The 144,179-nt window shown below is 38.3% G+C and overlaps 3 protein-coding genes across 3 annotated transcripts; 1 reads left to right on the forward strand and 2 right to left on the reverse strand.

Moving 5' to 3' along the window:
• Window positions 1–7,387: 7,387 nt before the first annotated feature.
• On the reverse strand, window positions 7,388–23,685 carry LOC121367917. The gene is made up of 7 exons (XM_041492370.1): window positions 22,937–23,685; window positions 16,086–16,196; window positions 15,551–15,717; window positions 13,760–14,695; window positions 10,365–11,810; window positions 9,598–9,913; window positions 7,388–8,742 (listed from the first exon to the last, which is right to left on the reverse strand). Exons 1-7 carry the CDS (start codon window positions 23,205–23,207, stop codon window positions 8,027–8,029), a joined length of 3,963 nt encoding a protein of 1,320 aa, XP_041348304.1. The 5' UTR covers window positions 23,208–23,685; the 3' UTR covers window positions 7,388–8,026.
• A 13,317-nt stretch (window positions 23,686–37,002) lies between these two features.
• On the reverse strand, window positions 37,003–59,189 carry LOC121367918. The gene is made up of 7 exons (XM_041492371.1): window positions 58,687–59,189; window positions 49,772–49,900; window positions 48,171–48,337; window positions 44,413–45,228; window positions 41,928–43,409; window positions 40,084–40,357; window positions 37,003–39,488 (listed from the first exon to the last, which is right to left on the reverse strand). The coding sequence occupies exons 1-7, from the start codon at window positions 59,006–59,008 to the stop codon at window positions 38,257–38,259; spliced, it is 4,422 nt and encodes a 1,473-aa protein (XP_041348305.1). The 5' UTR covers window positions 59,009–59,189; the 3' UTR covers window positions 37,003–38,256.
• A 16,147-nt stretch (window positions 59,190–75,336) lies between these two features.
• On the forward strand, window positions 75,337–108,716 carry LOC121367919 (serine-aspartate repeat-containing protein F-like). Its single transcript, XM_041492372.1, has 2 exons — window positions 75,337–77,136; window positions 107,779–108,716. Exons 1-2 carry the CDS (start codon window positions 75,849–75,851, stop codon window positions 107,850–107,852), a joined length of 1,362 nt encoding a protein of 453 aa, XP_041348306.1. The 5' UTR covers window positions 75,337–75,848; the 3' UTR covers window positions 107,853–108,716.
• Window positions 108,717–144,179: the final 35,463 nt, after the last annotated feature.

The following is a 144,179-nucleotide window of genomic DNA, read 5'->3' on the forward strand; positions in this document are numbered from 1 at the left end:
TTTCCAGAGAAAGGAAAAATAGTTATTTTATTTGATATGAAAAACAAAAATAAATTAATAAACATTTGAAATAAATAAACATTATGTATAGTAAGTTATGTTCATATACATCGGGGTCTGTGTATATTATTTGTACGATATACTGTTAATCAGCTAATTATTGGTATTATGACAGTGTTGATGCATTTAAGCTGGTGCTCCAATTAAAACAAACAAATTAACCAAAGAAATAAAGAGTTGCCTCCCTTGACATTCTCTTTTGTGTTCTACCAATCGATAGCTTCCGGTATAAAAGTTCGCTGCAAAAGTTCACTAGAATGACAGTTATGGTTGCACTATACCAATTAATTTCCGGCTGGGTCAAAGTTCGAGGTGCACCGAACTTTTGATAGAGAAGTTAACACCACAAGTCCTGTGATTGGTTATAAATGTGAGTGTGTTGGTTGTAAAAAAAATTAGTTTCATCTGGGCTAAAAATGTATGCAATTTTATTTGATGTAGTACCACCGTGTCAAGTAGCCTTGTGCTTGGAACATGTATGGGGTACCTGTAAAAAAAAGTACTCAAATTTTGTGCGAAACTAGGGGTGTTGCAGTTAATACTTTGAGGTAGGGGTTGTAGTACTGATATTTATGGGTCACAGTTTGGTTGATATATTGCATATAGTGTTTTTAAACACAAACGTTAACATGGTCGCCTATGGGATTTGAATTGGTATAGTCCAACCTTATTGGTCTTGTTTATGCGTTTGTAATTGTTTTCCCCCACTACATTTTGGAGCACCTTTTGTTTAGTAGATAAAGGTCCGACCTAAATGTAGCACTTAGTCAAATTAGCAATTGTTGCCTCCCCCAACCCTACCCCTTCAAAAAAAATAAGAAAAAAAAAAGAGAGAGAGAGAGACAAAAAATGAAGTTTTGTCTTGGCAATATGCAATTTTATTCCATCCATAACTACTGAGCAAAGTAGCTGAGGCGTAAATACATGCAAGCGCCCATTTTCGTAGGGTGGGTAGGGGAGCAGGCTGATTTTTGCCCGAATTAAACGAGAATGCCAAAATCTGATTGACAACATTTATTCTCATTTAATAATTCAGGTAACCCATTTCGATTTTACGTAATCCACCATGAACATGTAAATTATGTCATAACGAAATATGGGTTACGCAAACTATACTTGCGTGATCGACGCGCGAACGAAAAATATCGCAATTTGCGAGAGTGGTACATATGAAAAAAGTCTTTTAAAGTGTTAACATTTTGTGCGAAACTGGTTATATCGAATACTTTGAGCCATGAAAAGTTCCACTTTTATCACTTAAGATGAATCATAGTCACTTCGTACCCAAGTCATATCGTACCATCCATTTCGTACCATGCTGCCTAGCCATTTCGTACCCTAGTCATTTCGTACCATTGCAAAAAGTAATTTCGTACCCTAGTCATTTTGAACCCTAATGATTTTGTACCATTGTGAAAAGTCATTTCGTACCCCAATCATTTCGTACCCAAGATAAAATATCATTTAAATTAACCGCAAATGAGTAATTTAATGTTATTTTGTAAAATACACTACCAGGGTGATTGTTATAAATTGTTATGCCATGGTACGATATGACTTTCAGTTATGGTACGAAATGGCCAAGGTACGAAATGACTAGGGTACGAAATGACTTTTTGCAATGGTACGAAATGACCAGGGTACGAAACGACCAAATTAGGTAGGAAATGACCATGGTACGAAGTGACTAGCAACCCTTTAGATAACCGGCCTCGGTGGCGGCGTGGTTAGGCCATCGGTCTAAAGGCTGGTAGGTATTGGGTTCGGATCCCAGTCGAGGCAAGGGATAATTTAATCCAGATACCGACTCCAAACCCTGAGTGAGTGCTCCGCAAGACTCAATGGGTTTGTGCTATCCTGCCTGTGGGAAGCGCAAATAAAAGATCCCTTGCTGCTAATCGGAAAGAGTAGCCCATGTAGTGGCGACAGCGGGTTTCCTCTTAAAATCTGTGTGATCCTTAACCATATGTCTGACACCATATAACCGTAAATAAAATGTGTTAAGTGCGTCGTTTCTTTCTTTGATACTTTAGGTGAAGATTTGCAGTATTCACCCAGGTCGAAGTACAATATGCACATAGAAACAGAATCTCTCATACACATGTATTTAGTACGTGGACGAAATGTACACGTGTATGGTATTCATTTATTTAGTCCGTAGACGAAATGACAAATGTACGGTACACTCCCCCCCCCCACTTCAACCCCCCCAAAACCCCCCACAAAAAACCCCACAAAACAAACAAACAACAAGAAAACCCCCAAAACAACCACAACCCAAAACACACAAAAACCACAACAACAACAACCCCCCCCCCCCCCCCCAAAAAAAAAAAAGAAGACGGAAAACAAAACAATAATCACCAGGGAACATTTTGTTTTCATTAGCGATATTTCTAGTGAATTGAACATTGATTAGTAACTACTATTTACTGTTATAAAATTGTGTAGCGATCTCTGAAACGTGCGTAGCGAAACGATACTGAACAAACATCCCACCCCCCAAAACGAAACAAAACTGAAACCAAAAACAAACCGAGACACAAATCTATAAGACGAATCGTCTAAGAATGGTTTGTGCTATGTTCTATCCTGTCTGTGGGATGGTGCATATAAAAATATCCCTAATTGCTACTACTGGAAAAATGTAGCGGGTTTCCTCTCTAAGACAATATGTCAGAATTACCAAATGTTTGAAATCCAATAACCGATTATTAATAAATCAATGTGCTCCAGCGGTGTCGTTAAAGAAAACAAACTTTTAACTATGCTTACTTCAGTTTCTAGACTTTACTTTGGTTTATGTTGGTCCTTTCTCGTATTCCCCGGAGCCCGGCCCGTCTGTACCACGAAGGTAAATTATGATTATACCCTAGTCTGATTTTCTCTTGTTCGGACGGATCCTGGTTCATGAAATTATTTTTCCCCAGAAAACTACATGTTCCACTTCTACAGACTCGGGGTGGCGGGATGCAACTTTGCCCCTTATGCAGTTATGCACACATGTGGACGTAGAGACCGGATTTCAAACTTTTATACCTTCGTTCAAACTTGTAAGTCAAAATTCATCCGTCTGCTGAATATATTTAAAATATGCAAATAAATAGAGAATAATAGGCCTACACGAGTGGCCGTTAGATACCATTTATCTTACAACGAGTTGTTTTAAAAGGTATCTAACGAGCGAAAGCCAGTTGGATACGTTTTTAAACAACGAGTTGTAAGATAAATGGTATCTAACAGACACATATTGTATTATTCTATTTATTACATATCCTCAAAAATCACGTTTTTAGCAAATTTTAACATATTTTTTTACTAAAAGGTATTTACAGCCCTTGTTCTTATAGCTAACTTACGCATCACAGACAAATGATTGCCAGGTTAACTATATGTCACAGTGTAATCGATTTCGACCGTGCTGTTTTTTCATTGGGTGTATGGCATTGGTGACCTGGTCTTCACATAGGAGCAGTCAGTCGTATGTCTTGAAATTGTTAACAAACGTACATGTGTTAACAAGTATGTGTTATAAAAAAATAACAAGGTTTTGTGTGTTTAACGACACCACTAGAGCACATTGATTTATTAATCATCGGCTATTGGATGTAAAAAATATGGTCATTTTGACACAGTCATAAAGAGGAAACCCCCTACATTTTCCCGTTAGTAGCAAGGGATCTTTTATATGCACCATTTCGCAAACAGTCATGGTGCACTGGCTGGAGCGAGAAATAGCCCAATGGGCCCACAAATAACGAATGCTGTTCTCACCAACGGGTGTGTAAGAAACTAGACTTATTTAATACCCAAGATAACATGGTGATTATTGAAAGAGGAAATCGATTACAACCATATAGGCTACACATACTTTATAACACAACAAAAAGTGGTAGGAAATGGCAGGTGTGTGCCATAGATGACCAAAAGAGAAAAGCAATTGTCTTGGTTGGAGAGACAAGGATTGGAATATGGAGGTGGACAGCAACAAAAGTTGAAAGATAGGAGCCGTCAGGAAGAAATATTTGGAATTCACAGAGAGAAGGGAGGGCGGTAGGATAGCGTGCCAGTGGGATTTTTTGTTTAAGAAAGTAAAAAAAAAAAAAAGGTTTATTTTGTTTAATGACACCACTAGAACACATTAATTTATTAATCAACGGCTATAGGATATCAAATCTTTTATATATCCATCATCCCCAGACAGGATAGCACATGTCACAGCCTTTGATATACCAGTCGTGGTGCTCTGGCTGGAATGAGGAGAAAAAGAGAAACTAAAACAAACATATCTAGCATTCAGATTCTGGTTGCATAGTACCAAAGAAGATAGCTCCGTGTCAAAGTTGGAGGTGCACCGTCAAATATTTATGGAGTAAAAGCAGCTGTGGGTGTGATTGGTAGTAATATGTGACATTGATTATTTGTGCAAATACTATTATCCATTGACAATAAATAAATACGCTTTTATGTGTTATACAGTTGTTATGCAGTATATACCACAGGTTGAAACTACTGCGGGGTACCCGCAAGAATGGAACTGCAATTTTCAGCAAAAATGTAGGTTGCTATTAAAATCATTAATTAAATTGTGATCCCCGATTTTCTTGCAGGTAGATTAGATGTGAGGTGCCACACTGTTTATTGCTGTACTTCCTGGGCGTGTTGAAACGCTACTTATATCAGTTTTATTAGTAAACGTAAACATCGGCAATAGGAATTGATTTGGTCTATTAGAACCTTCTGAGAGTACTGCTAACTATAAATGTCCCCAACCGAACCCCACATAATATTATTTTGTACCCCCCGCCCAGGTTCAAGGGCCATAACTCTGTCAAAATGAATAAATTCCACATCTGACAAAGTTATGGTCCTTGAATAAATTCCTATGAAAAGAAAAAGAAAGAAAGAAATGTTTTATTTAACGACGCACTCAACACATTTTATTTACGGTTATATGGCGTCAGACATATGGTTAAGGACCACACAGATTTTGAGAGGAAACCCGCTGTCGCCATTACATGGGCTACTCTTCCGATTGGCAGCAAGGGATCTTTTATTTGCGCTTCCCACAGGCAGGATAGCACAAACCAAGGCCTTTGTTGAACCAGTTATGGATCACTGGTCGGTGCAAGTGGTTTACACCTACCCATTGAGCCTTGCGGAGCACTCACTCAGGGTTTGGAGTCGGTATCTGGATTAAAAATCCCATGCCTCGACTGGGATCCGAACCCAGTACCTACCAGCCTGTAGACCGATGGCCTGCCACGACGCCACCGAGGCCGGTCAAATTCCTATGAAGTCAAACTATCTGGCCATAACTGTCAAACGTTGAGTAAATCCCCATGACACTCAAACTTGATCTGTAGCTCTACATGATGAAGCTATATACCAAATTTTAGCTCCGTATCTTGAGGTCTTGCGGAAAATATGTTCGAAAAACTATAAGACATGGAAACACGTTATTGTGCTTTACCGGCCTCGGTGGTGTCGTGGTTAAGCCATAGGGCATAAGACTGGTAGGTACAGGGTTCGCAGCCCGGTACCGGTTGATTGGCTGAAACATATTTTATTGCATATAATGTACAAATGGATTGGGCACAAGTTATCCAACTTACGAGGCCCTCTCCTAATAACATACAATAATGAACATATGACGATAACGGCGACTACAACTATTACAAGAATATACAAGATACCGGCTCCCACCCAGAGCGAGTTTCAACGACTCAGTGGATAGGTGTAAGACAACTACATCCTCTACTGTCTGACTAGCTACTAACAACTAACTCACTGTCCTGGACAGACAGCCTAGATAGCTGAGGTGTGTGTGTCCAGGGCAGCATGCTTGAACCTTAATTGGATATAAGGACGAAAATAAGTTGAAATGAAATGAAATATTGCGCCTTTCTCACTTTAACTGTTCCAGCCCCCCCCCCCCCCCCTCCACTTGACATATGGTGAGCCTGTATGTTTCCATGAAACCACAGTCGAGCGCAAGGGACTGTCCTGAGTTAGTATCAGTTTAAAAACTGAACGTGATAATGTTTTATGTTCAAGGTTAAAGGTTGTATTGTTTAACGACACCACTGCAGCACATTGATTAATTAATCATCGGCTATTGGATGTCAAACATTTGGTAATTCTGACACGCAGTCATCAGAAGAAACTCGCTACATTTCCCTAATGCAACAAAGGATCTTTTATATACACTTTCCCACAGACAGGAAAGCACACACCACGGCTTTTGACCAGCTGTATTGGACTGGTTGTAAAGTGAAAACCCCCCCACCTCAAAACACCCCCCACCCCCCAAAAACCCCAACAACAACAAAATACCAACACCCAATGGATGTCAAATATTTGGTAATTCTGACACGCAGTCATCAGAAGAAACTCGCTACATTTCCCTAATGCAACAAAGGATCTTTTATATGCACTTTCCCCACATACAGATAGCACATACCACGGATTTTGACCAGTTGTGACTGCACTGGTTGGAACGAAACCCCCTCCCCCAATCAGTTGAATGGTCGGCTTTCTTTGTCAACATCCGAATGAGTTATATATTTCACATTTTTACGACAAATATCGTTTTAAAAATACGACTTCATGTTTTTTGAATAAACATTAACATTTACTGATTTAATATCAACATATGCTTTATTAATTTTAAACAATAAAGAAAACAGCTGAAACGATATTTTTGTTTTTTTAGGCATTACCTTAAGTAGTGAAAAAAATGATGATCATGCAGTTACGAATGTGGTTTTTCTAACTCACGTCATATTAAAGGGACCAATCCAAACATTTATAACAATAGTATTTACAGATTGGAATTCTTGTAAAATGTGTCCGACTAACATCCGATATATTAATTATGTTAAAGTTTTTATCGCTACTGTTTGTTTTGACACACATTTTAGAAAACACTCCAATCAAAGTGTTCTCCGAAACCGTTGGAAACTGTCATATAGGAAAATAAATATTGGGGATGGGTGTTCAGCAGAGCTGGGCCCCGTTTCTCGAAGCGATCTTATGCTCTTATGCCCAGGTTCCCGTTTTACGAAGCGATCTTAGCGCTAAGATCATCTTTAATGCATACCTACCTTATGCACTTAAGGTAATCTTAGCGTTAAGATCGCTTCGTGGAACTGGACCCTGAGTTTTATGATCACTTTCCAAAGAGCCGCTCTACGACTCAAAACAGTTACTGTTAAAATGTTTGGGTTGTTCTTGTAGGGTTTGTTTGTGTTGTTTTTTTTTTTTTTTTTAATCGTTTTGCTTTTTCTTTACCCCCCCCCCCCCCCCCCCCCCCCAACATATTCTCAGTGTCGCACATTCCAAAGTTTAATGATAAATACATTCTACCATCTAATTATTATTGCAGAGTTTTGTTCAAGGAGACTTTGTTAATTGTTTTTATTCTTTCTGGCGAATAAGGTCACGCACGCATTCACATACGTTTCAGGCCTAGACAAACACATTTTACGGTTCTAGTAAAATAGTTCAAAGAATTTAGTATGTATATGTTTTCACTTAAACTGAGCGTGCACAATTTGTATGTCCTAATATATATGTCCTGCATCGAATATGTTTTGATGATAGTATATTCTCAAACTTGCACATGTCTAAGCACAATATTAAATTGTATAATGCTGCATGGATCGTAACATAACTATTGGCCCGGCTGTCGTATATGGCTGGACACGTATGTGTGTTGACTCTTCAGTCACACCATAATACTGTATAAATGTCCTCTAACTGGTTCAGACTCTGTCATACTGGCCATGAATCACCGGTTAGAACAAGGTGGAATGGGAGATCCCATTTTGCACAAGCCAAGGTACCATTCCGCATAACATACTGCATTACGTAGTATAAACCTACTGTATGGAATTGTACCTTTGCTTGAAAAGATGGGTAGATTCTGAATCTTATGATCATTGGTGATAGGCCTAATATAGTATCAAACAAACTCCACACTACGTCCATCGTCATCACTTTGACGAAAGTTGTCTTCTTCCACAGTATTTTGTCCTTTTTGTGAGGTCACACCAGGATTGTCAAGGTGGCCCCCAACATCGATTGTATCAGAGTAGCTCCTCTGTCTGGCAGATGCACTCTGGCTATGAGGCATCGTCTGCATGGCCACATCAGAAAAACTCTTATTCATATGAGGTACTGAACCAGTAACTTGCTCCGATGAAGAAGAAGAAAAAGAAGGACGAGGAGGCATCTGTATATTTGCATTGAGAAATCCCTGAAGTTGCTCTGGATCAAAAACTGGGTGTATATAACCAGCATTGGAAATGTCGTTTTCAGGAACTGGGTTCAACTTTTGAGGTGATATTGAACCACCCATAGCGCCTTGTATTTGTGTGGAAATATCGGAAGGAACCGAATCAGCTGTTGGGGAAGACGATTCCTGGCTGTTAGCTGTAATGGACTTCCCGTGATTATCCGGCCATCCAGGTTTGACCTGGGTATGGGAGAGGGAGCTGTGAGTGGTGAACGTGCTGGTGGTGCTGCTGTCTGTGGTGTTTGGCGTGGTGGACCCCTGTGACCATCCAGAGCATGGGACAGGAGGGGAAAGACGGTTCGAAAGAGTTGGGACGTTAGGGTTGCGCGGAACCTCCTGCATGTCCAGGTCTTCATATGAATGATGTCTTGGCTGGTGACCCACTAAAATAAAATATAAACATACATTACACCAAAAACTGATATAATAATTAGTTGAACGTAATTTAACCAAAACGTAGTCCTAGTCATATAGAAAAAAGCCTGGACTGGATAAACTTTGGTTTACAGATAATTCTGAGCGACAAAACGGCAATACATGATAAGTCGAATGGGCATTTAGCAAAATAGTGGTTGATTCTATGATTATCTATCTAGTGACTCATCTAAAGGACAGCTACTACCCCAACACCCCACCCCAGCACCGCGGAAAATACCCAAATTGTCACTGTGGAATGTCTTAAATGAGGATAAGATTTAGAATTTAAGTGAGTAGGAGTGGATTAACACGTTTACACATTTACAAACAATAAAAATGATGCAAGAGAATGTATAGGTATTTTCAGAAATTTTATCTGTAACTTGTCTTACTGCGGTCATGGCAATTAGTTATATAATTAAATGAGAAATTTTAAAGCTTGCTCTTAAAGCCTGTATTTATGTTTATATGCCAATCCAGAAATAAAAATAATAGAATTGTATAAACAACATAATGAAATCCTGTTTTCATAAAACTAAACTTTGCATGGACACTTAAAAATTGTTTCCAGTATTCCTCTCTCATTCTATGCTTGATTTAACCTATGCCGTGATGAGAGAACCGGGAATAATTTGAAAGTGATGCTGATGTGATTGTTTACACAATGATAATCAACTAGCTTATTCAATGTTGTCTATTTGCAAGATTAGGATACAGTGATTGTAAGTTAACTCATAAGTTGAGATGCCGGAGATGGACCCACCCCAAATATTTGTGTTGTGGATGCGCTACTTACTGCTAGTCTCACATAGATTACTTACGTCTGTTAGAGAATTCCTTACTGCGCCGCGTTTTGTTCCTGATGAGGACGACAACGATGATGACCAAGAAGACCATCATTAGAAAGCACAGCACTGACAACACAATCACAACGGGCAGTAACTCTTCAGATACGCTCCCGTCAGTTCTCACAGAAGTAGAGTTATCCCCTTTTGAGTGTCGATCCAAACAGACGCGGCAAAGAGTGATAAATTCACAGGACGATTTCAGTTCGTATCCAGGCCTGCCTACAGCATCATAAAATGTGATGTCTTCTCTCTTGATCTGAAGTCCATTTTGTTCACTAAAACTCCCAACCTACAAAATAAACAGCTATTGCGATAATTATTTATAGCAATAACACCATACCAATTATTTATAGAGCATGACCTTTGTTATCATTAGCAAATTGACATGGGTGATGTCTACTATCAATCGACTGTGCTCCTTAGCTTCTGGTCATAAAAGACAACATAATACTTGCCTTCTCCACCATGGGAACCGTATATGACAATACTAAATGACACACTATTTAAAACATCTTGGAAACAGGTATATAAAGATCATTCCATTGTACACAAGAGAGAGAGAGAGAGAGAGAGAGAGAGAGAGAGAGAGAGAGAGAGAGAGAGAGAGAGAGAGAGAGAGAGAGAGAGAGAGAGAGAGCGAGAGATAGAGACAGAGACAGAGACAGAGACAGAGAGAGAGAGAGAGAGAGAGAGAGAGAGAGAGAGAGAGATTTTTAAAGTAGTAATTTACACATACTCACCGGAACATATCCATACGAACCGCTTGGAAGTCTTTGTATGTTATTAATAATAAATCCAACGTTGCCATTCCCAGCTTTAGTGAAAGGCTTTGAAATCGTTCCAGATTCGTCTCTGAGACTGACATTTTTAATTCTGTCCAGCAGAAGACCAGAAGTGAACGATCTACAAGGCCAAGTGCTGGAGCACGCAGCTAACCTCTTCGCATCCATGAAACCATACCCCACGCCATGCACAGCCTCAATTACTCGAAGAGCCAAGTCCTCAGCCAGGATTGTGTTGACATCTTCATTGCTGAGTCTGACAGACAATGGGCACAGTTTTGAGAAGATATTGTCGAAGCCTCCAGGCAGATTGCATTGAAAGTTGGCTTGCCAAAAGTGACCCAACCATGGATTGTGCGTTATGTTCTTTGGACTCAAACTCAGTATATGTCGCCTCAACAAGTTGCTAATCTTCACATTTACATCTACTACAAAGGTAAAGGATCCACGCACCACAAGACTCCGTCTGTCTCGAAGCACGTCTGGGTTGGCACCCCACGCCTCACTTCCTATAAAAATCATCGGCTCCTCGAAATCCTCCATGGAGTCAAGAAGATCTGAAGCTATCGACGCAGTTCCAAAATACACTATGACCTTTGAACCTGATTCAGCAATCAGGGTAAGAATACTAAAGAGTGTAACCACGTTAGAATCAACAGATACCTCGTAGGGATCTCCAACACAGATTCCCAGTTTCTCGGCCATCATCCTGAACTGTCCTATTCCTTTCCTTCCGTAGTTGTTATTTATACTGATGGTGCTCACATGGGTGACCCCTAACTTCTGCACAAGCTCTACCATCGCCTTTGACTGAACTGTGTCGCTGGGAACGGTTCTCAGAAAGAAAGGATAGGTCTCTTTGTCGTCGAGCACGGGTGACGTTGCGCCGTACGACACCAGGGGAATGCCCAGGTTCTGTAGTGGTTGCACAGCTGCGAGGGTGACCGTGCTCGACTGTGCGCCGACAGCCGCGACGATTTTGCTGACGTCGATCACTTCTTGAGTTACCGGGTCCTTGAGGATAGTCTTGCCGCTCAACACAGTGTTCAGAATGAGGCTCGACGTCAGAGGGTTGTAGCAGTCGTCGATGGCAATCGCACCGAACCTTTCTCCAGTTTCTTCCTTTAGTGCCTCCACGGCACCGAGGAAAGAAAGCAGAGCGTGCAATCCCCTCTGGCTGTATCCATCGCTACAGCGATAGTCTCGGCTGCTATGAGGAGTGTGCAAAGAGAACAGGCCAAGGAGTAGCACATCTCCTGGAATGTAGGCAAATGGAACTTCTGGTGTTCTATGACACTCCCGGCACACATGCTTACATGCTGAACTAGGCGTGGCTCTAGAATGTCTCAACTGCATCATCAGACTCTCGTTTAGCTCCAGACTGTCATCGATGTAGTGCCCAATCTAAAAATAAGAACATTAAGTTAAAGTTACCACATAAACTTACTCGTGGTATCCATGGTTGTTACACATATTCGATGTTTTCATTGACAGCCAATAGTCCCGAGTGCGAGGGTCTATTTCCTGCCAATCAAAACTTTGTAAGTGTGCAGAACGCGAGCACGTTTATGCGGTAACTGACTTGTGTCAAAACTCTAAGCGATGTTGCAAGTGAATAAATAATTAAAGTTTAAAAGATTTTTTATTATTATTTAACGACGCCCCTAGAGCACATTGATCTTTATCTTATCATCGGCTATTGGACGTCAAACATATGGTCATTCTGACATATTTCTTTAGAGGAAACCCGCTGCCGCCACATAGGCTACTCTTTCCAATAAGCAGCAAGGGGTCTTTTATATGCACTTTCCCACAGACAGGACAGCACATACCACGGCCGTTGATGAACCAGTTGTGGACCACTGGTTGTAACGGAAAATAGCCCAAACTGCAAATGGGTCTACTGAAAAGGATCGATCCGATGACCGACCGCTTCACAGGCGGACACGCCGCTTGAGCTACATCCCGCTCTGTGAATAAATGAATTAATTAATCGATGTTTAATAACACCACAACACAAACATACACATAGTCGATTGTGTTTCAAGCAAACGTAAGTATTTGAATATGATTATTAAGTGATGGTGCATGCATGTTTTGCTCAGAGAGAAGTGGGGTTTAATGTGTACGGTTATATATATTTATTGCATCCTTTTGTCAGTGTGAACACAACATAAGCATGTTACAAGTACAAATGTGTTATGAGTTGTACTACCCAATATTTGACATTAAGCATCGCCATTAAAGATATTACCCTGAGTCTGTAGTTTCTAAACCAGAGTGGTTTGATATACTCATATGTCATAAGGAACGGAGTGTAGCCCAGTGGTAAAGCGCTTGCCTGATGCACGGCCAGTCTAGGATCGATCCCCGTAGGTGGGCCCATTGGGCTATTTCTCGTTCCAGCCAGTGCATCACGACTGGTATATCAAAAACCGTGGTATGTGATATCCTGTCTGTACGGTGGAATTGTTACATAATACATTTTTGTAAAGAAAATCAATGTTGAGCTATTACAAAAATTATGATGACCACAACTGCATCGAGTATGCAGTGTCATTCATAATCTAGACAGAAACATGCTACTTTAATAAATAAAACAGGTTATATCAGCTGAATGGAGGTAATGCGCCCCGAACTATACACATCAATCACACCTCATTTTTCTCCACCACCTTTATTATTTGCCTGTCGTCCCCAAACAAGACTTACAGTAAGTGTGGATGCCCCCACTCAATGTGGGCGCCACCCCGAATATAAAATCTTTTGCTACGTCAATGCACATTTAGAATCCAGACTTAAATAACACATATATCACTTATAGTTATGCTACTGAACCAGTGCATGTATTTGATTATAAATAACAATCTATATTATTAGTGTATGCCCGGTAAAATATGTGTGTGTGTATATATATATATATATATATATATATATATATATATATATATATATATATATATGTGTGTGTGTGTGTGTGTGTGTGTGTGTGTGTGTGTGTGTGTGTGTGTGTGTGTGTGTGTGTGTGTGTGTGTGTGAGGTGTCAAACCTAAATAGACAGCCATACTTAATAACAATAATATTAGAACAGGCGCTCAGTTAATCTACTAACCTGCAATCAAATAAAATGTTCCAGTTATGATCAAAAGCTAAAATTCTTAGGTATTCAAACATATGTTCTTCAGGTTCGTGTCAATATTGACCGATCTGACTGTGAATTTCAGTGTCACAGACAGTCAGTCCGTTCGTCCACCTGCCTGTATGTCTGTCCGTCTGTCTGTCTAACAAGAATGTCTGTCTAACAAATCAGTCTTCCTACAATCATGCTTGTCTATTCGTCGGACTACCAATACCGTATAAAATTGCCCATCTGATGCCAGGTTGAAATCGTAGAGTGAAGAGTTCAACGCAGTCAGGTCTCCGTCATCTGTAACCACCAATTCCCTCCCGTTTCTGACAAACAGCTCGGGCACAACCTCTTGTTCAAAGTCTGAGTACCTGATAGGCCCCGGTCTGTATTCCGGCAGAATCCCATCTTTGACTTTCTTTAGAAAAGGAGCGCAATATTCATGCCGGGAGCTGCACATGTTCCCATGCGCCGATTTCATGACATCCGCCAATATGTACGTCGCATCGAGCGCCGCTGTGACGTAATCGTAAAAACTGAACTTCCTCATCATATCGAGACTCGCAGAACACGCAGTCAGCTTCTTGTCTGAAGACGCTGGAGGAGAACAGTGATAAAGATACTCGACGTATTCGTTTATCCACGGCGACCATTTGTCCTGCATACTCGGGCTGCTGGCGGTGCTGAGAACACTGGCAAAGTTATCTCTGATCTCGCTCGACTTCACTACCGAAGGCGACACCGTTATAACCATGTTTTTGTAGGGCTGGAGTTCGCGCGCCAGCTCGGCGCTATTACCCACCCCGTCGCTCATCACCCAGTGCACCTTGTGAATCGACTCCCTCTCCAGAACCCAAGACGGCTGTCGTTCGGTTATAGTCCGGTACAGAAGGACCGCCTCTTTATTGAAGCCGTAGTAGACGCCGCCGACGTTTCCGTCTCGGGTCTTCTCCAGGTCAATGAAGAGCGATCTGATGAAGTCTGTCAGGGTGGACTGCAGTTTTGTGTCCTCTCTGTGGATGACGTGGGTTCTGAAGACACAGATGCCAGAGTTCTCGGCATATTGTCGAAAGTGTTCAAAGCCGTTGGTGCCGTAGTTGTCGTCCGTGTGAACACCAACTATGTAGCTCCAGTTCAGGTGCTTCACAATGTCTAAAATTACCTGGCGGTGGAAGAGCAAAGTATTATTTTTAAAAAATCAAATCGATGAAGGGGTTGTAGGTTATATTTACCTATATACACCATAAACAGAATAGGCCTACACATTTTAAAATATGAATTTATTTATATTAAATTGTATTAAAACAAATCAAGCTAATTCATCAGCTTGTAATAATTCCGCAGCGTTCAAGTCAGCTCGTCTGGAGAAGAAGAATGGATGTAACTCAGATATAGCACACTTCTCAAGTTGTGATGGGATCGCAATCCCTTGGGTCAAGAAGTGCAAGTGTTGTACTTCGTTTATAGAATGGGAGAAAAAATTCCCTGACGTTAAAAGTGCAACTGATAGCATAAAAAAGACTCCTTGTTGTCAGTTGACAGGACAATAAGTGACGGCAACAGTCTTCTTCTATAACAGCCCATACCAGTGTTAAAATGATCATGTCTTTGGAAATGATATCCAGTGATTTCACAATGTGTTAGTCAGTTTAAAACTTTCATTAAACCATTTAAGTTTTATCTGTTACCTTGAAATAGGCTCTTGCCTTACTTGTGGTAGGAACTATCAAGACAGAGGTACTTGCGTCAGTGGTCTCTGGTTGTTTTTTCCTCATCCCACCACAACTGATATAATATCAAAGGCCGCGATATGCATTGTTCTATGTGTTGGAAAATGCATATAAGAGATCCCTTGCTGCTAGAGGAAAATGTAGCGGGTTTCATCTAAGACTACGCGTAAACAAAATACATGACATCGAATAGCATCGAATATTTGGCATCGCATAGCCGAACATTAATAAATCAATGTGCACTAGTTAACAATAATTCAACGAAACAAACGTTAACTTTAACTCACCTTACTCTGAATGGCATCAGAGGGCACAGTTCTGATGTAGTTTGGGTAGAGGGTTTTGTTGCTCAGGTCCGGTGTTGTAGCAGATACACCGATCATTGGAATTCGACTGGTACTCAACATGTCGGCCACTGCAGTAGTCGACTGGCTCACCGTCGTGCCAATTATTCCTGGAAAACAACAACGGACGAAACATAATTTTAATCACAAATAGAACATAATATTTTTGCTTAAAGCTGCAGTCTCGAGTATATTACACTATTGATATTATAAAACATCGTTGAGAATAGACATGAACATTAAACCCATTCAAAGAGAAGACCCTTATAATATATGAACTGGCGCCATAAGCGTACAAGACAGTTGGGGGTGGGGTGGGGGGGGGGGGGGTCAGTAAAAAATGATACAGATATTCGGACAAAATGTACCGACCTGAGGCCTTTTTACCATGTATTTCCATCATTCTACCCACAAAATTAGTTAATCCATGTAAAAATGCGTTATTTGTTTGCAACCCTATATAACTTAATCTTCTGACCTGCGATTGGAGTTTGTAGGCTCGTGTTACAGCTACCTCTAGCGTCCCAGACGTCAAACAGACTTTGAATAGCATGTTTCTTTAAGCCACAGTCATCGTATATCTTGTATCCTGCAAAACATGGGAGGAATATTTGCAAATGTATATACACGTATATATATATATATATATATATTGCTTAGAATGAGGCGGCTATGTACATGCAGGTTGTGATAGCCAACACAAATAAGTATGGGTCAATCAAATATAGCTTAATGAAAACCTGTTACGTTTAAAATATTCTAGGTCCAATTCAAAGACGCATTTATTTCTTGATATGCTTGCAAGATTTCTTCTCGAGGAATGAAGACTCAACATGGCTGAAACTAATAACATTCGTCTACATCAGTTAATGACTGCATTGCTCATTCAAGCACTTGCTTACATCCACTGAATGTACAAGCACGTCTGTTATGTGCATAATGCTTGAAATGCTCACCGCTGAGACTTGTTTGGTCTTGGGTGCTACGCAGGGATAAATTCATTAGCTTGATTCTATAGCTTGTGAGCAGAGTCATGGTTGATAAGGCAAGTAATGCAGTAAAAAGTTTCTTTTGTTAAACGATATCACTAGAGCACATTGATGTATTAATCATCGTTTATTGAACATCACACATTTGGTAATTCTGATATATTTCGTCTTAGAGAGGAAACCCACTACATTTATTCATTAGTAGCAAGGGATCGTTGATATGCCCATCCCACACAGGATAGCACATACCACGGCCTTTGATATACCAGTTGTGGTGCACTGGCTGGAACGAGAAATACCCTCAATGGGCCCTCAAACGAGGATAGAACTTAGACCGACCGCGCATCAGGCGAGCGCTTTACCACTGGGCTACATCCCGCTCCCCCATGCACTCATTGGCGTACTCAGTGATGTGTTTGCCCTTGTTGATTCACTGGCCAAAATATTTGTCTCCATCTAACATATTCTTTATTTCAGCCCATGATATGGTAATACATGTACTTAACATTTGGGCAATTCCACGGTAATACACGTGACATTCAGACATATCTATTAGCCTCTGTTGAATAACTGCGATACACGAATGTGCTCTTGTGTGCTTTATGATAAAGTATACTGACTACCCGTGTTACATATCCCCAACATATTACACATTGGTAAATGGTTGAACAGGAAGGTTCGGTAACACACGTGGCATGGAATTGGACAACGTTTTGAAATGTCATGGATTTCATTTTTTTTTTTAAACCCTCTGTGAAGTGTGTACAGATAACACGTTGATGTCAAAATGTGTCAATCAACTGATCAAGCAATTAGTATAGATGAATTATTGTTTTTAGGTGGCTGTTTGATTTTAAAAATTGAAATTTGCATCACCCCCTACGTGACATGACGCAACGATGTTCTTAAATGTGAAACTGGTGAATTACAAATGCACATTTCATATCGGATGGTGTAAGGGTCGTGAAGGACAATCTATTAACATTTACATCTGAATGGTCCAAGTCCACAAACAGTGGAACAACTTGGATGAAATCTCTGCGATTGGTATTCGAGCCTGCAGTCCAGAACTTTAAGAACGCAACATTAAAAGGCTCATACAATTACAAAAATAGAAACGAGTTTTCTGCTTTCAACAAATAGGATCATAGTTATATGATGATGAGGATTTTCAGTGCTGTTTAAAATGTTTAAATTTCCACCTGTGTCAGTATTTAAAATTTGATGAAATATGCCCCCTCCCAAACAATAAAACATGCCCTCCTTACATAGCTCTAGTTTTCGTTTTCCTTTCTTTTGTTTAAAAATAATTAAAATGAAGAAAAAAAGACACTCATATAACTACTAATCCATGCTACATGTCTGTTCACAAATTATTATTTATAAATGTATTTATTTATTTATTTATTTATTTACTGTTCTCTTTCATTTATGCCAACGTCACATACAACTTCGTTTGCAATCTTTGGTATTTTACAAAGTTTCACAAACAAATTTAAATATTTATTAAATTATTATATATAATTATACGCTTCATTATTATCTGTATCACAGCCATAGTCACAGTCAGATTCATTATCATTTGTAATATCCAGTATTTCCGAAACAAATATTATTTAGCTTTTTTCCTTCACCATTTTAATTAATTCATATTTGTGCTTCAAATTCTTGCTACATGTAAAGCGCCACATTATGGGAAGGGTCCTTTTACTTTTGTTGATTGTCCGACAAGTAGTAACAGGTTTTGCTTCCAACATTCAAACTAGGTACATATTATTGTGCATAATAAACCTTCGTGAATTTATAAGTCTATATCTACTGACACACACACGCACGCACGCACACACGCACGCATGCACACACATACAGATATATATATATATATATATATATATATAGATAGATAGATAGATAGATAGATAGATAGACAGACACATACACAGAGACAAATACACACACAGACAGAAACACACACACATAATTATGATACTAATATTATTTCACTCATTATCGCGTGAGAGCCAGAAGGACGTAAGTGCATCAAAATTAATTTTTAAAAAGCCGAGATAATGAAGGAAAACTGTTTTTCTTGATCAGTAGTTAAGATGTCGAATTTGTTTTAATGATAATGAAAGCTGAACATATTTACGATTTCTTTGTATATTTGCGTTATTTATAGCATATTAGGTGTTTTAGTTATTTGCTTAAATAGTTGTAGTTACGACAATTATTCTTGATTAAATTAAATGCGTCATTTACCAACAGTATATCAAGTAAATTTAGATATTTATTCTGAAAGAACCATCACTTCTAAAACATTTCAGTTTTGCAAATCACATATTTATTTTTAAAAAGGAGAAAGCTTGTATATAGAAAATATTTAGAAGCAAACATTCAAAACGGAATACAAGTAGAAGTACGTATTAATAAAATCACCGCTTAAACAAAATATTAAGTGAAAAAAGTTATTTTACTTTTTTAAATAATAATACAATAAAGAAAATCACCAATTGAACAAAATAATAATATGAAAAAAACCCTACTCTGACTCGTGAAATCCTTGTTTTCTTTTACCCACCCCTGATTTTGTTTGACCTTATCTGGTGCAGGGTTTCTGCCAGAGGGTAAAATGGGTATGGTACCATATCCAAATATTTTTGCAGAACTTTTGTTTTTTAAGTTAACTTTTTGACAAAATTAATTACTCTTACTGTATGATTTTCTTAATCCTAACCCTAAACTTAACCCATTTTCTTTCTGAGGGAGGACCCCCCATATCTCTATTGACTGTGGTTGCATTCAATTCCATAGATCCATACCCAAAAATTTCTATCTGGCAGCAACACTGTAGTGGTAGTGCTCCATGTTCGTTGTTTGATGATGGTGCATCAGAATCAGACGACTTGTCCATACAAAACCTCTTTTTTTCTAGGCAAGTATTCGTTCCTGATGAGTCATCAGAAAATCTGATGTCATGTTGTGTGTAGTGTTCTTTGCGTGTTCTTTGCGCCATGGGAGTCCTTTTGCAGATAGTTCCTGGTTCCGCTGCCTCGGGGTGTACTTCACTAGTTTCAAGAATACCTGGTTTATCAGCTAGTGCAACAAACAATCCAGAATAGTTAAGCAAACTGAAACTGGTATTCTTTAACGAAGAAACTATGTTTAGCAGCTTATTGGTTTGGAATACACCGGGTTCAAGTGAAGCTCATTCAAAGGATATAGAGTTTACATTTCCAATGAGGGTGTGTACTGAATATCAAATCCAGAAGTAGTGAACACTATACCATGTTCACCTGTTGAGTATGCAGGATTCTCTCCAGGTTATATTGAGTGAACAGTAAACCCTACAGCTTCTGCTGTGCGTTGGGTGTACTCTCCGGGTTCTGTTGTGTGTTCGTTCAGTGTACACTCCTCGTTTTGTTGTGTATTTGGTGATCTCTCCGGGTTCTGTTGTGTGTCCAGTGATCTTTCCAGGTTCTGTTGTGTGTTGGGTCTACTCTCCGGGTTTTGTTGTGTGTTCAATGCAAACCCCTGGTTTTATTGTGTATTTGGTGATCTCTCCGGGTTCTGTTGTGTGTCCAGTGATCTCTCCAGGTTATACTATGTGTTCAGTGATCTCTCCAGGTTCCGTTGTGTGTCTGGTGATCTCTCCAAGTTCCATTGTGTGTTCAGTGATCTCTCCAGGTTCTGTTGTGTGTCCAGTGATCTCTCCAGGTTCGATTGTGTGTTCAGTGATCTCTCCAGGTTATGATGTGTGTTCAGTGATCTCTCCAGGTTATGATGTGTGTTCAGTGATCTCTCCAGGTTCTGTTGTGTGTTCAGTGATCTTTCCAGGTTCTATTGTGTGTTCGGTGAAACCTCCAGGTTCTATTGTGTTCAGTGATCTCTTCAGGTTCTACTGTGTTCAGAGATCTCTCCAGGTTATGTATGATGTGTGTTCAGTGATATCTCCAGACTATGTTATGTGCAGTGTTCTCCGTGTTTTGTTGAGTGTTAAGTGATAAATCCTCCGGTTTCTGTTGTGTGTGCTAAATTATTTTCTGCGTCTGTTGTGAGTGATATGTCATGTTCAAGTTCTCTTGTGTGTTCTATGTCATGATCATGATATGTTGTATGTGTGTTCTGTCATGTTCTTCTTCAGGTTCTGTTGTGTGTACTATGTCACGTTCAGGTTCTGTTGTGTGTGCCACGTCATGTTCAGGTTTTGTTGCGAGTTCTCTATTATGTTCAGGTTCTGTTGTGAGTGCTATGTCATGTTCAGGTTCTGTCGCATTTTTGCTATGCTATGTTCAGGTCTTGTTGTCATTGATGTGCCAAGTTCTGTTGTGTATGATATATATCATGTTCAGGTCCTGTTGTGTGAGCTATGTTATGTTCATGTCCTGTTGTGTGTGCTATGTCATGTTCAGCTTATGTTGTGTGTGCTATGTCATGTTCAGCTTCTGTTGTGCATGCTATGTTGTGCGTGCTATGTTGTGCTAATGTTTTGGTGTGTGTGTGTGTGTGTTGTGTCATGTTCACGTTCAACATTCTGTTGCTTAGCTTAGTAACTGGTTTAACGTGTCCATAGTACATATACCACTAGGGTTTCAAACACGCCTATCCCGAGTCTGGCCTCCGATGGGATATTCTGTTGCAAATATTGGTTAACTGTAAAGTTAATCAAAGTTCATAGATCTTGCTATCGTTTATGTTCAGGCCACATTCACTTTATTGACCTTTTAACCTTACGACTGATTACACAGTCTTTTGTTACTGTACTTTGTCCTGGATAACTTACACTATTGTTAATATTGCCTACATTAGGGCAATCCTGTAGATCTTCAAAGGCAGGTGAAAGGCGGAACTTGATCACCGTAACATATAATTAAATACATGTACATTCAAAATCAGTGTGATTATGCTTGCACTTTGGTCGTATATGCCACATACAACATTATTATGAATTAAAATTATATCTACAGATACAAATTACATGTTGGAAACTTTGCTTCAATTAAAAACATTTCAAAATAGATATTTGTTTTTTAGGAAAATTCACCAAAACATGTTTATTATTATAATTATGGTGCACATAAAATAGCAAACCATACAAACATTAATGTTACTGCAATTCCTATTTATATATACAGACACCATTCTTGTCTGTTGCCAAATGGTTCATTGCATGCAGTACCAAATGTTTTTCTTAAATAGACTTGGCTCTCACAGCGACAAAAGTCATATTATTTTAAGGATTCAAGCACATAAAAATATTGACATAGTGTATGCTCTATTGCACTTCGCATTTGTAATTTCTATCACAGACCGATGACAAAGAATACATATGTGTCGTATTTGGCACATACGACCTGTCAGACATAATTATATAACGAACTGTATTTAAAAAGGGTGCATCTACCACACACGACCAGTCGAGTTCACATAATGGACAGCAAGCAAATCGGAGGAAAGTCGTATGTGTCAGTTACGTCTATTTTCGTGCAAATTGGTATCTGTGATTCACTTGCGACCATTTAAATCCTTCACTATAAGCGATGCAATTAGGGACACAGCTACGATTTTTTTGTGATAATATATAATCGGGGATGGCGATTCCGAATATGCAAAAAGACGTTTTAGGTCGTATCTGCCACTTACGACCTTTTAGCTCTCACGCGACGACATATCTGATATTTTATTTTGTACGAAGTTAAAACGATGGTTTCCCGGATGTTAATAATAAAATCTTTTTCATTTCGTGGTAAGCAATTACCCACAAAAGTCTCCAATAAATATTTCTTGTTGCAGCCAGTCCACCACAACTGGTATATCAAATGCTGTGGTATGTGCTGTCCTGTTTAGGGGATGGTGCACATAAAAGATCCATTGCTATTAATGAAAAAGTGTAGCGTATTTCCTCTCTAAGACTATATGTCAGAATTACCTAATGTTTGACATCCAAATAACCAATGATTAATAAATCAATGTGCTCCAGTGGTGTCCACAGTCGTTAAATAAAACAAACTTTTTATTCGATAAGTATTTGCTTAATATCGATAGACAAGTAATATAATTGGAAAATGGCCGTATACTTCCTATCAGAGCTACAGTGGTTATAATGAGACAGAAGTCGCTGTAGTGTCCTCACACGTGCCCAATGAAACATCAAAACCCACTTTCGACGAGAGCCGATACCTGGATGCGAACCCAGTACCCACCAGCCTTAAGTTCGATGGTTTAAGCGAGATCGGTGCCGGGACCGGGATACGAACCAATTACCTACCAGCCTTATGGTTAAGATCGCCGGCTCGACCACTACACCACCGATGCCGGTCGACATTTTGAATTAAAAACTTACCAATCTGGACTCCAGGAATAAACGACCTGTTAGGGTTTCCGTTTCCGTTCAGCTTGTTGATGGCCCAGTCGATGGCAATGGCGTTCTGGATCTCCGTGCTGGAGATCAAACCACACGTCCCGTTCTGGGCCTCGTGGAGTTCCAAGATATAGACAAAGTCAATATCTCCATTCTGAGCTATCATACCCGAGTCACAAACCATATCCTCTCCGAGTATCCGATCGCAGACGACAGATATCACAACAGCTATGAGCACATAAACAGGTGCCATATTTGATTTCCATAAACGTTTTTATGTTCCCCTAGATATTTAGATCAAGCTGTAAAGAATGGACGTTAATCAATTGACGAAACAAGGTAGCTACATGGTTAGACATGTCTCATAAGTCGCTCTAAAACATCCGTCTAGGGTATGCGTCCATTTTGAATACAAGTGACAGCCAAAAACGAAACAAAACAGTTGTTTAAACATTAGGCCAAGCGAGGTATTGTGTTGCAAAGTTGTTTTTCTTTCTGTCAGGTACACAACACGTGGTCATAAACAAAACGTCAACCTTTCGTCTGCTATAAGAATGCCACGGCTGAGAGTACTCTCCGCCGGGTTACGATTTACGTTCATAAACAGTTGAAAACAATGTCCCTCATTCAAAAGCACTTTTACGTATTGTCTTCTCTCTGTGCAATCGAATACCGGAACTTGTGAATGTTTACCATCTATGTCACATACAGGAGACCTCACAGTAACCTAGTTTAGCCACTTGTAAACGAAGGTAGGCCAAGCATATCACGTGACCACACCTAAAGGATATCCGGGAGCAGTGAAGCGAAGCAATACCTTATTTTTCTAGAACAGGTCGTAAAATGTAATAGCACCTCGGCATATTTGTAGCGCCAACTCGAACTGTCGGACAGTTAGACCAGCTTGTAGGGCGGGACGTAGCCCGGTGGTACAGCGCTCGCTCGATGCGCGGTCGGTGTTTTATTTAACGACGCACTCAACACATTTTAATTACGGTTATATGGCGTCGGACATATGGTTAAGGACCACACAGATATAAAGAGAGGAAACCCGCTGTCGCCACTTATGGGCTACTCTTTTTGATTAGCAGCAAGGGATCTTTTATATGCACCATCCCACAGACAGGATAACACACACCATGGCCTTTGATATACCAGTCGTGGTGCACTAGCTGGAGCGAGAAATAGCCCAATGCTGTTGACGAACAGCTTTTTTTAACATTAAGATTCGCAACAGGAAAAATCGCTTTGAAAAGAGATGACTATTTAATGACACAAAAGCATTCATGCAAAAATATCGGCTGTTGGGTGTCAAACAATAGCTTGAATAACGAATGTAACGTAGTAAAACCAGTCTAACTGGCCTGTACAGTATCGTAACTTAGATAAATGACCAGCCTTAGCCAGGATACTTTTAACTAAACGGCTCAAGTGGTAGGATGAGTGAGGGACTCATAGGGTGTTTTTCCCCATCCAAATCAATGCTCCACGGCTACTAATGCAAAAGAAAGAAAGAAAGAAATGTTTTATTTAACGACGCACCCAACACATTCCATTTACGGTTACACGGCGTCAGACATATGGTCAAGGACCACACAGAGTTTGAGAGGAAACCCGCTGTCGCCACTATATGGGCCACTCCTTCCGATCCCTCATTTGCACTTCCCACAGGCAGGACAGCACAAACCACGGCCTTTGTTGAACCAGTTCTGGATCACTGGTCGGTGCAAGTGGTTTACACCTACCCATTGAGCCTTGCGGAGCACTCACTCAGGGTTTGGAGTCGATATCTGGATTAAAAATCCCATGCCTCGACTGGGATCCGAACCCAGTACCTACCAGCCTGTTGACCGATGGCCTAACCACGACGCCACCGAGGCCGGTACTAATGCAAAAATGCATCAGGGTTTGTGTGATTATTATATGTAGGAATTATCTAATGTTTAAAATTCAATAGCCGACGACTAAAGGGACATTCCTGCATTTGCTGCAAGTTTAAAGATGTTAATTTCATTTTATTTCCTAAAATATATTTTTTCGTACGTACGAATTTATTTGAAGACAAAATCCAGATTGGGCTTCTTGCAAATATAAAGACATATATACACATTGAATATACAGACACTGATATTCGAAACAAGATAATATATTTAATATGTAAGTTTAATCGTAGAACTATTTTATTAGTCGGAAACATCTTACAATGCAGCAAACTCAGGAATGTCCCTTTAATTAATTATAAATAACAACTAACTTAACAGACTGAGACAAAAACCAAAACAATGCACAAACAATTATTACTTGTACCTTATGTTATTGCTTCATATAAAAGTGGCATAAATTGGCAACAGAGTCCCTAATTTGTTTGTGGAGGCCAGAGGAGACCAATGGTTGCCGGAAAAACATCCATGCTGGCTAACCAGCCGACCCATGGTGTACCACAGTGTCGAGATTCCCAGTAGTTTTAGCACCTACTGTGGAAAGGCAAAATGGAAGCCCCTACATTATCCAAGCCTTGATGCACCCTCCCCGCTGTATTCACCCAAAGCGTAGATCTACCCCCGAATTGTGGGGTGGAGAGGGCCCAAACGTTACTCGAATGTAGCCCAGGGCACTGCTTACACATTTCCATACTTAATAATTCAAATGATGGCCTGCAGCCTCATAGCATGTCAGGCCCACGGCAAAGACGAGGGTAAATATACCTCCAAACTACCTGCAAATCTCCCTGGACACACACACCCCTCCCCCCTACAAAGCACCCCCCCCCCCACCCCCCTCTATGCCTATAGTAAAAACGAGAACAAAATCCCCTTAAGAAACCCAGGTCAAGAACGTGAGAAGGCTGCACTGATTCATTGATAACCAACCACGCATTAAACATCCTGATATCCTCATTAACTACTGTATTCTGTAAGAAGACCAACCCGTGTGTTTCGAGTATTGTTAACAGAAACTAATCTTCAGCCATTGTCATTATACCCGTGCTGTCTTGGAATGTCACGATGAACAATTCAATGTCTAGCTGGTGTGACCATAACTGCTGTGGCCTCCAATGTCTAGCTGGTGTCACCATAAAAAAATTCAGCATTTAAAAAAAGAAAAGAAACAAAACAAAAAAACACAAAAAAACTAAACAAAACAAAACAAAAAAAGAAAGAAAGAAAGAAAGGGGGTATGGGCGAAGTTTGTTTTACCTTTTTAGCGTGCAAAATACAGAAGTGGAAAAAAAGCGGGTGGGGACTACTCCCAATAATTTGTTAACAAATAATACAATTTAGACATTACTCTCAATTAAAGTCGCACGCCCTAGTTTCAGCCCGCGAAAATTAATTCTAATTTTGGTTAATCTACAAAACTGTAACACACTTAAATCACGTTTTTATAAAATAGAGTGAAAAAGCAGGTTTTATATCAATAAATACCATGGGAATTCCCGTGACCCAATTACTTGAAATAATTTTGAAAGTTAGTATTCTGATGTCACCGGTAGATGTCGCTCGAAGCACAGAAATGCCTATGTCACGACAAATTTCCCAGAGTGCACACAGACTTGGGGTACGTTCCTTTCACCTCTCCTGGGCATGTTCCAACTGTTCTGTCCTGGACAGCGAAAGGAATGAGTTTGGAACAGGAAGTTACTTTACCAACATGGGTGCTTCTGTTGAGGAAGTGGCTGCTGCAGCAATCATGATACTTGAATCGGAATAAGACGACAATGATAGTCCGTCACTGACCATGTTGATTATACTAGTGTTTGAAATAATAAATTTTATATATAAACCGCAATTAGCCTACATTTGCTATTCGGCACCGGGTACTAGTGGCTAACCTATTGTTATTAGCAATTAGATGCACCGTTTATTATTGTTGGTAGTAGTAGTAGTAGTAGTGGTAGTGGTGGTGGTGGTGGTGGTGGTGGTCGTAGTAGTAGTAGTAGTAGTAGTAGTAGTAGTAGTAGTAGTAGTAGTAGTAGTAGTAGTAGTACAGTCTGTAGGAACCAGAGATGGGGAGGCACTTCCCCTCTCCAGGACGAAAATGTAAGGGTTTTTTTTGTCCTACTCTATTTAAATAAAGGTAACAATATAGCTTGTGCCCCCCACCCCCAAGGTTGTATCCCTTTTTCAGATATCGTAAGACTTAGCAAAATTATTGGTTTTAAACGCGCTCTCTCACAGATCGTTGACCTAATTATTGACCCAACAAGGTATTATATGACAATTTATATACATTTGATTTGTACCTAAAAGTACTTTATTGAACCATCTACATAACCACCATATCACACTTATTATTGATATTTTATAAAAATAATTGAATTATGGTTACGGTCCATAATTCTGAGAAAAATAACGGCTATTTGGAGAGCAGAGGTGTGACGTATTATTTTGAGTCACGTGACGAGCATTCCCCGAATAACCGCAGTGCCAAAACGATTTACCAAGCTCGTGTAACGAGAACGTTTGACCGTCCTCTGCGACGTAGGGCAAATAGAAAAAAACAACAAATGAAAATAAGTTATTAAAAAATAATAAAAGCATGTACTGAATGATAATAAGCTTATACATTAATTTATTTTAGTAACAGAAGCATGTTAAACGTCGACAGTCCCGACTAGTTATGCCTTTGCATTTATAGGTAAATTTATCGTTAGTCGTACGCGAAAAATTCTAAACATCTGGATCACAAACACCGTCATTTTCCACCTTGTCAAATTCATTATTATACAAAATATGCCATAACAGCTGACTTAGGATAGGAATTGTTATATTTTTAAAGAATACTCTGAACTAGACGGTGTTTATATACGATGTGACTATATATATATACGAAGGCCGTGTCTATAGCCTCCACTAACGAGGGCTGGCTATATTCACAGCAAAAAATGTATATAGGCGGTAAATAAGTACATGTATTTGATTGATCCATATTATCGAACCATCTGGAACAGAAGGAATACATACTAAGTACTGTAGGAACAGTGCATTTTCTGAACAGGGGAGGTGGAGTAGGCCCTATATGAATTTAGCGGACCCTTTTGTGTACGTTTTCCATAGATATATGAATAGCGTCATATTGTCCCTACAGTACTAACAAAAAATTAATTATAATAAATAATAATAATAATAATAATAATAATAATAATAATAGTGATGAATAAATAAATAAATAAAAATAAAAATTACAAATTATCAGCGGCTGAGGTAGATTAACTGAAAAAGAAACTAACTACGGACAGTACACAAACTAACAACAGGGCTTGAACTTAATAATTTTTCACTGGTTGCAATTTTGAGGCTGCTTACGTAAATTTTTTTAAAAAGTTAATTTTACCGTAAATAAATATGACTAAAAGGTTATTTTGCTGTATTTAGTCACATTTCAAATGCTCAAAATTGCAAGGGGCAATAAAACTCAACATACATTTTTTTTATAGGCTACTACTAAAGCTGAGACCACTCGCGGGTCCCCCTCTAAATTTATGTAATTTTTTGTAACAATAGCCCCCACCCACCCTACCCCACCGCGACGTGATTTTACCAACATTGTAATACATGTAATAATAATAATAATACACAATTATTATTACTATTACTACTACTACTACTACTACTACTACTACTACTACTACTACTACTACTACTACTACTACTACTACTACTACTATTACTATTATTATTATTATTAGTAGTAGTAGTAGTAGTATTAGCCTACTACTACCTTTTTGGGGTGGAGGGGCGGTGTTTTATCTGGAGGAGTTTTGGCTATAAAAATGCAAGATTAACGTGCGTGCACACACGCACAAACGGCAGGCTGAACTTGTCCCTGCACGTAGAACTGGATTCAACTGGATTAAGTAATAATTAGCCAACCTTTGGACGACAAAACATGCAACAGTACACTGTTTTTTTACGCTATACATTAAAACCGAAATACCACTTTGCGAACCAGTCAAAATAATTTGCACACGCGCCTAATAATAATAATAATAATAATAATAATAAATGGTGAGTTCATGTTCCGACTGTTTATTATTTTATTTCAGCGTATTCGCGGTTATTTTCGTCATGAAATAATATTTTTAAAAATATTATCTGCCATGTATACAGCCGGCCCACATTTGCCAAGTCTCTATACACGGCGATCGTTTATATACCATCCAAAAATACATTATACGGTTGTCGTATATATAGCCTCATCACTACGAGTCTGTTTTTCCGTATTTTTCATGTCTCATCACAAGAAAAGTTCCAAATTTTAAAAAAGAAGCGTATTATGGAATTCCCTCGATCGTAGTTCAATTAAAATATTTTGGATCATACAATAACTAGGTTTTGTATTCCAAATGAATGTAAGTTTCATTTATAATGCATATTTAGAGAAACAAGACCCACTAAATCCGTGATTGAGCTCCTTTAAGGGTTTGTAACGTTTTGTATTGCGATACTTACTTGTCTGAACTTTATTGTTAATGAAAATTTTCACGAACTGTAAAGAAAAACCTCACAAATGAACGACAAGCAAACGACAACAAATCGGATGTTGACTCCGCGAACCGTGCACGAGAAAACAAACCGAATCAAAATGATACGGTCACGTGGTATACCAACGTCTGTGACGTTGAAACGGGAAGATCCCCTTTAAAAATAGATTAGACCTTGTCTGCTCAACGTTTTTTTAAGAAATACGAAAAATACATTTTGTGGTATTACAAACACCAGCATTACCAGGATTACCAAAAAAACACTTCAGGTGAATGGAAATGTATATTCTAAATAATAAAGTTTAAGTAAAGTGCAATTTTATTTGTGAGAAAATGGGTTTAATAGCGAAAAACAACGGCGTAATGGTTAACAACTAGGGCGTGTTCCTTTAACAAAGCCGTAGTTGGATTTAATTAAATTGGATTATCTTATACACGATTTCAATAATCTGTATTAATTAATATGCTCTAGTGGTGTCAATAACTAAAACCAACGTTAACTGCCATTGGCAGCATGTGTAGCTAAACTGAGGTGTTTCTCTGTGGTAGCTTACTTGAACCTTGGATACAAGTACATAAATAATTTACTGAACAACAACAGCAACAACAACAACCAACACCACACCAAGAACAAGAACAACCACAACCACAACAATCACCACAACTACAACCACTATCACCACAACAACCACCGCAACCACAACAACAACCACAACAATCACAACCACCACCACCGCCACGACAATAATAATCACAATCAACACCACAACAACCACAACAGCAACCACCACCACCACCATCAAAACAAAATCACAAACACCACAACAACCGTCAGCGCAACCACAACAGCAACCATCACAACTACCGCATCCACCACCACCACCACCACCACCATCACCACCATAACAACAACAACCACAACCACCAGAACAATAACAACCACAATCACCACCACAACAACCACCACCACCACCACCACAACAACAACCACCACCACCACCACAACAACAACAATAATAACCACAACAACAACAACCACAATAACAACTACTAATCAGGCCTGGTACGACTGGTGGCTATAAATAGAAAAATGAACGGGATACACGTTTTAAATATGCGAATGGTCTCAATAAATCAGGTTTTGTTTGTAATACACCCCACAGCCTATTTTAACTGCCTGCCTCACATATCACCTACTTCGTGCAACCGTACTAACAATAATACCCAAAGCATGCCGAATACAGTATCACATAATGTAGATCCCTTCTATATTAAGAAGGCGACAGCACAAAACAGGTCAGGCGCGGATCCAAGTGGCAGTAGTGTTGGGTTACACAACCTTCCCCTTGAACTCCAAATTACTGAAGTCATACGATCACCAGTTTCAGCGGAGTTGGGTTATTTCCCCGTGTGAACCAGTGCCCAACAAACTGTATGTCAAATTCGTGGTATGTACTGCCCTGTCCATTAGGGTTATGAAAGATTCCTTGTTGCTGTATGGGTAGGCGCTAGCAGGATTCCCCTCTCTTCCTCTCAACCCAGTGTAGAAATAACAATAGCAGTAGTCTTGACAACTGCTGAGGTTTCGTTAAATAAATAGTCCTTTCCATTCACTTGTATATATTGTCCTGTGTGGAATAGAGCTCTTCCGCCCGAGGCTCTGACCTTTGTGATCAGAAACTAACATCCAACTGCCCTAATTCCAATTTTTTTTTTTATTCTTCTTTAACTAAAATCACAAACTTCTTAACGCCAAAATGTTTTTAGTTTATTTCCTTTCATTATTTTATTTTGTTTTATTTTGTTTTATTTTAATATGGAAAATATCAATCGAGTTTATGTTAGTTAATCGATGTTTGTTGTGGCTCTGCCGAGACACATACTGATTAACTAGATAAGGTTGATATTTTACATATTGAAAGAAATGTTTTATTTAACGACGCACTCAACACATTTTATTTACGGTTATATGGCGTCAGACCACACAGATTTTGAGAGGAAACCCGCTGTCGCCACTACATGGGCTACTCTTTCCGATTAGCAGCAAGGGATCTTTTATTTGCGCTTCCCACATGCAGGATAGGACAAACCATGGCCTTTGTTCAACCAATTATGGATCACTGGTCGGTGCAAGTGGTTTACACCTACCCATTGAGCCTTGCGGATCACTCACTCAGGGTTTGGAGTCGGTATTTGGATTAAAAAAACCCATGCCTCGACTGGGATCCGAACTCAGTACCTACCAGCCTGTAGACCGATGGCCTTACATATTGCTAAAACACGAGTAGCGCATTCTATTTGTCCTATAACACTTTAATTCGATATTTAGTAAATCAAAGTTCTGAAGTCGCCCCACCTGTAATATGACGCCACACATTTGAACTAAATCTCATCACAGTTCTGAAGTCGCCCCACCTGTAATATGACGCCACACATTTGAACTAAATTCATATATATATATATATATATGATATATCGCCCTCATCAAAGTTCTGAAGTCGCCCCACCTGTAATATGACGCCACACATTTGAACTAAATCTCATCAAAGTTCTGAAGTCGCCCCACCTGTAATATGACGCCACACATTTGAACTAAATCTCATCAAAGTTCTGAAGTCGCCCCACCTGTAATATGACGCCACACATTTGAACTAACAATGCCATCTCATCAAAGTTCTGAAGTCGCCCCACCTGTAATATGACGCCACACATTTGAACTAAATCTCATCAAAGTTCTGAAGTCGCCCCACCTGTAATATGACGCCACACATTTGAACTAAATCTCATCAAAGTTCTGAAGTCGCCCCACCTGTAATATGACGCCACACATCCGACTTTGAACTAAATCTCATCAAAGTTCTGAAGTCGCCCCACCTGTGGAATATGACGCCACACATTTGAACTAACTCTCATCAAAGTTCTGAAGTCGTCCCCCACCTGTAATATGACGCCACACATTTGAACTAAATCTCATCATAACGTTTTCCTCAGGTCTTGTTGGCTATAAACAAATAACCCAATGACAGCAAATAACTATTAATCGAGTTAGCAGCCTTAATGGTAAATATCAAATGATTTTATGACATGGATATTATGGATACATGGTATGTCCTATACTTATATGGATAGATATATATCCTGCAATATATATATATATATATATACAAGTATATATACATAAGTATATATACATGTACATGTATATATATATATTGGATACGTTTTTGATATATGTATTCATAAAATAACTCTAACTTAATACATGACAACAAACACTATATATAGTAGGTAAAATATTTATGTATAACTTCATACACTGTAGGTAACAGAATATAGAAACAACATTCATCATCAAATACACAATACATGAGTATTACGAATCTTTATTTAAAAATATACATATTCTATCAAATGTTAAAATTCCAATTAAACATACAAACATGACGATTCATGTGACAGGTTTCAATGTTAAATGATCTACAAAATACGAATATTCATATAACAGGTTTAATACAGGTTTGATCCATGAAATCTACAAAAACAGGAACATTCGTAATATAGCTTTAAATATTCCTATAACAGGTATAAACATTAAATGTTTCTTGAAATCTTGAAAACGAATATGCTAATAACAGGTTTAAATGTTAAATGATTCATAGAATGTACCCCCACCCACCTCAACAACAATAGCAACAAACAGACAAAACAAATCAAAAGCAGACTATTTCTATAACTGATTTAATATCTGATAAAATATCTGTGTACAGTACATGTATTAACATAAATCGATAAAGTACGATGATATGGTTTTTTTTTGTACTTGCAGTGTAAAGCATTGTTAAAAAAAAAGAAGAAAAAAAAGGACAATGGAAGGTAAAAAGGAACTATTCCCTAACCCAACATGCCTCATGAATATTAATTGTCGCGGTCCAGCAAACTCCCCCAGGGTATTTGTGCGTTTATACAACCACAAGCCGTCTCTTCAGTAAAGGAATGGCAGTACAGAATTTATAACTCACGGCCATTTGTACTCTTAATATCCGGGTTCGTAGACGCAGCAAACTACATTGAATCCTAAATAAAAACGACTGTGAGACCGCTATTAAGCAGTTTCTTTTCTATTCTCTTAAAGGTGCAGTCTCGACACGGAATACAAATGCAAAAAAACACACACAACAATATCAATGAACTCATGTATTATTGGGTGTTGTTGATTGTTTTGTTTTTTACTATATTTTCTACTATTATAGAACTAAATTCAAATAGTCAGGTAGCGACCCGCATCAAATGTTTCAATATGACTAACAATGTATTTTTCAAACTAGCCTGGATTGGAAATACATAGCAGCAAAACATAACATGGGGAATGGCGCGTCATGGGATTAAATGCTCTCAATAATCTATTCAAAATGCGTAAATAAAAACAAATTATATGCGAGATGGTAGCTTTAAGATTCCTCCCTTAACATCAAATACTCGCTGATTAAACTGTGTGCCGAGGTATCAATAAACCAGTATTCAGTATTTTAATTATTATGTTCAGTCGCATTTTAACATTAATTTTGTGAGGGAGTAAGTATGACGTTTTCTCGGCGTACCCATTGTTCAACCCCCCAAAACTCTCTAGCTGCCACCCCTGTTACTCACCAAACAAAACCCGTAGCCCATACAATATACAATTACACTAAACACCTGGGATGAGGTCGTGTGCAAACTAAAAAAAGTAAAGCTATCTCAGTCTAGATCATTAAATACGGTCACATACGTTTCCACTTGGGTTTACATTGTTTACTCGATTCACAGCTGCTGCATATTTTAAAGATCATAACCCCCCCCCCACCCCACACACACACACACAACAGAACAAAACAAACATGAGTTAAACACGATGACTTTTTAAGGGAACAAGTGGATGATTAAATGGATGATAACGGAATGAATAGATGGATAAAAACGAGCCAACGAATCAAGATGATCTGCATATGAAAACCATCCGAATGCTTGAATAAATGAATTAAGCAAGGCTTCAACAAATGAATGACCGATGAATAAAATTAATATCAGCTAGAATGGCTAAGTCGTGATGTCTCGCATATTATGTACTGTTCAGTGAATCATATACTGCATACCGGTTGGACAGGTCATTAAACATATATATACCTGAAAGAATGAAGAAGTTTCAAAAGAAAAGCCAAAACACTGAATGTCATACAACATGGAATTCGTACATAAACCTATCGATACAATTTGCATATGGATTATGGACGCAAGTTATTATTTATTATCGAATATATTAGTTATCACAAAACAGTATAGTCCTACAGATTCAAATACACACCCTTTAATATCAAAACAAAAAACAAAAACAAGACAAAAAGGTAACTACGTTTTACTCTTTTAACTTGTTTGTGTATGCTAATAAAATCAATGCATAAACGCACAGTCGAAAACTAATTTAAAATACACTTCAGTATTGTGTACAAATCGTTAAGCAACCCTCCAAACACCCAACAACACCCCCCTTCCCTCCAAAACAATATATCAACACGAACTAAAAATATATGTCTTCGAAGTTTCATTATATTTCATTGAATACAAAATTAAATTTTAATAAAATCTCTTAAATTCAATATTACTCACAAACATTATGAATTCGCTGTTTCGATAAATACTATGTTTAGACAAAATCAAGGCACTAGTTCAAGACTAAAAAACAACAACAACAACATGATCATGTGATAAAACAAGGTGATCTATTTAATGTATACTATATTTGATGGATGCATCCTGTTAGGGCAATATAGCTAATGGGCACGAAACATTGCGAAATACACACTTATCATTTCTACATCTGTTTTTTCCCACTATAACGAGATTTCTACGAAAGAAAACACATCATTCCAATCATATTATGTACCATTGTAAACTGATGGCGAGTGTTTTCTTTATTGTGATTGGTGATGCCCGCAAATGTTTAATTTTTAACCTCAGGCTAACGCCTTCTATCAAAAATGACACTTGCGGGATAAAATAGACAATAACACCCGCAAATTAAAAAACTCCATATGGTTATCTCTAATTTAATACTTATCTTTTAAATTCATATTCAGTTCTATGAAGTTTAGACTAAACATAAAATTAGTGATCTCTTTTAATGTATTTTATCATTCAATCTTTTGTTTTACAAACACACACTCGTAATGGGTTGTTTTGAGTTGCATATTTTGTACACAAGTAAACAACAGTGGTGAGCTGCCAGTTTTTGTATTCTAGTATACAGCAACAAATATCTAAATTTTCAAGTGAAAATGTATGTGGCAACAAGAACAATAATTGTACACACAAACAAGTAGAAGCAGCTTTTCTGAGCTGCACATATTCTAACACACACACACACACACACACACACACATGAAACGTGTGCTGTACAACCAAACGAGTAGTACATATTTTGCATAAAAAGGAGTATTGCAATTTTCGCATTCAACAAAGGAGTGTTACACATTTCGCATATAAACAGTATTAGAATTTGCGCATACAATCAAAAGAGTATTAGAATTTTCTGCACAAAAACACACAAGACATACAAGCTAATATAATAAAGGAGCATTATAAACTTCGCAAACAGTGCCAGAATTTGCGCATACAAGCAAAAGAGTATTACAATTTTCACATAGCAACACACCAGACATACATACTAAAATTCGACATACTTTTGAGCTTTTGGTTTTGCATACATATAAATAACTAATAAACTGATCGCGAAGTGTAAAAAATTCACACATACACACGAGGGTATTAAAATCGTCTATATTGTCACAAACAAAAGGATATCTACACAAAATTATTGTGAGCTGCTGTGTATGTTTGCATACGCAATTGAGTACATGTATTGTAAACGTCATATGATCTGTATATTCTGCAAAACACAAACACATATACGAAACATGTTTTTCAGTTGTGTATTTTCTAATATCTGAATACCGGCCTCGGCGGCGTCGTGGTTAGGCCATTGGTCTACAGGCTGGTAGGTACTTGGTTCAGATCCCAGTCAAGGCATGGGATTTTTAATCCAAATACCGACTCCAAACCCTGAGTGAGTGCTCCGCAAGGCTCAATGGGTAGGTGTAAACCACTTGCACCGACCAGTGATCCATAACTGGTTCAACAAAGGCCATGGTTTGTGCTATCCTGCCTGTGGGAAGCGCAAATAAAAGATCCCTTGCTGCTAATCTGAAAGTGTAGCCCATGTAGTGGCGACAGCGGGTTTCCTCTCAAAATCTGTGCGGTCCTTAACCATATGTCTGGCGCCATATAACCGTAAATAAAATGTGTTGAGTGCGTCGTTAAATAAAACATTTCTTTCTAATATCTGAACATAAAACGTGTTTCAGTGATAGACCGTTTATAACATTACAAGTTATATCGTACATCCAAAGCGAAAGGCAGTAAAAGTTAAAGTTTGTTTTGTTTAACGACATCACTAGAACACACTGATTTATTAATAATCGGCTATTGGATGTCAAACATTTGGTACGTTTGATACATTATCTTAGAGAGGAAACCCGCTACATTTTTTTTCCATTAATAGCAAAGGATCTTTTATATGCACAATTCCACATACAGGATAGCACATACCCCCGCCTTTGATATATACCAGTTGTGTTGCACTGGCTGGAACGAGAAACAGCGCAAAGGGAGTAATGGACGACTGAAAACATAACAGTTCTAATATAATCGGTCTCTTACGGGAAGAGAAGAGTATTCTGTTCATTACAGTGCACATCACTGAACCAAAATCGGTAAAATTACCCCAGACACAAATAAGAGAAATATGAAATAACACCACATTGGGGTGTTCATTTGAATGACTTCGTGTAACGGTCATCTGATTTAACAATGAAACCACACATTTTCAATGACGTTTACAAAATCAATTATGCTATAAACACATTCAAATTTGTACTAAAACATTTGTCGGTTTAATCAAGTATGAATCGAAATAAACAATATGTACACATTTTATGTGAATCTCTATGCGGAGTCATATAGTGTTGCCCTGTTGACCAGCTTATTGGAGGTCATGATCTCTCTAAAGGTGTAATTGACATTGTGGTTTACAGAAAAATATCCTACGTTATGTCCTGCACCTCGATGTAATAAACTCCAATATAGAAAACACAAAGTCGCCCTTTTGTAGTAAATCATACTATTTAAAAAAAAACCCCACATCTTTACTGAGATGCCAATAGACGCAAATGAAAATAACATATCAATAATCCTTTGGTGATTACACTCATGTTATAAAACAAATACAGTCATATTGAATAGGATTTCCTGTTAGGCACATGGAAATTTGTGTTCAGTACAAGTGAACACGGTCAAACACTCTACTGTTAGCAGCGGACAATCCCCCGTGGAAAACTGCTGTCGGACAATCTACCCCCATGGTTATTATCCTCTACCACTTTCCCAGTAGGTAACAATATGAATTTGTTTTTCTATTATTCAACTTTAAAAAGTTGTACTCTGTATGAATCGTCTGCCATACACACAATAAAACTGCATAAAATTCAAAAACGTAAACTTCAGTATTTAAGCACTGAGAACAAAATATACGAAATAATAGTCGCAGTGATTTTGGATAGTCATTTATAATACATAATTTATAACCATAATTATTATTATCTGTTTTTGAAAGATGACCCAAAGATGATTTGTTGCTACTACACAAGGTTACGAAGAAAGAAAATGGACTAATATTTGAGCAATTGTCGCAAGTGTTTTGTCTCTAACAACAGTGCTGTGTTTAGAAAATTCAAACCCTGGAGATTTTGGCATTGAGTCCGTGATGGTCTAGAGTAACTCTATCAAACGTGTGGTCTGGAGATGAAACTGTAGATGGGTCCTGCCCAACGGAATGAATAGAGTCCACGCTTCCATTCAGTTTTGTTGAGCTCGGGGATTCCTGGTTCCTCGCAGGAAGAGGAGGTTTAGACGATCCACTGACAGGCGTTGTAGGCATTCCAAATCGTTGCGGAAATGTTTGATTGCCTGTTACCGCCCTTGTTGTGCTTCCAGGAGATGTATGAAAATTGGTCTGTTGCTGCTGCTGTTGTTGTTGCTGCTTCTGTTGCTGCAACTGCTGTTGCTGTTGCAACTGCTGTTGCTGGTTGAAATGTTGCTGCTGTAGCTGCTGAAGTTGATGCTGCTTTTGTAACAACTGCATCTCTATGTCAGTGGGTCGAGCTCGGCTGCTGAAGACCGATTCGGATGGCGACGAGAGTGTTGGCGGTGAGAGAGAAGGCGTCATTGTGTAATTTGCACCAGAGATGGAGCTTGCGTTTTCACAAGAGGGGAGATACTGCTCACGCACGGTTCTCTGGAGTGAAAGGTTTGACGCAGGGCTTTGTGCTTCATTTATGAGATGTAGATTCGAATCCGACATGGATAAAAACTGTGATCGAGGAAAGCAGTTCTGATCATACAGATCATGTTGCATTTGCATCTGCATCGGCGTCAACTTTAGGTCAGAAGGTCTTACAGGAATGCCTGGATTCAGATACGACTGCTGAGGTATTTGACCGTTAGGGATATTAAGAGAGGTCACCGTCTGAATGTCAGAGAAGTTCCTGGGGTTAGCCTGGACCAACACACTGTTTGACGATGTTGGGGTTGGCGTGCCGGAGAGGTGCTGCGCTGCCCAGCTGTCTGTGTCATGTAGGGACGGGTGACTGGAGGACACGGTCACTGGAACAGAATCTCCACTACTGGTGTAGTTGTCCTTCACTTGGGTCATCTGTGACACAGACCTCAGCGCCGCAGGGGGAGTGGTGTGGTTATCACCGACAAAGCCCCGGTTGACCTCGCCATTTGGTATGTCAGTGAGGCTCCCCTGACTCCCGTTCATGAATGAGATGCTGGCGGCTGAGTGATTGTATCGAGCCTGACGCTCACGGTGTGCTGGGTTCTGATACACACGTTTGTCTGAAACAGCTTGGTAGACGTGTTCTTGACCGCCGCAGTGTCTCTGTATATCTTTGCTTAATCCTGGAAGATCAACAAGTTTGTTTTCAAATTATAGGAAAATATATCTCACACCGAACAGTCATCATTAAAACCAAACAGCAAATAAAAACGACACAGAATGTTAAGTTGTATTGAATAAATATAACGCTTATTTCCACAAATTAAAATAAAACCTTTTAACCCCTTTATATTGTGTTTCTGAAACTACTAAACCAATAAAAACAAGTAAATTCAAAACGGACTATCATGGAATTAACACACAGCTACGTGACTAACTGTCATCACACGTCTAATAGAGGATTTTATGTATATATGTATGTTGAAGTATATATATGACCTTCCATTCATACAAACATACAGACATGTACATATCTACATACATACATACATACATACATACATACATGCCTCAATAGCTCAAACGGTATCTTGGCAAGTCTGCAAGTTGCGGGCGATTCGGTGCCATAGGTTCGAGTCCCAGCAATGGCATGGGACAATTTGTGAGGCCAGAAAGGATTTAATTATTCCATATGACACAGCCAACCTCGACATACATACAATATATATATTTATACATCAATACACATCAGTCGTGTAGAAGTGATCAAATACATACCAGTCGCGGCCCTCCTGAAACAGACGATAAGGCACACGGTTCCTATGACAACAAGCACAAACACAAGTGCTAGACCAACGATGAGTATGATGTCCAGCGGCCTGATGACCTCTGACGATCCAGGGTCGACCGGTGAGGTTTTACGGACACAGTGGGAGCACAGACCCGAGTAGTCACACACCGAGCTTATCGTACTGCGAGCGTCTCCAAGCTCGTTATAGAAACGTAACTGGTCCGTTTTCAAAGACAAAACACCACTGTTATAAGTTCCAACCTGAAACAAAGCAAACAGTAACATTATAAATTGTATACACGAGTTTCAATTCACTTTTTGTTTTGTCATGGGTGGAATAAGTGCAAGCCAGAAGGAACCGGGTGGGCGGACCTGTGCCTCCCCTCAACACATCTGAGGACGAAAATGTTTTATTTTTGTCCTACTGTATATAAATAAAGATAAAAATCTGGTTTATGCCCCCACTAGAGACTGTTCCCCCATAAAGAGAGTGTGCCCCCCCCCCCCCCCCCCAACACAGACTCCAGATGTAATCCCTACGGGCCTGAAGTTGCTCACGCCAGAAACGGCGCCCAAGACAGGCGTGCGCTACAACAGCTTGCTCCGAACGTGCACGTTAAATTATTTCCTTGTCCTTATCCTTGTCTTTCAATTCATGAAATTTCACACATATTCATATCGCACTGAATGTTGAATGATTCCCCAGCAAATGGGTTTGTTTGTTTTTGTTATGCGACTGACGGTTCACCTACTTGAATGAATAATTGATACTTCTCAATAACAAGATTTTATTATCTTTCTAATTTAAGTTTGGGGGAAATTTTTAAATAAAACCATCCGGCCTAGAACATTTATTATTGTTTAATATTGCTAATATTTTAGATGGTATAATTGTACCGATACTATCATCATTATTATTTTTATTTACCTTTTACTTTTTAACATATTAATATTTTTAAAGGCTTTATCTCTAAGACAGTATATATTATGTTAGAGATCTCAACCCTGTGATGTGTTTAATGTGTATAAGACGACCTGGCTTCCTCTAATATTACTTTTTGTTCATTTATATAATATTACCCAATAAATTACATTATTTATTTATCCACATACTTTCTTTTTGCAAGATACAGAAAAGATTCAAACGAATTTTCTACATTTTCACTCCACCTCGTCTCACTTCTTAAAATTAAATCTTTCCTCTTATCCAATTCCTCCTGGTATTTTTTATTTTTTATTTTATTTTATTTTTTTTATTTTTTTTATTTTTTATCTTCAAACCATTCTTTAAAATTTATGAATCAGGAGTTTTGTCAGCTAATACTGTTTAGAAGTTAATAGGATAATTTAAATGTTTACTTTTGCTGATTTGCTGTTGTTTTGGTTTAAAACAGTGCCTTGATGCGCAACAAAATTGTGATAATACTGGGACTTTGTTCCCTTGTTTTCCGAAATACATATCCCAATGATCGAAAGGATGTGTTGCAAATGCAGAACACTCGAAATCATCACGAACATAAGACACTAGATGAAATTTGGAAATTCTGGATTGAGGAGTCCCTGGCCAATTTATAGATAAAAATATATTCAAATATCAATGTCACATTACTGTTAAGCAAGAAGGGAGATTTTACATACAATTACTATACAAGACGACTAAGTACCTTTAATGCTGAATTCAAATTACCTCAATATATTCATTTTAGACACAATTACTAGACAAGACGACTACGTACCTTTAATGTTAAATTAAAATAACCTCAACATATTCATTTTAGATACAATTACTATACAAGACGACTAAGTACCTTTAATGCTGAATACAAATTACCTCAACATATTCGTACTGGTCGTTCTTCTGCTGGACGTTGTATATTTTATAACCGATTGCTCCGTTTCCATTTTCGTCAAACATGGGTGTCCCTCCTGGGAAGTTGACACCACGGATTGACTTCCAGACCTGTTTTGAGTATTTCGGGTTGTAGAAGAATCTACACGGGAACGGTGGGGACGAGTCGTGGCACAGGTCTTTCTTTGCCTTCGCGATTCCCAGCCCGATGGCGTACACGGCGTTCACCACGTGGTCCACTCGCTGGTCGTTCAGGTGTCTGTCGATGACGCTGTGCGTCAGAATCTCGCTGCCGTTACAGGTCCTGCTGTAGACGTTGTTGAAGCCACCGTCGATGTTGCACTGGAACTGGCTCTGCCAGAATTCTTCGAACCACGGATTTTCCTCATTGGTGGAAAGGTTTTTCAAAAGGAGCGCCTCGCCAAAACCGGTAAAAGCGGGTTTCATGGTTTCCAGTTTTAAGGTTAGCGATCCCCGTGCGGCCTTCTTCCCAGTGTTCAAAAGGGCCTCTTTGGTGCCCCATTCCTCGCTAGCCAAGAAGATAAAATCTCCATAGGCCTTCTTTTTTAGAACAACTTCCAAGAATCTAGAGTACAGGGTGTCTATGCCAAAGAAAACCACCACCTTGGCCTGCTGTTGTCGGAGCTTGCGCAACACTTCGTGAAGGGCTACCTCTCCGTCGTCAGTTTCGGCAATCGCGAAAGGTTCGGCAACGCAAACACCGCTTTCAGATGCCAGTTTTTCGAAGGCTAGTTTACCCTTCGTTCCGTAGTTGTTTGCAACGTACATCAGTCCAACATACTCCCACTTCATCTGCAGGATGATGTCGACCATCACCTTGGCTTGCTGTATGTCACTCGGGACAGTCCGCAGAAAATTCGGAAAGTTTACTCGATCGTCCAAGTCCGGAGAAGACGCCGAATACGAAACTACAGGGATGTTCAAGCGACTGAAGAACTGAACGACGGGAATGGTCGCTCCACTGGAAAGTGGACCAATCACAGCGACCGTTTTATTCTTCGGTACCATTTCCTTAAACTGTTCGGAATTTACGGAACTGAATCCAGAATAATAGTCGGACAAGATGCTGGTTATTCGAACGGGACTGTAGCAGTCATCGAAGACGACAGCGCCGAATTTTATACCAGTCAGTTTGTTTAGTTGGTGCACTGCGTGCAGAAAGGCTTCCAGGATGACCGTGTCACTAGCAACTGAGCGGAAACCTTCGCACTGGAATGGATTGTCTTGTTTAATTCCGTGCAGTGAGAATATTCCGAGGATGTACGCGTCGCCAGGGTAGAACACCATAGGAATCTGACCGAAGTCTGAACACTGCGAACATTTGCCTAGGCACAGAGACGTCGGGAGGTTATCACCACTAACTTCAGTGTTGCCTTTCTGCATTCGAATCAAATGCGTGTTTAACGTTAGTCCCGTAGTGCGATAAGTTCCGACATCAACAAACTGAAAAATAACAGAACTAGGACAATATAGTCTCCAAATAAAATAATAACATAATCATTATTTATCAAGATACGTGAAATATAAATTGTTTTTTATGTTTCGTTATTAGGAATATATTTCTCGTGAAATAAGAATTTTGCGAAACTAACTGTTTCATCTACTATAAATTGATTTGCTGTCGCTCCCTGTTAAAACAATTAAATAAACAAACAAAACACACAAAACAAAATGAACCCAAAAAAACTAAACATAAATAAATAAATAAATAAACAAAAATTTAATAAGGCAACACCACAAAAGTCACACGGACAGATAAAACAAATCACAACAAACCCCAAAACAAACCAAGATACGTGAAATATAAATTGTTTTTTATGTTTCGTTATTAGGAATATATTTCTCGTGAAATAAGAATTTTGCGAAACTAACTGTTTCATCTACTATAAATTGATTTGCTGTCGCTCCCTGTTAAAACAATTAAATAAACAAACAAAACACACAAAACAAAATGAACCAAAAAAACCTAAACATAAATAAATAAACAAACAAAAATTTAATAAGGCAACACCACAAAAGTCACACAGACAGATAAAACAAATCACAACAAACCCCAAAACAAACTATCACCTCGTAATAATCAATAAGAAGCCGCTGTATAATAAACTGATATAATACAAAAATAACTCTGATATGCATTGGGAACTTCCATAGGTGCAACTACAAACATTGCCATAGACTTATAGTTTGCGTGAAACTGAGTCTAACGCCAAAATATTAATTATACATAAGTTGATGTAAATGCAAAATTATTGACTCCGTCCCTGTTGGAAAAGTAACACCTATAATATCTTGCCATTCAAATTCGCTAGGCGAGACAATAATGTCATCATATTTGCAAATGTTTTCTGTACTACTGATGGCAATATTCATAAGCCTTAATAGCAATAATAAAATAATAAACTGAGATAAAAATAAAACAAAGATAAATACCACAATGTAATACCTTTTTTTCATCACTTAAATCGACAGAGTTGATCTTGTAGATGGGAGAACCGTCTTTCCTCACCACATCGAAATTCTTGTCGAAGCTGAACTTGCGATTACTCTGGACAAATTCAGCAGGCGCAAAACGAGCACCCACGGCGCTGTAGTCTACGTTGACATTCCTGACGAACTGCAGGAAGTCGTGTGTCTCTATCTGTCTCCTGAGATCATCGCAGACGCCTTGGCTGGCGCCGCAAAGGTTCTGGTGAGCGTTCTTCAGCGCAACGGCAAACGTATAGAAGGCGTCCACTGACAGAGGAACGTAATCATTCTGTCTCTGCAGTTCGCTGAGTTTTATGTTGGAGTTCTTAAGGTAGGTCTGAAATAACGGATCTGTGCTGAACTTCGTCTTGTAGAAGTTGTTCAGTCCTTCTAAATGCGTGCCTGCTGGCGATAGTGTCAGTATTCCGTTGACGCCCTTCTTCCCTCCGAACACATCTTGGTTCCTGCCAACGGCGTCAGACATGACCCAGTACATCTTCTTGCTCACCACAACGTTTGTGAAATAGTACATGAGACTCTCGGCATTGTCCTTCTGGCCGAAGTAGACTATTCCAAGGGTTTCCTGCTGCGCCGTGCGTTTCAGGGCCTCCAGCTGGCGGAACACGTCCGAGGCCGTGGTCTTGCTGGATATCTCTAAAGACTTGACGAAGCAAATCTTCTCTTTCCGGCCGAGGTCGTGCAGCATGGCGGCCGCCGAGCGTCCGTAGATGTCGTCGCTGTGAACAACGACCACGTAGGTCCATGTCAGCCGCTTCAGTATCTGTAATATCGGCTGAAGAAAAGAAAAGTTAAAACGTTCGATTTGTTTAACAACATCACAGTAGCAGAATGGAAATGGTTTAATGGAAATGGTTTATTTAACGACGCACTCAACACATTTTACTTACTGTTATATGGCGTCGGACATATGGTTAAGGACCACACAGATATTGAGGGAGGAAACCCGCTTCATGGGCTACTCTTTTCGATTAGCAGCAAGGGATCTTTTATATGCACCACCCCATAGACAGGATAGCACATATCACGGCCTTTGATGTACAAGTCGTGGTGCACTGGCTGGAACGAGAAATAGCCCAATGGGCCCACCGACAGGGATCGATCCTAAACCGGCCGCGCATCGAGCGAGCGCTTTACCACTACGTCTGCCCCCCACAGTAGCAGATTAATTTGTTTTATAATTCATCGGCTTTTGGATGTTAAACATTTGATAATTTGGCCTCGTGTACTTCCCGCGACATATTTTCATTAGCAGAAAGGGATCTTTTATAATCACTTTCCTACAGGCAGGACAACACAGCACATACCACGACCTTTTATAGCAGACTTGAAGCATTGGATGAGATTTGGGGGGGGGGGGGGGGTTACGAGAATAGGGCTAAAGAAAGAAGGCGAATATGTACATAGTACTATATTGTAATAATTACCAAATCTTATAAGATGCCAAGAAGATGACAAATATATGGATGAACAAGTGTGTTAACAGGGAGAGAGAGACACTATATTGTAATAATTACCAAATCTTATAAGATGCCAAGAAGATGACAAATATATGGATGAACAGGTGTGTTAACAGGGAGAGAGAGACACTATATTGTAATAATTACCAAATCTTATAAGATGCCAAGAAGATGACAAATATATGGATGAACAAGTGTGTTAACAGGGAGAGAGAGACACTATATTGTAATAATTACCAAATCTTATAAGATGCCAAGAAGATGACAAATATATGGATGAACAAGTGTGTTAACAGGGAGAGAGAGACACTATATTGTAATAATTACCAAATCTTATAAGATGCCAAGAAGATGACAAATATATGGATGAACAGGTGTGTTAACAGGGAGAGAGAGACACTATATTGTAATAATTACCAAATCTTATAAGATGCCAAGAAGATGACAAATATATGGATGAACAGGTGTGTTAACAGGGAGAGAGAGACACTATATTGTAATAATTACCAAATCTTATAAGATGCCAAGAAGATGACAAATATATGGATAAACAGGTGTGTTAACAGGGAGAGAGAGACACTATATTGTAATAATTACCAAATCTTATAAGATGCCAAGAAGATGACAAATATATGGATAAAGAGGTGTGTTAACAGGGAGAGAGAGACACAGGTGTGTTGACAGAGAGAGAGAGAGAGAGAGAGAGAGAGAGAGAGAGAGAGAGAGAGAGAGAGAGAGAGAGAGAGAGAGAGAGAGAGAGAGAGAGAGAGAGGCGGGCAGGCGGACAGGCGGACGTGCGACAAGTATACATATACATTTGTTAGCAGGAATAAGTGAATGAATGAATATTTAAAAACAGCCCATCACGATAGGGTGTCAGAGAGCAGGAAGATAAAACGGTAAGCCAATTGGCGAGCGGGCAAGCAGGCAGACGAAGGTTCGAGAAAATAACTTATAAAAGAACCTCATAAATACATGCAGTTTAGCTAGTAATAATATGCCTAATCATATCTGTGATTTTACATACATCCTAACGTAAGACTGTAGATTCAGCATTTCGTTTCAGATTCATGATTTGTACACCTTTTTACAGCAATTGCTTTGCTGAAATTGTGAAACACAAATGCATCACAGTGCCGTGGATTAGGCCATAAGTAAGAATGTTAGTTTTTTAAAGTTTTTTTGTTTTGTTTAACGACACCACTAGAGCACATTGATTTATTAATCATCGGCTACTGGATGTGGTTTAAACAATATGTATTCCCAATTATAATGCTGGTTGGGGATTGGCCAACAGGCTAAATGCCTATATCAAGGCCTCTCCCTACAATATGAAAATGTAATTCAGGTTTATACAAGATGACAGACCAATGGTAAATTTCATGGTTCCAAATCTTAAAGGCATATTCCCACGGGCACATCTGTTCGCAACCGCAGGTCTACCAAGGTTAATAAATAAAAGTAACCTTGATTACTACTGATATGGGTTATTTCTATAGTCACGTGACACACTATATGCCTTTAAGAGTGGGAAACAAAATATAAAATCTAACTCATACATTTTAGATAATACTTGATCAATAATTCTCCATTACTATTACATAATACTTATATAACAAACACTATATTTGGAAACATTCATATGTTTGGGTATTGTTACATACACACAATTATAACATATGTTCATGTCCACACAGTTCCTCTGGAAAATTCATGCAAGTCAATATACTAGTACAAGTAAGTAATTGTGTGGACACCCAGCTACTATAGACCAGCACGCAGGTGACTAATAATTATAACGTATCACTTAGTGCATTAATTGAAATCAAAACGGTTTGAAGCAGTTATAAATTTATGAATTAATTCCACAATTCTTAAATTTATTTCCGGAAGATAGTCATTTCTACCAAACAACACTGTTTTGAGGTCAAAACCACTGTTGTAATAAAACTTTGTATGGCGAAGGACATGTAAACAGAAAATGAATTGTATTTTCAAACGGATAACCACAACTGGCTATTGGATGTCAAACATATGGCCATTTTTGACACAGTCATAGAGAGGGCACAGACAGAATAGCACACACCATGGCCTTTGATATACCAGTCGTGGTGTACTGGCTGTGACGAGAAATAGTCCAATGGGCCTGCCGACGGGGATCGATCCCAAACCGGCCGCGCATCAAGCGAGCGCTTTACCACTGAGCTACGCCCCGCCCCCGAGGTTGAAGTAAAGACAGAACCTGTCGTGAACGTACTTCTATTTGGTAGGTGTCGGGGAAGGCTGTCCTGAAGAATGTTGGATACAGCGTCTTGTTGCTTAGCTCCACGGCAGTGGCTGATGGACTCACTACAGGTATCCCAGAATTCCTCATTAGGCGAGACACTTCCGCTGATGTTGAACTTCGACTGGGCCCAACTATTCCTGTAATGCCAAAAAAAGAAAAAAGAAAAAAAAATTAAGACAGTTACTGTGATCATTAATATACGCACAGTAAGTACAATGGCGAGTGTGGTATATCAAATGCATGCTCAGTCCTGATGCTTATAAACTGTTTAGAGTCTAGAGTCTAGACTCGTGACTCTAAGAGTCTGATAATTGTATGTGTGTGGCGTCATCAGAGATTGAGTCTGGACTCTAAACGTTTTATAAGCACGGGCCCAGGTGAATTCATGTCTATGAAATTTTATTTGATCTAGGTTGAGTTTCATCACAGTTTAAAGTTATTTAAAATTGATATCAAATATTTTAATTAAAGGTTTCTGCACATCAAAACAAAAACCCCAAAAAAACAGAACGCGGAATTTGTTTAACTGACTGGAATGGCGAGGATACCTGGAAACATTTTACCTAGTCACTAAACTTGACGTTATTTATCCCACTGCCGTTCCTAAAGAAAGGCTTTACTGATGTATAACCCTCACACTTTCTTACCAAAACTGTTATAGTATGACGCGAATTCTTCTACATGTATAATGTATCGATATATATATATATATATATATATATATATAGTATGTATGTATGTATGTATGTGTGTGTGTGTGTGTGCGTATGTATGTATATATATGACATTTGTGACGTGCTTCCATCAGAAAGCTGTTAAGCACACCTGTCGTGGGCACAACCTCAAACTTGCTGCTACTCCTGCTACTGTTGATGCTGCTGCTGCTTATGGTAATACTAATGCATGTAGTAACCAGCATGTGCCTGCTTTAGAGAAACTAGGGGCCAGTAAACAATAAGCAGGTCACAGTAACACCAGGTAACATAAATTATTCTCCGGCTTGTTAATAAGGGTACTTCTGTTAATAAATTAAATATAGCATTTTCCGTGTATTTCGAGAGTAGCAACTGACCCACTTGTCCTCCTCTAGATACAGCCCTGACTATGCGGCGCAGATGGGCGTGAGTCTAGACATTGAATAATTAATTATTAACTGGTTTGTGGATGTCAACAATTTTGGTAAGTCTAATAAGTGTTGTCTTTAGAGGAAACATTTTTTCCATTAACGGCAAGGTATCTTTTATATGAATTTTCTCTACGACTGGACAGCAGCAGCAGCAGCAACAACAATAAAACCCCAAACAAACCCTTCACAAAATCACACAAGCAAAATAGCAGCAAAAACAACAATTCCCATTACCCCCCCCCCCCCAAGACACACACACACACAAACAAACACGCGCGCGCGCACACACACACACACACACACACACACACACACACACATACAAAACCAACAACAAAAAACAAACAGAACAAACAACAACAAAAACAAACAAAGCAAACAATAAACAAGAACTACAAATTTGCCTGGCATAAAAATATAAAGTCTGTTACGCTATTATACAAACCTAGAAATAAAGACGTGTTTTGGGTGATATGACACTCGGTTATCTCCTTTGCTAGAGTAGGGTTCAGAATCTGGAGGACATTGCGAGCGGCATATATTGGAGTCTGACAGTCGTCGTATAACTCGAACCCTGGAATATAGAAACATTATCACTGTTAACGGAAGAGATATGCACCTCGTCGAAAAGGTTGGGGGAGGTCGAGGTCGAGGGTGAAAGGGAGACAGTGGGCACTTTTCTCTGAAGATTATGCATTGCTCCCTCAATGAAAAAGCAAATTAATTAATATACAACTGTCGTCCCCCTCCGCCATATACTGGAGTCTTCCAACGGAACATTTATATTAACTAGCAAAACGAAGTCTGAGCTTCTACAAACAGGAAGACAAGTTACCACTGGCAGGAAACTCAGGACTGTCCCTTTAATTAGTAGTGAGTAATGCTAAAATGTTGTGTATTAAAGAGACTGTCCCCACTTTGCTGCCATAGTAAAATGTTTCCGAGTAAGAATATAAAATTACATACTTAATATAGTTACTTGTTTAGAATATTGATCAGTCTGTATACTCAATGTGTTTCTGGTCGTCCTAATGTTTGTAAGTAGCCCGAACTTGATTTAGTCTCCAAATAATTTCGTATGTACGAAACATTATATATAAAATAAAGTTTGATCTAGTAGAAACATATTTACTATACAGCCACTGAAAGTTTATGCAGAAACAAAACATTATTTAATATGGAATTTTAGCCATTGATATTAGTCAGCAAAATCTTAACAATGTTAACAAATTCAGGACAGTTCTGTTAATGACGTCTCACCCATGCAGGGAATTGAGCATTTTCATGGTAAAGGTAGTACTAAACCAAATATCTTCCGGCTGGGTCAAAGTTCGAGGCGCACCGAACTTTTGATAGAGAAGTGAACACCACAAGTCCTGTGATTGGTAATAAATGTTAGTGTGTTGGTTGTAAAAAAAACCGTTTCATCTGGGCAAAAAATGTATGCAATTTTATTTCATCTAGTACCACTGTGTCAAGTAGCCTTGTGCTTGAAACATGTATGGGGTACATGTAAAACAAAATTTCATCGAATTTTGTGCGGAACTAGGGCAAGTCATAGACGCTACCCGTTATTTCAGAAATGAGCAGCTTGACCCCCCAATGTTTTCTGATTCACTTTAAAGGCGAGGGGTGGTAGTATTTATATCTGTAGAGTTTATGTCGATCGATACGCTGCAGGTAGGAGTTTTAGCCACATATGTCACTATTGTCGTCTATGGGATTTGATTTGGTAGTATACACTCTAAAGAATTAATGCTTTAAGGTTAGATTCTTCTGATATATTGTATTCCTATGGGGGAAGGTGTACTTGATGTGGGTCAACTGCTTGGTACTGCATTGCGTACATGTAGTGAATACTTTGTTGAGTGAACTTGGTGTGAGTCATGTTATTGTCTATGTACACATGTACATGCAATAAATCATGAGACGCACAGGCGTCGGAAGATGCGAGTAACCTGGGATGGTGTGAGTGGAATGCAGTTATATATTTATTCGCTCGTACGAAATTATCGGGAAATAAAATCCAGTTTGGGCTACTAAGAACCCAAATAGCATTACAATATATCATATGAAAACATTGCTAGCTAATGTATATTTTAACATGTGAATTCATCACACACGAGAAGAGCTAATAAGCAAATATGAATATTAGATTTCACTGAGGGATTTTTGGTGATAGGTCATGTGGATATACAGCCAATGTGTCTAAAGGTATCATCCGGTATCTACTGTAATTTCTTTCACACACACGCACTTGAAAATACTGATTAAAATTCGATATCGACATTTGTCACGGGGATTCTATAATACCCGTAACTGAATAAAACACGATTGTCCAAATCTCTCTCCTAACTGTATATCTATTAGATCTCTCTGTAACAGGCAATTATACCCGCTGTGGCTCGTCTCTAGGTATGATCAGAGATACGATCTTATATAAAGTATATATTATTATAGCACGTTTAGTTCACTAGAAAACACAACAAAAACACAATACACTTTGGAATCTGTATTAACATACGCTGACAAATGTACTGCCGCAGTAGTTAATTAATAACAACAATAATAACAACCCAGAACTGATCACTTAATTAGTTAATCTCTAGGTGTCTAGTTTACACAATATGCTAATCACTTCACCGTGACACAACACCCACACGTGTGATAATTGAGAAACGCTAACACACACACGTGCGATAATGGAGAAACGCTTCCAGGGGAACTTAATTAATAAAGGAATTACAGCTCTATTCCAAACTGGTTAATTTTTAATTAACCCTGCTACTCGTTCAGTAACCTTGTAACACAGAATTAATACTGGTACCTATCACAATAAAGACAATAACCTACAGTTTACCTAGGTCCTCTAGGATGACTGGCTAAGCTTTATATTACCAAATACTCGTATAAATATAGAACAGTAAGACTACGATTTACTTCGTCAGATGACTGAAGACACTGTCTAAAGAATATTGGTATAATACAGTATTAAAATATTTAAAAGTCACATCAATCACATCAAGGTTATACAACAGAGCAGAAATAATATATTTACCAAAGTCCAAACGGACTAACGTTCCCTGGGAGCCGTCCTTTTTGCTTCCTCTGATAACTCTAAAACACTAGCTATTTATTATAAATCGAATATCGCCTGGGGGTACATCGCGGCACCGAATCTTATCATGTGAGTTTCCACCACGACCAGAGTCGGTATATTTTTCTCTGATCGTCAGACTGGCTGTCGCCATTCCGCGAGCAATCCCCTGGCCATAAACAGCACTACCGGAGATATTACGTAACTACTAGCCACATGGCCTCCACGCCTGCTCTGGGTGTGTATTAGGCGTACAGCTCGATGACCGTCGCGCAAAGGTATCACGTAACAAGTTGCCCATTTGGAACTGCACACGGCCTTCTAAAACAATTAATATCGCCACAGGCGAAAAGAAATTAAGAGCATGTACCGTCACAACATTAGAAGTTGATTGTTCAATATAATATATTCCTTTAATAGGTGACTATAATGAACCAATTATTGCTAGTTGGTGAATTGTAATATTTATTGTTGGATAGGGAAGTTTGGTGTCAACAAAAGGCACTTTTCTGTACTTTAAAATACTGTAGATGGCGTTTTAAAAGTTGCACCCTCTCCCTAGGAAAACAATTCTGCATCCGCTCCTAACAACATATTGTGAAATACCTCAAAGTAGATATTGAATGAAATCTGTGTGACAAAGAACCCTAATAAATAACTCTTCACTATTACTCAATATTAATTAAAATCGATGGAATTACATCACTAGGGACGTTTAAAACTACAACCGAAACAGAGAACAATCTCTATCACCACTAAGTCTCTCAGATTTCCAATTATATTAGTGTTTTGTGGGGGTTTTTTACACAACGAGGAAAAGTGGCATTAATCACCGCAAAAAGCCCGAGGCGGAAATAAATATAGCTGTGAGACCATCACAACAAATCAATGTCCAGTGGCTCCATTAGCAAAAGCATACAGGAGACGTGCGTTCTGTTAACGCGAACGCTGCGTAGATTTAATCGATCTCGGTGAAGTCTGTCAAGCCATCAGGCTGGTAGATATTGGATCCGCATCATGTAGGTACTGGATTCGAATCCTGGTACGAGCGAGTTATGATGGCTCAATGACTGCATCTGAACTTTGTTTGACATTCATTCATGCATTCATGGATTCGTTCGTTCATTCATTCATTCATTCATTCATTCATTCATTCATTAAATTAATTCAAACTGATGTTATAGAACAGGACACAATGGAAACCAGTCAATCTGTTCCAATGCGCTCGTCATGTTGAAAGCAGAGAAAGAAAACGATAAACAAAGACAAAAATAGAAGAAGAATTTTTACTTTTATTTAATGACACATTAAACATTTGGGGGCGGGATTTAGCTCAATCGGTTGAATGTTCGCTTGAGGAGCTTGCGTCACAGGATCGAACCACCTCGAAGGATCCATTCAACTGATTGTTTTGTTTTTTTATCGTTCCAACCAGTGCACCACCACAACTGGTCAAAGGCCGTTGTATGTGATTTCTTTTCTGTGGGGAAAGTGCCAATCTAATTAAAATTAGCTCCACTATTACATGTGGATCTAACAGCAGCCCGTTGGAGCTCATGTCCAGTTGACCTTTCATTCGACCAATCAAAACCTTACTTGCAAAATCATGCCAGTGATTTGAAAAGAATTTGAAAACATCCAGGATAATGCCGAGCGTATACGAAATAATTCGGGTGAATTACGAAGTATGCCGGAAACTAATTGCAATATAATTTCTTTTATATAAAATTCGTTTCAAGACGAAAAAAACCCGTGATGGTATAGCCATCAAATCTGTTTATACTAGTATACAATCCAAAGTTTATTACTGCACTTTTCCCCCTGTTTTGTCAATGTTGAAATAGACCAACAAGTTCGCCTATTGCATAAAATTAATAGTCTCGCCCGATATTTTTAGAATGTGTATGCTACCGAATAACGCTATAAAAGGCGAAGTGTAATTGGTCAATATTTAAACTGTTATTTATAGATGAAATGTCACCTGGACATGGAAGTCCACGCAATGCTGTTAGATCTACTGGCTAGACCCAGTAGAGATAATTTTAATCAGATTGGGAAAGTGCATATAAAAGATTCCTTTTTGTGTTGTTGTTGTTGTTATTTCGGATGGGGTGGGAGTGGGGGTGCATAGTTAAGGTTGACACAGTCTCTCGTGTGGACACAGACCAGATTTGTATCTTCATTTATATAGAATAGGACAAAAAAGTGAGATGGGCACAAGTACACCCCCCACCCACCCCAACACACACACACACACTCTTCATACAGGCCTGCACTTCTTCTGCCCAGAGGCGAGACATAGCCTAGTGGTAAAGTGCTCGCTTGATGCGCGGTCGGTTTGGGATCGATCCCCGTCGATGGGCCTATTGGGCTATTTCTCGTTCCAGCCAGTGCACCACGACTGGTATATCAAAGGTCGTGGTATGTGCTATCCTGTCTGTAGGATTGTGCATATAAAAGATCCCTTGCTGCATTAGGAAAAAAATGTAGCGGGTTTCCTCTCATGACTACGTGTCAGAATTACCAAATGTTTGACATCCAATAGCCGATGATTAATTAATCAATGTGCTGTAGTGGTGTTGTTGAACAAAACAAACTTTTTTTTACGTTATACGTTTTTACTGACGGTCATATAGCGTCAGCCCTGCTGAACGCAGTTCAGAATTTGTTCCTAGGAAACAGCGACGCGCAAAATCCCAATCGATCGGTTTAGGGGCGTGGTTTAATCACCCCGATGTGAAGCAACAATGATGCGTTCTTCTCATATGTACAACAGCTGTTGCTGTGACTAATGTTGGAAACTTAATATCAATCGCATAGCTGAATAATTTACACGTATATACTAATGTATGAACAAGTACGTATATGAATTGTGCATTTTAAAGGTGTTTTAACACAGCACAACTTACGATAACAAGCAATGAGTAGAATACTAGTATTTGATTCAGATTAAGCAATTTTGAAAATGTTTTTGTTTTCTTTGGGGTTTTATTTTTGTGTTGTTGTTTTTGTTTGTTTTTTGCTTGGGGTATGTGTTTGTGTTTGTTTTTTGTGTTTTTGTGTGTGTGTTTTTTTTGTTTTTTTTTTTTTTTTTTTTTTTTTGGTGTGTGTGTGTGTTTTTTTTTTTTTTTTTTTTTTTTTTTTTTTTAGGGTAAGAGGTGTTCTCTAGCAGATAGAATATGTTAATCATTCTGATCCCATCACAACCTGTAGTGTCTATTTAAGGAAATCAAAATGTTGAAATACCAATGTATCTCGATAATACGTTAGTACTATCAATACACGTTTGCATCTTATTGGAGTACAAAATTGAATCAGTTGTTAAAGGGACATACCCTAGTTTTTAAACACTAAGATATATGTTTGACTATTAGAGCCGTTTTTAATAACTAAAATCATACTTTACTTACATTTTATGGTTTAGATTATCAAATTCCATACATTCGAAGTGTCTTTGGTCATCCTGGTATTTTTAATATCACAAAATGCATTTCTCATATTGTTAAAAACACACGTGCGTCTGAGAAGTAACAGTTATGAAGTCGAGTTTTAGTCCGTTTTCAGAAGATATTTCACCATTTCAAAGTCACAGACTCATGTTTCATTCAATTGTAACTTTATCCAAATGTGTTTCAGGTTTGTAGATTAAATAAACTTAGTGTTAATTTTCACGGGTTGAAACTAGGGTATGTCCCTTTAATGTATCCAGAGTCATTTTGAAAAATCATATTGTGTTAACTAAAAATATTCCCTAAACTCTGGTTACCTAGCCTGAAATAACCAGGGATCTGTAAACGAAACAAAACAGAAAAAAGAAATAGTGAATGTTTTGACACCCCAGTACAAAAGTAAACCGACTATTGGGTGTCAGACAAAGGTATATAAACGAATGGTGGATTTTGATGGAAATATAGTTCTAAAGATAAATTTGACAATTTTATTAAAGCATATATTAAATATATTTAAATCGCAAAAAAGCATAAATAATAAACAAAAAAACAATCTTACATATTGTACTACATATTGTGTGAGGCTAATTGAATTTGGCTACGTATTTTAGACCCCATTCGTTAATTTGCTATTAGTTTGCGGGATCTGGCCTGAACCCCCACCCCCACCCCACCCCACCCCATTTTTACACCCCGTTATTCCCAACACAAGTTATACATCCGCCTATGACTTGTTGTTCAAGGAAACTATTTATAGTCCAAGAGGATGTTCTTGAAATAAAAGACGTGTAGATTTCATCTACCTGTATAGTGTTTATTACACCATGAGCAGTGTTCTTTTTAAAGGTATTGTATATGATCATTGAAGCATTATTAATGCAAAATGGGGAAATAAAGTAAAGAACAGCCTTAACTTTAACTACATATATGTGCAATGTTTAAACACCTGTGTATAAGAACATCAGATTTCGTCAATAATTTGATCCATTATAACGTATGTTTTTTTTTTTTTTTTTTTTTTTTTTTTAAATGTGTCGACAACGAAACCCATTATGTTTTAACGTATGTTTTAAATATAGTTTTGAACAACAAAACGAATGGCTGCTTAAGTACATGTCAGCACGAAAGAAAAAATATCAGTTATGTAGCGGAGAATGCACGCCAAAGTGTGAATTCATGAGAGAAAAAATTTATCGAGCCCCTTAGAGGCGAGTTAATTGTTTCCCACGAATTCACACTTTGGAGTGCATTTTCCAACTTAATCCATTATTAATTAACTTTATAAAGTGACTGCCAATTAGATGATATTTTACATTATTTAATGATTTATTTTTGTTTTGTTAAAATGACAATAAATATTTACAAAACTTATATCCCAAAACCCACCAAGCCAGTTCGATTGATTGATCGACACATCCTTCAATCTATCCGTCCATCTATTTACCTACCATCCATCCATCCATCCATCCATCTATCCACACACCCATCCGCCCATACATTAGTGTGTGTTTTTATTAGTTAATCATTCACTCACCCATTCATTCATTCATTCATTCATTCATTCATTCATTCATTCATTCATTCATGCATTCATTCATTCATTCTCTCACTCACTCATCTCTTGATTAATTTCTCTGCCCAATCATCTGGCCCGTCCTTTCCTTCATGTTGTTTATGCATAAGACCGTGACATATATAACAGAGACCGTAACGCGGTTTGTCGTATTGATTTGTTTATATTGCAAAATCAATGCCGCAGGTATGTACGCCTTGGACTTAGTGATTGTTAAGTAAAAATTGATCCCTCTTTATCATCGCAGAGCAATGATTTGGTATGACTCACTCTGAAAGTATTTCAATAACATTCTCTTAAGACACAAATTCATTACACAGATTTCAGTTTTCTTTTTGTTGATATATTTAGTTTTTCCAGCTCACTGAAACAACACCGTGTTTCTTGTAAAAGTCTTCGTAGTGTAATACATTATGTTAAAAGACCATGGTCGTGTGTTCGAGAGTTGAGCGAGTTGTCACGCTTCAGTAGATATGGGTCACATGAATATACAAAACAAAATGGTGGAAAAAACATATATACATCCTTGTTGTTAGTTATTTTGAATGAAGTTTCGTTTATTTTTATACCCCCAAAATGATGGATTTGTTATGACTATGTTTCGTAAATAAAATTAGTTTTTGTACTTATTAAATTTTAGTCAGTTGTAGTATGTTTACAAAACGTGTTGAACTGTTGATATAGATTTTAAAATCTTTGTCTTACACACGTATTGTGTCACTGACATATTGTATAGATCAAGTAATCATGTGTTGCAATTACCACATAGTCAACTAAAAGCTGATTAAACAATGTTCTGGGGTGTCCAATCATCATGTTTCTTTTTTCCTTTGTTTTTACTTGATACTTAAGGTAAATATTTACTTTACAACACATTACATTTAAAAAAAAAATGTTTATCACGCTGCCACACAGACCCTCATAAAAACCCAAACAATAACCCATCAATATCCAACCCACCAAAAAACCCATCTATAATAAACTAATAACAAAAAAAGCCCAAAGAAACGACCCCACTATAACATACAAACATCCCTCTTCCATAACAAACAACAATAAAAAAAACAAAAAAAACAACCTTAACGACATATTATTTTTTCTTTTAAATTACTCCATTTCATAATATTTTAAACTTATAATTAGAAAACTTACTAACTATTTCAAAGTTGTATAACAAAGACAACGCAACATTCGTATGTATTTCAATGTTATTACTTTTGAAAGCAAAATGTGTTTCTTACCAAATTTCACTCCGGGTATGTAAGAATCGTTCGGGTAGCCTTGATTGAGTGTCTCCACCACCCAGGCGGCCGCTGCGTACTGTTGTATGGACTCCCCCGATATCATCTCGCAGCGGTCTGCCTTCCTCAGACTCATCATGAGCGCGAAGTGGACGTCAGCGTCGACGTTCCAACGCGACGTCTTCGCCACGCAGTAATCCTGGCCCAAACACACACCCGTACCCAACACAACGATCAACAACAACAACAAAGTAATCCTTCCCAACGCCATCCGGTCTTCTCTCACCTGTGTCATTTCCTTCAGGTAACTTTTGTGTCCCATATAGGTGAATAAAACAACAAATTAGTAATACAGAAAGTTTCAAAATTTACTCGACAGTTATCACATTATTGTCAGTAAATCTCATCCTGTCATCCATGATCTTTCAGATGAAGACGTTTTCTGTGTGTCATGGTGTTTGCTGATGACCCCCACTATGGTGTGTATGTAGTCTTGTGCTGTTTTCCTGTTCGGGTATTTTCCCGAGCGGTGCGACATCTAGCGGCAGTTATGTAAGGCTGTCGCCGAGTGGCTCATTCGGTTGCAGAAGATGTAATATCGATAGGCGGTCAGGTGTGGCTTCGCGCATTATAACCGGTTTATATAGGACACTAATACAGCCGTTAACGCGTGTTGTTGTCGTTTTGGCCTTCTTAAAACACCTCTTTAACATTTTTGTATTGTTGTTGTCAAGGCCAAACTGTTGATTGAAAATATCTGAAAAACACTATTCAAAAAGTGCCGCCTTCATTTCTGTCCCGGATCGGGTCCCTGGCTAGCCAGAGACAGGACCCGTGAAGGACATGCTCGAAACCTTTGTAGTACATGAACATGTAAACAGAGTTCTGCTCCGCTCCTTCATATCATTTCATTCTTTTTGTGCTCATATACAATTACGGTTCAAGAACGATGTCCTAGGCACACACACACCTCAGCCATCTGGGATGTTTGTCCTGCAGGGTCACACAGGGTTAATGGCTACTAATCTGTCGTAACTCAGTATAGAGTGGCTCATTACAATTGTATTGTTTATACTGACTGTGTCTATGAGCAGCATTTTATTCCATTGTCATGAGCTGTAACTTTAATAAACTGTCTCTCTGTTGTATATTCTTTTAAGTTTAATATTAGCTGGAGAAGACTCCATATCGATGTGCCCTGAGTATTTTTTTTACTGACCTCTAGTTATGTTAGGCTAAGTACAGCGCTAATCATATTTACATTGGAATAACAATTAAAAACAATTTATAAAGACACCCGTCCTCAGTTGTGATACAAACTGTCAAAACCTCCAAATTAACAACTAATGAAATGAAATTTATTTATTATGCTATGCTATGCTATGCTATGCTATGCTATGCTATGCTATGCTATGCTATGCTATGCTATGCTATGCTATGCTATGCTTTGCTATGCTATATTACATTTTTATTAAACTAAGCTAAATTCAATTGAAATCAAAATCATTAAAATTTAAAAATAAAATTATTTTATTATTAAAGTTAGATACATCTAATAAAATGTTCTTACTCGCGTCCAGTCTGAACTATAACGAAAACAAATAATGTTAACTGAAAGATGAGTCTATTGACTAACAAAAACACAAATCAATATGCGTTTATAACACAGGTTTGACAATGCTGTATTTAAAACAAAGTTGGAGCCACAATAACTATGGAGATGGAAAGTTCTACGATCAAGTGTAACTGATCATTTCTGTCAGAAAACGTTCATTGTAATTTCAATATTACAACCCTAGTCCCCACAGTGAATCGTCTGGTACGATCAAGAGGTAATTGATACCTTCCTGATTCAATGCAACCTCTAAGGTTTGCCAGGACATCATGTTAGGGATAAATTAAATAAAACCTGCATTTTTTTTTTATCAAAAGGTACATCAGGGTATTTTGTTATTTCAGGTGGTGCTAATAATTTTTTCTGTGTATATATGGCATTAAGAGCGTCAATATGTGGTTTGAGATAAAAATGTTTTAGCTACAAATGGCAATATGTATGTTGTTTGTCAACAGCAATATTGTCATAATGCTAATACGTTTTTTTTCAAGTGATGTTTATGAATATTATGCAATAAACAGAAAAACCCAAAACAAAAAACAACAACAAACAAACAAACCAAGAAACAAATTTAAACAATACCTTAAACAAAACAAAAATACATACCCGCAAAATAAAAAAAAAAGCAAACAAAAGCAAAAACTACAAAAAAGAAAAAGAAAAAAAAAGGCAGTTTTACGGGAAAGGTTGCAGACTGACAGTTATGCCTAACTAGCTCTAAATACGAATGCATGAATGAATATTTACAATAACAACACCCCAGCTCAAAATACTTACACAAATAAAGTTTAGTGTTCTTTCTTTGAATCTCGTATAAAATTAATGATACAGGAACCTTCTTGATTTTTTAAAAAGAAAATTTGCTATTAGAGTTTTCAGTCTATGATCACATATATATGAGATTTCACTGGTTCCTCAGTCTTATTTGTATTTTTATGATACAAAACGACTTGAGAATTAACAACACATGGTATAGAAAGTAAGTGAAACATAGTAATGTTCCATTATATCACCAGAAATGTATATACCAAGTTTTATCAAAATATACCAAATAGTTGTGTGTTACATTAAAATCAAGAAGCTGGATGACGTAAAAATAACAGTTGTCATTTCCTGAACATTCTATTTCTAACTGACTTAAAAGGCCGGACAGCTGATAAATCTGAACGACAGAACTAAACCATATTATTTGATCAGGTCTGTATCTCTGCACAATGCAGAGTCGAATGGGCAGTTGTTAAAATAGTTGTTAATTCCATGAATCTCTATAATGCCTCGTCTATAAGAGGATAGCCACTCCCGATGAAATCCTTTACTGAATATTTCATCCCCTTGCACCGCCACATGGAGGACTGCCACTCCCTGACTAGTTTTCTAAAACAAAACTAGCATCGGACAGAGCTGCTCATTGGAATAAGTACAGTTGTGATGACATGCACTCATGAATCACTGTTACAATAGTGATGATATCAGGTGTCCAACCAGTAAATTATACCTTAAAATATTACTCCATTTCAGTGGATGAACGGACACATTGTTCGTGCTGGGGTGTCGTTAAACATTCATTCGTTCGTTCGTTCGTTCATTCATTCGTTCATTCATTCATTCATTCATTCATTCATTCATTCATTCATTCATTCATACTTTGATACATTGTTTAGCCTTCAGCAGCACGAACTCTGCTTTCTGGCCTAACATTTACTTCATTAACAACTAAGTCCGTAAAAAAGTGTCCTTTCCGGAACAACTAGATAATAATAAAAATGCGACAATGGTACACGATTCAATGGCATAAAATACTAACTATGCATGTCTAGTGTAAATAAATATGATGTAAGGATTTAACATGATCATATGTGATTTTGTTACCTATGAGCTGTTTAACAATATTTATTAACATGTTCACAAATATTCAAGTAGGATTTTGTAAATAAAAAAAATTAAACAAATTAAATGCAGGCCTTTCGAATATGCAAATGTTTGATTAAATATGAGGTTGTTTTCATCACATTTTATGTCAAACGTGTACAAGCACAGTACAATTATTTTGTAAACTGTTTGTTCTTTTCTGAACAAACTGGCTGTAATCATTACAATGAAAGTCATAGAGGTATATGCATATGTATACATAAGCTAAATTTCGTTCCAGCTAGTGCACCACGACTGTTATATCAAAGGTCGTGGTATGTGCTATCCTATTTGTGGGATGGTGCATATAAAAGATCCTTTGCTACTAATGGGACAAAATGTATCGGGTTTCCTCTCTAAGACTACATGTGTATATGTCAAAATTACCAAATGTTCGACATCCCATAGCCGATGATTAAAAAATCAATGTGCTCTAGTGTTGTTAAATAAAACAAATACACATTATGTATATATAAATCTTAGTTGCGTTGTTCAGCATATCCCACTGCCATTCACAGCAATTCCTGGCAGTTTTGTCATATATTTAGAACACAGAACAGTCAGTTGCATTATTATTCTAAATATTATATGTGAAAATATTGTCAACTATCAGTCGATTTTTATTAACTTGTACAATAACAATATTTGACCACCCCCACCCCCCCCCCCCGGACCCCCCCCCCCCCCCCCCCCCCCTTGAAATTGGACCTGGATTCATTATAGTGAATGCTGCCCAAAGTGGCCCGAGTTTGATATAGCGACAGACAGCACCAATAATACTTTGGTGAAACGGCCAATGAGCAAATTTTCTGGGGTGGCTCTAAAGAAAATAGATCTTAGTCGCGGAAATCAAATGGACATCTCATCACAAAACCCCTCAATAAGACCCCCGTCAAGAAAAAACAAAACAAAACAAAAAAACAACAAAAAGAAAACAAACAACAAAACAACAAACAAACAAACAAAACACCACGTAACCATCCTCTATTAATCGAGTGTCACAATGTGATAAAAATGCAAAAACCTAAAACAAACAGTACCCATAACTAAAACAATACCGAGGGTGGGGAGGTTGTGGTAAGTGGGGTGCACGTGTTGATTACATTTATATTATATATTTATTTATCAGACAGGATATCACATACCATAGCCTTTAATATACTGGTAAAAGTGTTGGAACAGTACATGGTTAGAACTGAATCTAAATCCTAGAACACCACAAGATTTTCAAACTAAAATATTTTCAAATAATTTCTGTTCTTTTGTCCACTGAAATAGCTGATTTGACTAATTATGTTTTTCTATCTAGCGAATCAAGATGGTTTATTCTGTCATGTTTATCTTTATTATTACAATCATAAATAGATATATAACACAAACAAAAATGCCATTATTAATGTGAACAGTAGTTTTTTGGCTTTTTTAAAACCGTTTTCTCCGGCTGTTTGGAGTTACATGTTACTTTTTGACCTCTGCGAAACCTTTTTCATTCATTCATTCATTCATTCATTCATTCATTCATTCATTCATTTATACTTATTGGTGTGTTTATATCTAATTAAAGTCCAAGTACGATGTCCTGGGCACATACCTCAGCTATCTAGACTGGCTGTCCAGGACAGTGGATTAGTCAGTCGATAGTTGTTAGTGGTTAGTGAGAGAGAACTCGGCGAAGTGACCTTACATCCGCCAATTGAGTCGTTAAATTCGCTCTGGGTGGAAGCCTTTATCACGATGCGATCTCAGTACCTAGCAACCTTATGTCCAATGGCTTAGCCATACACCACCCGAGGCCGATAGAACTGAAATTGACCCTAAACGGAAGGGAAACAACTCTGATTGTCTTCAGTCCAACACGGATTCATAAAGGTTGCTTGTTCAGTTCGTTTCATTTCGTATTTATAGTTATTTGGTACCTAATTTTGTCGTTTTTAACATGAATCATTTCGGACTCTTGCAAAAAATCAATTCGTACCATTGTATAAAGTTAGTTCGTACCATATTCATCATACTTTTTTCTTCTTTTAAATACCATTGATCCCCGTCGGTGAGCCCATTTGGCTGTTTCATGTCCCAGGCAGTGCACCACGACTGGTATATCAAAGACCGTGGTATGTGTTATCCTGTCTGTGGTATGGTGTATATAAAACCTCCGTTGTTACTAATGACAAAATGTAGCGGGTTTCCTGTTTAAGATTACACGTCAAAATTACCAAATGTTTGACATCCAATAGCCGATGATTAATAAAATAAACAAAAGTAATAGGTATTAAATAAAGTAAAATTGTCTGTTCAACAAACACAATTTAATAAAGCTTCGCTTAATATTTCTCATATTACAATATACTCGAGACTGTAAACAGCTCTATTATTTGAAAGTAAATGACAATCATCCTTCCATACAGTCATCACGCATTACATTATATACATAGATAGACGAAGAGACAGACGAACGAACATACATACCGACACAAAGGTAACAGTCAGCCTGGAGAACAGACAGACAGACGGACACATATTTCAGTTGATAATAGATATACTCGCCTTCATCAGAACACAGACCATACTTTGAAGACATTGTCCGTAACAGCACTCTGTCTATTCCTGTCCATCACGTCTCGGGCGAATGGTACGGTGTCATTACCGCCAGAGTGATCAGCATCATTGCTAATATAATTGCCTGTAACAGCACTCTATCTATTCCTGTCCATCACGTCTCGAGTGAATGGTAAGGTGTCATTACCGCCAGGGTGATCAGCGTCATTGCTAATATAATTGTCTGTAACAGCACTCTGTCTATTCCTGTCCATCACGTCTCGGGTGAATGGTACGGTGTCATTACCGCCAGAGTGATCAGCGTCATTGCTAATATAATTGTCTGTAACAACACTCTGTCTATTCCTGTCCATTACGTCTCGGGTGAATGGTATGGTGTCATTACCGCCAGGGTGATCAGCGTCATTGCTAATATAATTGTTTGTAACAGTACTCCGTCTATTCCTGTCCATCACGTCTCGGGTGCATGGTACGGTGTCATTACCGCCAGAGTGATCAGCGTCATTGCTAATATAATTGTCTGTAAAAGCACTCGGTCTATTCCTGTCCATCACGTCTCGGGTGCATGGTACGGTGTCATTACCGCCAGAGTGATCAGCGTCATTGCTAATATAATTGTCTGTAAAAGCACTCTGTCTATTCCTGTCCATCACGTCTCGGTTGAATGGTACGGTGTCATTACCGCCAGAGTGATCAGCGTCGTTGCTAATTAGAAGATTAAACGAGACTTACCTGTAAGTTGAAGTTTGATGATAATTCTGTTCTACTGCTGAGGGAACGGAGGAATCAAGTGAGATGCGCGCGCAGGTCGATCATACTTCAAAGGATTGTGTGAACAGAACACACACACACGGAAGAATCAACGGGTGGGCATAACAAACAAGGGAGGGCACTTGATTCCTCCGTTACCTCAGCAGTAGAACAGAATTATCATCAAACTTCAACTTACAGGTAAGTCTCGTTTAATCTTCTAATTCTGTTTACTACTGAGTAGCACTCCGGAAACAAGTGAGATTTCAAAGCTGGTGTTCTGAGAGCACACAGGAGATGAACCAGTTATGACAAAAGGACATTTAAATTCACACTTCTTTATTTACCATTCTACTGGCCAAACAAAACACAACTAAAGTTAGCTGTTAGGATATCGTTCAAGGGAGTGTTAAAATAGTTCTCAAGTTAAAACTAAAACACATACTGGTAACATAAAAAAACCTCACCCATGAATACTTAATTCAAATGTTCAGTAATTATGTAACTCAGTTCTAAAAAGAACATAACCTGTATCACTTCACATTAATCAATGCAAGTACACCATCACTAAAACCTTGATCATCTGACAAAGGTTTATTATAAAATGTAGCAAAAGTTGATGAATTACTCCATCCTGCTGTACTCAGTATAGTTTGTAAAGGCACTCTTGCCCTGCTAGCTGCAGAAGTTGCAGCTCCACGTGTACTGTGTGGGGTAAAAATAGTCATATCAATTCCAGCCTTAAATAGCAATGTCTTGATCCGTCTAGAAATTGTAGACTTACTCACCACTTTATGTGGTTTCACAAAACTGATGAACAAACTGTTAGTTTCATTTCTAAGTGCTTCAGTTCTCGTCAGATATTCTGACAAAAACGTAACAACACATAAGCTAGAATCTTCAAACGCTCTAAGAGTTATCTCTGCTTGATGAAATCCAGGCCTGCTTTGCTTTAGCAGGTCTCCAAAACGAAACTTAACATAATGATCTGTAACAGTCACATTTCTAATGTTAATCAAATCTAAAGACTGTGCTCTCTGTCCTGTGAGCAAAGCCAATAAAGAAACTGTTTTCAAAGTTAACATTTCTAACGTCAAACTGTCAGCTGGTGATAAAGATTTCAAATAACGTAAAACCACATTGGTATCCCATGTGACCATATTTTTTGGCAATGAAGGTCTCAAATTAAACACTCCTCTCATGAAACGCTTAATCAACACATGCTTCCCAACAGGGTAACTATCAATTAAAATAAAAGAAGATAAAGATGACCGAGCTGTATTTAGGCAGCTATAACCAAGTCCGCTGTGGAATAAATCTGTAAGAAATTCTAACACCTGAGCCACAGAGGGTGAAAATGGATTAATGTCCTGAGTGCTGGTAAAGCAAAACCATTTCCTTATGTAGGTGTCGTACTGCCTACGGGTTCCGCCACGCCATAAAGACATGATAATGTGCTCTGCAGCCCTCGAAATTCCCTGGCTTTGGACTACATTCCGGACAGCCGACATGCTATGAGACGCAACTTGGGCAAGTGATTCTGGACTCTCTTTGTTGGATGAGACAGGATACTGTTGTCTCTGTGCAAAAGAAAAGGACAGTCGATTAGCATCCTTAAAAGTTTCCCAAACCATGGCTGTGTGGTCCATAAGGGAACTACAACTAGTAATAGTAGTAATTTGGTAATTAAGCCGTGAAGCAAACAGATCAAAGTCAGGTCTGCCCCAAATAACAACCAACTTTTCAAACACAGCAGGATTTAGCTTCCATTCTGCATTATCATGTTTGATTCTGCTCTGTTTATCTGCCAGTTCATTCTTGACACCAGGCAAATGATTAGCTGATAGCCAAATATTCTTAGTCATGCACCATAGCCAGATACTTTTAGCCAGTTTATTGCACTGATTAGTCCCCCCCCCCCCCCCATGCTGTTAATGTAAGCTATAGCAGTTTTATTATCCAATTGCAATCGGACATGAGTATTACCAATGTTAGAGCAAAAAGCTCTAAGGGTAAACCAACCCCCAAGCAACTATAGATAATTAATATGATAAGCAGACTCTACAAAAGACCAGTGTCCTCCTGTAACCTTACTGCCATAGACTCCTCCCCAACCATTTTGCGAGGCATCGGACTGAAGTATTATGGAGGGTGTGCCATGTAAAATATGGCAAGGATATTGATCAACATTCAAAATCCACCAGTCCAAATCTAACTTTGCAGATGAGGATATAGTCATTTTTGCCTCAAAGTCACCTTTGTTTAGCCGTTATGCTTGTGCTTTCTCACTGTCTAGCTGTCTATAAAAAAACCCTGTCCAAACTGAACCCCTGGAAAACTTGCAACCATCAGACCAACACATTCAGCTACAACTCTGATAGAACACACAGGTTGCAGCAAAAGTTTTCTACAAAATTGTTTAAGCTTTTCAGCTTTCTCATTTGTGATAGAAACTGTCATATCCTTAGAGTTTAAAATAAATCCCAAGTATTGCAATTTCTGTGAAGGTTCAAATACCGATTTCGTTGGATGTACTATAAAACCTGCCTGGGACGACATTAATGTGGTCTCCCTGACATTATTCCTACATTCAGCCACTGACTCTCCCTGTAAATAAGCATCATCGATGTATGAAGAATTGATGTAGCCCTTTTCTCGGAGTTTAGCAAAACATGGCTTGGTCAGTTTTGTAAACTGTCATGGTGCTGAGCTTAGGCCATTTGGAAGTGCTGTGAATTCAAGCAATTTAGTCCTATGTCTGAATCTTAAGAATTTTCTGAAATTCTGATCTATAGGAACACTGTAGTAGGCATCCTTCCAATCAGTGGAAGCCATGTAACACCCTTTAGTCATCAAACTGATAACATTTTTCAGAGATTCCATTTTAAAATGCCTGTATGTAATTTGATTATTAAGACTTTTGAGGTTCAAAATTAACCTATTAGAACCATCCTTCTTGGGTCTTGTAAAAATATTAGACACCAATTGGCCAACTTGAGGCATAGCTTCAACTACCACGCCTTTATTAACTAACATAATTAATTCAGTGTCCATTGCCCTAAGCTCAGCATCTGAAAACTTGTACCCACATGGCTCTTGTATCTGATTGGGAAATGTTTCAAACTCTAATGTACAACCTTTAACTGTTGCTAAAATGTGCTTATCAGGTGTTAAAGTTTCCCAGAAATTAATGCATTCAGCCTGAAAATCTTGAACCTGTTGTGGCAAGTCTAATTCACTAAATGTTCTAAAATGTAACCATTCATCACACATCATCTGACTTACCTGTATAGGTTCAGATTTGTCCATATCCACCAGAATTACTTCTGACTGGGGTTGAACGGTCTGTTCTGCTGCTCTCCCCTCCGTTTTTGAAAATGGAAGTTTTTTGGACGGAATTTCTGTTGATAAAACTGTTCCTGTCCAGCATCCTTTCTAGGATAAAAGGGTCCTTTGCCCTTATTGACAATTCTGGATATACCTTTTTGCCCTGCGAGCTTGTAGCCAACTCTATTAGTTTCATTAATATCTTTCACTGCTTGTGGCAAGTCGTCTCCAAAAAGACAGGTTGTGACTGGGATGTGAGCTGAACATAACTGTCCAAACTGAGCATTCAGATCAGGTTTTATCATTTCCCGACGACGTTGACTAATGTCTTGGCTAGCGTTTGCTATGAGTGCAAAACTGTCAATAGCATATCGCATTGTATTATCTAACACAATACCGGCATTTGCACCCGAATTCCTTGCTTGCAGACAATCTTCAAGCAACTTGGCAAAAGGGACCAAACCCTTTAGAATTTTCCCCTGGGTTTTTTTAAGTTTAATATCCCTGGATCTAGTAGCTGGTTTTAGTTTACTCCAAATTTCAGGATTGACTTTTGGCACCTGAAGAAATTCAATATTCTTCAGTCTGGGATATTCATCAGACTTGGCCTTCAGTTTCTCTTCTGGCATTTTCTTACTCAAAATGTCTTGTACCAATTTTGACAACTGACCTCCCAAATCTGGCCCAGTGGTTTCCTCTTCAGAAAAATCCTGAGCAATTTCCTTGAAATAATCTGGGAAAATCGTCATATCAGATGTGTTGTCACAGCCTTTGTCCGCAACCAGGCAACCACTATCCACCACAGACTTGTCTGTTAATAAGTTTTCGATCTGGTCACAAATGTCATCACCCGAAGATCCGGAAAAAGAATCAACTCAGCGACGTTTCGCCGAACGCTCACCGTAAACAACAAAATCCTCATCATCACTGCAAACATTCGATCTCTGAATGTTTTCAGACATTAATTTAACAGATGACGCCAGTGAATGCACCATGTTGTAAAGTTCACTCAAAGATGTGTCTTTAGCAGAGGTATCGGGACCATTCTTATCCGATATGCCCACAGATGAAGAATTAGCTCCCTTATCTGTCTAGAAGATTTAGCCAAACGTGAACCCGATGACCTTTTTGCCACGTTGCCCTTGCTAGGCATATCTGAACCCAATATTGCACCGACTAAGTCAAATTCAGACAATAGTACTACAATTTGCAGTTTTCACACAAGATGGCGGCGTAACGTTCGCCATGTCACATGGCATGGGCCTACAAGTTGTGGCCGAACAAAGGTTCAAAAGTACAAACGTACGTATGCAAAAAACAATCAAACAATGAGAACTTATTCTCAAAGTTACCAGTAATTGTACTGAACCGATGGGAATGTTAAACATGTAACACTTATGTCACAAAACATGGAGATTGCTCCAAACCAACCCATCGGGTAACCATGCTAAACGCGCTATGATCGAACTGCGCGCGCATCTCACTTGTTTCCGGAGTGCTACTCTGCAGTAAACAGAATTGTCCGTAATAGCACTCCGTCTATTCCTGTTCACCACGTCTCAGGTGTATGGGACCGTGTCATTACCGCTATAGTGATCAGCGTCATTGCTAATATAATTGTTCGTAATAGTACTCTGTCTATTTCTGTCCATCACGTTTTATAGCGTTATTCGGGAGCATATAAATTCTAAAAATATCGGGCGAGAATATTTATGCAATAGGCGAACTTGTTGGTCTATTTCAACATTGAGAAAACAGGGGGAAAAATGCAGTAATAAACTCTGGATTGTATACTAGTATAAACTGATTTTATGGCTATACCATCACGGGTTTGTTTTCGTCTTGAAACGAAGTTTATATCAAATGTTATATTGAAATTAGTTTCCGGCATACTTCGTAATTCACTCGAATCATTTCGTATACCCTCGGCATAATCCCGAATGTTTTCAAATTCTTTTCAAATCACTGGCATGATTTTGCAAGTAAGGTTTTGATTGGTCGAATGAAAGATCAACTGGACATGAACTCCAACGGGCTGCTGTTAGATTCACATGTAATAGTGGATCTAATTTTAATTAGATTGCGGAACAACATTCTGTCTAGTCCTGTCCATCTCGTCTCAGATGAATGGGACGGCGTCATTACCGCCAGGGTGATCAGCGTCGTTGTTAATTCACACAGGAATGTATGTACAAGCATCACTCCGTCCATAAATATGTTATTGTACTCACAGATGCTTATTCCAGATACAGTGTGCTCCTAGACAAAAATAAGAAGAAAGAAAATAAAACAACAAACGTAAATACCAGAGCCAGTACGTAGAGGGCGGCAGGGGCAGGGAGGTGCAATATGAAAAAATGCTCTAGTTTTGTTAAAATGCCCCTATTCTGGGGCTGGAGATTTTTGTATTTTACTGTGCCTTGATGTTTTTGGGTTTTTGTTTTGTTTGTTGCTTTTTTTGTTTTTGTTTGTTTGTTTGTTTGTTACTGAATACTAGTTAATTCAGGTACTGCTCTTGATACTCAGTGTTACCTATTAAAGGTGGTCACAGCGCATGAATCCTTCACATTAATAATAATAAAATAAAAATACAAAAACCAAATCACTTATATTATTATCTATTCCCAAATCGATTCTAAATACTATTTGAGTATCATAAAGTTATGATATTTTTGCACACACACACACACACACACACACACACACACACACACACATGCGCACATATATATACACACACACACCTATACACACACACATATACACACATACACACACACATACACACATACACACATACACACACACACATACACTGACATACACACATATATACACACACACTCACATACACACATATATATACACACACACACACTCACACACACACATACACACACATAAACACACACATACATATACACACACACACACATACACACATACATACACACACGCACACATACGCACACATACGCACACACATATATACACACACACAAACACACACACACATGCACATACACACACATACACACACACATACACACAAATACATACACACACATACACACAAATACATACACACAACACATACATACATACACACACACACATACACACACAAACACACACATACACACACACACATACACACACACAGAAATACATACACACACATACACACACACATACACACACATACACACACAAACACATAAACACACATACACACAAACACATAAACACACAGACACACACAGACATACAGACAAACACATAAACACATACACACAAACACACACATACACACAAACACATAAACACACATACACACACATACACACACATACACGCACAAACACACACATACACACACACACACACAAACACACACACACACAGAGACACACACATACACACAAACACATAAACACACACACATACATACACAAACACATAAACACACACACACACACACACACACATACATACACACAAACACATAAACACACACACGTACACACAAACTCATACACACACACACACACACACACACACATACACACAAAGACATACACACACACCTATATACTCTGTCAATTACGCTATTTCCATGAAAGTGAATAATTAATTAAGTCAAACATTTATATATCCAAGTGTATTACTATTTGATGAATATAAAATACTATAGACTAACAATCGAACTTTTCTTCAGAAAATTAACACACGGAATAAGAGGAATTCCCATTCTGCGGTTCGACTTTTCACGATTTAGGGTATTCTTACATTCTTTCATACATTAATTTAAACAATTTTAAACAAGAACATTTACTCATGTAACTTTAACAAATAACGTAAACAGTTATATTACATGTTTTGACTTACCATAGTTTGACACCCAATAACCGATGTATTTTTCGTACTGGGGTGTCATTAAACATTCATTCATTCATTCATTCATTCTTTCAGTTATGTTATTAATTTGAAGTATAGAAAGCATCTGAAACGATCTATATTGTATTCCAATTATTGCCGAAAGTAGTGCAAAATCGAGGTTCATTTTAAGTCACATGATATAATTTTTACCAATCGAAGTATAAATTTGCATATTGCATTTATTGTCGAATGTTTACTATTAAACTATGTTACTATGTTTTCAGACATAGGCACTTGATGGTAGGATAATAAACAATTTCCCCATGATACGGTTAATGTATATTTAACTAGCATTGATGTCACATGATATCATTTTCACCAATCGAAGTATAAATTTACATATTGCATTTATTGTCGAATGTTTACTATTAAACTATGTTACTTTGTTTTCAGACATAGGTACTTGATGGTAGGATAATAAACAATTTCCCCATGATACGGTTAATGTATATTTAGCCAGCATTGATATTATAGACTGGTGTGTGCAAATTAGTGTGCTACAAAATCTGCAAAGATGGGATGAACTAAATTACCCTGTCATCAAGTGCCTATGTTTTCTTACACACCATTTGAGAACTAAAATTGACTGTCGGTAGCAAACATATCTGGAGTCCTTTTTGCTAACATATTCACATACTACCAGAAACCACGAGGTCAGTGCAGGCATCGTTTAACGGAACAAATACGAATGATCCTGGAATGCAAGATTTGTACACACAGATGAATGTACTGCGCTGTCCGTTACAGACAACAGCACATACTATCCAAATGAAAACATCAAGTGGAGCAGACATCGTTGTTTCACAATTGCACAGCATTATAGTCTTTGTTTTATCTGTCTGTTACGGAACAGAAGTACACTGACTAGAGCAAAGCACACGACTAGGCCAAGACTGTCTGTGTAGTGGAATCTCCTTGTCATATATCTAGTGCGCGACGCCCTCGACTTCTTTGGCGCTCTATATATATATATATATATATATATATATATATATATATATATATATATATATATATATATATATATATATATATATATATATATATATACACATCCAAAACAACAAAAAACCCAGCATCTATGAGTTTGTTTTTCAGTAGGAGTACCATAATATGTGGAGCAATAGGTCACTCCCCTGCCCCCATCACCACCACCCCTCCACCCTCTCTCTCTCTCTCTCTCTCTCTCTCTCTCTCTCTCTCTCTCTCTCTCTCTCTCTCTCTCTCTCTCTCTCTCTCTCTCTCCCTCTCTCTCTCTCTCTCTCGTGTCCGTAATCAAACATTTCTCCTTTCCCTTCCATGTTAATATACTTGCATCTGTATGAGTGTCACGTTCAGCGTTGTCAATCTTATGTAAATGAGTACAGTGGATGACCGGCCTTGGTTGTCTAATTGTTATACCATCGACCTTAAAGCTTGTTAATAAATGTTGAATTTCCCATCCCGGTAGTACAGACTCAAACTTAGAGTGACTTGTAACTGAACAGTGTGGCCAGACAGGCGTGACTGCAACATAATTGAAAATAACTACGGAATTAAAAGGAAGAAAACAAAAGTTTGTTTTGTTTAACGACACTACTAGAGCACAGCGATTAATTAATCATCGGCTATTGGATGTCAAACATTTAGTAATTCCGACTCGTAGTCATCAGAGGAAACCCACTACATATTTTCATTAGCAGCAATGGATCTTTTATATTCACTTTCCCACAGACAGGAAAGCACATACCACAGACGTTGATCAGTTGAATGGTTCCACAGAGGTGATTCGATCCTAGATAGATAGATAGATAGATAGATAGATAGATAGATAGTTTATAAATAAACAAATAAACAAACAAACAAACAAATAAACAAATAAATAAATAAATAATTGACATGTTTTATGAAAACAAAAGAGCTATAGAGTGAACCTATTAAATCAGACAACAGTAGTTTTCAAGCACGTCTATTCGTGACCCCAGTAGTAATATCTGCTTTCTGTATGTCTGATCGCAGACAATGTTTTCCCACTTGTTACACTTTATATATGTTTTACACGTTATACATCATTACTTTGAACTTCTATCAAGGTTTATGAAGAGGTGTATATATATATATATATATATATAAAAACGAAAGAAAACCGTAAGTAATAAATCAAAAGAGAAAGAAAAAAAAAGAGGAAAGTTTGAATGAAAATACCAAAACCAGTATAACAGTCAAAAACCCATCGGTTCTAGACAGCTGAAATGAGGAGAAAGACAGACAACAAATATCCCATCCCATGATTCAAATATTATTTTAACCTTGTTCGCGGGCTCGCTCAGCGTGTTTTTAAGTCACCAGGTTACGTTATAAAAATTTTTTATGACAACGCTGTTTGTCCGGCTCTTAGAGCTTTACCTAGCTTTCTATACAGGTTTCACGCATGAATGACTCTTCAATTTTATCTTCAAATAATCACGCTGGCGTCTTTGGCATATACCCGTGCGTACGTTGGTGTGCACGGAAGACGAAGAGACAGTGTTATAAGATTTGTAGGCGTCAAGTTACATTGAAATTATCTTAGGGCAACCCGCACATTTGGTGAGTGTCTAAACATATTAGCGTCAAGGGGGTGATGGAAGAACACCAGTCGTTTAACAATGAGAGACTGGTCCTAGCAGGACCTACGCAAACAGCACCCGACGAAATCTACTAACTTGATTTAAAACAAGTATTGTGTACTATGCACACACACCTGTAAGGAAAACAGACTTCTAAGAAGCTTGGTGTATAAACATTTGATTCAGGCTATAAAAAAACAGAAAAGCAATTTTCTCCAGCCAATAAAACGTCCGGTAATACAAATAAAAAAGAGTTGAAGATGAGAGGAGGTTACGTAAGAGTTATTAGGAACATATCTCGGTTAGCATTCCAACCACAGTCTCGAAGTTCCTCGCAGCGCGCGAGATACCTTACGAATTCTAAACCGCCAATAACAAGATTATATATCCTACACAACTATCTCTATAGTGCTTGCTACGATCAGGAATAACAGAAGGATAACTGGACTAGTTTATCTTGTGAGTTTTTCGTAGTCTAAATGTTCACAATGACTGGAAAATTTGCACTTTGTATATTGAGTTTATCGTTACTTACTTGTATCGCCAAAGAAATTCCCTCCAAGGAATTCTTGGACGGCAATGATAAAAGTTCCTTGTATAGTGACGATAAAACTTCTTTCGACAGTGAAGGTAAATATCAATTGGATAGTAACGTTAAAAAACCCTTGGATAGTAATAGTGAAAATTATCTCTTTAGTGAAGATAAATATTTTCTGGATAGTAACGTTAAAGATTCCTTGGATAGAAACAGTGAAAATCGCCTCGAAAGTGAAGATAAATATTCTTTGGATACCGATGGAGAAGCTTCCTTAGTTAATGACAATAAAAATGCTTTGGATAGTGACACAGATGTGCTAAATAAAAACAGTGAATATTCCTTGGAAAATGATATTGACGATGCTTTGGCTAATCATGACGGCAAAATCTCTTTGGATAATAAAAATAAAACGTTGTTCGATGTGGACACTGAAAGTTCATTGGATGGGGATAGTGATACATCAAGCCCTGTTGATGACAATACACATATAGATAACCCAGATGAATCAGGTGATGATGTAGACATTGTTAAAGATATTGACACCATGGCTGACAACATTCCTTCGAATACAGTGGATCCAACTGAAGAAGCTGAACTGTTAGTTGGCAATAAGAGGCAAGACAGTGATGAGACAAACGAAGTGTACATAACGGACAATGAAAAAAGTTATGACACAGTTGAAATAATCCAAACAGATAGCATCAATAAACAAAAAGATACACCACTGGATGTCAGAGACGTGATTGATAAAGAGGTAGAACCGGGTGACCTATATAGAAAAGACGGAAGCTACGGCGATTCCAAAATCAGTGAAAAGGACAGAGAACTGATGCAGTCCTTCCTAGACGACAAAGGAACTGAAACCATGCAGTCATTATCTCAAACGGTTTCTGATCAAGATTTCGAAAATGAACTCTCAGAAACACACGATAATAAAAATGAGGTGGTTGAAAGTAGCAACGATGGTGCAACATTTTTCAATAAAGAGAATAGACTTCCGATGGAAGACACTGACATTGATTTTGACCAACTGAGACAGGCCATGGACGAAAAGGACAAACAGCGAGAGAACGCGCGAACAGCTGAGTCATTTGAACCGATCCCGATGCCGACGTCATTTGAGAGTTACGACATTAACCACGACGACGCTATAGACAAGGAGGAACTGATCAAGGTGACGGGAGCCTGGGAGAACGTGGACGTCGTGTTTGCCATTGCTGACACTGACGGTATGTAGTAGGTCAAGGTCACAGATCTGCCTTGTTGTTATCTTTTCGTTATTTATCCTGCAATCACTATATGTATTGTCAATATATGATGCCTAGATAAATTTCGGTATTTTCGGTCACCCACCGAACATATAGCTTTTTGAGGGGACGGAATTACTTTTACACCAGTTATGATAAGCAAAGAAGTGTTGTATTGTTCAAAGTTACTTACCTTTTTTTATTTCCAGTTGATAGATTTGATTTTTTAAAACAATTTTGAAGAAAATGTTTACTTTAAAAATAAGAAATAAATTGTTATTATTAAGTACTATTTTGCTTCGTGTATAGATATTGTAGGCGACATTTCATTAATTTTAATTTTTATGTGGATTGCAGGATAAATAAAACAAGCATTCTGAGAATACTTCTAAAGGAATATATGTCTCCATCTGGGCCTAACAAATTTTCATATCTCCTAAATTCAAGGGGCATAACTCTGTAAATGGGTAAATCGCCATGAAAGTTAAACCTGATCTGTAACAGTACATAATAAAGCTATACCTACCATTTCAGATCAATATTTCAAGGCATTGTAAAACAAAGTCCGGGAAACAAACAAATAAATAAATAAGTAAATAATTAACAATGTGTTTGATAACACACTGAAAATAAATCACTGACGAATTATTTGCATTCAGACAAATTCCAAATGCATTTAAGTAAATTACTGCCAAACTGTAATTGTATAATATACAAACTTTCTACTAAACAAAGAAAATACTTAATGCATGGACAGCTTTATATAGAGCATTGTGCCGTGAGTAAACAGTGCAATTATTGTTATGAGAACGACGAAAGTGTAGAAATGTACCTTCTTGTTGGAAGAGTTACAAACCGAGTAACATACCTTGGATAACATGCCTGTTTGTCTTTATCTGCAGATGAATGTCAGAACAGTGCTGTTGTCGTAGACAGTTGTGGTGATTTCTCTTTCTTTATTTTGAGGGTTAAATATAAAATAAGATTGATTTAAATAATAACAAAAACATAAAATCACAGATATTATTGAAAAAACAATTTAATGAATAAATAGATGAGGACTACGTTAACAGCTGACGTATTTTCTTCAAAAGTACATGTACACCAGCAAATTCCGATGATTATTTTAAAAAACTTTTTTTTATTTTGCTTGTTGTTTTTGTTTGTTTTTTGTGTGGATTTTTTTAGGGGGAGTGGGTGTTTTCTAAGGGGTTTAGTTTTGTTTTTTGTTTTGTTTTGCTATGTCTTGTTTGATTTCGAATGCGATTTTTGTGCTTTGCTTTGTCTAATCAGACATATGTTCAGACATGCATTTACCCCTAACCCTGACGTGCATTTACCCCTAACTCTGACATACATTTATCTTATTTACACTATGGTCTATATTTATTAAAGTTAAAGAATCCCCGTCCCACCATTTTTGGTTTAAATAATGTTATCAATTCTTTATCTGTACAAACCAGTCCATGGGTATAGTACTACCTGTTTATTGGTTGTGATGGATAACACGAATAGCCTGATTTGAGTTTAGGGGGGGGGGGGGGGGGGGGGGGGGAGAAAAAAAAAAAAAAATTGCTAAAATGTTTCGATTATTTCCATTTTCCATTCGTTTATATAGTTATTTTCGTGCCTGTATCCAATTAAGGTTCAAACACGCTGCCCTGGACACACACATCAGCCATCTGGACTGGCTGTATAGGACAGCGAGTTAATGATTAGTTGTTAGTGAGAGAGAAATCGGTGTAATGGTCTTACACCTATCCATTGAATCGTTAAAACTCGTTCTGGTAGGAGCCGGTACCGGGCTGCGAACCGAGGCCGGTAGGCGTAACATCAGTGGTTAGTGAGAGAGAACTCGCTCTGGGTTGGAGCCGATACAGGAAGGCGAACTCAGTACCTACCAGTCTGAAGTCCAAGGGCTTAACCACTAAACTGCCAATACCGCTTTTGTATACACTTTCTCACAGACAGGCAGGGCAGCACCAATCACGGCTTTTGATACACCAGTCGTAGAATCATTGAATATGTCCAACGAGGTGATTCGATCTTTCGACCTAAAACGCTTCCGCCTCCGCCGAGCACTCTACCGATCCCGCCCAACTATTGTATATAAATTTTCCATCTCTCTCGTGTGATCCTTTCTGGAATATTACATTTGGTAGAAGACCACAGTTATTTGTGAATCTTCAGTTGAGATTTATAGCATGCCAGCCCCAGGCATCCTAAATGCCCACCTATGCTTTAAAAATAAAGAAAGATACAGGTATTTTTAGTTTCAAGGAAATTACAAATAGGATCATAGATATAAAAAGGATTCATTTAATTTATTTTGAGTTAAATTGTTGTGTTACTTTCATCATAATGTGCCCAAACTGCATGATTCTGTGTGCATATTTGACAATGTTCACACCCATACAAACTACACCCAAGCGGAAGTTGGCAGATATCACGCATATATTTATGAAAACTTTGCTCACCAAACCTTATAAAAATCAACTTGTTTGAAAACTACACAAATTGATCGCGCCCCACTTTTGTCACAAGGAAAACCCGGTGCATGAATACAAAGCCTCAATACAGCTAAACAGTTTGCACCTTTGTAAAAAAACAAATGTAATTCTTAAACAATAACTCCTTACCTATCACTAAGCTTTAGAATTTACTTCATATTCCATACAATTAGTTCTTCAAACATGGATATGCGCAGAAATAACAAGCGAACTTTTTTTGCGCAGTGTATACAAGGGAGCTAACTGAAAGGGTAGGAAGGAAATGTTTTATTTAACGACGCACTCAACACATTTTATTTACGGTTGTATGACGTCGGAAATATGTTTAAGGACCACACAGATATTGGGAGGAAACCCGCTGTCGCCACTTCATGGGCTACTCTTTTCGATTAGCAGCAAGGGATCTTTTATATGCACCATCCCATAGACAGGATACCACATACCACGGCCTTTGATATACCAGTCGTGGTGCACTGGCTGGAGCGAGAAATAGCCTAATAGGCCCATCGACTGGGATGGATCCTAGACCGACCGCACATCAAGCGAACGCTTTACGATTGGGCTACGTTCCGCCCCCTAACTGAAAGGGATCTATTTGTACAATGCTAACTTAAGAAACGATGTAACCACAGTACTGTAAATCATTTGTGCAGGTATGCATGTTTAACCTCTTTTTTACACTGAACTCGAGACACCAATTGCATTACGCGTTAATATGACTGTTAAAAGACTGTGTTAATATTAGATTGCTTTGCCGGTTTGGCCTGCTCGGGAGCTGTTTGTTTTGGAGCACGTTCAACACATTCGTTTGAACTAAACATCACCTAAACATATGTTCATACAACAAATGTTGATTGTTTTAGTTCATGATGAAAGAAAACAAGCAATTAAAGGCCTATAAGGTCATCGCAGGGTTGGAGTATAATGTAAAAAGAAAATTTATGTTACATTCTTTTTTCCCCTCTGTTTTTTTTAAAGAATAATATCATTAGTGTAAGGAATGGTAAACAATGTGCTAAGTGTACTTAAAAGTTCAGTCAGTTATGTCATTACTTTGCCATATTACTCAGCGGCGGATCCAGAGAGTGTGAGTGGAGGTCAGTTGCAGCCCACGAACGGAAAGGACTGTTTGTTTGACGAAACCCCAACGTCACCAATGCATATGTAAACAGTTAAGGCCTTGCCACACGATACGAGTATCTCGTACGACAATAGCTGATTGCGACAAGACAATATGACAATTTCATCGATTGCTATACAATCGTTTTTTCTCGTACGAAGCACTCGTATCGTATGGCGTCGCCTTTACTATCAGACGTAACTCATTAATTTTTTATTTTCAATTTAATTTCGTGCTTATATCCAATTAAGGTTCAAGCACACCGTCCAGGGCACACACCTCGGCTACCTGGGCTGTCAGTCCAGGACAATGGGCTAGTGTTTAGTTGTCAGTGGTCAGTGAGAGAGAAGTCGATGTAGTGGCCTGACACCTATCCATTCGTTCAAACTTGCTCTGGTGGGAGCCGGCACCGAGCTTCGAACCAAGGCCGGTAGGCGTAACATCAGGCCCCGTGCTTATAATTTTTTTAGTGTAGACTCAAGTCTCTAATAGAGTCATGGACTTTAACGCAATGGCAAAGTCATACAAAATGTATGCGTGTGACGCCCTTTGTAATTGATGCTAGACTCTAAATGTTTTATAAGAACGGGTCCTAGCAAACAGTTGCGACGCTTGGTTTGAGAACAACTTTGTTTTGTTTAACGACACCACTGGGACACATTGATTTATTAATCATCGGCTATTGGATGTCAAACATTTGGTAACTTTGACATATAGTCCAAGAGAGGAAACTCGCTACATGTTTCCATTGGTAGCAAGGAATCTTTTATATGCACCATACCAGTCAGAATAGCACCTACCACGGCCTTTTTTACAACAGTTGTGGAGCACTAGCTGGAACGAGAAATAGCCAATTGGACTCACCGGCAGGGATACATCCTAGTCTTAGATCTATAGTCTTAGAGAGGAAACCCGCTACATTTTCCCATTAATAACAAGGGATCTTTTATATGCACTATTCCACAGACAGGATAGCACATATCACGGTCAGTGATATACCAGTCGTGGTACACTGGCTGGAACAAGAAATAGCCCAATGAATATACCGACGGTGATCGATCCTAGACCGACCGCGCATCAGCCCAGTGCTTTACCACTTGGCTACGTCCAGCCCCAGAGAGTTTAAGAAAAGCCCTGCATTTACTACTCTAGCAAATTAGTAAAAATGCTTCTTTCATGTCTATATTTCCACAAACATGATAACATTTACCGCATCCCATGATACATAAGGAACGGGTTTTTGACGCGGCACGGATGCGGTTACTTAAAAAAAAAAACCTTCTGACATCCAATAGCCGATGATTAATTAATCATTGTGCCCCAGTGGTGTCATTAAACACAACAAATATACATACAATGTACTTGAAAAAAAAACTCGTCGCGCAATTGGAAACGCTGCTATTTATAGCCACAGAACGTTTTTTTTTTTTTTTAATGCATCTGTTTTCTAGACTGCGACCGCATTGCACCCGTGCCGCGACAAAAAGTGGTAAAGCGCTAGCTTTCAGTGCAATTTTAGTTTCAAGTGCCCTTTTTGTCTAGCTAGATAAAATCACTGTATCTCATGTCATCATTCTTTTTTATGTTCCCAAGCTATTCCGGGCTAGGTTCGCCCTGAATGATCAGTTGTTAGACATCTAATATTCACTCTTCTGGAGGAAGTGAGCTTGGGTATTATTACACAAACATATTTTTACTTTTTCTCCTTTCAAGAAGATCATTCAAGGTTCATATTACACACACTAAATCAAGTCTTCGTTCAGTACACGTGTAGAGTGTGTGACTAATGATTTATTGCATTGTTTAATGTTAAGCGTTCCCAACCACCTACCCCCCCCCCCCACCCCCCCCCCCAAAAAAAAAAAAGAAGCAAAAAAGCAACAACCCCCCCCCCACAAAAACAAAAACAAACAAAACAACAACAAAACAACAACAAAACAAAAAACAAACAAAACAAACAGACAAAACAAAACAAACCCAAGCAAACAAAACTAAATAACAAAAAACGCACATACAAAACAAAACCAGCAACCGAAATCAAGCAAACAAACAAAACGAAATGACAAAAAACAAACACCGACCCCCCATTAAAAAAACAACAAACAAACAACAACAACAAAACAAGTAAACAATCAAAAAGAAAAGAATGAAACCCCCCCACCCCTCACCCCCCCCCAAATTAAAAAAAAAAAAAAAACAAAAAAAAAACGAAATAACAAAATGTAAAAAAAAAAAAAAAAAAAACCAGACAAACAAACAAAACAAAAACAACAAAACGAAATAAACAAACTGTCGCCTCAACCCACTCCCAGAAATTAAACAAGAATAAAAACAACAACAGCAGCAGCAGCAGCAACAACAACAACAACTATTATTATTAGTATTATTATTATTATTAAACCAAAGCAAAATCAAATAAAAGCCAAACAAAGCAAAACAAAAACCAAACAAAGCAAAACAAAAACAAAAAAACAAATCAACCTAGACAAAACACACAACAAAACTGAAGCCAGTAAACGCCACGGAGCGGTTGCGACAGCTGAAGGCAGATTGTATGCGATACGCTACATGTTCAGTATACACAGTGTATCTAACAACTGTCAGCAAGAGTAGAATCAGTGGTACAAGCTTAGGTACAGGCTACGGAATGTCAGTACACGCTCAAACATGACGGAGTTGTCACGATCGTGCTTTCTCATATGCGGTACACATTCGCTGCGGTAAAAAAAACAAATGCAGTAAATTTCTACAGACGAATCGAATTTGACTGAGATGTACATGGGAAGCTTGACACTTCAGAAACATCTGTATAGATCTAAAGGTACAACAATGAACCTGTGAAACTGGACACTACGTTTGGTTAATGTTCAAACCTGTAACACATTTGGATAACGTTACAAAAAAGACTAGTAAAACAAGATTTGTTACGTTGAAACGTAAAAATACCCTAAAAGAGAGATTACAGCTCGTCTCTATAACTGTTACTTCTTAGAGGTACGTGCGTTTTTAAAAACATAAAAACGGTTTTCCGTGCTATTAGAAACACCAGGATGACCAGAAACACTTCGGATGTACAGAAATGAATAATCTAAATAAGAACATCTAAATAATGTCTGATTGCAGCTATCGAAAAAGACTAATGGTCGAAAATACGACGTTAACAAATTAGGGTCTGTTACTTTAGACCATCAACATTAATTTGCTTACTGCTACATGTCATTCTTCGATATCTTTTGGCTACACTCGCTAACCTAGGTTATAATATAAATGCATGCTCAATAAAATTAATTAAGAGATAGTAGATATTTTCGGCATGTTTCTCTAAATACAGATAATTTTATTGTAAGATGTGAACACTGTTGCTTATTCTTAAACTTAATGCTTTAAACAAGTTAAAGCTTACAAAATGACAAGTATCTTTTCTTAAAATTAATGATTTAAACAACAATTTACAGCAAGCAAAATGATAAGTATCTTTAATATCATCGTGGATGTCCAATTCCACTGAATACATCCAAGATGTTCCGAATAGTCGGTATCCAATGTATTATTTAATTAATTCTTACTTCTTCGCAAAGAAGATTTTCATCATTAAAGAGGCACTTACGACTACCGTAAGGTTGCTTTAATACTACTACTACTTACTACTACTACTACTACTACTACTACTACTACTACTACTACTACTACTACTAATACTAATACTAACAATAACAATAACAATAGATTTTTATTTCAGATCAGTGATCCATAGAACATATTTAAACATCACATACAAAACTGATTACATAATATAAAGTAGCTTGTGCCAAAAATTTACACAAACAGATTTGACGTACACATTTGTACACCGCAGATGGGCAAGTAGGTCGTTTGAGGTTGTTTCAATTCTGCTCTTGAGCGAAGTAAAGCGCCAAAGCTTTTTACTCGATGACTGGCAAACATCCTGCTGGCACTGTATGGTTGTCGTTGTCCGATCATCCATCGGTATGCATTACTATAATATATGTTAAGATCCTTCGTGGTTTTGTGGAACGACTGTGAAGTTTACATTTGCCATCCGTAAAACGCACCGTAAGCCACTACAATTAACCTTAGCTACGGTTCTTTCGAACCTAATCCAAGGCTCGGACTACGACTGTCCAGTTGTTAGTCTGAACGCACCCGTCGGAAGTTGGGAGTTGCGCAAACATTATAACGCAACCGTTGGCCAACTGTGTCATAACATAGCGCAAAACCGCCGTAGGCTATGAGGTTACGTGTAATGAACCCTAGTCGAATGCATATTTCCGTTTGACACACAGTGTGCACGATGCTTTAACGAATATTACAGGTCAGATTTTAGGGAAAGCATGTTTAGAAGACATCTGTAATCAAAACCTGCTGGACTAATAATAAATCGGCAAATAATTAGTAAAAGGTCTACTGACCCTTAGTTAATATGGTTGAGGTTAGTATTATGCATGTTAAAACCTAAATTCCAGTGCTCTGAGGTGCTATAGATAAAACTTTTATTTCTTTAAATATTTTCCCGTTCCAATCAGTCCATCACAAGTGCTGTATCAGGAAATGTTATGGTATGTTTTATCTTGGTTAGGGGGAACGTACATGTAAGAGATATCAGTGCGTTAACAGAAAGTTAAGTTTGTTTTGTTTAATGACACCACTAGAGCACATTGATTTATTAATCATTGGCTAATTACATGTCAAAATGAGTTACTTGTGGCGATACTGTTAGAAATAACCTACTACATTCGCTATTATCAGCAAGGGATCTTCTATACGCACTTCCACACAGACAGGACAGGACATACCATGGCCGTTGATATTTAACAATGGGGCAAGGGGCGGGACGTAGGCCAGAGGTAAAGCGCTCACCTGATGCGCGGTCGGACTATTTGGGCTATTTCTCGTTCCAGCCAGTGCACCATGACTGGTATATCAAAGGCCGTGATATGTACTATCCTGTCTGTGGGATGGTACATATAAAAGATCCCTTGCTAGTAATGAAAAATCAAGCGCGTTTTCTCTCTAAGACTATATGTTTGACATTCAATAGCAGATTAATAAATCAATGTGCTTTAACTGGTAAAGCCAGTGCACCACGACTGGTACATCAAAGGCCGTGGTATGTGCTACCCTGTCTGTGGGATGGTGCATATAAAAGATCCCTTGCTGCTAATCGAAAAAAGTAGCCCATGAAGTGGCGACAGCGGGTTTCCTCCATCAATATCTGTGTGGTCCTTAACCATATGTCTGACGCCATATAACCGTAAATAAAATGTGTTTCTTTCTTTCTTTAACTGGTAAGGACGGGGTAAAAATCCAATATGAGAATGGGTCCACTGAGGTGGTTGGAATCCCACAAACAAAACACCAAGCTAGATCCCGCCCCTTTAGTAGAAGAGAATGTTACATGGGTGGCTATTAAATAGCATTTATCTTGCGAGTTGTTTCTAAACGAGTGGTAAGATAAATAATATCTAACGAACACGGATGTAGCACGGTATTCTGTTTTTGTTACATATCCTCAAAAACCAGGTTTAAATTAAATTCAATCGTCTTTTCCAACAAAAACGTATTTTACGGTGCTTACGCAGGCATCGCGTCACATAGCAATCAATTTGTATTGTACTTATTTCATTGGATGTTATGCTTGTGGCGATAGAATTAATGCCAAACATATATCCTATTTATTAAGACTAGTTTATGTGACGACAATGGATTTCCTCACTCACTGTCTGAACCAAGTGTCGAAATAGCGATATGTTAGACATCGAACATCCGTAGCTTATATTTAAATATGCTGAAGAGTTTTAAACAATTATTTACTTTGCTTTTCTTGCTTTTCACATATCAGTTTTTTTTGCCTTTAATTATATTTTTTGTTATGTTTGTTTTGGGAGGGGGTGGGGGTGTAAGGGGGTTTATTGGGGTGTTTTGGTGGGTTTTTGACGTGGCTTTTTTTGTAATTGTGTGCGTGGGGGTCGGTGGTGGTTGGGTATTTAGTTGCATTTTGTAATTGCGCGCATGCTTGCGTGCCTGCTTGCCTGCGTAAGTGTGTGTGTGTGTGTGTGTGTGTGTGTGTGTGTGTGTGTGTCTGTGTCTGCTTTATGTGATTTTTTTTCTCTCTCTCACTTATACGGCCTCAGATAATGTATCGCACTAAACATTATTTCTTGAGAGTGTTACATATATGTCTTGCTCACTGAATATATGTAACTTGTATTAACAGTATCTATTTCTAACGCTGCAGGTAATATATATTGTTTCTATATATTATGTTACGTGGGTGTTGTAATGTATATTTGAGTGATGCGGAAACAAGCTGTCGTTTACAAAGTTCTATACAAACACTTAACTTTACTGGAATACCGATATCTGGTAATCGAATCATTTCCATGAAACATTACGAAACCTGGAATCGTGAGCCCTGACATTTAAACCAAGTTATGTCATGGTGGCATATGGATGCAGCTACAGGGCCCTACCATGATCAAAATTCCTAGTGGGGGGGCACTACTTTTTATAAACAAATGAAACACTATACAAATTAAACCCTGAGATGTGTATGCTATTTTCTGGAGTAAAAAAAAGAAGAAAAAAAGTTAGATTCTCAGGGGGCAACTGCCCCAGCCCCCCCCCCCCCCCCCCGGAGGGTACGGCCCTGAGCTATGCGTCTTAAATATATGTTGCTATTGCCATAGGCGTACGGGATCCTTATTTGGTAGGTTCAAGTTCAAGTTTTATAACTCATCAGCTGAATACATAACATAAATAATACAACATAGTTATTCAAAATACACACGTGCAAAACAATGGTGGGTGTGGTTTATATATAATCATGGACAAATAAAGTGATATAAATTACATTTATTACATTAACTATCATCCTGCATTAACCGATCTCTAATTGTATTAGCTTGCACTAGTTAAATATTTCCCTAGGTTATTCAATTCCTTATTGTTACCGGTGGTTAATAACTGTATAAAACGATAAACACTTGGCCGCTTATAATAATACATTTTTATATATTTACAACGCAAATCTTCGTATTGTGGACACTCTATTATGAAGTGATATTCATCTTCTATTAGCATTACACAGAGTACATATTCTTTCTGATCTTTCGATGTTTCGATACCTTCCAGATTCTACATTTAATTTATGAGCGTATATTCTAATCTTACATATTTCTTTTATATAATGAGTTTCCATTGGCAACCTTAAATATGTTTGTAATCTAAATTCATTTAATAAATCTTGATATAAAAATCCTTTAGGCGTTGTCATTCTTTTGCTGCAACATAATTGCTTAAAAGTATGTAACATCCTTTCTTTGTGTATCATGTAGATATTGTCGTTGTCACGGGGATTCTATAATACCCGTAACTGAATAAAACACGATTATCCAAATATCTCTCCTAACTGTATATCTATTAGATCTCTCTGTAACAGGCGGTATATACCCGCTTTGGCTCGTCTCTAGGTATGATCAGAGATACGATCTTATATAAAGTATATGTAATATAGCACGTTTAGTTCACTAAAAAACACAACAAAAACACAATACACTTTGGAATCTGTATTAACCTACGCTGACAAATGTACAGCCGCAGTAGTTAATTAATAACAACAATAATAACAACCCAGAACTGATCACTTAATTAGTTAATCTCTAGGTGTCTAGTTTACACAATATGCTAATCACTTCACCGTGACACAACACCCACACGTGTGATAATTGAGAAACGCTTCCAGGGGAACTTAATTAATAAAGGAATTACAGCTCTATTCCTAACTGGTTAATTTTTAATTAACCCTTACTACTCATTCAGTAACCTTGTAACGCAGAATTAATACTGGTACCTATCACAATAAAGACAATAACCTACAGTTTACCTAGGTATTCTAGGATGACTGGCTAAGCTTTATATTACCAAATACTCGTATAAATATAGAACAGTAAGACTGCGATTTACTTCGTCGGATGACCGAAGAAACTGTCTAAAGAATATTGGTATAATACAGTATTAAAATATTTAAAGTCACATCAATCACATCAAGGTTATACAACAGAGCAGAAAATATATTTACCAAAGTCCAAACGGACAACGTTCCCCCGGGATATCTTTCTATGGTTCTCCTCGATATCTAAAAAAAACTAGCTATTTATTATAAAACAGAATATCGCCTGGGGGTACAAGGCGGTCCTCCCCCTATCAAGTGATATATCCCCAACTCCCAGAGACGCATTTTTCTTTTTGATCGCCAGACTTACTGACGCCTTGGTCGCCAAATCACGGTCGTCGAAACCGCACTCGCAGAGGTATGACGTAACTACTGGCCGCATGGCCTCCGCACATGGCTGGATGTGTAATAGAAGGTACGGTCGCGCGGAGGTATTACGTAACCAAGTGTCCACCTGGGCTTAAGTGCTTATTGGACTGCACACGGCCCTCTAACACAATTAATATTGCCACAGGCGAAAACAAAATTAAGAGCATGTACCGTCACAGTCGTCAACATACGATAAACTCCCAATATAGTTTAATCCAAGTGAATACAGTTCCTGCCTAATGTTCATTAACTAATTCTTGTTATATTGTGCCATTTCTTCATATACCCCTTAGAAGTGTTACGTAATTTTATCCAATATTTAAAAATTCTCAGTTTTCTTGGTACTTGAAGTGGAAACCGTCTCAGTTCGCTATAAACAAATTCGTTACACGTTCGTTTTCTTACACCCAATAATATTTTACAAAATTGTATATGTAATTTTTCAACATCATGACCCGAGTGAAAGCCCCAAACTTCAGACCATAACTACGGATAGAATTAATATATGTATGAAAACAGCAAGCATTGTTTCGATATTGAAGAAATTGTCCCTGCATACATTCAATATTGAAAATAATGCCTTGCGTCCTTGTTCTGCAAATCGTTTCTGTGTACGTGTAAATTTACCATTATAGAAAAATAAAACGCCAAGATAAATACATTCATTTACAACCTCTAGTTCACATCCATTAAAGTATCACTTCTCATTATCTCGTAATTTACCTCCGTTTCTAGAAACAACAATTTTAGTTTTATTTGTATTGATAGTTAAATCCCAGTTTTGGGTATAATTAAACAGAGAATTAATCGGGTTTTTTTGTAACCCTTCTGGTTTTTCAGCTAACAGAATCATGTCATCAGCGTACATTATCAGGAATATGTTTAACATTTGTATATCGACATAAGGACAGTTGTCTGATATTATTATCCTGTTCAATTATTTAGACCCAAAGTTTTTTTGCAAATGTTACGTTTATTTCCTATTCGATATTTGTTTTCTTTGCATTTACATGAAAACAAACCCAAATCCTGACAGGTTTTATATACAAATCATCATATAAAATGCACGAAGTTGACTTAATTCCACTTTTTAAAAATCTCTGTGTCGTTTGAATGCACGTTATTTCACCTATAAATAACTAAGGTCATTTGCATATCAAAACATTGGGATCTGAGGCTACGTGAAGGCCATTATAGCTTGTTTCATTAAATCAAGGTTATTATTGTTTTGCAGTGTGTAACAGCATTGTCTAATCTTTCCGTTAAACATAGATGTAAACAAACAGAACATGTAACCCTTTCTTGTAGGTGCATTATATTTAATAAATTTAGCTAATGTATTATGCATTTTTATTTTATTATATCAATTATATATTAGCATACCATACCTAACCTAACACAACTGAGGTGTAGCACAGTAATAAACACAAATCACCTCACACACCGCAGGAATGTGCTTTCCAAATTTATAAATAAATTTAATGCAGGGCCGGACCCAGAAGACCGGGGGGGGGGGATAAAATGTCAAAGGCCATCATCACATCAAAAATGTTATTTAATTTGTTATTTAATGGGCCTCATACGTATATATATATATAAATATATATATATATAATATATATATATATATATATATATATATATATATATATATATATAGTATTTAGGGTGGTGCTAGGGGCTGGGATTTGGGGGTGGAGTGTTACATTTGTAATGCGAAAAACCACTTTTTCATCCCGCAGACACAGCCCTGAATGTTCAAAATACGATAGCATTGCTTGGTCAATAACATCATTATTTCGATCTATGACTGCACGTGCTATTGTAGCAATGTGTAAACCACGTAAAATACAAGTTAGGTAGGGTATATAAATTCATTGAAAATGTATTACTCGACATTCTTGTTATTGTTATTTGAGGAAAAATATGGGTAAATCGAAAAACACTTCAGTTGATGTAAAATCGTGTATTAAGAACGTTTTCGATTATTTTGAAGATGAATATCAGCGCGGTAGACCTAGGTATGCTTCTTATCGAATTGTCGATCGAGTTTCCGCTGCACTAAAAGTTTCGGTTTCAACAGTAAAAAGAACTGTGAAAAATCTAAGCTCTACGAATCCAAGCACAGAAATCACTGTTAAAAAACGCGACCGAAAACTCATCGATTTATTTGATAAAGATGTTATTAGACGACGAGTATACAGATTTTATAGAAAGGGCGAATTACCTATATTACATAAGATTAACGTGGCTTTAAGGGAGGAATGTGGAATCAACATATCCATATCAACTTTAAATACCAACATATGTCTACAATCGGAAAAGTGATTTTTGAGGACGCCAATATATCAGACAGGAGACTGTCCTATCTCCATGAAATATCCAGTTTACGAGAACAGGGGTATTTAATAGTGTATCAAGATGAGACATGGGTGAATGTCAACCACACAACATCCCACCACTGGACAGATATCCACCCGGGCACAAGTACCGCCAATCACCTGCCGAAATCAGACGCTGCTGATCGAGTTCCTAAACTCTGTTCGGTGACTGGGAAGGGAAAAAGACTTATTATTTGTTATGCTGGCTGTGATAAATATGGATTGATAGATGGCTGTGAATTGATCTTTGAGGCTAAAAAAACAGACGGAGACTATCATGGTGAGATGAATCATGACAATTTCATCAAATGGTTTGAAGAACAACTTATGCCTTCTCTACCAGAACCTTCTGTTATCGTCATGGATAACGCAAGCTACCACAACAAATAAACTGAGATTACACGATGTCCTGCACTAAACGCTAAAAAGGAAGAAATTCAGTCGTGACTACGAAACAAAAATATACCTTTTGAGAGTAACACGACAAAGCCAGTTCTTTATGAACTTGTGAAAAGTAACAAATGTGCAAAGCAATTTGTTACTGATGATATTGCTGAACGCCGTGGGCACTTGTGTCTAAGACTGCTGCCAAGATATTCTGAACTCAATCCGATAGAACTGATCTGGAGTCAAGTCAAAGGGCACATAGCTCGTCATAATGATGGTAAAATAACCACGGTGCGGAGAGAACTTGCACATGCATTGAACTCTGTCACACCTACACACTTCTCTGACGCAGTTAAACATGTAATAAAGATCGAAGAAGATTTTAGAAAACAAAATAGTTTTATAAGAAATAAAATACCCCTTGTGATAGTCCCCCTTAACGAAGATAGTGATGAAGAAATGAGTTCGTCGACTGATTAAGTTATTTCTCCATACCCACCAGGAGTATTACTTTAATGTATGCATGAACTCTTTAACACCAAAAACAATTTATTTCCATATCATTCACTATCAAACAACCTAACAACCTATAAACTAATCGACTCGAAATGCATATAGACTACACATACATACGAGAGAAATGTTTATTTAACGACACACTCAACGCATTTGATATACGTTTATGTGGCGTCAGACAAAACGGTTAAGGAGCATTATGACAGTGAAAAAGAAACTCGCTACCGCCACATGGGCCACTCTTTCCGATAAGCAATTTTGATAAGTAATAAGGGACGTTTTATATGCACCATCCCATAGACATGATAGCACATACCACAGCCTTTATACATCAGTTGTGGTGCACAGGCTGGAACTAGACACAACCCAATGGGTCCACCATGTGGGATCGATCAGTCGACCTACCATGAGCGAACGCTTTACCTCTGAGCTACGTCCCGCTCCATATACAAAAGAAGCCTTAAGTGGGGTTGGGGTTGTGCAGAGGGTCACACCTCCACCAATCGCATGCATACCATATTCTTCTCTCTCTCTCCCTATAACCATATAACCATAGATTAAAATATGTTGAATGCGTCGTTACATAAATGACGTCTCTCTCTCTCTCTCTCTCTCTCTCTCTCTCTCTCTCTCTCTCTCTCTCTCTCTCTCTCTCTCTCTCTCTCTCCCTTCAGCGAGCGCGCTTGTGTATTCCACAATATAATTATAATATTTGATACATATTTTTTTTCAAACTGTGGTTTTGTCACTTGAACTCCCCACCTGAATCCGCGCCTGCTTCATGTTTACAGATATTTTCTTAAATATAGGTCATACTACGATTTGTGCGGAAAGGACGATAGAACCGAACATTAGTTTGAAACGCACTATAGAATGATGCTTTTGATATGCAAATGACCGTAGTTATTTATAGGCGAAATAACGTGCATTCAAACGACACAGAGATTTTTAAAAAGTGGAATTAAGTCAACTTCGTGCATTTTATATGATGATTTGTATATAAAACCTGTCGGGGTTTGGGTTTGTTTTCATGTAAATGCAAAGAAAACAAATATCGAATAGGAAATAAACGTAACATTTGCAAAAAAACTTTGGGTCTAAATAATTGAACAGGATAATAGTTGCGTATCACAGTCATTGACATACATGGAAAATAATACTGGCGACAACACTTCTCCTTGAAATAAACCGTTTTTGCATATAAAGAAATCAGAAATTATATTATTACATTTTACACAACATTTAACATTTTGATATTGCGACCTTATTATAGCAAGCATTTTCCCGCTTACGCCTTGTTTAATTAATTTATACCATAATTTTTTTCTATTTATATAAGTCAAATGTTTTCTTGTAGTCAACAAAACAGCAATAAAGCCGTTTTGGTGCCTTACACACTCTGTTTATTAGAGACTGTAGAACGAAAATTACATCCACAGTGGACATATGCTTTCTAAAAACAAATTTCATAATCTTTCGTTTAGTATATTAGTGAACAATTTACCTAGGCAGCTAACTAAAGTAATACCGTGTCGTTGGAATTTCCCTTTTTAGAAACAGGCACCATACATCCAATTGACCAACTATGAGGGAAATGACTCGATTTAAAAACAGCATTAAACAATATAAACAAATATGGCATCAAAACATTCATACAATTAATAAAATATTCGTTTAAAAGACCATCATAGCGACATGCTTTGTTTTTCTTTAACTTACTAATAGCATTCGATATTTCACTCTCGGTGATGTCACTATCTAATTAGCTACCCACTGAGTCATCAGTTTAAACAGTATCATAATTGGTTAAAACGTGATCTACTTCACAGTTACTTGTTGGTTCGTTTAGAGCCAGATTTAGAAAGTGATTATCAAAATCGTCATTATTAAGTTCTGATTTTACTTTATTTTTACATTTCTCGAACTGTTTGTAAAATGATTTTAGGTTATGTTTCCGCAAATAATTCAGCTTGTTACCTTGTTGAGACGTGTACTACGTTTTTAGTCTGCGTTCTAAATGTTTGTAAGCATTTTTCGAACTTACAAGTTCCATACGATTTTCTCTTGATTTATTTCGATTAAACACTTTAATTACCTTCCTGTAGGGAACAGGCTGTTTTTTGTTCGAATTAAACGAAAATGACCGAATCTGTCTAACAACAATTATTCATATTAGCATTACTGCCAAACAGCTATATAGGGATGCAAACAAATCACTACGCTATAGATTACAACTAATATTATTGCTAGAATGATGCAAATACATGGTGAAAGCGTGTCAGGCCAGCTCGTTTTGCCTGAATATCTTTATCGTTTTTTGCCTGAATTTCAGGATTTACTCCACCGCACCTCCGTCTCGTATACGTATTAATTTGTTTTTAATTTGAAAATATTCCCTTAACCAACCTACATATAAAAAGGTTCCAATAAAAATGAGAAAACCATAAAAGAAGTGCAAAGAAAACAGATTTAATTATTAAAGGCCTGTGTGCATCCATCTATTCAACATTTTGACCATCTTATTCCCATGGTACAGAAATTAATTCAGTGGTAGATTCGGTTTTCCACAACTGGTATATCAAAGACCATGGTATGTATCGTCCTGTCTACGGGAAAATGCATATTAAAGATTCCTTGTTGCATTTTAATAGAAAACAAAATAGCCGCCCCTCCGCCCCCCGTGTCCGTCTGTCTGTCTGTCTCTTTCTATTTTTCTTTGTCTCTTTCTATTTTTCTTTGTCTCTTTCTTTTTTTCTTTCTGTTTCTCTCTCTATGCCCTCTCTCTCCCTCCCACACTCTCTCTCTCAATCTCTCTCTCTCTCTCGCTCTCTCTCTCTCTCTCTCTCTCTCTCTCTCTCTCTCTCTCTCTCTGTCTTTGTATCTCTCTCTCTGTATTTGTGTTTTTCCCCGTCTCTCTCTCTCTCTCTCTCTCTCTCTCTCTCTCTCTCTCTCTCTCTCTCTCTCTCTCTCTCTCTCTCTCTCTCTTTCTCTCTCTCTCTCTCCCTCTGTCCATCTCTGTCTGTCGAATACATGTAGGAGTCGACTTAACTACTATCACTAAATAGCCGTAGTTTACAATCTTGTTAGGTGTTGTTCGCGTAACGTTCGTCTGACGTCCATCATCAAAGCAGGTTTTCGAACCTGATGGCCCAAGGCTTGTGTAACCAGTGCTCCATGATGAGGTGATAAAATAGTATTACGACACCGCTATATGTTCACCGGTTTGAGTTGTTTCCCCTGTTAAAATTAAACAATAACCTAGTAGTAAATTATTTTTGTTTTCTGTGTGTTTTTTCAGGTTGTTTTGTTTTTTTTTCGTTAAAGGGACTTGCCCTAGTTTTTAAACACTAAGGCATATTTTTTACTATTAGAGCCGTTTTTGATAATTGAAATCTTACTTTACTTAGATTTATTGTTTAGATTATCCATTTCCCTACATTTGAAGTGTTTTGGGTCATCCTAGTGTTTTTAATATCACAAAATGCATTTCTCTTATTTTTAAAAAGCATGTGCGTCTGAGAAGTAACAGCTATGGAGTCTAGCTTTAATCTATTTTTAGAAGGTATTTCACCATTTCAAAGTCACAGACTCATGTTTCACTCAATGGTAACTTTATCCAAATGTGTTACAGGTTTATAGATTACCAAAAGAAAAAAAAGAGAGAAAAACATAGAAGAAAAACAAACAAAAACAACCCCAGCATTATTTCTGTACCAATCTAAGACTGCTCACCCCTCGTTCCCCAGTGTATAATTTTGACTACAAATGTTGTAATGTTGTAATGTTGAAAAGTAACATTGGATAGCAGTCTGTCTCCTTAGTTATACTGACCCTTCTATTTTGGCACCGACTTTAAAAGCAGATAACAACCAAGAAATGTTTTCGGTTCGTCGCATATCAGTAAAGGAGAACGAGTAGAAAAAAAACTATAAATAAATGAGTACCACCTGTTTGACTTGCTTCTCAGCGTAACACTTTTAAACAGTACTTCTGATCAATGTATTTTGTAGGAGGTTGTGTCTATAGTACAAAACGCAGGAAATGCTAATACCACGATGTCATCATTTTGAAATAAATATTAGGTCTTAAAAACAACCATTGCAAGTACAAAATGTGTTTAAAGTTTGTCTTCTTTCCCCACACCACTAAAGGACAAGGGTTAACTAAGTATCTGTCTTGGGAAGACGCCAGCTACGTTAGCAGTGCAAATGGAAAATCTAAGGAATAAAAATTATTAAGAATGTTTGGCTCTCTTGTAAAATTTGCATTATTATATGAAAACCTAAACTTTGTATTCATATTTAGCCAGTTATGCGCTTGTGAAGTCGTCCCTTCTCTCCCTGTCTCCCCGTCTCTGTCTGTCCCTCTGTATCTGTTTCTCTGTATGTCTGCCTCCCTCCCTCCCCCCCCTCCCTCCCTCCCTCCTCTCTCTCTCTCTCTCTCTCTCTCTCTCTCTCTCTCTCTCTCTCTCTCTCTCTCTCTCTGTATAGATTTTACCTCTTTGGGTTGACTCTGTTTATAATGAACAATATTTATATTCATCTTACGAAATAAATTTAAATAAATTTATCACAATGCATAAAAATGATGAAACAACTATTTGAATTGTCGAATATGTAAGCTTACTTTTAGAAAACAATAATTTTGAAAATGTCCGTCGAAAATACCCCGAATTCAGATCAACCACAAAAATCAGAATTGCAAGATGTAATCAAAGACACTTCACTGAAAGAGTTGGACGTATTGGCAGACAAACAATCAGCTACATCGATACAGAAAGATACTGAAAATACAGACTCGTAAAGAAGGGATTTTGAAAAGTCATATAGAAAATTCCCGAATTCTGTTCACTCACCATAAGTAGCACTTCAAGATTTAACCAAAGACCCTTCACTCAAATGATCGGTTGTATTAAGAGGAAATGAAGAAGATGCGTCTTCGGGGAAAGAGATTCGGTGGACAAAAAATTAAGAAGCTTGTGCCAACAAGGACTCGTCTTTTAACGAAGCGGTCCTGAAGACCCATGATGGAGATACCCGATTTTCCTTCACTCACCGGACGATGATGTGTACGTGACTGGAAGCATCATGAAACACGGCACCGGGGAGAACGATCGAGTACAGGTGCTGCACGATTTGTTAAAGCGGCATTCGTAATTCACACGAAACATGTCGTATACCCTCAGGATAATTCGGAATGTTTTCAAATTATTTTTAAATCACTGGCAGGATTCTGCAAGTAAGGTTTTGATTGGTGGACATGAGCTCCAACTGGCTGGTGTTAGATCCACATGTAATAGTGGAGCTAATTTTAATTAGATTGGGAAATCCGCTAATTGTTTTCCATTAGTAGCAATGGATGTTTTATATGCATCATCCCACAGACAGGATAACACATACCACGGCCTTTGATATACCAGCCCGGTGCACTTGCCTGAACGAGAAATCGTCCAATGGGCCACCGACGGGGATCGATCCTAGATCGACCGCGCGTCAGGCGAGAGTTTTACCACAGGGCTACGTCCCGCCCCTCGTGTCATATATATAACACATTTTCCAGTTACTATTAAACGCGCTCTCTCACAGATGGTTGACCTAACTATTGACCCAGCAAGGTATTATATGACAATATATACATTTGATTTGTACCTAAAAGTACTTTATTGAACCATCTACATAACCACCATATCACACTTATTATTGATATTTTTATTTTTTTTAAATTGAATTATGGGCACGGTCCATAATTCTGAGAAAAATAACGGCTTTTTGGAGAGCGGAGGTGTGACGTATTATTTTGAGTCACGTGACGGGCATTTCCCGAATAACCGCAGTGCCAAAACGATTTACCAAGCTCGTGTAACGAGAACGCTTGACTGTCCTCTGCGACGTAGGGTAAATAGAAAAATAAAATAAAATGAACATAAGTTATTAAAAAATAATAAAAACATGTACTGAATGATAATAAGCTTATACATTAATTTATTTTAGTAACAGAAGCATGTTAAATGTCGACAATCCCGACTAGTCAGACCTTTGCATCTATAGGTAAATTTATCGTTAGTCGTACGCGAAAAACTCTAAACATCTGGATCACAAACACCGTCATTTTCCACCTTGTCAAATTCATTATTATACAAAATATGCCATAACAGCTGACTTGGGATAAGAATTGTTACATTTTTAAAGAATACTCTGAACTAGACGGGACCGGCCTCGGTGGCGTCGTGGTTAGGCCATCGGTCTACAAGCTGGTAGGTACTGGGTTCGGATCCCAGTCGAGGCATGGGATTTTCAATCCAGATACCGACTCCAAACCCTGAGTGAGTGCTACGCAAGGCTCAGTGGGTAGGTGTAAACCACTTGCACCGACCAGTGATCCATAACTGGTTCAACAAAGGCCATGGTTTGTGCTATCCTGCCTGTGGGAAGTGCAAATAAAAGATTCCTTGCTGCTAATCGGAAAGAGTAGCCCATGTAGTGGCGACAGCGGGTTTACTCTCAAAATCTGTGTGGTCTTTAACCATATATCTGACGCCATGTAACCGTAAATAAAATGTGTTGAGTGCATCGTTAAATAAAACATTTCTTTCTTTTTCTGAACTAGACGGTTTTTATATACGATGTGACTATATATACGAAGGCCGTAGCCTCCACTAACGAGGGCTGGCTATATTCATAGCAAAAATGTATATAGGCGGTAAATAAGTACCTGTATTTGATTGATCCATATTACCGAACCATCTGGAACAGGAGGAATGCATACTAAGTACTGTACGAAAAGTGCATTTCCTGAACAGGGGATGGGGTGCGGGAGTATTTGAATTTAGCGGACTCTTTTGTGTACGTTTTCCATAGATATATGAATAGCGTCATATTGTCCCTACAGTACTAACAAAAAATTAATTATAATAAATAAATAAATAAATAATAATAATAATAATAATAATAATAATAATAATAATTACAAATTATCAGCGGCTGAGGTAGATTAAGTGAAAGAGAAACTAACTACGGACAGTACACAAACTAACAACAAGGCTTGAACTTAATAAATTTTCACTGATTGCAATTTTGAGGCTGCTTACGTAAATGTTGTAAAAAAAAAAAGTTAATTTTACCCTAAATAAATATGACTAAAAGGTTATTTTGCTGTATTTAGTCACATTTCAAATGCTCAAAATTGCAATAGGCAATAAAATTCAAAATACAGTTTTTACAGGCTACTAGTAAAGCTGAGACCACTCCCGGGTCCCCCTCTAAATTTATGTAATGTTTTTGTAACAACCACACCCACCCACCCCACCCCACCGCGACGTGATTTTACCAAAAGTATAATACATGTAATAATAATAATAATAATAATAATAATAATAATACACAATTATTATTACTATTACTATTACTACTACTATTACTACTACTACTACTACTACTACTACTACTACTACTACTACTACTATTATTATTATTATTATTAGCCTACTACTACCTTTTTGGGGTGGAGGGGCGGTGTTTTATCTGGAGGAGTTTTGGCTATAAAAATGCAAGATTAGGCCTAACGTGCGTGCACACACGCACAAACGGCAGGCTGAACTTGTCCCTACACGTAGAACTGGATTCAACTGGCTTAAGTAATAATTAGCCAACCTTTGGACGACAAAACATGCAATAATACACTCTTTTTTTTACGCTATATATTAAAACCGAAATACCACTTTGCGAACCAGTCAAAATAATTTGCACACTCGCCTAATAATAATAATAATAATAATAATAATATAATAATATAATAATAATAATAATAATAATAATAAATGGTTCATGTTCCGACTGTTTATTATTTTAGTTCAGCATATTCGCGGTTATTTTCGTCATGAAATAATATATTTTTTATTATCTGCCATGTATACAGCCGGCCCACATTTGCCAAGTCTCTATACACGGCGATCGTTTATATAAAATCCAAAAATACATTATACGGTTGTCGTATATAATACTATAGCCTCATCACTACGAGTCTGTTTTTCCGTATTTTTCATGTTTCATCACAAGAAGAGTTCCAAATTTAAAAAAAGAAGCGTATCATGGAATTCCCTCGATCGTAGTTCAATTAAAATATTTTGGATCATACAATAACTAGGTTTTGTATTCCAAATGAATGTAAGTTTCATTTATAATGCATATTTAGAGAAATCCGTGATTGAGCTCCTTTAACACCAGGACGATCAGAATACACATTTGTTTTATTGCCAAAAGATAGTTTTTAAACAAAACGTTGTATGTAATATGTAAGCTAACCGTAAAAAGTAGCTGTCCGATGATTAACTAAGTAATACGCTCCAGTGGTGTCGTTAAACAGAGGCGTGATTACTTTTTTAAGAGAAGAGACGTCTGTGCAAAATGAACCACTTAAAGGTATCTTTTTCTGAATGTTTTCTGATAGGCCTACTTATGATAAAATGGAAAGGAAATCAAAGAAACATGTTTCTCAGTGCATAATAATGATAAAACATGGTGTGACGGTACATGCTCTTAATTATCTTTTCGCCTGTGGCGATGTTAATTGTTCTAGAGGGTCGTGTGCACTTGGTTACGTAATACCTCCGCGCGACCGTACACACTTAGCCAGGTGCCGGCCCTCATTTGCCAAGTCTCTATGCACGGCGATCGTTTATATAAAATCCAAAAATACATTATACGGTTGTCGTATATATAGCCTCATCACTACGAGTCTGTTTTTCCGTATTTTTCATGTTTCATCACAAGAAGAGTTCCAAATTTAAAAAAAGAAGCGTATCATGGAATTCCCTCGATCGTAGTTCAATTAAAATATTTTGGATCATACAATAACTAGGTTTTGTATTCCAAATGAATGTAAGTTTCATTTATAATGCATATTTAGAGAAATCCGTGATTGAGCTCCTTTAACACCAGGACGATCAGAATACACATTTCTTTTATTGCCAAAAGATAGTTTTTAAACAAAACGTTGTATGTAATATGTAAGCTAACCGTAAAAAGTAGCTGTCCGATGATTAACTAAGTAATACGCTCCAGTGGTGTCGTTAAACAGAGGCGTGATTACTTTTTTAAGAGAAGAGACGTCTGTGCAAAATGAACCACTTAAAGGTATCTTTTTCTGAATGTTTTCTGATAGGCCTACTTATGATAAAATGGAAAGGAAATCAAAGAAACATGTTTCTCAGTGCATAATAATGATAAAACACGGTGTGACGGTACATGCTCTTAATTATCTTTTCGCCTGTGGCGATGTTAATTGTTCTAGAGGGTCGTGTGCACTTGGTTACGTAATACCTCCGCGCGACCGTACACACTTAGCCAGGTGCGGAGGCCATGTGACGAGTAGTTACGTAATACCTCTGCGAATGCGGTTTTTACAACCGTGATTTGGCGACGATGGCGACAGCTAGTCTGACGATCAGAGAAAAATATACCGACTCTGGTCGTGGTGGAAACTCACATGATAAGATTCGGTGCCGCGATGTACCCCCAGGCGATATTCGATTTATAATAAATAGCTAGAATTTTAGAGTTATGGGGAGAAGCAAAAAGGACGGCTCCCAGGGAACGTTAGTCCGTTTGGACTTTGGGTAAATATATTATTTCTGCTCTGTTGTATAACCTTGATGTGATTGATGTGACTTTAAATATTTTAATACTGTATTATACCAATATTCTTTATCTGACGAAGTAAATCGTAGTCTTACTGTTCTATATTTATACGAGTATTTGGTAATATAAAGCTTAGCCAGTCATCCTAGAAGACCTAGGTAAACTGTAGGTTATTGTCTTTATTGTGATAGGTACCAGTATTAATTTGTGTTACAAGGTTACGGAACGAGTAGTAAGGGTTAATTAAAAATTAACCAGTTAGGAATAGAGCTGTAATTCCTTTATTAATTAAGTTCCCCTAGAAGCGTTTCTAAATTATCACACGTGTGGGTGTTGTGTCACGGTGAAGTGATTAGCATATTGTGTAAACTAGACACCTAAAGATTAACTAATTAAGTGATCAGTTCTGGGTTGTTATTATTGTTGTTATTAATTAACTACTGCGGCTGTACATTTGCCAGCGTAGGTTAATACAGATTCCAAAGTGTATTGTGTTTTTGTTGTGTTTTCTAGTGAACTAAACGTGCTATATTACATATACTTTATATAAGATCGTATCTCTGATCATACCTAGAGACGATCCAACGCGGGTATATACTGCCTGTTACAGAGAGATCTAATAGATATACAGTTAGGAGAGATATTTGGACAATCGTGTTTTATTCAGTTACGGGTATTATAGAATCCCCGTGACACACGGTTATGACGATATTTGGTCTAGATAATGAGAAACCAGAAAACTCCACTGCCGTATGGACTCCTCCTATCGAGTAGCAGTAAATTATCTTTTATATGTATTTTTCTACTCTCAGGTCACCACATTCCATAGTATTTACTATACCAGAGCCAAGTTCCACGAAGCGATTTTAGAGCTAATATCACCTTAAGTGTATAAGGTACTAGTTATGCATCTAAGGTGATCCTGGCGCTAAGATCACCTTAAGTGAATAAGGTACTAGTTATGCATCTAAGGTGATCTTGGCGCTAAGATCGCTTCGTGGAACGGGGCCCTGTTGTGTGACATTAGTTGGGAACAAAACAGACGAGTCCACCACGGACAATCGACCTCAAGCACCATAAATGGGCAAATACTCGACCACTCAAGTACATCCGGTTCTATTAGATAAACTGATGCAATATTCTAGATATGTATCCCAAGATAGCAATTTCTTTAAAACAAGAATTGTGCCTTCAATTTGTTGTTCTTCACTACATAAAACTGAAGTACCATTATACAAAATACGCTTTCTAAGTATGTGAAAGTATCATTAAATTTCTCAAGTTCATATTATTTATCACTGCACAATTTGCCTGTCTCACACGGGACTATCGGCTGTGTGCAGCTAATCATGCGCTAACTTTAACTAATAATAGCATAGTGATACGTGATTACATTTTTAATAACAGTTATTAAAATGACATTTATCCCTAATACTACCGTATCTGTTTCTGGAGTAAGAAAGTTTATTTTAAAAAAAACCCCAAAAACTAATTAATAATAACCCCAATAATATGCCTAATAATAATAATAATAATAATAATAATAATATAAAAATAATAGTATGCCTATTAATAAACTTAATAATAATATGCCTAATAATAGACCTAATAATAATAATAATAGACCTAATAATAATAATAATAATGATGATACGTAAAATAATAATGATGATGATGATAATAATAATACAATGAATATAATGATAAATAAACTAATAATAATTAAAATGATGATGATGATAATAATAATAATAAAATAATTATAAATAAGTATTAAATAAAGAAAGAAAGAAAGAAGAAGAAAGAAAAAGAAAACTAACTAAATAAATATATATTTGTTTAAATATTTTACCATACCAGTTTGCTGCCAGACGGAAAATATTGCAAACATCTGTCGACCAGAGATTCTGAAAACGAAACGTGGAGTTATTTCTGTCACAGACAACATTTTCATTACCTTTAGATAAAATGTTCGAGAGAGGGGTTTGTTACAAAGACAACAGTTTCATTACCTTTAGACAAAATGTTCGTGAGAGGGGTTTGTTACAAAGACAACATTTTCATTACCTTTAGATAAAATGTTCGAGAGAGGGGTTTGTTACAAAGACAACAGTTTCATTACGCTTAGATAAAACTTTGAAGAAAGAGCTGTTATCAAACCGAACAAACACCTAGTTCTCCAGCACCCGCTGGCAATCTTTTAAATATCCTAGTGCGGAAGATGAGTGGACTTATTACTGTTCACGTCTTCCTAAAATCATGAAACGTTGGTGATGGGCTACTTATCAGTTCTTGATAAAGAAGCAAGGTTTCTGAGTGTTCTTCCGGTTTTATTAAAAATAAAATGGCCTCCAAGAAAATGTTTTTTTTCAACAGAACAAATTGCTTAACACAAATAAAAAGTCTAATTTCGGCATTAAACATAGAAAATGATAAAACGTACCTTCAACACAAGAGTTTTAAAACTTGCAGGAATCGCTCACTTCCAGTAATGTCTTAGCTAATGTGCATATTTACGGTGTCTGTTTTATGTTGAGATACCAACATATTTTTGTAATATATTTATGTACTCAGTATTCCTTTGTACAAATTCCATGTCTCACTTCAAGTGACTTCTATTTTCCGTTCGAGCCAGTGCACCACGACTGGCATACCAAAGGCCGTGATATGTGCTACGCTGTCTGTGGGATGGTGCATATAAAAGATCCCTTGCTACTAATGAAGAATGTAGTGGGTTTCTTCTCTAAGATTGTATAGCCAAAGTACCAAATGTTTGACATCCAACAGCCGATGATTAATTAATAAATCAATGTGCTCTAGTGGTGTACTCAAACAAAACAAACTGTCACTCAATAATTTCAATGAAGTAAAGGGAGTCATACGCCAAACTAAATCATTATTAGGTTTTTAATGTACATTTGTTTGTACATTTGCAACGATACTGTCTTGAGGATGTTGGGTAAAATATAAATACATATGTACAGGGTCAGTGCCTATAAATTAATCCCATATTTCGGATGGGATCGAAAGAAATGCAAAGGCAAGGGATGGTTGTTTAACAACAACTTTTAGATAATCCCATATTTCGGATGGGATCGAAAGAAATGCAAAGGCAAGGGATGGTTGTTTAACAACAACTTTAGATAATCCCATATTTCGGAACGAAAGACTTTAGCAACATGTTGTTTAAAACTAGTCCCATATTTCTTGATCTAACATAAGATGCATTTCACACTTTACACTTACTTACTTCTAACTAGTTTTACTTACTTAAACTAGTTTTGATTGAAACATATTTTATTGCTTTTTAAAGAACACAGGGATCAGGCGCAAGTTAAACAACTTACTAAGCCTTCTTCGTAATACATACATGTTACGAAAGTAATTTTTTTTTTTTTTGCAATTTAAATATGAACAGAAATAAATATCACTGAAAAAGAGAAACAAAGAAAGAATAAAGGAAATAGAAAAAAGACACAATAAAGTTTTCTATGTACGATAAATAGACAGCAGGTTTGCTAAAGGAAAACACAAAACACAAACAAGGCATCGAAATGATTACGTAATGGCTACAAAAATAATAATAACAATAAAATAAATAAATGGTAATAATGTTTAAAATCTGTACTTTATTTACTAATTACGGGAAATGTTTTGTTTCATTTATATACTTATGTGCATGAACACATATTTGTTTATTGTCTTCTTCGCTTAGATCACGTTTACCATTTAAAACCAATTGTAAATCTATTGGCTGAAATGTTTGCAATGAATTCCAGAGAGTGCGCGTCTTTGCCTTTCATATAAAATGCATTCACAGAAAAAATGATAATTGTTTTCGAAATTATATCCAGAATCGGTGCTAAGACCAACTCGTTATAAATCTGCTTTTACAGCACTAATCCTGTATGCAATACATTTTCTTTTCTATTACCAAATGAATAGTATGGTGCAAGGCATGGGGCATCAGGTTTTATTGCTTTTTTAAATGAAGATATGTTTTGACAATTTCGAATTCCAGCTCGTAGGTTGTTCCAAAGTTTTATCGTCGAATGGATAAATGAAGATTGAAGTAAAATTAGTTCTAGCAGGGGGTAAAGAAATATCATTCCGATTTCTCAGCATGCAAGGGGATCTTTGTCCAACTGTTTGTGGGATACTGTGTATCATAAAATCAGGAGCCATACCGTTCCTTAGTTTAAACATTGTACACAGCTTTTTGAATTTACGCCTAGTTTAACTAAATTGGTACAACTAAACCCGTTTAAAATGTATGTGTGAACGCGATGTTTTCACCATACCGGTACAGCTAAACCGGTTTAGCTAAAACACTTCGGTATGTGGTTTAGTTAAACTGGTATAACTGAAACAGTTTAAATTTAAGTGTAAACGTTTTTAGTTAACTACTATAAGGCGGAAGTGACAGGGACCCGTAGTTCGGATATCCAAACTTCCGCTTTATACCGGTGTAGCTAGTACACGTGTGAACGCTCGTCATTTTTAAACAGAAATGTGTCAGCTAAACTTGTGTAATTGTGAACCCAGATACATGTGTGTGTGTGTGTGTGTGTGTGTGTATGTGTGTCTCTGTGTGTCTGTGTGTGTGTGTCTGTGTGTATGTGTGTGTGTGTGTGTGTGTGTGTATGTGTGTGTGTGTATGTGTGTGTGTTTGTGTGTGTGTATAAGCCTTATTGCTTTCGACTGAAATATCAAACTTAAGAGATAACATGTTTTTGCCACAATCTTATCACCCATACCACAGACTGACATATCAGTTGTTACAAAACTCGCTTTCACTCTCTAAAAACGTTTCGAAACAAACCACCGTAGTATTTTATCTATAATTAAACTGGATACGAAATGGAAACTAGCTCTGATTAAAAATAAGACCGTGGCGCGTTCAGAAGGCAGGATGCTAGCGAACTGTTTAACAGGTACCACCGTCTTCTATTATATCAAAATCCATCTAACTTTAGACGCAGACACCTAGCAAAACAATGCGGTCGCCTGAGGTCTTGATCGTGTCCCCGGTTTCCATAAAATATGTAAAACTCCAGTGACCGATGCAGATTGAGGTTGACTCAAACATACTTTTATGGGAACCATAGCAAGATTTTATGTATCGTTCTGCGAATGAGAGACACCCAGAGAGAGAGAGAGAGAGAGAGAGAGAGAGAGAGAGAGAGAGAGAGAGAGAGAGAGAGAGAGAGAGAGAGAGAGAGAGAGAGAGAGAGAGAGAGAGAGAGAGGAAGACAGACAGACAGACAGACAGAAACAAATAGAGATAGAGAGACAGACAGAGACAGACACAAAGAGACAGAGAGAGTCAAAAAAAAAAAAACAGAGATAAAAAACAGACACAGACACACAGAGAGACACACAGATAGAGAGAGACACACACAAATAATTGACAGAAACAAAGAAAGAGAGGCAAAGACAGAACACACACAGAGAGAGAGAGAGAGAGAGAGAGAGAGAGAGAGAGAGAGAGAGAGAGAGAGAGAGAGAGAGAGAGAGAGAGTCAAATGTGGTTTTTTAACGACTTCAGATATCTCGTCAGCTCGGGTGTCTCGAAGATGTCCCTTCGCACAATTTGCACTACAAACTATTATGCTTCTCTCGAGGTACCGATATCGCGAACTATTCGATTCGATCCGTTCCAACATCAAGACACCTATATACTGACATTGTTAAAACATTTAATAACATGAATATATATTTTTTTTCGTTTCAGGCGATAAAAAAATTAGCAGAACGGAATTCTACAAAGCCCCATTGGATTTATCAGGAAAGGTGTCGGGAGACTAACAATGAACAAACTGAAGTGAAAGCAACGAATAGAGAAATACAAAACAGAAGAACAGACAGAACAAACGAAATTTGTAGCAATAAATATTATTATTACTTTTATATTGAATAACTCACATCACTTTTATTGTTACTATGGTTAGAGTTATTTGTAATTTCGGACTTGCTCAATTATTTATCAGCAATATATAAAAGAAGCCTATATTTACGTATGTTACAACGTGCTGGCTTAAATGTACCTGTATTTAACATTTATATTTATATTTATATTTATATTTATATTGTAGTTCGTGTTTGTTGGTAACTGTATGCAATTATGTAGTTATTTCAGTGTATCAAACTAACCACAGCTAAGACTACTACAATTATTTTCAACCTTGATTTCTTTAATTTTAACTTGATTTCCGTGCTTATTTCCAATGAATGTGGTAGAACGCTGCCCGGTACATACCTTAGTTGTCAGGGCTGTCTTCCCAGGACAGTGGGTTAGCAATTAGTAACTTGCCAGTGGTTAGTGAGAGAAAAATCGTGTAGTGGTCTAGCCGCCTTTAAAAATTCACCCTGTGATGATTTCGGTACAGGAATGCGTCCCTAAACCAGCCTATCAGTGTCCGACGGCCTAACCGTTAGACCACCCGAGATGAAACATTAGTTAAATACTGACTGAATCGATTGATAAATGTTTAATGTTATATATACAAATATAAATTAAAATAATACCTATTAGTATAGCTGTTAGTTCCGAGTTACTTGGCTATTTCGCTTTCGTAACATCATTTAGATTAGTGCATGACAACGTATGTTCCTAAAATTATAACTTGTACTGTGAATGAAATTCTAATTAAATATTATTTATATACCAGATTTTTTGTTCTTGTGTTTTGTTAACAGTACTTGTAAATACCTCATTTCTAAATGACAGTTTGAGTGAAAGACGTAGCTTTATATAATGCTAGCGTCAGACTATCATCTGTCACGAAGAAGTTGGCCAACTCGATGGTTGCGTGGTGATTTTTCTGATTGCCGAATTACGACGGGTGGGTTCTGATTAACAACTAATCGGTCGTAGGAGTTGTATACGACGAGACTCGAGTTGTATAATTGCTCAGACTAGACCAAGTCCGTCATGACAGTTCGTAGTATGATATAAACCAAAAGCCGTGGTATTTATTATGCTATTCTGTGTACGGGGAAAGTGAATATATATAGAATATCAGGTTACTACGTTTTGATATCGTGGTTATTTGGCGAGGTTTAGATAACGGTGTAACAGGCGAGCTTCAGCTACCAAAACGTAGTAACCTGATATATATATATATATTATGCAACCCCTTTCTTGTTATAGTTTTGTAATATGTTTCAGTCAAAAGCGGAATACAAACTATTAGTTTTATCGTGTAAACTATTTCCGGAAGTCTGACAATAGCAGGTGCCCAAAAGCATCTTGGGAATGTCATAGCCAGCCTAAAGGTTATGTGTTTCCAAATTTTAAATAAAATACTTTGATTATATTTCAAAGTCTGTTGTGTCACATTACAATTGTGAAAATAAACTTTTCAATAAATAAGTTTATGTGTGACCTGAAGATCTACATCACTGGCGGCTAGTGACTGTGACGTCAGACGCTGTTCCCAATGTAAACATTATTTACAGGAACCCACTTGCGTTTTTGTTTCAAAATGTTTAATTAAAAACGCTGCCTTGTTCCGAATGGGAGCGAATAATGGACAATTGAAAAGTAAGAGGTAATTTGATGTTACAGGAAGTGTAAATGTTATATTTATTTATGCAGTTCAACAATTATTACTGTAAATGGATGTTTGAAAAATGAGAAAATTATCTACCTGAAAATTGAGCAAACATTCATCATGCGCAAAACTCATTTCCTAGTGACATGATAACACTTCGAATTATTAGGTAGGGGTTATCAGGTCAATATGGTTGCATGATAAAAAAAAGATCATCTTGCTGTTCTTCGAGAGGAGTAACATTTGTGTCACCTATAGACGAAGTATCGCAATTACAATATAAAGCATAAATGGACGAATGAATGAATGAATGAATGAATGAACGAACGAACGAACGAACGAACGAACGAACGAACGAGCAAATGAACGAACGAACGAATGGCATCCCAGCACAAACAATACATTTTTTATTTTATGAAAATAGTTGTTTACATGTAAATGTTTAAAAACTTCTATATTTATATAAAAATAAAACACCCAAATAATAATAATAATAATAATAATAATAATAATAATAATAATAATAATAATAAATAATAATAATAATAAATAAATAAATAAATAAATAAATAAAAAGGTAAACCAAAACCAAAAACAATTTTAAAAAAAGTCACTCAATGTAATGAGCTGTGAAAAATACTGGCTTCACAGGTTTGTCGGCTTCACTTCATTGCACTCCACCAAAGTGTGGTGCATGGTCAAGTGCATTGGTAGTCTTCGCTTTAGAATAAAATATATATTTTAAACAAATGAATGCGTTAAAGGGACATCCCTGCGTTTGCTGCAATTTTTAAGATGTTATCGAATAACAGAGACTTTTTGACGACTGTAATTACATATCAAATATATATTTCTGCATAAAATATCAGTGGCTGTATATTAAACGTGTTTCTGATCGTTGTAATATTTGTAAGATTTTTTCGTACGTACGAAATTATTTGAAGACAAAATCCAGTTTGGGCTTCTTACAAATATTAAGACGACCAGAAACTCATTGAATATACAGACACCGATCTATAAATACGAAAATATATTTAATATGTAAGTTTAATCGTAGAAATATTTTATTAGTCGGAAACATCTTACAATGCAGCAAACTCGGGAATGTCCCTTTAAATGTGTATGACCGTTGCGAGCGCGACATAAGGCTGCCTCATCCTTCCTGCACCGCCTGAACGAAGACTGCTAATCTGCCCGAACTCCTATTAGAATGAAGCTGGTTTGCAACCGTACCGACCCAATCATCTTGCCAAGTCGAAAAGATCTATTCGTTAATACAATGTTTAAAATCACCGTGATGACATTAAGATCGGCGTGGGAACATTAAGATCGGCATGGGGCAAATGCATAGCAGAATCGGAAACCAAATCTCCCTTTGTCCTTGCCATAAGCTTGTTGCCAATATGGCCAAGCAACCAACATATATGGTCTTTATTGGTAGTGAATAAAAAGTCGCAGTTGCGTATTACGATCCCAATTAAGGGATGTTCTAGCTTCATATATTGCAAAGCTTCGAGACACGAAAGTGAGTTTTGTAAATATTTTGAAGCAACAAAATCCTTTATGTCTTCCATGGCTTTAATAATTGGTCAAATGTCATAATTTTAACATTAAATATGCATGCAGAATCGGGTAATCTAATAGAAATTACAGAAAGAAAGAAAGAAATGTTTCATTTAACGACGCACTCAACTAGAAATTATAGTGTCTGATGGGAAGATTTAACAGATAATCATGGTAGCTAAAGTTTGTTTTGTTTAACGCCAAACTAGAGCTATTGATGTAGTAATCATCTCCTATTGAATGTGAAACATTTGGTAATTTTGACATGGAGTCTTAGAAAGGAAAACTGCTACATTTTTCCATTAGTAGCAAAGGAATCTTGTATATACACCATCCGCCAGACAGGATAACACATACCACGGCCTTTGTTACACCAGCTGTCAAACACTGGCTGGAACGAGAAATATACTACGGACTTGCTGGCGGGAGTCGATCCCAGACCGTCAGCGCATTAGGTGAGCGATTTATCACTGGAGTACTTCCCGCCCCCTCACTGTAGCTATGTTGAATAAATAACCAATGACCGTAATTTAAAATGTACCAGAAGGTGTTAAATATACACCACTTTCCTATTTAATTGAAACGTCAAAATTTAGGTTGATACAAAAGTATTTAAATAAATAACTTTCATGATTCTATTTTGGTAAATTTTTGCACTAATATTTATAAACTGTAGTCCGTCCCATCATTCTATTAAAATGTTTTGGTTTGTTTTTTTGGTTGTTAAAATAATTTCAGTTTGGTTTGACGTAAGAAGAAAAGTAAAAGTGTTTTAGAGATAACAAAAAACGGCTATTTTTGGTGTGCAATTTACAAATCAGCTCAGAAATAAATAACTTGTAGTAAATTTCACAGTATGAAGAAAGGCGTTCCCTATGGGACGGACTATAGCCCACGTTTTTTTGATCCATGGGAGATTACTCTTGTTGAGCTATCGTATTAGGCCAGCTGGCAAATTAAAGAACTATTTTAAGAAGCACAACTGGTACTGAGATTGGAACATACCGACTACGAAAGAGTTGGGAGCACATCCTCGTATCATGAATTATTATAATACTTAAGGTAACACGGCAGACAACTCGAGCACGCAGAAAATTATCATATAACTGCGAGTGCTCTCCCATGCACTGTAATCAGAAGGTATAGGCTCTGACGGTAGACAATAAATGTACGGTGGCTAGCAGGCGATTCACTAGAAAACGCCCACTAGCACCAACCACATTGCAACAAAACGCGACCACACAATTCATTGATATAACACTGGTATGTGCTGACCGGTGTGTGTAAAAGTAATGTATAAAATATAATTCCTGGCTGATTAGGAACAGTTTATTTGCGTTACTTCTTTTATACTTTAACCACACATGTTGCAATTATCATTTATTTAAAATCTACGAATATAGTGTTTTCACTAGAAATTTGACATGGCAGAGTGGACTAAATACTTTTGGGACATTTTTAGAATTTGTAGGGCATTTGTTTTTATTAAAGACAAAATATTAACAGAAATAAAAATAAATGAGCTTGCTTTAACAAATAAATGGCACCATAATTATATAACAGGGATTTTTTTTTTATTAATTGATATTTTGTTAGTGTTTTATGAAGTGAATTTTTGAATTAATTATTGCAAATGGCTTGTTTAATCTCAGGGCAGCATTTATATGGAGCTAGACTATTGAGACATTGTGCCACACCAAGCTAAAACAAGTTAGGAAAAGCACTAATATAAAACAAATGGTTCAAATTGTGAAGACAGTAACATGTAGGAGTTGAAAGTAATAACCGGTGACGCGTGGGAGTTTAAAGTAATAGCTGGTGACGTGAAGTTTTATTTAATAGCCAGTAACATTATTGAAGGAGTTTCAAAGAATTTCTTTGACGAGTTAATAGCTTGATCGTCATCATCAAATCCCAGAAAACGATACATCAATAATTAAGGCAATGACCAAATAATTAACAAACATTTTTTGTTAAGTCAGAATAATATGTAGATTTAACCTTTTAACGAGATTCCTCAAGGATATTTATGCACGTAAACAACAAATTAATAACATTTTACGGCGTCAGATTTCGCCGATGAAGATTTTCTACGAGTTATTATCTTCACCAATTTATGTGTCGTCGTCGGATTAATAATCATTTACTGTTATAGCTAATGACACCACACACCTTAGGCCTACATGCACTTTTAACAACAACGTTCTCAATATAATTATAGTGTCGTTTCATTTTCGAAAACCTTCAACTTTTAAAATTCAAATCCATTAACCTAAGTTATTTGTCAATGTAAATACTTTTCGGCTGTTATTAAACAGTTAAAAAACATTTGCGGCTGTTATTTGGCAGTGTAAAACATTTCCGGCTCTTATTGGACAGTGTAAAACATTTCGGACCATTATTGGACAAGGTAAAACATATTCGGCTATTATTGGACAGTATAAAACATTTTCGGCTGCAATTAGGCAGTGTAAAACATTTCCGGCTCTTATTGAACAGTGTAAAACATTTCTGACCATTATTGGACAGGGTAAAACATATTCGGCTATTAATGGACAGTATAAAACATTTTCGGCTGTTATTGGCCAGTGTAAAACATTTTCGGCTGTTATTGGACAGTGTAAAACATTTCCGTCTCTTATTGGACAGTATAAACATTTTCGGGAGTTATTGGGCAGTGTAAAACATTTTCGGCTGTTATTGGGCAGTATAGAACATTTTCGGCTGTTATTGGACAGTGTAAAACATTTTCGGCTCTTATTGGACAGTATAAAACATTTTCGGCAGTTATTGGGCAGTGTAAAACATTTTCGGCTGTTACTGGGTAGTATAGAACATTTTCGGCTGTTATTGGGCAGTGTAAAACATGTTCGGCTCTTATTGGACAGTATAAAACATTTTCGGCAGTTATTGGGCAGTGTAAAACATTTTCGGCTGTTATTGGGCAGTATAGAACATTTTCGGATGCTGTTAAGCAATGTAAAACATTTTTGGCTGATACAGCTTTTTCTTTTTTAATCTTTAACATACACATAGCTTACACCGTCTAGCACAAAAGCTATGATTTTACTTAAAGGGACATTCCTGAGTTTGCTGCAATTTTTAAGATGTTATCGACTAACAGAGACTTTTTGATGACTGTAATTACATATCAAATATATTTTTCTGCATAAAATATTAGTGGCTGTATATTAAACGTGTTTCTGATCGTTCTAATATTTGTACTAGGTAAATTTCATTTTATTTCCTAAAAAAAAGATTTTTTTTTGTACGTACGAAATTATTTGAAGACAAAATCCAGTGTGGGCTTTCTGACTAGACCATTTTACCTATGTATATGATATATGATGAGCTTGGAAGATTTCCACTTATTCTCTATGTAAAAACTAGAATGATCAGTTGTTGGTGTAATATGGTAAATGGCAATAATGTGAATAAGCTATCGTTTGGAATATATAAGGCGTTTCTATCTGATTATGCTAATGGAACCTATACATATAAATGGTTTAAATTTATTGAAATTGTATTTAATAAAACTGGATTTTAATTTTGTATGGTTATCCAAAATTTATGTTACAGTAACTACTAAAATGTGAGTGACGTTATTTTAGAGGGACCGAAGGACAAGTATTTGCAAACATGGACACATATACTGTTTACATAATTTTTAAAGACAGCATTAAATTGGTTTACATTATGTTTACATAATTTTTAAAGACAGCATTAAATTGGAACCATACTTTTATTCTAATAAATAAAAACAATAGATCCACTTTTGTTAAGTATCTTAGTGCCAACCATAAGCTACCCATCGAAGTGGGAAGATGGAAGAATAGTCTTAGAATTGAACGTAAATGTAGATGGGTGATAAATATCACCCGTTTGGGTGAATGTATATATTGATTATATCAGTATTACTGATGAGAAAAATATAAGAAGTTTGCTTTGTTTAACGACCCCACTAGAGCACATTGATTTATGAATCATCGGCTATTGGATGTCAAACATTTGGTAATTCCGACATATTGTCTTAGAGAGGAAAGCCGCTACATTTTTCCATTAGTAGCAAGGGATCTTTTATATGCACCATCCCACAGACAGGATAGCACATACTATGATCTTTAATATATAATACCAGTCGTTGTGCATTTGCTGGAACGAAAAATAGTCCAAATGAGTCCACCGACGGAAATCGATCCCAGATCGACCGCGCATCAAGCGAGCGCTTTACCACTGGGCTAGGTCCATGAGAAAACTCACACCACTGTCTTTGATGTACCAGTGGTTGAAAACTGGTGGGAATGAGATCCATCGTACGAAAGATAGCGCCTCAGGTGAACGCTTTCAATTCACTTCACGTCGTCCCTTCTGGGGCATAGGTTATTGAGTACAGATTTCCAGAGTTATCTGTCCTGGGTTCTGGTTTTAAGCTGCCTCCAAGTGTATCCTATCTTCTTGGTGTCCACCTGGAGGTCCACCTGGAGGTCCCTTCGCATTGTGTTCTTTGGGCGGCCTCGTTTTCTTCTGCCTTATTGGGTCCATGTTAGGTGAACGCTTTCTCGCACCCTAAATGTTGAGTTAAAGCTTGTTTTGTTTAACGACACCACTAGAACACTTTGATTTATTAATTATCGGCCACTGGATGTCAAACTTTGGTAATTGTGACATTTTAAAAGTTAGTAGCAAATGATATTTTATATGCACCACTCCAAAGACATGATAGCACATACCATGGCCTTTGATATACCAGACGAGGTACATTGGTGGGAACGAGAAATAGCCTAAGTGTTGACAGCAGAATTGATTAAAAAAATATGACATTTTTTATTGTGACAGATTTAATTAAAAAGGCATACCCTAATTTTGCTATTCACGTAGATATCGCTTGGTCGCATGATGTTGCATATTATTTCAACGGTTTAATAATGTTTTTTTTTTTTTTTTTAATTTTTAAAAGACGTAACACCCGTGTAAGCGTGGGAGCGTTTTAAATTACGTTTTATTATCAACTCATTTGCTTTGGCTTCAAAAGAATTTGATGTTATTTTGTGTTCGTTTTTCACGCTTCCTCTAACATAATTATGTAATCATAAGCACTTATTTCTATGTCCATTAAACGAAATAACGTTGTGGCAACCCATTAATTTTGAGCAATCTGCTTTTAAAATTGATCCTATTTCGGCGTGTTGTTTCAAGGGTGTTGCATGACAAACTTTATTGTTAGAGCAAAGTAGATGTATGCTGAAGCAATATAATACTGTTCGAAAACCATCTTTAAATGTTGACAATTTGGGTGCAATAAAAATTAGACAGCTGAAAATAGAAAACCAGTTAGTCGGGATTCTATTAACGTAGCGTTCAGAGAGATTTTGTCGTGAGCCTTTTTTCTTTTTAATACCCTAACCAGGCGCTTGAGCGGAGGGATGGGTGTGGTGGTGGGTTCGAAACTCTCCCTGTTCCAAGAAATATTTCCTTTTTAACATATTTTTCGAGGGAGCATAACTCGAACCCCTAAAAACATCGTTCGCCACAGACTAGACCACCCCCACCCCCACCCCCACCACCAGCACAATTTCCTGCACACGCACTTGCTAATCTACGTTCAGTCGTATTTATCTTCTTCTTCTGTTTGTCCATTCGTACATCCGTCCGTGAACGTTTGGAAACTGTAACTAGCTATTAAACTAGCTATTTTTATCTTGGAAACAAAATAAAAGAAGATGTAGTAAGTTTTTAATAGTATATCATCATTTGACATTAAATGTTCTCTCTCTCCACATACACACACACACACACACGCACGCACGCACGCACGCACGCACGCACGCACACACACATACATACATACATACATACATACATACATACATACATACATACACACAACCACATATGCGCACGCACACACACATTGCCAATTCACAAGGCAAAAATATTATGTTCACCAAAAGAACAATAATTGTCATCATTATTTTCTCATTCAGTGTGAACTGAAAACAAATAATGTATAATGCTGTATAATTATGATAACAGTAGGTATATACGTACATACACGCAGGTCGTACCGAGGTTGCATGTTCTCTGATGGATGACCACCATGGGACAGAACTATGTACTGAACATATGATATAACCTTCCAAATCTTTTAAATAATAATAATAATAAAAAATCAATTAGAAATGGAATTTTAATAAAACAAACGAATTCTTCGGGGGGGGGGGGGGGGGGGGGGGTGGGGAGGCTAATTATGTACAATTCATAACCACAACGGCTTTTGTTCAGATTGCCATACATTTATTCGAAATAAACCACTCCTTGTGCATTCTAAAGAACAAACAATAATCTCCCTCTCCATGAGGCACCGTGTTTTAACAGTTTACCATCTTGGAATAACGCAGTATAACATAACTGTGATGCTGAAGTACGGACATTCTATCTGAGTTCAGACAGCGAACGTTTCGCTAACGTTTGAGAACTATTTGACTGGTTCCCGACTCCCAAAGTAGTCATTTAGTTTACCGTGAAGCGCATAAACCAGTCTAGCGAACGTTTTTCGGTTCGGTCTGGCTAAACGCGGCCAGGTGAGCATCTCAGAGGAAACGATCTGCTTCCGGCACCAGTCACTGACTTGTCGGTCCTGGTGTGCATCTCAGGGGAAACGATCTGCATCCGGTACCAGTCACTGGTATTCTAGCAACACATCTTTTAAAAACAATTAACGACCAGTTTGACATTTCTTAAAATTGACCACTTTGAAATTTTCATGATTTTAAAGGTAGGGTCAACTCCAACAAGAGCCTTATGTGTTGGAAAGATGCATACCCGGACCACCAACACATACTGACACTTTAGCAAATGAAAAACGTGTAATTTTAGAGTTAATGAAAAACCATGATTATTCCTGCTAACTGGGGGCAGCCATTTTGTTTCGTTTTTGTGACGTCCGGTGGGATAGCTTGGGGCGAAGTGACGTCAGCTCCTGACCATCTCCTGTATGTACAGTGTAAACAAAAGCAGTAATTTTCGACAAGGCGCTTCTCTTTGATCAACCTGACTTGTAAAACAGCATAAATGACGTAATAATATAATAAACTATTTAACTAAATATATTTCAAGTTGCATTAACGGAAAAAAATGGGGTTATAGTGTTTTTTCTCTGTTTAATAATCCAAAGGAAAAATTTACACTATTACGCCTATTGATATGCTACGTTGGAGCAAAAACGACAACCCACGATACCCAAGAGATAATTTTCTTTTTTTTGGGACTACGTAATTGGTCAGTTCTCTGTTTTTAGATGGAAAAAATCTACTTAATCAATAGTTTTACAGAACTATTTACAGTAATAAACTATGTCCATTACAATTTTAGGGGCGACAGGTAATATTCCACAATAGCGGTATGTATTTTTGTTTCTAGACAGCGTCAATTAATCGGCTCGTCTGGTTACCAATCAAATACACACCTGCCAATCAGGAATCAAAGGTAGAAGCAACTAACAGCATAGACCAATTAACTAAGAAAACACTCCGTGTATCATTTCAGTACGTAGGTTAATGCATGGGCAAAACATTGTTAATTGTTTCGACTTGTTGTGTAGCCACTTTGACAATGGTATTTTATTTTGTATTGAAAAATAATATATATAGTGCTGGATATACTTACTGTTGGCTTACTGGGATGCGTATTTTTACAGAACATTGCAATGTATGACTATTTATCATCCCGCAAAAACCAGGAAGATTGTGTTTCTCTAGTTCTAAGGCTCATTCCTGATGTGACGCGTTAAGTATTACGTAACCACCAGCTCGCCAGAGAGCGTACTCACTGAGATGGTACAAAATGGCTGCGCCCGTTATATATAATAGTCGTCACATTTAACCGTTTTATTAATTAACTGTATGATTATACGTGTTGATATTAAGCAATAATGTGCATTATATATCGTTGAATATGCATACCAGGCCAAATGCCTTAATTGTCCTCTCCTTTAACAGGAGAACAATAAAACTTTAAACACAACCTAACATCTTTGCACAAAAGAGGAGTGGGATGTAACTCAATGGTAAAACACTAACACGAGATACGATGGGTAGCTGGAACCATTTTTCTCTATGGGGTGGTTTTGTGTTGTTGTTTTTTCATTTGTTCGTTGATTGTTGCAGGGTTGTTTTTTTACCATCCCAACAGGTGCCTCACGACCAGTACACCAAAAACCCGTGGTATTTACTGTTCTATCAGAAAGTGAATACATCAGAGATCCCTTGCTGTTTTTATTTTATTTCGGTAGACATAACCTGTGTGGCGGTAGCAAGGATATTCTTGTATATTTCTTAATCTTGAAATAGGTAATTTTGTGTGTGCTTGTGCGTGCATATGTGTGTGTGTGTGTGTATGTATGTATGTACGTATGTGTGTGTATGTGTGTGTGTGTATGTATGTGTGTGTGTGTGTTTGTGTGTGTGTGTGTGCGTGCGTGCGTGCGTGCGTGCGTGTGTGTGTGTGTGTGTGTGTGTTCGTTCTATCTATTTCTTTATTCTCTCTTACCATATCAATCTAAAATTGTGTATCATGAAAGTAAATCCATACTGGGATGTGAGGCTGGTTGTTACCTTCTCCCTGACCACTGCGGATAATCACCGAAGCACTGAATCTTTCTGTAAGATAGAAATTGTTTCCATATTTGTTTGCACTTTTGAACACATAAATAAAAAATGTAAATAAATAAATATAATATCATGAAATAAAAATATGTGCTCTAGTCGTGTCATTAAACAAAACAAACTTCAATGATATAGCCGTTAGGCGTAATGGTAATATGAATAAATGTTCTTATCCATATTCAGCCATTTTTGTTTAATTCGGGCAAAACTCAGCCTGGAGCCCGTACGTCTATGCATATCCGTTGTTTTGAACAGCCTTATTTTCACGTCGATTCGATTGGATATAAAATTAGCAATTTGCTGCTCTTCTGGAAGAGTTTACCTAATAAGGTAATGATTTGGAAACCAATCATCACGACTAAAACAGATTCCTGTCTTATGACGTCTAACAAATTTGTGAAATCCGTGAATACACAAAATCAGACACGTTGACTGCCTGTCGTTACATAAAGCTGTGATATATCGTCGCTGAACTAAGAAAACCTCGTATGTGCAGTTTGGGCGATTTTCACTTTTTTATTCTTTCAGAAACAGAAATCTTTTATCTTTTTGTTGTCAAAACCTCGTACATGTCCAGGCAATGGAAAGTATGGAAAATGTCAAATAAGTAAAACACGTATTTGAAAACCACTGTTTATCTGTTATAAAAACCTTATATCTACCAACTGATTATTTTTATCATCATCATAGTTCAACCTTTTCTATCGGGTAAAGGTAAATTGTTGGTGACCAAAGTGTCTATATTGTATATATGTACATATTATGTATTCAACTGGTGGTGTCACGGGGATCCTATAATACCCGTAACTGAATGAAACACGATTGTCCAAACATCTCTCCTAACTGTATATTTATTAGATCTATCTGTAACAGGCAGTTATACCCGCTGGCTCGTCTAGGTATGATCAGAGATAAGATCTTATATAAAGTATATATTATTATAGTACGTTTAGTTCACTAGAAAACACAACAAAAACACAATACACTTTGGAATCTGTATTAACCTACGCTGACAAATGTACTGCCGCAGTAGTTAATTAACAACAACAAATAATAACAACCCACAACTGATCACTTAATTAGTTAATCTCTAGGTGTCTAGTTTACACAATATGCTAATCACTTCACCGTGACACAACACCCACACGTGTGATAATTGAGAAACGCTTCCAGGGGAACTTAATTAATAAAGCAATTACAACTCTATTCCTAACTGGTTAATTTTTAATTAACCCTTAACTACTCATTCAGTAACCTTGTAACACAGAATTAATACTGGTACCTATCACAATAAAGACAATAATCTACAGTTTACCTAGGTCCTCTAGGATGACTGGTTAAGCTTTATATATATAGATCAGTGAGCCTACAGTTTACTGCGTCAGATGACCGGCTGCACCGTCTAAATAATATTGGTATAATACAGTATTAAAATATTTAAAGTCACGTCAATCACATCAAGGTTATACAACAGAGCAGAAAATATATAATTACCAGTCCGGACGGACTAACGTTCCCCCTGGACGCCTTCCAATATGTTTCTCCCCGATATCTCTAAAACCCTAGCTATTTATCATAAAATCAGAATATCGCCTGGGGGTACATCGCGGCACCTCACGTATCATGTGAATTTTCCACAGCCACCACGCCGGCATATTTTTCTTAGATCGCCCAGACTGGCTGTCGCCATTCCGCGAGCAATCCCCTGGTCATAAACAGCACTACCGGAGTTATTACGTAACTACTGGCCACATGGCCTCCACACCTGCGCTGGGTGTGTATTAGAAGCTCGACGACCGTCGCGCAAAGGTATCACGTAACAAGTTGCCCATCTGGGCTTAAGTGCATATTGGAACTGCACACGGCCCTCTAAAACAATTAATATCGCCACAGGCGAAAACAAATTAAGAGCATGTTCCGTCACACACCCCCACCTCAAAAAGGATATTTCCTCTACTCTAGGAATAGGGAAATATACTACATTAAAACAAAAGGTGCGTTAACCGACGCATCCGGGCATTTATAATACATGTAATAATAAGGCGACTACCAGTAATCACACTGAGTCTCTGAGTCCCTGGTATACAAATAAAATATATAAAAACAAAACAGAAATCAAGAATGTCAACACATTATCATAACGTTCAACTTCGGGACAGGGCATCAGCGATTACATTGGATGTGCCCTTGATATGTTCAATGGTAATTGGATATTCTTGCAGAAGAAGACTCCACCTCAAAACTCTCTGGTTGGTGGCTTTCATTCTGTGAATGAAGGTAAGCGGATTATGATCAGTAAAGACCACCACTTGATGCACTGCCGATTTCACGTAGATCTGAAAATGCTTCAGAGCTTGTACCATGGCTAAAGCTTCCTTCTCTATAGTGGAATAGTTCACCTGGTGTTTGTCAAACTTTTTGGAGAAGAAACTTACAGGATGGTCCAGTCCATTTTCGTCTTCCTGGAACAGCACAGCTCCAGCTCCCACGTCACTGGCATCCACAGCTAGCTTGAAAGGCATTCTGTAGTCTGGTGCTGCCATCACGGGAGACGAGTAGCGCATCTGCTTGAGACGGTTGAATGACTTCTCGCATTCACCTGACCACTGGAACTTCGTTTCTTTCTTTTTCAGTGTCGCACGTTTTCCAGGTTTTATCCGATAGGCATGCTGTCGAATCGGTGTAGCGTCGGGTTCCAAGCGCACATCCTGGCTTAAGGTATTGGTAACCGTTGGAAGGTTCTGACAAATGGAAACATTGTCTTGTTTCAACGTAGTCAACTTTGCTCGCTGGGGGTTCATGTCTGCTAGAATCTGGCGGTTGGTTAATTTTCTCTCTGCAGTCTTGACGTCATCACAGGAAATTGAGTGACTCTCAATTTGGACCGGTAACTCTGGAACTATCGGCAGTCTGTCAAAATAACCTTTTAGCAAATTGATGTGACAATACCTACTTTTCCTAACCCTATCAGGAGTGTTTATCACATACCCGGTCTCATTAACCCGTTTGTGCACAACATAGGGACCGAAATACCGGTTCTGTAATGAACCCCGTTTAATGGGAAGGTACAGCAGCACTTTATCCCCTGGTTTAAATTCCCGACACCTAGCGTTCCTATAAAACACTGATTTTATTTTGCTCTGAGCATGGCTCAGTTGCTTCCTAGCTAGTTCGGTCGCCGGCAACCTCCTATCTCTAACTCTCTTATTCATTAATACTCCCTCAGTTAACAATGTAGTGCGAGCTGCCAACAAATTTGGATCAGCCCCCTGCTCTAGGATTACAAGGTAATGCCCCTCTATCAAACACAACTGGTTCATTTACCCTCTGCGGAAGTTCAACCGGTTCCACCACATTTAGTTCGTCAGTTGACTTATCTACCAATTGACTGATAACCTCATCCACTCCAAGTTCATGGCTCACACACGTATCAGACAAATCACAAATATCCTCTGGGTATCGTGTTACCCTACTGGCCATAGCCCTGTCTTTACACACGCAGGATATCTAATCTCATCAACCTCACTCTCTCCTACTAGTAAAGGGCTGTCTTTAATTAACAATTGGTCACATTTCGGCTGACAACATTGACTAGTCAAATCATTACCCAACACAACTCCTATGTTTTCAACAGGCAAGTCCTTCACAACACCCATAACGACTGGTCCCGTCACAAACTTCGAACACAAGAAAACCTTATGTAACCGGACAACCATTTTTCTCTCCAGTAACTGAGGTTAAGGCCAAACTACGTCCTGTATCTGAATTTTCAATACCAGCTAAACACTTTGACGTTATAAGCGACAGGTTACACCCAGTATCTCGATAGATTGATATTGCCTTAGGACTCAATTCTTGTTTCACATCACAAACCATACCAGTGGACACATACGGGTTTACCTTCTCTGCCATGGGACTAACCATTAACTCTCTCGCTAACGGAGCTGACCTCACTAAACCGACCACTTGCGCATTATCGCGTTTCCTTTTAAAACAGTCCCCGACAAGATGTTTATCCTTTTTACAGTAACTGCAATGTGGACGAAAAGTTCGTGCATTGGCTGATAATGCAGGCCTATCCTTACTTTGCCCACCAGGTGCATTCCTTGTCTGACTAGCTGACCAACTAGATGACTCTCCCCGACAGTTACTTTCCCGGGGAAAACCTGGCTGAAATTTCTTCTTATCACCCTGTTGTATAGAGCTACCCTGTACTGCCTGAGCTTTGTGTATTAACACGTAGTCGTCTGCCACTATGCCTGCCTCCTTTATCCTTTTGACATCACGTTCCTCTAAATGAATACGTAAGCTAACTGGTAATCCATTTTTAATGTCCTGTAAGATCAACAACTCCCGTAACTCGGTATATGACTCTACCTGATGAGACACCACCCATGTATCAAACATCCCTGCCTTCTTAGCCACAAACTCACTATAAGACTGACCCTGCGTTTTTATCAACTCGCTATACCGTAAACGATAATCCTCAGGTCGTAATTCATACGCTTTCAACACTGCCGCCTTAACTAGGTCGTACTGACTTGCTCGCACATCACTCATTGAATTATAAGCTACACTAGCCTTCCCCTTAAACTTAGACACGGCTAACAATGTCCACTTAGACTGCGGCCAATTTAGCTGCTTAGCGGCCCGTTCAAAAAGTTGGAAGAACATATCTACCTCCTGTTCGTCAAATACAGGCACTGATCTATAAGCCTCCGACATGTTAAACCCATTTCCGGCCTCCCGTCGAACTTCTTCAGTATTCAACTTTAACTCATGTTCCACTTTTAATTTTTCTAACTGGAATTCTCTATCCCTCTCTTCTCTTTCTCTCTCTCTCTCTCTCTCTCTCTCTCTCTCTCTCTCTCTCTCTCTCTCTCTCTCTCTCTCTCTCTCTCTCTCTCCTCTCTCTCTCTCTCTCTCTCTCTCTCTCTCTCTCTCTCTCTCTCTCTCTCTTTCTCTCTCCCTCTCTCTATCTTCCCTATCTCTATCTTCTCTATCCCTCTCTTCTCTTTCTCTCTCTTTCTCTTTGTCCCTCTCTTCTCTTTCTCTCTCTCTATCCCTTTCTTCTCTTTCTCTATCCCTCTCTTCTCTCTCTCTCTCTCTCTCTCTCTCTCTCTCTCTCTCTCTCTCTCTCTCTCTCTCTCTCTCTCTCTCTCTCTCTGTCTCTCTATCTAATGCACGTTCTTCTCTTTCGTACTCTAGCTTTTTAAAAGCTAACTGTTGTTCCATACTCAAGTCACTTATCTCTATCTCTGGAACAATCTCACTTTCTTCCATAACAGGCCTATCACCAAAAACTTCCTGGATAATAATTGTCTTTAATTCACAGAGCAGAAAATATATAATTACCAGTCCGGACGGACTAACGTTCCCCCTGGACGCCTTCCAATATGTTTCTCCCCGATATCTCTAAAACCCTAGCTATTTATCATAAAATCGGAATATCGCCTGGGGGTACATCGCGGCACCTGACGTATCATGTGAATTTTCCACAGCCACCACGCCGGCATATTTTTCTTAGATCGCCCAGACCTATGAATCATGTCCCAGATTTTAAACATTTTAGTTTATTCCGTGAGACAAGTAAATTCAGCTGAAACAAAAGGTATTACTTTGAAAATATTTGTGGATAATCTCTTAAAAGACACATTTTCTAAACCATTGAGGAATATTCTTGTTAGTTAAATGGACAATGAACAATTTGTATACACATTATATTGTTATACACTCTAAAAAGTGGCAGACAGCTACCCTATAGGAAACCTACCATGTAACTTTTAAGATCTAATATACAAGGTTTAGTAAAACGTTGACACGCCTAATTTAATGGTGTCCTGGGCCAGTTTCACAAAGACATTTACTGTAACCATCTGTTAAGCAATCGCTAGTGAAAATGTTTTCTTTGGTCATTTTTTTAAATAAATTCATTATTGTGACACATTCTTGAATGTAGCAGACAATACTAATGAACATTACAAATCGTCATTTCTAGAAAATACATTTTAAAAATTTGACCCTTACATGTTGCAGCCTTGTCAAGAAAGTGTGTGGTGTGGGGGTGGAGAGGAAGCTTTGTTGAACTGCTCCTGATTTAAGTGATTTGAAAACAAAATATTGTCTGGAGAAGTGTTCTCTAAACAATGCTTACCACAGTCTAGGCCCCCACCCCTGCACAATGTCCTGCATACGTACCTGATTGGGCAAGACATGTTTATTTTATTAATTTTAATGAGGAATTTCTGGTCCAGCAAAGGGCACCTGGCCATGTGCGCGGCTTTCTCCCTCTTCTTTAAAAATGAAATACAAGTACCATGGCAAGTACCTCCTAACCTGATTTAGGGCCTCGTTCCTGACAGCGATCTTAGCGTTAAGATCACCTCAACACCTCCTATATAGTTACTTTCACTTAAGGTGATCTAAGCACTAAGATTGTGTTGTGGTAACAGGACCCCCCTTCTCTTCTTGACTCTTCCTTTTTCTTCCCCTATCCCACTGCTTTTCCATTGATTTCCACCCTCTTTCTTGTTTTTTCCCTGTACCTGCTTCCTGGTCATCCACTAAATTTCCCCTTTATCCCTTAAAACTATTTTGCAGTTTTTAAGTCAGATCTTCCCAGTTCCCTACTCCCCTCTCTTTCTTTCCTGCCCCTTAATTATCATTCAATCTTTCTCTTTCTAACTTTTTCTAATTCATTCATTTTTATCTCCTCTCTTCTTCTATTCCTCTTACTAATACTTCATTTTTTTCCCCCCCCTATTTTCGCTACTCCCGTCTCCTCTTTTTGCGATTCTTCCTCTCTTTCTTTTAACATACCTCTACCTTATTTCATTCTTCTGTCGTCCAAGTAGTCCTTTTTCCCTCTCTGATCCTTGGTTCAATTCTGACTAACCTATTAATCTTTATTCTCTCTTATCCTCCCCGATTTCACCCCCTTACCTATGGGTCTGTTGCCTCTCCCCCTCTTTGGTTTTCCTTTTCTAACGAGCCCTAACTTCTCACCTCTTTACTCCTCTCCCTGAGGACACTCAAAACCCACAACTCCCTCTTATCCGATTCGTAGCCTTTGGAGCCTTGTCTTTCACCCCCATGTTCTACGTCACCCCTCCCCTCTCTTCTTTGTCCTTTTATCTTCCCTCCGATTCCCTTCCATAATTCACTCCGCTTCCATTGTCCCCGCCCATTTTGATAGGGACACACCCCCAAGGTCAAGGTCATCTGGAGTCAATCCCCGGTGTGTCCCCTCCGCGTGTTTGACAACTGCCTGGCCACTCCCTGCCCATTGAAGCAACCATAGTAACTTTCGTCCCCCCTTTTGATATGGTGGCCCTCCTCGGCCTTGCAAGGCTGCTGCCAGCCGGCAGGGTCTTGTCATCTTGGTCCCCTCGCTTCCTCTTCCTGCTTCTTCTTTCCCAACTCTTCTTCCCCCTCTAGATTCCTTCATTCCTTGGGTTCCAATCCGTTGATATCGATGGCCAAGGAAGGACATTAATGTTGTTTTTCTGTAGCAAGGAAAGCCTCTGTTGAGACGTGCTGTGGAGGCCCCGGCGTTGTCAGTTGGAACCACAATCTTTCCCCGTTGGCCATAACTGGACCGATGTTTTTCCGGAGGATCTTTTCAATGTAGCCCTTTGCATTCAGGTTGCCCTGCCACCCTTGACCAGGTCAGTTCTGCCAGTGTGTGAGATGGCTCTCCCTTTCCACCATGTACCCTACCTCCCGCCATAATCTATTCCACTCCTTGCACGCTTTTTTTCCCCGCATAACGTTCTCCCACGACTGCCTCTATACACGCGACATCTCCCCATCATGACGTCGGAGCAGAAATCGGGACTCGTCTCTGAACCACACCTCTTCTCCATCGCCGTTGATTCCATTGTCGATGAATCTGTCACCACTGTTTCAGTCGGAGTCCGACGTCCCTCTTTGTTGTCGTGTTAAGATGACACCTCGAACTTGACCTTTCCTGGCACGACTTCCCTACCTCACGTTTTCCTCTTTCCGTACGTCCCCTGTCGGATATCCTGCGCAAACCTGGTATTGCTCCGGCTGTGGAGTTGGGCCAGTAGTCAATCGTTCCCGAAAGTTGGCGTACCCCGGAGTGTGTAGCGGTCCCTGCCTTTTTTTCACCTCTTGACCCGTCTTCGACGGATCTCCTCCTTTCACGTTTGATTCCTTTTTGTTCCCTTGGTAACGCCTCTCCACAGTCTGGAGATGTTTGCTTGGGGACACATGGAAATGCCCTGGCAACCCCCCCTTCTGGATTCGCCTGCTCCCCTTTCGCCGATGGGCATTGTTTCCCTGCGGTTCACTTCTCCTTCCGTGGCATGTCCTTTCTTGTCAACTGTCGGCCAGATTCGTGCTTTTCCCAGTCACAGCCCCCCTGCCCCTTTTATACTTTCGGTCTCATGTTGCACGGCAGACCACTTCGCCGTCCTGGTGACATGGTTTTGCCCCTGGGCTGCTTTCTTTGCCGAATATTCCCATTCTTCTCCCTTTATTGTCTCCTAGCTTCGTTTTATCGTCCCCCCCTCTGGGAATTGTTTGGGACTGCTTCCTCCTTATTTCACAAAGCCCTTCCCGGTAGGGAACTTTTCCCTTGAGTTATAACCCTTTCCTGTACCCCTTTGCGTTTCTTTTTTTTCCTTTCTCCCTCCCCTTTCCCCCTTTTTTTTTTCATCTCCTTCTGTTTCCCTTTCCTCCTCCCCTGTTCGGTTGAAGTCCCTTAAACCTTTCTTGGATCTAGCCACTGATTTTTTTCCTTCCTTTCCCATAATCCAACTTTGAAACTGAACTTCTGAAAAAAATACTTTTGTCCCGGGTCAGATTACTGGCTATCCAGATACCGGAACCGGGATGGACATGCCTGAAACCTTAGTGGTATAGGGGCATGTAAAAATACTCTAAGTCTAAGTCTAAAGTATCTTCTTTTTTTCTTTTCTTTTTGCCAGCTGCCCACCTCTTCCAGTTTTGTTATTTCAGGAAGAAGCCCCCCCCCCCCCGCCCTCTCTCTCTCTCTCTCTCCTCTTCTCTCTCCTCTCTCTCTCTCTTCTCTCTCTCTCTCTCTCTGGTGTGTGTGTGTGTGTCGTCTCTGTCTGTCTCTGTCCTGTCTGTCTCTGTCTTTGTCCTGTCTCTGTCTTTCCTCTCTCTCTCTCTCTCTCTCTCTCTCTCTCTCTCTCTCTCTCTCTCTGTATGTTTGTCTCTCTCTGTCTCTCTCTCTCTCTCTCTCTGTATGTTTGTCTCTCTCTGTCTCGCTCTGTCTCTCTGTCTCTCTTTCTTTCCCCTCTCTCTTTTCTCTCTCTCTCTCTCTCTCTGTCTCTCTCTGTCTGTCTGTCTGTCTTCCTCTCTGTCTGTCTGTCTGTCTGTGTGTTTTGTGTTCTGTCTGTCTGTCTCCCTCTCTCACTCTTTCTCTTCTCTCTCTTCCTCTCACCTCCTCTCTCTCTCTCTTACTCTCTCTCTCTCTCTCTCTCTCTCTCTCTTCCTCTCCTCTCTCTGTCTCTCTCCTCTGTGTCTACCGGCCTTGGTGGCGTCGTGGTTAGGCCATCGGACTACAGACTGGTAGGTAGTGGGTTCGGATCCCAGTCGAGGCATGGGATTTTTAATCCAGATACCGACTCTAAACCCTGAGTGAGTGTTCCGCAAGACTCAATGGGTAGGTGTAAACCACTTGCACAGATCAGTGATCCATAACTGGTTCAACAAAGGCCATGATTTGTGCTATCCTGCCTGTGGGAAGCGCAAATTAGTAAATGAACAATATCGACTATGCACACAAAACATTCGAGTTCCTTATTAATCAGTCTATGTTTTACCCGATCAATGTGTGAAATCGATTGCAAATATTATTACCAAACAAACATGCGGGGGAGTCTTCGTTATGTTTGTTTGAATACGATACTTTAATGCTTCGTATTATCTGTACGTGGGCTTAGAATAACCGCTTGTTGTCTCGGAATAAGAGGTGATAGTTATTTTTTTGCCTCTCTAAGTAAATACTATAACTATGACATTCACGTACAGGCCCGTAGGACGGGTTTTCAAAGTGGGGGGAGGGACTCCTTTTTATTAGCATTATAAGACATTTTAAAACTAGCCCCCCCCCCCCCCCCCCCCCCCCCCCCGGCTCCTACGGGCCTGACGTAATACTCTATGTCAAACCGCGAAGAGTACCAATAGTCCAGCAGACGAAAGGACAGCATGGCGCGAGTTATTTCCCCTTATTCATTATTTACAATCGGGCCAGTGCTCCACAACTGGTGGGACAAGAAGAATGTGTTTTGTTTAATAGTAGTAAACCGGCCTCGGTGGTGTCGTTGTTAAACCATCGGACTTAAGGCTGGTAGGTACACGGTTCGCAGCCCGATACCGGCTCAAACCCAGAGCGAGTTTTAACGTCTCAGTGGGTAGGTGTAAGACCACTATACCCTCTTCTCTCTGACTAACCACTAACAACTAACAATTAACCCACTGTCCTGGACAGACAGCCCAGATAGCTGAGGGGTGTGCCCAGGACAGCATGCTTGAATCTTATTTGGATATAAGCACGAAAATAAGTTTTAAAAAATAGTAGTAATGCCACTAGAGCACACTGATCCCTAAATAATCGGCTATTGGATTTCAAACATTGAATAATTCTGATATGCAGTCATAGAGGAAACCCGCTAATTTTTCTAATAGAAGGAAAGGATCTTTTATATGCATTTTCCCACAGACATGACAGCACATACCACTGTCTTTGATATACCAGTCGTGGGGCGCTGGTTGGGACGGGGGGAAATCCAATCAGACACTGGGTCCATCAGGAAGCTTCGATCCTGCGATTAAAGCACTTAAGACGAGCGCTGTACCGAGTTAGATCACGCGTCAGTGATGGGACAAAGGCCTTGGTATGTATGATCCTGTCTGTGAGGCCGAGGATACAAAAAAGATCACAAGGTTGCTGCTAATCGAAACGATTGGCCCATTGCGTGGCAGTAGCGGGTTTCCTTTCATTATTAACCATATGTCCGACGTCATTCAATCGTAATAAAAATGTGTATAGAGAATCGTTAAATTAAAACATCTCTACAGTCTTCCTACTCTATAGGTTCTATTGATCATATCAGTACTCATTGCCGATAGTGTTAACATTTTTAAGTAAACTCAAATCTACCGTGTATCAGATCACCCAGGCAATGCATATGAGATAGATTTGTTTGTTCACTGACACCACTAGAAAAACAACAACATTGATCGATTAATAATCGGCTATTGCATGTCGAAATTTGGTATTTCATATCGCAGTCTTCAGATGAAAACCACTACATCTTCCTATTAGCAGCAAGGGGTCTTTAATATGCATTTTATACAGACAGGACAGCACATACCACGTACCATGTACAGAGTGAATACACTGCTCAGAGAACAAGTATAAGGCCACTACATTGCTATATTTCTTTCTTCTTTCTGTCTTGGACAGACAACCCGAAATTGGGTGACGTACGTGCAAGGAAAGCGTGCTTGAACCTTTATTTGCCGCAATAAAATTAAATGAATGAATGGATAGATGAACGGGTGGATGAATTGATGGATGGATGGAAGGATGAATGAAGGATTGAATGGATGATTGAATGAATGAATGAATTAATTAAAGGGACATTCCTGAGTTTGTTGCATTGTAAGATGTTTCCGACTAATAAAATATTTCTACGATTAAACTCACATATTAAATATATTCTTTTTTAGAATATCAGTGTCTGTATTCAATGTGTTTCTGGTCGTCTTAATATCTGTAAGAAGCCTAAACTGGGATTCTGTCTTCAAATAATTTCGTTCGTACGAAAAAATCATATTTTAGGAAATAAAATGAAATTTAACCTAGTAAAACTATTAGAACGATCAGAAACACGTTTAATATACAGCCACTAATATTTTATGCAGAAAAATATATTTGATATGTAATAATATTACAATCATTAAAAAGGCTCTGTTAGTCGATAACATTAAAAGTTGCAGCAAACTCGTGAATGTCCCTTTAATATGCTTTAATAAAGGGTGAACAAATACAATATTTGTGTACGTGTATAGTTCACAGCGAGCTTGAAATTTTATTTGCTATAAGCATGGGGTGAAATGGAAGGATGGATGGATGAATCAGTGAGTGAATGAATGAATGAGTGAATGAGTGAATAAATGAATGAATGAATGAATGAATGAATGAATGAATGAATGAATGAATGAATTAATGAATGAACGAATGTATGGATGGATGGATGGATGGATGGACGAATTAACAAACGAACGAATGAACAAAATAATGAATGAATGAATGAATGAATGAATGAATGAATGAATGAAAGTGGTTTTAGTAATGAAGGAGGAAATCCTGTAAGAGAAGATACGAGGGTGCATTCCACCCGTCGGCCTGCTAGTGTACATACACCGCCAATCCGAATACAGGAAGCTATATCCTTGTTCGTTTATTAACGTAAACACTAAACAAACCTATGTTCAACAGTGCGCAGTGAGAGTATAACGTGCTAAACCTCGGGCTGTCGGTGAAGTGTAGACTTTTGACACCATTATGTCACTCTCTGATCTCCTCTCTCATTTAGTTACTAGTATTTGCATTTTAAAGACACACTTTCCGGTCGAATCAAACTAGAATGAGTTTTTGAATGGACATATATGTTTTGCATTTTCCATTACGGACGGTGTGGAGAGAGGGGTGAAATGGAAGGGGGAGGGGGTAGATTGGTAGCTCAAAGTACCGACGTATAGTTTGATACCCAACAGCCGATGTATTTTTCGTACTGGGGTGTCGTTAAACATTCATTCATTCATTCATTCATTCATTAATCGTGGGAGTATGGGTGTGTGTGTGGGAGGGGAGGGCGGGGACATAACCCACCCATCACACGGTTTCCCCACCACCGTTTATATTTGCCTGTCGCCACATAACACGACTTGTATCCACCCCCATCTCTCCCCCCCCCCCCCCACCCAATGCATCATGAGTTCGCGTGGGGTTACAGATTCGATCGTCCTCTTTTGACTGATGATCAAGCTTATTTCCATCCCAACCACTGCCCTACAACTGGTACATCAAAGGCTGTGATATGTACTGTCCTGTCCATGAAAATATTTTTGTTTGGTTTTGCTTAACGACACCACTAGAGCACATTGATTTATTAATCATCGGCTATTGGATGTCAAACATTTGGTAGTTTCGACATATAGTCTTAGAGAGGAAACCCGCTACATTTTTCCATTAGTAATAAGGGATCTTGTATATGCACCACCCCACAAACAGGATAGCACATACCACGGCCTTTGATATACCAGTCGTGGTGCAATGGATGGAGCGGGAAATAGCCCAATGGGTCCACTAACGGGGATCGATCCCAGACCGACCGCGCATCTAACGAGCGCCTTACCACTGGGCTACGTCTCGCCCTTGTCCATGGTAAAGTGCACATTAAAGATAACTTGCTGTTTTATCGGTAGGAGTAGGCCATGTAAGCAACAGCGGGTTTTGTATCTTTCTTTGTTTCGAAATATTAATTCATGTCAACTTATATTTATGCTTATATCCGATTAAGGTTCAAGCTCGCTGTCCTGGACACACACCTCAGCCATCTAGGCTGTATGTCCAGCGCAGTAGATTAGTGATTCGTTGCTAGTAACAGAGAAGTCGGTGTACTGGTCTTAAACCTACCCACTGAGTCGTTAAACTCGCTCTGGGTGGGAGTCGGTACCGGGATGCGAGCCCTGTACCTGCCAGCTTTATGTCCGATGACCACCAAGGCCAGTTCCTTTCTCAAAATGCAACGCATATTTTGTCTTAACAGTTCGTTTCGAGTTTTTGTGGTCGGCGTACCAACCACAAACTGGAACAGGTCATTTGCGTATGGTAATTATGGTAATTAGCATACGTGTGTGGTTTCAGAGAACGGCTTGGTAATATTATCACTTTAGGGCTTGCCGTTTTATTACCACACAACATATTGTTGTGAAATATTTCATTCAGATTGTTGATATCCGGATGTACATGCGTATACAGACGAACTATAGACATCAGGCGCGTGTGCAGAGGTCTCGACTATGGCGAGCGATTTGTTTTATATAAAAAATTTTTTAAAGAAAATGTTCTTGAAGCAAGGGGTTTTACACATGTGTCTGGGAATGCAAACAATCACTATCGCTCACTAAACAGGTGTTTATGCCTAACATTAAATTAATGAGATACAATAGAACACGATGGTACGTCAAACTCTTATCGAGCGCTCCCCCTTCTTAACGTGACTCAGTAGGGCGGGAAAAACAGACTGTTTGGTTTGTTTAGCTTGTACCCGATACTCAGACTGCTCCGCACCCTCACTCACTTCGTTTTATTTGCAGACGACATCTCCAAGTCAGTGTATAGGTTATCGTATCTAGCCTACCATCTTGTGTTGGGCAGGATCTAGCTCAGTCGGTAGAGCGCTCGCCTGAGGTGTTTGCGTCGTAGGATCGAATCACCTCAGTGGATCCATTCAGTGATTAGTTTCTGTCGTGGACGGAAGAGTTGTCGTGAGCCAATACTTGCAACCATGGCAGGTGTGTGCTACAACAGCTTGTTCTGCACGTGCACGTATTTACTTGACTTGACCTGACTTAGGGTTTTAATCCTAAGTCAAGTCAATTCAAGTCATGTCAAGTCACTGATTGAGTTTTATTCCCATCCCAACGACTGTTAGATCAAAGTCGTGGTATGTCTTGTCCTGTCTGTGAGAAAGTGCATATAAAAGGTACAATGCTACTAATGGGAAATGTAGCGGGTTTCGTTTCTAAGACTATATGTCGAAATTACCAAATGTTTAACATCCAATAGCCGATGATTATAAATCAATGTGCTCTAGTGGTGTCGTTAAGCAAAACCAAACAAAACGTTTACCATGGACAGGACAGTACATATCACAGCCTTTGATGTACCAGTTGTAGGGCAGTGAAAACGACTTAACTTGTCAGAATTGCCAAGTGTTTGACAGCCAATGATTATGATAATTAAACAATGTGCTATAGTGATGCCATTAAACAAAATACTAATTTTAAACTTATTGATTATATTATTCAGCATATTGGAACATGAAGTAATGTGTACGGCGTGCTTGATGCATCTTATTTCCTCACAATATTCGACTGAAGGCTCGCTTGATGCGCGGTCGATTTGTGATCAATCCTCTTCGTGGACCCATTTGACTATTTTTCGTTCTAGCCAGCGAACCACGACTGGTATATGAAAGGCCGTGGTATATCCTGTCCGTGGGATGGTGTATATAAAGGATCTAATGGAAAATGTAGCGGGTTTCGTTTCTAAGGCTATGTCAAAATTACCAAATGTTTGACATCCAATAGCCGATGATTAATGTGCTCTAGTGGTGTCGTTAAACGAATCGGTCTAGGATCGATCCTCGTCGGTGTGTTCATTGGGCTATTTCTCGTTCCAGTCATTGCACCACAACTGGTATACCAACGGCTGTGGTATGTACTATTCTGTATATGGGATGCCGCATGTAAAATATCCCTTGCTGCTAATCGAAAAGAGTAGCCCATTGTGTTGCGGAAATGGGTTTCCTCTTTAATTATCTGCATGGTCCTTAACCATGATATGTCCGACCTCATAGAACCGTACTTAAAAAGTCGTTAAATAAAACATACCTTTTTTTCCCTTCCTCACACCGCTGTTATGCTAATGAAGAAACAATTATATTTTCGTAACAGTGAAGAGGAATTAATTATGCATATTACATACATTGGGCAGCTTATTCAGAACTGTGGAATTTTAATAAAGTTTTATTTCCTGACATTGATATATTATTAAATCTGGACAACAAGGAAACTTTTAAAAAGCTGCGTGACATTTTTGATGACTAACATTCAATACGTATACAATACGCTGAGACTATTCTGAAATATATAACCTTGTCCTTACTATTACTGCTATCATTACTATTACTATTATTTTTAATATTACTATTGCGACTACACTACTACAATAAACTGCATTACATTTCACCACACCACATCAAACTACTCCATACCACACCACACTACACCAAACCACAACATTAAACACCACACCAAACCAGTCCATACCACACCACACGACATCAAACCACAACATAACACACCTCACCACTCCATACCATACTACACGACACGACACGACACGACACGACACGACACGACACGACACGACACGACACTACACTACACTACACTACACTACACTACACTACACTACACTACACTACACTACACTACACTACACTACACTACACTAAACACTTCACTACACTATACTACACTACACAATAACATTATGCTTCTTTACTGATGACTATATAATTTCGCGTTAAAATTACAATTGTGCAATCAAGGAACAAGGAAATGTTTTACAAATCATTTCTAATGTTGCGCCCAAAAGCTATAAAATATTTTTAAATTCATATCTAAAATAAATTTAAATAAATTATGTATTTATAAATTATTATATATAAAAAAAGTATTTATAAATCAGTTCGAGTGGGTATTAACGCATATGTTAATGATACAAACATAACAAAAAGGCCGTTATAAAAATTACAATGATGTTGGTAATCAAAGAGCGAGGAAAAACAGTTAGTCCAAATAAAATGAATGTCAATGTCCAGCAAAGAAAAAGTAAAGTTTGTTTTATTTAACGATGCCATTAGAGTACATTGATCGGCTATTGGACGTCAAACATATGGTCATTCTGACACTGTTTTTTAGAGGAAACCCGCTGTCGCCACATAGGCTACTATTTTACGACAGGCAGCAAGGGATCGTTTATTTGCGCTTCCCACAGGCAGGATAACACAAACCATGGCCTTTGTTGAACCAGTTATGGACCACTGGTCGGCGCAAGTGGTTTACACCTACCCATTGAGCCTTGCGGAGCACTCACTCTGGGTTTGTAGTCGGTATCTAGATTAAAAATCCCATGTCTCGACTGGGATCCGAACCCAGTACTTACCAGCCTGTAGACCGATGGCCTAACCACGACGCCACCGAGGCCGGTCCCAGCAAAGAAAGAAACGAATGTCTGTTAAATAAAGTCATGTCAGTACACTGTTTAATCAGGGCAATGTGACACAGTTAGACTTAAAGGGACATTCCTGAGTTTGCTGCAATTTTTAAGATGTTATTGACTAACAGACTTTTTAACGATCGTAATTACATATCAAATATATTTTTCTGCATACAATATTAGTGGCTGCATATTAAACGTGTTTCTAATCGTTCTAATATTTGTACTAGGTTAAATTATGTACTAGGTTTTATTTCCTAAAATATAGTTTTTTCGTACGTACGAAATTATTTGAAGACAAAATCCAGTTTGGGCTTCTTACAGATATTAAGACGACCAGAAACATATTGAATATACAGACATTGATATTCTAAATAAGAAAATATATTTCATATGTAAGTTTAATCGTAGAAATAGTTTACTAGTCGGAATGAAGCAAACTTAGGAATGTCCCTTTAACACAAGGCGCAAATTCATGGGAGAGAGATGCACGTGCGATGTCTTTAAAAACGAAAAATAATATTTTTGTTTTTGTTTTTTGTGGGGGATTTTGTGAGGTTTTTTTGTGGGGGGATGTTAATGACAACACATTACAATTTTCATATTCTTCAATTAATTATGCGAAGATTAAATGTGGTACCGATTAGTGTCTAGTTATTTATCATAAATGTAAAATAAGTCAAATATTATACTTGCAACTTTGAGAATGTACCTTTAAAACCCCTATCTTTATTTTTTTTTACTTTTTTTTTTTTTTTTTTATTTTTTTAGCATATAATTAATTTTGAGCTACTACAGAGACAAGCCTGGGGCCCATTTTACTAAGGGATCTCTGTGATAAGATCACCTTAATTACATACGGTAGTTATGCACTTATGGTGGTCTCCAGTGGAGGTCTGCTCTCTTGATTCTTCGTGATGCGTGGGGCGACTCGAGCAAGTATATCCCGGAATGTTTGGGGTTCCATGCGGAGGAAGGACTTAAAGTCCACCTGCGACCCCCGCATGAGCTCCAGCATGAGCTCACACGGCGCAGCAACCATGGCTTCACCCACACGGACCGTCTTCTCCGCTCCTCTCTGGTCTGACGCTGCTCTTCAAGGAGGAGATCGGCCAGAATCACGTCTTGTCGCCGCTGAACCCACAATAACTGCAGTCTCAGGTGCGCCAGCCTCAGACGTTGAGGGAGTATCGGCATCATCATCATCATCATCATCTTCTTCTTCTTCTTCTTCTTCTTCTTCTTCTTCTACATTCTGCCACAATATATATGCTGGGCAGCCCGAAAAAACACGGCCGCGAGGGCCGCAAGGGAATCTTGAACGCGCACAGCAGTCGGACGGGAGCCGTGAGATACCCGTACGATTTTTACACATCGTACGGGGCTTGTGAGGGACTCGCACGGACATCGTAAGATACTCTGGACCGGCCTCGGTGGCGTAGTGGTTAGGCCATCGGTCTACAGGTAGGTACTGGGTTCGGATCCCAGTCGAGACATGGGATTTTTAATCCAGATACCGACTCCAAACCCTGAGTGAGTGCTCCGCAAGGCTCAATGGGTAGGTGTAAACCACTTGCACCAGCCAGTGATCCACAACTGGTTCAACAAAGGCCATGGTTTGTGCTATCCTGCCTGTGGGAAGCACAAATAAAAGATCCCTTGCTGCTAATCGGAAAGAGTAGCCCATGTAGTGGCGACAGCGGGTTTCCTCTCAAAATCTGTATGGTCCTTAACCATATGTCTGACGCCATATAACCGTAAATAAAATGTGTTGAGTGCGTCGTTAAATAAAACATTTCTTTCTTTCGTAAGATACTCGTACGATGATCTTAGAAATCGTACGGGTGCCGTACGATTTGAGGGGATCGAAATTCCGTCCCAAAATCGTACAGCATCCATACGAATGTTGCCCGTGCGATGCTGTCTATGACGTGTCTACGGGCTTACGGCCAGTAAACATTTCAACGACACATCGGGAACTTTTAACTCCGCGCTAAAAGATTCCGATGCGCCCTACGGCGAGGTAAGAACGCCAAGGCGCTGCAGGATAGCCACGGCACCCTTGCGGCCGCCGTGAGATGTTACAAATAAAATCACGAAATTTGGGCCCGCCTTATCCCGAATCGTTGGATATGTGGCCCAGTCAAAACTTGGGTCAGCGACTTCAGTATAACACATGCATATAACATGTGGCTAATCATCAAAATTTCATCGTTTCCTGATCACTGCAATTCAGGTTTTTCCCACTAGTTGAATCTAATAAATGAGTGCACATACATAAGTAACAACACCACCAGCACATCGACAACTGGATGTCCAACAACGATATTCGACGGTCAACATCAGTATAAAAATTAATATGTCACATTGTCAAAGCTGTCGTATTCAGAGAACAGCACCTATATAGACTGGATAAAGATACTATTAAATATGCAAGTTTAATATCGCAGATCAGTGAGTGGTTACTGATCTTACTTTAAAACTTTTAAAGAGACTCTATTACAGTGATAGAAATAAGCAGCATTTTTCACTAGTCCACTGGGCAAGTACATCTACAAATCTACTTGTCCATCAATATTTTCACTTGTCCAAATAAGTTGTCCAAATAAGTTTTATTCAATAACAAGGGCAATGATTCCTCAAAATGAAACAGAATTAAAAAAAATTACTTGTCCATTGGACAACCATTGAGGTCCATTCTGCTTGTCCCAGCAGGTTGTCACTTGTCAGGACAAACGGATAAAAGAAGAAAGAAGTGTTTTATTTAACGACGCCCTCAACACATTTTATTTACGGTTATTTGGCGTCAGACATATGGTCAAGGACCACACAAATTTTGAGAGGAAACCCGCTGTCGCCACTACATGGGCTACTCTTCCGATTAGCAGCAAGGGATCTTTTATTTGCGCTTCCCACAGGCAGGATAGCACAAACCATGGCCTTTGTTGAACCAGTTATGGATCACTGGTCGGTGCAAGTGGTTTACACCTACCCATTGAGCCTTGCGGAGCACTCACTCAGGGTTGGACAAACGGATAAGTGCTTATTTCGAACACTGTATTAGTTATAATGTGTAACCCTGACATTCGCCCCAGACCGGAAGCGGTGCTGAATCATAATCACTCATGTATAAGACTCTTCCCTACCCCCCACCTCCATCCCCGTTCACGACCGTCAGTGCCTGATTTCGTTATCTGTCTGATTTACTAAAGGCATTACATTTTTATCAACCATCTTGCATGCTGCAAGCGAAATCATTTGTTCGACTAAGTAACGTTTATCAAGCCGTCTGCGCGCCACGCGCCGGATCTGCTTTGTGTTTTGGTCATGCGCAGCATGTTGTAGTCGATGTTATCACCTTGTATCTCCCACCCGCGCGTGCGTTTATCTCCACACTGGCTCGTTATTACTGCCTGGCACCGCCGCCTTCTTATTACTCACGTTTCACCGTAGAGGCAGACAGACAGGTGGCAGCGAACAGAGGTGTGGAGGGGTAGGGTGTCGGTGTGTTCGAGTTCGTAAATTAAGATGGTTAATGCGAAAGATAGACAGAATATTAAAAAAACTAAAAACTTTCAATCCACTCGGAAACGAAAGGGAGAGGCAGAGATAGGTAGATTGATAGAAAGGGAGAGGGAGAGAGAGAGAGAGAGAGAGAGAGAGAGAGAGAGAGAGAGAGAGAGAGAGAGAGAGAGAGAGAGGGAGAGAGATATATATATATATATATATATATATATATATAGATAGAGAGAGAGAGAGAGAGAGAGAGAGAGAGAGAGAGAGAGAGAGAGAGAGAGAGAGAGACAGACAGACAGACAGACAGACAGACACAGACAGGTGTGCATGGGATATGCTATGTGTGGTATGTTCTACTTTTTCTTAAACACTCGTTGGTGAGAACATCATTCGTTATTTTTGATAGCACATACTTGTGACAAACGACTGGCCGCTCCTAAATGACCCCGGTCACCAGTGCCATACATCCAATGAAAAAAAACAGCACGATCGAAAGGAATTACACTGTGACGTATAGAAAACCTGACAATCATTTGTCTGTGACGCGTAAGTTAGCTACAAGTGCAAAGGCTGTAAATAACGTTTAGTCGAAAAAGATTTTAAAATTTGCATAATACCTGGTTTTGAGGAAAATAACAAAACAAAATAAAGAAAAAGAGTACACTTGTCCATGGAACTAAATACAGGTATGATCCCTTAAAGGCGCAGACATTTCTTTCAGCCCGTGAAAATGGATACTAAATTTAGATAATCTACAAACCTGCAACACATCGGAATAAAGTTATAACAGAGAGAAGGTAAAATATGTGTATTTAAAGGAGGATATACCGTTTAAAAATCCCTGTCCTGGACACCTGCGTCCATGACAGGCGTGTGCTACAACAGCTTGTTCTCAATGTGCACGTTAAACACCTATGACCTGACTTGACCTGTTTTAAATAACTAGAGCTTGTCTCGATAACCATTACTTCTGAGACGAACGTGCGTTTTTAGAATTATGAGAAATGCAATTTGGGGTATTACAAAAACCAGGACGACCAGAACCACTTCACGTGTACAAAAATGAATATTCTAAATAATAAAATGTAAGTACTTATAATTTTAATTATCAGAAACGGCTTTAATACTGAAAACATATGTCGTAGTGATTAAAAACTAGGCTTTGTCACTTTAACGACAAAGAAAGCTCAAATCCGCACGCTGTTCAAACATGTATTTTATAACTAGTAATTTTAAAGTTTTAGTCTCGTCTCACCATAATATGTTATGGCATTTTAAAATGCAAAATGCAAGGTCAAATGACGCTGTATGTATTCACCAAACATAAAAAAAAGCCCCACTTTGTAGCAACATGTCTTGAAACATACCTTACCAATGCCATTGTAGTATTAATTGTTCTGGGCGGGAAGTAGCCCAGTTGTAAAGCGTTCGCTCGTTTCGCGGTCGGTCTAGGATCGATCCCCGTCGGTGAACCTATTGGGTTATTTCTAGCTCCAGCCAGTGCATCACGACCGGTATATCAAAGGTCCTGGTATGTGCTATCCTGTCTGCGGAATGGTGCGTATAAAAGATCCCTTGCTACTAATGGAACAATGTAGCGGGTTTCCTCTTTAAGACTATATGCTAAAATTACCAAACGTTTCACATCCAATAGCCGAGGGGCGGGACGTATCCCAGTGGTACAGCGCTCGCTCGATGCGCGGTCGGTCTAGGATCGATCCCCGTCAGTGGGCCTATTGGGCTATTTTTCGTTCCAGCCAGTGCACCACGACTGGTATATCAAAGGCCGTGGTATGTACAACCCTGTTTGTGGGATGGCGCATATAAAAGATCCCTTGCTGCTAATCGAAAAGAGTAGCCCATGAAGTGGCGGCAGCGGATTTCCTCTCTCCATATCTGAGTGGTCCTTAACCATATGTTTGACGCCATATAACCGTAAATAAAATGTGTTGAGTGCGTCGTTAAATAAAACATTTCTTTCTTTCCAATAGGCGCTGATTAATAAATCAATGTACTCTAGTGGTGTCGTTAAACGAAACAAACGTTTTATTAAATGTTCTTGTTAAACCATTGACGCAGTCATGATTTTATATTAGGGACACCCACACTGTGGTAAGGGGTGCCACCTACACAATTTATGAGTAGCGTTAAATATAAAAGGTGGGGGGAGGGGGGGGGGGGACGAGATGTAATCGAGGGGATGGGGGCCTGCCCACTGTGCCTCTGCGTATGTCAATGATTTAAAGTCAAAGACTCCTCGAACTTTGACCTGATTGATGCACTTAATACACGAATTTTAATACACGTGTGCATTTAATGTCACCTCTGTCTTAAAGTGTTGTAGTGTTTACACTTACATGGTTTTAAATTGAGTTTTTCCTCAATTGCCATTCTGCAGCTTTACTATATGTATATCTATTCCAATAATATGTGTATTTACCATATTCGTTGTATATATTTTTTAACAGTTACTAATAGTTAGGTATACCAAAAAGGTCAATAATTATCTAAAATGTAAAATTAAAGATAGTTATTGCCCCATCAAAATCTCAAGCTTTCTTTTAATAAGCTTTGTAGGTTATCAACGTGACATATAAACTTAGCAGTACAGTCAGACATGTTGTGTACAACACCTTGTATAAGGACCACCTGTCTATACAAAGGCAACAATGTAAATATCTTTGAATACAAAATAAATAAAATTTACCGGCAGCTATGGTGTAGTGGTTAAGCCATCGGATATAAAGGTGGTAGGTATTGGGTTCGTCTCCCGGTACCGGCTCCAAACCAGAGCGAGTTTAACAGCTCAATGGGTAGGTGTGAGACTTCTCTATCACTAACCACTAACCCACTGTCCTGGAAAGACAGTCCAGATAACTGAGATGCATGCCCAGGACAGTTTGCTTGAACAGTAATTGGATATAAGCACAAAAATATATATAAATGAAGACCGACCTCGGTGGTGTCGTGGTTAAGCCATCGGACATAAGGCTGGTATGTACAGGATTCGCAGCCCGGTACCGGCTCCAATCCAAAGCGAATTTCAACGACCCAATGGATAGGTGTAAGACCACTACACCCTCTACTCTCTCATTAACCATTAACAACTAGTCCTCTGTCCTAGACTGTCAGCTCAGATAGCTGAGATGTGTGCCCAGGACAGCGTGCTTGAACCTTAATTGAATATAAGAACGAATAAGTTGAAATTAAATATAAATGAAGGAATGAATAAAGAAAACTTTAACCTGTACATGAAAGTCGCCTGATTATAAAGAAAGGAAGGAAGGAAGGAAGGAAATGTTTTATTTAACGACGCACTCAATACATTTTATTTACGGTTATATGGCGTCGGACATATGGTTAAGGACCACACAGATATTAAGAGAGGAAACCCGCTGTCACCACTTCATGGGCTACTCTTTTTCGATTAGCAGCAAGGGATCTTTTATATGCACCATCCATAAGACAGGATAGCACATACCACGAACATTGATGTACCTGTCGTGGTGCACTGCCAGGAGTGAGAAATCTGATTATAAACGTCAGTTGCTGTACGTATTTTGATTATCTTCATAGAAAGGTTCGACCGTAAAATGTATTACAAATCTGACATAGATATAAACATATACAAATATCCAGACAAGGTAAAAAAAAAAAAAACATATTAAAAAACACCCACCGATATACAGGGTATTAATCGAGACACACTATCTTCCCCGTTCCAAAATGAGGCACAATAAGAATGAAGCTAGCGGAAATTTAA

The sequence above is a fragment of the Gigantopelta aegis genome, chromosome 3 (genome assembly GCF_016097555.1).
Source record: "Gigantopelta aegis isolate Gae_Host chromosome 3, Gae_host_genome, whole genome shotgun sequence".
Lineage (NCBI taxonomy): Eukaryota > Metazoa > Mollusca > Gastropoda > Neomphalida > Peltospiridae > Gigantopelta > Gigantopelta aegis.

Coding starts and splice junctions, on each gene's coding strand:
- LOC121367919 (XM_041492372.1), top strand. CDS start 75,849: ATGTTCACAATGACTGGAAAATTTGCACTTTGTATATTGAGTTTATCG. Junction 77,137..107,778: donor TGCCATTGCTGACACTGACG/GTATGTAGTAGG, acceptor TTTTCGTTTCAG/GCGATAAAAAAATTAGCAGA.
- LOC121367917 (XM_041492370.1), bottom strand. CDS start 23,207: ATGGCACCTGTTTATGTGCTCATAGCTGTTGTGATATCTGTCGTCTGC. Junction 16,197..22,936: donor TATTCCTGGAGTCCAGATTG/GTAAGTTTTTAA, acceptor CATGTTTTGCAG/GATACAAGATATACGATGAC. Junction 9,914..10,364: donor GTTCGTATGGATATGTTCCG/GTGAGTATGTGT, acceptor TTTATTTTGTAG/GTTGGGAGTTTTAGTGAACA.
- LOC121367918 (XM_041492371.1), bottom strand. CDS start 59,008: ATGGGACACAAAAGTTACCTGAAGGAAATGACACAGGTGAGAGAAGAC. Junction 40,358..41,927: donor ACCAGTACGAATATGTTGAG/GTAATTTGTATT, acceptor GCTTTGTTTCAG/GTTGGAACTTATAACAGTGG. Junction 39,489..40,083: donor TTTCAGGAGGGCCGCGACTG/GTATGTATTTGA, acceptor TTGATCTTCCAG/GATTAAGCAAAGATATACAG.